The sequence below is a fragment of the Bos javanicus genome, chromosome 20 (genome assembly GCF_032452875.1).
Source record: "Bos javanicus breed banteng chromosome 20, ARS-OSU_banteng_1.0, whole genome shotgun sequence".
In the NCBI taxonomy this organism is placed as follows: domain Eukaryota; kingdom Metazoa; phylum Chordata; class Mammalia; order Artiodactyla; family Bovidae; genus Bos; species Bos javanicus.
The window spans coordinates 71,337,393-71,464,601 of NC_083887.1; the positions used below are offsets into that span (position 1 = coordinate 71,337,393).

At 53.7% G+C, this 127,209-nt stretch overlaps 2 protein-coding genes and 1 long non-coding RNA gene across 5 annotated transcripts; 1 reads left to right on the forward strand and 2 right to left on the reverse strand.

Moving 5' to 3' along the window:
- Window positions 1-3,275: 3,275 nt before the first annotated feature.
- Window positions 3,276-81,113, reverse strand: AHRR (aryl hydrocarbon receptor repressor). Its single transcript, XM_061393975.1, has 10 exons — window positions 80,676-81,113; window positions 72,342-72,523; window positions 48,563-48,678; window positions 26,289-26,378; window positions 18,902-19,031; window positions 17,954-18,090; window positions 12,177-12,376; window positions 7,519-7,580; window positions 7,179-7,320; window positions 3,276-6,848 (listed from the first exon to the last, which is right to left on the reverse strand). Exons 1-10 carry the CDS (start codon window positions 80,801-80,803, stop codon window positions 5,879-5,881), a joined length of 2,157 nt encoding a protein of 718 aa, XP_061249959.1. The 5' UTR covers window positions 80,804-81,113; the 3' UTR covers window positions 3,276-5,878.
- LOC133233818 (uncharacterized) lies at window positions 34,987-41,879 on the forward strand. The gene is made up of 3 exons (XR_009731878.1): window positions 34,987-35,869; window positions 37,785-37,938; window positions 41,378-41,879. It is a non-coding gene; the product is annotated as an uncharacterized LOC133233818 (long non-coding RNA).
- A 23,524-nt stretch (window positions 81,114-104,637) lies between the features above and the next one.
- Window positions 104,638-120,856, reverse strand: PDCD6 (programmed cell death 6). Of its 3 annotated transcripts, none has more exons than XM_061393979.1 (6): window positions 120,665-120,856; window positions 119,815-119,876; window positions 114,033-114,077; window positions 113,024-113,182; window positions 108,727-108,836; window positions 104,638-105,204 (listed from the first exon to the last, which is right to left on the reverse strand). In XM_061393979.1, exons 1-6 carry the CDS (start codon window positions 120,757-120,759, stop codon window positions 105,106-105,108), a joined length of 570 nt encoding a protein of 189 aa, XP_061249963.1. In that variant the 5' UTR covers window positions 120,760-120,856; the 3' UTR covers window positions 104,638-105,105. The 3 variants fall into 3 exon arrangements, with proteins under 3 accessions (XP_061249963.1, XP_061249964.1, XP_061249965.1); XM_061393980.1 differs by having other exon boundaries at window positions 113,030-113,182; window positions 120,665-120,837; XM_061393981.1 differs by lacking the exon at window positions 113,024-113,182 and having other exon boundaries at window positions 120,665-120,838.
- Between the last annotated feature and the right edge of the window lie 6,353 nt (window positions 120,857-127,209).

Sequence of the window (127,209 nt, forward strand, 5' to 3'; positions counted from 1 at the left end):
AGAGGCAGGGGCAGGAAAGAGGAGGTGTGTGAGCCCCCTACCTGTGGCCATGCCAACCAGAACCTACAGTCAGCTGATAGCAGATCACTCTCCAAGGGCCAGGACTTAAGGGCCTGACTGGCTCTGAGGGCTGATCCCTCTGTTATTTCATCTGTCCCTAATAATTTGTGAAAATATAGCGCCATGCTGGGTCAGGAATATCCCCTGGAGAAAGAAATGGCAACCCACTCCAGTATTCTTGCCTGGAGAATCCCCATGGGCAGAGGAGCCTGGCGGGCTACAGTCCATGGGGTCGCAAAGAGTCAGACCGACTGAGTGACTGAACACTAGAGGAATGAAGAATGTAAACAGAAATTATAATTATGTTTGAAATTCTAACTGTACAGACATTTTGAAACATCCTCAGTGCACGAGTGGACCAGGGGAAACAAACAACAGAACCCCAATAAGCAATGTCTCCCAGGTGCTGGGGTCCCTGGGTCAGGAGAGGATCCCAAGAAGACAGAGCTGGGGGCCTGTGCCTCCCTGGGTTTGGTGCCTTCCTCAGCGGAAAAGCTGTCTCTGAAAGTCACCACTCAGCAGAAGACACCAGGAGCAGTTCTTGAGAGGCTCTAACCCGGCAGACTAAAGAAGGGAGCGAGGTACATCTCTGAAGCGTTCTGAGAGAGCAGAGATCTTGTTAAGCTGTAGCTTACAGTTTGTTAAATATGAGAAGAAAGTGCAAGCAATGCCATAGTGATACTAGGAAAAGAAAAGCCAAAGGATCATCGGTAACTAAAACACAAAAGGAGGAGTGGAAACATGTTCAAATATATCAATTATCAGAACCCAAGTTTAAAACAACTAGTTATTGTAAGAAAAATATGTGAAACATGAAAAAACAGGATGGTTAAGTTTGGAGGAGGTTTGCACACCCGTCTGGGCCCGAGAAAGCGGCTGTGGTGATGTTGCTGCTGCTGCTGCTGCTGCTAAGTCGCTTCAGTCGTGTCCAACTCTGTGTGACCCCATAGACAGCAGCCCACCAGGCTCCCCCGTCCCTGGGATTCTCCAGGCAAGAACACTGGAGTGGGTTGCCATTTCCTTCTCCAATGCATGAAAGTGAAAAATGAAAGTGAAGTCACTCAGTTGTGTCCGACTCTGTGCGACCCCATGGACTGCAGCCTACCAGGCTCCTGCATCCATGGGATTTTCCAGGCAAGAGTACTGGAGTGGGGTGCCATTGCCTTCTCTGGTGGTGATGTTAATACCAGACAAATGGGCTTTATGTCAGAGGCACTGCCAGAAAGAGTTATTTTAAGATACAAACACATAAACCACCAGGAAAAAGATAGTTTGCTGTGCCAAGATTTTAAACTCGTGTCTATTTTAGTCCTTAAATGAAAAGACAAGCCATAGACTGAGAGAGAAACTTTAACTGACAAAGCACAGCTATCCTGAATTTTAAAATAATGCCCACAGTTCAACTAAAAAGAGCAAACAAGTGCAGGACAGACAGCAGAGGACCTTTCACCTCACTGGGGAGGAAATCAAGATGAGGGTGCCTCGCGGCACCAGCATGGTCTTTGTGGAGGCTGGGGGCCCTCGCCTTCCTGTAGCCTATCTGGCCCTCAGACCACCGCCCGGCGTCATTTTCACCGCAAGCCCTCTGGTGGCCCCCTCACCCAGACCTGCCTGTGACCTGCCACCCCTGCCTGGCCTCTTCCCCACTCTCTCCTCACCTTCTCACTCCAGCTTCCTCCACGCGCGATCCGTGTTTCTGTCAAGTCTTGGCTGGAGGCCGCCTCACCCACAAAACCACCACCTGGGTCATCAGACCCCAACCGACCCGCCTGAGCAGCACCCAGCCCCTCCCCACGCACCACAGAACCTACGCAGTCCTTTGGCCACTTGTCTGTCCCTGCCCCCTGGCTGTGTGCACGGGAACGCGGCTTCGGCAACCTGACTCTGCGTCTCTTCTTCCCCAGCGTGGCCCCAGCACCGGCCCTGCGGCTGCTGCTACGTCGCTTCAGGCGTGTCCGCTTCTGTGCGACCCCATAGACGGCAGCCCACCAGGCTCCTCCGTCCACAGGATTCTCTAGGCAAGAATACTGGAGTGGATTGCCATTTCCTTCTCCACAGCGCCATCCCAGGACCTGGCATTCAGCATGGACTCAACAAGCAGTTGAGTGAAGGAAGGAGATGCGCATGAAACAGCTGAGTGCCCCCTCACGCCTCAGAGAGACCCAGCGACCTGGAAGCTGGCCGTCAGCAGACCCTGCCGCCACCCAGGTCTCAGACTCCCGGCCTCCGAAACCGTGAGAAAGAAATGCCTGTTGTCTATAAGCCACCCAGCCTCTGGCGTCTTCATTCCACAGCCTGGAATGGGCTGTGCGTATCTGTGGCAGGGTCCCTTGGGTGCCGAGGAGGACGCCTGGGCAGTGCCTGGTGAGGGGAGTGCCATCAGCACCTTGGGGGGCGTCCTCAGTCCCACGGAAGCACACAGAGGGCGCGGGGCAGCTGCTGGGCAAGCGGAAGTCTGGAGACAACCCACACATCCGCTGGTGGCAGGCTGGGTGGTGGGAGAGTCATGCGGTGGGGTGACGCCAGCCTCCAGGTCTCCCCGTGATGAGACTGAAGAACACAGGGAGAGGAGGTGGGTGTGGGGACGGCAGGCTGGACTGCTGGCCCCCAGGGCCAGGGAGCAGTTGGCTGGGACCCAGCAGGCGGGGGCAGGCTGGCCTAGTCTCCCCAGGAGGGACACGGAGTCGTGGAGAAGGGAGGGATATGGCCTGTTGGGCGCAGGAAGGGGCTGGGCTGGGCTGGACTGGCACCGGGGCAGCTCCGAGTGCCATACGGGGCGCTGAGTGCTCATTCGGTTTGGAGGTGCTCTGCAACCAAACGAAAGAAATAAAAACATGACTCCCTTGACCCTGGCGGGGGGGGGAGGGGTTTCTGCCTGGACCCAGATGACCTCCTGGCCCTTCCCACACACTGGTCCCCGGGTCCTGGGCAGAGACACATGTGACATTGGGCCAGGCGTCTGCTCCTCACAGCGCAGTCTGAGTCTGGGGTGTCCCCCAGCCCTCGGTGCTGGGCAGGAGGTCTGGCAGGAAAGGGAGACGGGCTGACAGCACAGCTGTGGGGGCTCCTCCTGGGACCCCAAGTCCACTCTCGCTCTTATCATGGCCCTGAGCCTGGCGGCAAAGGACAGTCTTAGAATGTAAATTTGCCTACACACACAGTAAAGGAAATAAGGTATTTCATTTGGAAAATTAAGAAGATGTTTCCATTTACAGTAAACACATACAACATATGATTTTATTTTACATCAATATCATAAATTTAATACAAACCACAGTATTGGAAATTGAAAGCTCTTTCTAAAGGCACTGAGGAAATAGTACGAAAGGCTGCATTATAGTGCATCTGTGTTTAAAAATTCAACAAGTCTGTCCAGATATTAAACACTTTTTTCATCCAATAGAAACTACAAAAATATAAACTATAAGTTGTGTTTATCGCCTCCCTTCCATCCCATTCCTACATCATCTTTGATTTTAATATTTTTCAGCTATATAGGCAAAAGCTACCAGCAACAGAAAGTATAGGCCTGAAATTGGTGCTGTCACTGACATTTTAAAGCAGGGACGGCCACATCTGCAGAAATGGCCACATCTGACATTCCACGTTCCATCATCACCTTCTGCACAGTTTATCAGGGGGGCAGGGCTGTAAAACAGCAAAGTGCTGATGGAGGCAGGCTCTGTTGCCACTGTTCCAGTGCGTCAGGGTCTGGGCCTCCAGCGTGACAGCATCTCTGGAGCACGAGACTGGAGCCCCGATGTCCAGGCGCTGGATTCTGCACCAACAAAGCGTGAGTCGCCACGTGCCACGCACCTGCTGGGACCAAATCGGCGCACGTAGTCCAGGGGAGTGGGTGCATCTGAACGCTCGGGCACCATGGCCCTGGGGGCAGACTGCTGTGCCTCCTCAAGCCGCTGTCCTTCGCTGGGTTCCGGCTACAGTGTGCAAACACGCAATGACGCCTCTCCACTCCATCTTTCTGGTCCAAGGTTGCACACATGCAGACTGCCGGCTACCACACCGAGACAGGAATGGGTGCCCCTGTGCAGAGGGTGCATTTGAGGACCCTCCCTTCACAGAGGGAGCTCCAGAGAGGCTGACAGTCACTTCTGAGAGATGGCACAGTGCTTCCATGAGGAGCTGGGCACTTGGCGTGAATAGAAAGGAAGGAGGAAGTTTCTGAAATTCCACGCCGTATCTTAGGGATGAAATGTACACAGTGGGCTGGGCTCAGTATGAGAACCAAGAAGAGAGGGGTGCTGAGCCGGCTGAGGGTGGGAAGCAGGTGGTCCTGACAGGCAGCTGTGCTGCCATCAAAACAGGGGAGGGGGAGACTCTGGCAAAGGCGGGGGCAGCACGGCACCAGCGTCACTTTCTGTAAGGGCCCTGCAAGGGGTGGGCACAGAAGAGAAGGCTGCTGGGGATCCTATGAGGCCATGAATTGACAACGCCCAACCCGGAGTCTGACAGGTAACTTCTGTCACTCTGGGAAGAAACCTTCCACCCCCACCATGCCCCTGGTGAAGCCCTTCCAAGAAGCAGACCGCTGAGGGGTAAGAGCACCCCCAGGTGTGCCTAAGAGTCCAGCAGACCCAGTCCTGCTGGCCCTGTCCTGAGTTCGACAACGTGAATGAAGCAAATAGCTTCACCACCAACTCAGGAGCTGAACGCTGACACCCCAAAGCCACAGATGACAGAGAGAAAGACCCCTTGCTGAATGCGGTGGGACTGCAAGTCCCCGCTGGGCTCCTGCACGTCCTGAGACTCTTGGGGCAGGGGGTGACTGAGGACAGATGCTCGTGCTGTAAAGAGGAAGGGTCTCCAACCAGCTTCCTCCTGCCCCGTGGTGGCTCTGCCCCTTGGTGTCACATCCTGCACAGACTGCACCCGTGGGGTGGGGTCGCCCCGAAGGTGTGGTGAACTTTGCCCTCCGCCAGAGCTATCCGTGATGACTGCGGGTGGCCTTTGCCTTCTGATTTCTTCTTTTGCACCTAAATTCCCTACATTCAGAATGTGTTCCCTTCACAATTTTTTTTCTTTTTTTCTGGCCACACCCTGTGGCATGTGGAATCTTAGTTCCCTGACCAGGGATCGAACCCACACCCCCTGCAGGCATTTAACTGCAGGACCACAGGGGAAGTCCCCACAATTTTTTCCTTTTTATAAAATGCTGCCTGTCTGTCTGGTCTCGATTAATTCCTTCTGGGATGATGATCAGAGTCATCTGAAGACCTGCAGTCAGCAAGGCAGCCTGACACCTGAACCAGCTCCTTCCTTCCCCTCATGCTGTGCTTCTGGACTCGATCCTGTGCACCAGGTGACATGATGCAGCGGGGGGCAGATAAGCACAGACCTCCATCGGAGGCCGCTGAAACCCCAGAGACCGCAGCAAGAACCGCACAAGATCTGGCCAATCCCAGCTCCGGGCCTGCCTTGGCCTAGGCCAGTGTTTTGAGCACACGCTGCATGTTGGAGTGGAGGGTGGCCCGGCGCCATCAGCCTCTTCTGGCTGAACTTCTAGATTCCTCCCAGGCGCGAGCATGTGGCCACCTGCCATTCAGTGAGCCTTACTCCCAATTAGCTGTCTTGGCAGTGGGCCACCAGGGTGCGGCTGTTCCCCAAGGTCTGCTCCCTGCGAGGCGCTGGGGAGATGACCTAGGGTGGGGATGGGGAGCTGTGCTCCTCAGAGGAGAACCCTCCGCCCTTGAGCAGCTGACAACCACCCTGCACTTAGGACCTTCGGTGAACTTGCCATTGCATGTGCTTCCCTCGGGGAAGGCTCGGGCGAGAGCGCTGTCCGTGGGGCCCGGCAGCTCTAGGGCAGGAAGGCGCACTGCGTGTCCCTGGGGGGCATCCCCGCGGCCGGGGCGCTCTTGGAGAACAGCCCAGGCGGCCCGCCCTGGCCGTGAGCTGCCCACAGGGGCGAGTCTAGGGGCTCGAGCTTGACTGCGGGAGCTGGCCCGGGAGCCCGGCAGTTGCAGCCCAGGTTGAAGGGCTGGTGGCCCCGCATGCAGAGGCGGGGTGGGGGCTCCAGGCAGGCACAGGACGTGGGGTGCAGCGGGGCCAGCCCCCTGCCGGGTCTGGGGGGGGCACCCAGCAGGCCAGGCCCTGGGGGTGGGGTGTACAGGGGGAGCCTGGCGCCCGGCTCCGTCTTAAGGTGCATCCTGGTGGGGAAGGTGACCAGCTGTCTCTTGGCCGGATTGCCGGCCCCCAGCCACACCTGGGCTGGGGACATGCGGTAGCCGTCCGCCGCATCCTCGGACCCTGAGTCACTCTCCATCTTGATGGGCACATCGAGTGACAACGCGGGGTGACTCGGGGCTCCCGGGGGCATCAGAAGGCCTCGCAGCTTGTCCTCAGGGGGGTAGCCGCCCACCGGGAGACGCTGGACTGCTGGCCGAGGGACCCTGCTGTCCAGGCCCCCCTGGGGGAAGGGGCCGGGTGTGGGGGACGGCGCTGGGCCCTGGTGCCCATCCCGCAGGGCTCTGCTGGTCCGGCTGGCGCAGGCCCCGGGGGGCGGCCTGGGTGGGTGAGAGCTGGGTGAGCTCCGGAGGGAGTGGACGGCGCCTTGCGCACCCAGGTAGGGCAGGCAGGCGCCGTGGGCCGGGGAGGTGGGGAACGGGTCAGCCTTGCCGGGCTCCAGCTTCAGCTTGGCGCTGCCATCGTCCTGACCGTGCCTCCCGGCCGCCCAGTCCAGGTGCTTCACAGGGCCCAGGGACTCCAGGCGGCAGCTGTAAGGGGGCGCGTCCCGCGGGAGCCCCCCGAGCTCCTCTCCTTCCTCTGCCCTGAGGGAGGGGACTCCGGTCAGATGGGACAGGCCGAGGGGGCGACCCTGCATTGGGCGGTGCCACCTGCAGCCCCGGACCACGGGCCAGCCCCTTCCTTCCCCGAAGGGCCCTCCCACAGTCCCCCAGCACCCCGGGGTGCGGTGGAGGGGCCTGGGATGGGAGTGATGAGGACAGAGGCTGGGGCGTCAGTGTCCCCAGCCAGTCCCCACACGGTGAGGACGACCTCCAGGGCGAGGAGCGGCTGTGGGTGCCCTCTGTGTCCGCCTGTCCCACCCAGGGAAGCTCAGCTGCTGAGGGCGAGGGCTGCTGACGCCCTGACTCACTTACCCTGAGGTGCCATCGGGGTCAAGGACAAGGTCAGGGCCGCCCCGGAGGCACAGGCAGGGGCCCCGGGCTGTGACCCGGCCCCAGCGGCAGGCGTCCTCTGGTGTCCTGAACAAGGAAAGGCCGTTTTCTCCATTGCTTCTCCCTGTCAGGATTTGGGAAAGTGAGGCTGAGCAGAGCCTGGAGTGGGTGGACACTCACCTTCCACAAGGTGACAGACACCTGAGAGCCCGGCTCTGCACACCCGCCCCGTGCTCCAGACAGTAGTGAGCCCACGCCCGCCTCCAGGGATTCGCTCATTTCACCCATTTGAAAAGGTGGTCGAGAGAATTGTGAGGAGTACCTGCTGAGTAATTGGTGTTTCCAAGCAATTCTGATTCGCAGAGACTTGAGGCAGCTTTTGCTCTGCAAAGGACAGAAGAGAGCAAAGCAACAAGCAGATTAAATGTGTATCAAGGGCAGAAATTACACACGACGGTTTTGCTGCCACCCAAGAGCATAAGATACAGTAACTCCCTGTGTGAAAGTCTGTAGAGATTGGAAAGCCTTCTCTCAGTTACAGATTTGCTGGAAATTCCGATTCACATCATCTTTCAGGCCAGTGAAGCACTAGCGAATTCGCTTCAGAAAGCAGACACTCGTGGCTGCCGGAATGGGCTTCGGCGTGTTTGCTTTCTTCTGGATTTCAGAATGAAGACACAGATCCCTGTGACCTGCGGTAGCTGTTTGCTGTAGTTTACAAAGTCACTGTGAGCACTGAGCTAGTGACACTAAACACTGACCGCCCAGGGCAGTGCACGCGCACACACACACACACACACACACCTGCATCTCATAGAACTTACAGTCATAGATCCTAGGGCAACTTGCAACTTGTCGTGCAGATCATATTTTGTTTATATTTCCAAAGAAAAAGATGAGGCTCTGAAGTGTTAAGCGACTTGCCTGAAGCTGCCCCCACAGCAGGTGCAGGAGTGGGATTCAAACCCTGGCCAGCTGGCTGCACAGCCAGAGCTTCCTGCCCTGCAGTGGCCCTGACTCTCCATCTCGTGGGTGTCTCTGCAGGAGCTGAGACGGAGACAGAGGAGGAGATGGAGACACGGGAGAGACAGAGATGGAGACAGAGACAGAGGAGAGACAGAGGAGGAAGACAGACACAGAGATGGACCCAGAGACACAGCAGAGACAGGACAGAGGTGGAGAGCATGCGGCTCGCACACAGGACCCGTGAACATTCAGGAGCGAGGCTCTGTCACAAAGGCCCCTTCAGGAAGACTTGTAAAGGACCTGAACTGGGTCCAGTGAGCACGATGCTCCATCCAGAGCCAGCCTCCTGGGCCTCAGACTCCCTGGGTTCGCTCCTCACGGCCTCTGAGCTCAGAGGGGAGTGGACGGGAGGAGGTGCTCCAGCAAGGAGTTCAGCTCAGGGCAGGATTCGGTTCCAGAAAACCCCGAAGGCAACAGAGGCTTCTTTCCCAAAATGTTGGAGGGCTCTTCCTCTCTTCCAGTTTTTTTCTTTATTTTTAAAATTTTTACAACGTTGGCTTCTGCCACACAACAATGTGAATCGGCCATAATTATACACATATCCCCTCTGCTCCCCCCAGCTGAACCTAGAGCTTGTTATACAGTGAAGTGAGTCAGACCGAGGAAAACAAGTATCACGTATTATCGTATATATGGGAATCCAGTAAGACGGTACCGATGAACCTATCTGCAGGGCAGGCATGGAGACGCAGGTGCGGAGAATGGACTTGTGGACCCAGTGGGGGAGGGGGGCCCGACGGGGAGGACTGCGTCCACACACATGCACCGTCCCATGTAAAACCGAGAGCAGACACGAAGTTGCTGTTAACACAGGGCGTCCAGCCTGGCACTCTGTGATAACCTCCCTGAGTTTTAATGATGTTTACAACATGTGTCTAGTATTCGCTCCATAGTCCCCCTCTGTACAGCATCCTAGCCTCACCGTGAAGACCCTCGCCAGCCCTCCGAGGGACATCCAGGCGTCCACGCCACCCGGGGCAGTGGCAGGTGGTCCGGGAGTCCACACCCGCCGTGGAGGCTGGCCCACTTGCGCTTCCCCGCATGGCCGCCAGGGGACAGCACGCCTCCTGGAGAAGCGATCAGTCCAGTTCAGTTCAGTTGCTCAGTTTTGTCCAACTCTTGGCAACCCCATGGACTGCAGCACCCCAGGCCTCCGTGTCCATCACCAACTCCCGGAGCTTGCTCAAACTTATGTCCATCGAGTTGGTGATGCCATCCAACTATCTCATTCTCTGTCGTCCCCTTCTCCTCCTGCCTTCAATCTTTCCCAGCATCAGGGTCTTTTCAAATGAGTCAGTTCTTCACATCAGGTGGCCAAAGTATTGGAGTTTCAGCTTCAGCATCTTTAGGATGGACTGGTCGGAACTCCTTGCAGTCCAAGGGACTCTCAAGAGTCTTCTCCAATGCCACAGTTCAAAAGCATATATTCTTCAACTCTCAGCTTTCTTTATGGTCCAACTCTCACATCCATACATGACCACTGGAAAAACCATAGCTTTCACTAACAGACCTTTGTCGGCAAAGTAATGTCTCTGCTTTTTAACATGCTGTCTAGGTTGGCCATAGCTTTTCTTCCAAAAAGCAAGCATCTTTTAATTTCATGGCTATAGTCGCCATCTGCAGTGATTTTGGAGTCCAAAAAAATAAACTTTCTCACTGTTTTGCTTCCCTGATAGCTCAGTCGGTAAAGAATCTGCCTGCAATGCAGGAGACCCTGGTTCAATTCCAGGGTTGGGCAGATCCACTGGAGAAGGGCACCCACTCCAGTATTCTTGGGCTTCCCTGGTGGCTCAGCTGGTAAAGAATCCACTTGCAATATGGGAGACCTGGGTTCGATCCCTGGGTTGGGAAGATCCCCTGGAGAAGGGAAAGGCTACCCACTCCACTATTCTGGCCTGGAGAATTCCATGGACTATATAGTCCATGCGGTCACAGAGTTGAACACAACTGAGTGACTTTTACTTTCACTGTTTCCATTGTTTCCCCATCTATTTGCCATGAAGTGATGGGACTGGATGCCATGATCTTAGTTTTCTGAATCTTGAGTTTTAAGCCAGCTTTTTCAATCTCCTCTTTCACTTTCATCAAGAGGCTCCTTACTTCTTCACTTTCTGCCATAAGGGTGCATATCTGAGGTTACTGATATTTCTCCCGGCAATCTTGATTCCAGCTTGTGCTTCATCCAGCCTGGCATTTTGCATGATGTACTCTGCATAGATGACAAACTACAGCCTTGACGTACTCCTTCCCGATTTGGAACCAGTCTGTTATTCCATATCTGGTTCTAACTGTTGCTTCTTGACCTGCATACAGATTTCACAAAAGGCAGGTCAGGTGGTCTGGTATTCCCAACTCTTGAAGAATTTTACAGTTTGTTGTGATCCACACAGTCAAAGGCTTTGACATAGTCAATAAACCAGAAGTAAATGTTTTTCTGGAACTCTCTTGCTTTTTCGATGATCAACAGAGATTGGCATTTTGAGCTCTGGTTCCTCTGCCTTTTTAAATCCAGCTTGAACATCTGGAAGTTCTTGGTTCACATACTACTGAAGCGTGGTTTGGAAGATTTTGAGCATTACTTTGCTATGGAGAAGCAATGGAGGGAGGATTTTCCCTCCGTCTGATCACAGGGCTGGGAATTTGAGAGTTCAGCGTATGGGCTCAGTCACCATCGCCAGCCCAGAGAGTGTGAACACGCAGAGGACTCTGAGAGGCAGGGGCAGGTGGAGAGTGCGCGGGTCTGGGGTGTGGGCAGGGCCGTCCCGCCCCACGAGACACGCCCAGGTGTGCTGGGGGTGTAGCCTCTGTGCCTTGTTGCACCTCATGTTTCAGTTGCTTCATCAGTTATTTTTACAGCTTTTTCCCATGAGTATCCTGTTTTTCCTTCCTCCTATTTTACATTTTCTACCTTTAAAAAAAAGCATATATATTTACTTTTTAAATGCTCCAGAACACTGCTGCCTTAGGGTGTGGGTCCATGGGACCTGGAGGCTGTGATGAGGTGCCTGTGCCTGAAGGCAGGGCTCCCCCAGATCCCCATGAACCCCAAGCAGGAATGGGAGGTTTCCCGGGCCTGTGAACTGGTGCTGAGGTCCAAGGGGAACCTGAGTGCTGAGGAGGGACAGAGAAGCGGGCTGGGGACTCGGTCTCCTAGGAGTCTGTCCCTGGACAGGGCACGGCGGGGGGCACTGAGGAGGAAGACAGGCAGACCTCAGACGTGGCCCTCCCCAGGGCCTCCTCACCCAGCAGCAGACACAGTGTCCAGGCACACAGAAGCTTGACCTGCCCCAGAACCTGACCCCACGCACATCCAGCCGTCCCAGAGAGTGTAGCTGGGAATCTCCTAGAAAACCTAACTCTCTGAAAGTGAAAGTGTTAGTCGCTCAGTCATGTTCAGCTCTGCAACTCCATGGACTGTAGCCCGCCAGGCTCCTCTGTCCATGGGATTCTCCAGGCAGGAATACTGGAGGGGGTGGCCATTCCCTCCTCCAGGGGATCTTCCCAGCCCAGGGATTGAATGCAGGTCTCCTGCATTGCAGACAGATTCTTCACCCTGAGCCGGAGGGACAGGACACCTGTGGAGTCCCTGTCCCCAGCATGTGCCCCTGTGAGCCTGGAGTCGATGGAGGGGACAAACGGAGGCTGCAGCCTCGCCCCCAGCCCCGTGGGGTCCGGGGCCCCGGCACTGCCTCCGAGGCTCTGAGTGGAGGGTTGGGGGATGACAAGAGGCAGGGAGAAGTGTTCGCTGCTGCGGTTGACAAATACTAGTGACAGGCTTTCTTTTTTCTAATAGCTGCTTCTCCCATGATGTAGCAGCTTTAAAAACAGCCAACTTTTTTTATCTTACTCCTTGCTGGAAATGAAGTGAGAACAGGCAGAAAATGCACGTGTGCAGACAGCGTGTGTGGCCCAGCAGTAACGAGGACAGGTTTGGCTGCCGGGGCCTCTACTCACTTTGCGTCGGTAGAGGCCGGGACGTCCGCCCTGTGCTTCGCCCTCAGGTACACGGTCTTCACCCTCACCTCCACGCCTGGCGGCAGGGCCAGGGGGGCCGCCACGCAGAACAGGGCCAGCCGCGGGAGCAGGGCTGCGCCCGAGGGCGCCCGCCTGTTCTGACCGAAGAGGAACTTCAGTCGTCCTTGAAACTGCATCGTCTGGTGTTTCAAAGACAGAAACGAAGGCACGGTCACAAGATATATTAGCTAGGCTAACTGGTCAACGGCCAAAGGCCTCAGAACTCACATTCCCAAGGACGGAACCAACACGTCTTCCATGCCGGCCCCTGGGGACAGGTGCTCCCCACTGCTTTCGAATCATCGGGGTTTCCCTGTAGCTTTCTCTAAACTTCCAGTTGTGTGCATTCGTGGGCATGTGAGTCCTCATTCAGGCGCGTGAACATCCCTAGACTCGGCCAGAGTCACCAGGCAGCACCCTGGGAGGACGTGCTGGAGCCAACCACCTCTGAGGACTGGCCCCATGACCCTCCATTCCCCAAACGCCATCCACTCATGGCAATAAAACTCAGGGACAACTGGATTTTCCTGATCTAGAGCATATGAGTTCAGTTAGTCAGCTCAGTCGCCCAGTCCTCTCCGACTCTGTGATTCCATGGACTGCAGCACACCAGGCTTCCCTGTCCATTATCTCCCGGAGTTTGCTCAAACTCCTGTCCACTGAGTCAGTGATGCCATCAAACCATCTCATCCTCTGTTGTCCCCTTCTCCTCCTGCTTTCAATCTTTCCCAACATCAAGGTCTTCTCCAGTGAGTCAGCTCTTTGCATCTGGTGGCCAAAGTACTGGACGTACAGCTTCAGCATCAGTCCTTCCAATGAATATTCAGGCTTGATTACTTTTAGGATTGACTGGTTGGATCTTCTTGCAGTCCAAGGGACTCTCAAGAGTCTTCTCCAACACCACAGTTCAAAAGCATCAATTCTTTGGCACTCAGCTTTCTTTATAGTTCAACTCTCACATCCACACATGACTACTGGAAAAACCATAGCTTTGACTAGATGGACTTTTGTTGGCAAAGTAATGTTTCTGCTTTTTAATATGCTGTCTAGGTTGGTCATAGCTTTTATTCCATGGAGCAAGTGTCTTTTAATTTCATGGCTGCAATCACCATCTGCAGTGATTTTGGAGCCCAAGAAAATAAAGTCTGTCACTGTTTCCACTGTTTCCCCATCTATTTGCCATGAAGTGATGAGACCAGATGCCATGATCTCCATTTTTTGAATGTTGACTTTTAAGTCGGTTTTTTCACTCTCCTCTTTCACTTTCATCAAGAGGCTCTTAAGTTTCTCTTTTCCTTCTGCCATAAGGTTGGTGTCATCTGCATAACTGAGGTTTCTGATATTTCTCCCAGCAATCTTGATTCCAGCTTGTGGTTCATCCAGCCCAGCATTTTGCATGATGTACTCTGCATATAAGTTAAATAAGCAGGGTGACAATATACATCCTTGTCATACCCCTTTCTCAATTTGGAACCAGTCTATTGTTCCATGTCCAGTTCTAACTGTTGCTTCTTGACCCACATATAGATTTCTCAGGAGGCAGGTGAGGTGGTCTGGTATTCCCATCTCTTGAAGAATTTTCCACCGTTTGTTGTTATCCACACAGTCAAAGGTTTTGGCATAGTCAATAAAGCAGAAATAGATGTTTTTCTGGAACTCTCTTGCTTTTTTGATGATCCAGCAGATGTTGGCAATTTGATCTCTGGTTCCTCTGCCTTTTCTAAAACCAGCTTGAACAACTGGAAGTTCATGGTTCACGTACTGCTGAAGCCTGGCTTGGAGAATTTTGAGCATTACTTTACTAGTGTGTGAGATGAGTGCAATTGTGCTGTAGTTTGAGCATTCTTTGGCATTGCCTTTCTTTGGGATTGGAATGAAAACTGACCTTTTCCAGTCCTGTGGCCACTGCTGAGTTTTCCAAATTTATTGGCATATTGAGCGCAGCACTTTCACAGCATCATCTTTCAGGATTTGAAATAGCTCAACTGGAATTCCATCACCTCCACTAGCTTTGTTTGTAGTGATGCTTCTTAAGGCCCACTTGACTTCACATTCCAGGATGTCTGGCTCTAGGTGAGTGATCACAGTCATAGTGATCATGATTATCTTGGTCGTGAAGATATTTTTTGTACAGTTCTGTGTATTCTTGCCACCTCTTCTTAATATTTTCTGCTTCTGTTAGGTTCATACCATTTCTGTCCTTTATGCCCATCTTTGCATGAAATGTTCCCTTGGTATCTCTAATTTTCCTGAAGAGATCTCTAGTCTTTCCCATTCTATTGTTTTCCTCTATTTCTTTACATTGATCACTGAGGAAGGCTTTCTTACCTCTCCTTGCTATTCTTTGCAACTCTGCATTCAGATGGGTATATCTTTCATTTTCTCCTTTGCGTTTTGCTTCTCTTTTTTCTCAGCTATTTGTAAGGCCTCCTCAGACAATCATTTTGCCTTTTTGCATTTTTTTGGGGGGGGGGGATGGTCTTGATCACTGCCTCCTGTACAGTGTCATGAACCTCCATCCATACTTCTTCAGGCACTCTGTCTATCAGATCTAATCCCTGTAATCTATTTGTGACTTCCACTGTATAACTATAAGGGATTTGATTTAGGTCATACCTGAATGGTCTAGTGGTTTCCATACTTTCTTCAATTTAAGTCTGAATTTGGCAAGAAGGACTTCATGATCTAAGCCACAGTCAGCTCCTGGTCTTGTTTCTGCTGACTGTATAGAGCTTCTCCATCTTTGGCTGCAAAGAATATAATCAATCTGACTTCGGTATTGACCATCTGGTGATGTCCATGTATCGAGTCTTCTCTTGTGTTGTTGGAAGAGGGTGTTTGCTATGGCCAGTGCATTCTCTTGGCAAAACTCTGTTAGCCCTTGCCCTGCTTCATTTTATACTCCAAGAACAAACTTGCCTGTTCCTCCAGGTATTTCTTGACTTCTTATTTTTGCATTCCAGCCCCCTGTGATGAAAAGGACATCTCTTTTTGGTGTTAGTTCTAGAAGGCCTTGTAGGTCATCATAGAACCATTTAACTTTAGCTCTTTCAGCATTAGTGGTTAGGGCATAGACTTGGATGCCTTGTGAGCATTTGGTGAGAATTAAAAAGCCAGATAGTAACTCTGGAGTGTGTGATAAAGAAAATAAAAGCTCTCTCTATGATGGAAAGTTGATCTGTAACTGAGTAAGTTCGCATGGCTTCAGGGCACCCTGCCCTGTGTGGACGAGTAACGCTGCACGCTCTTCTTGCCCCTCACTTGTCAGTCAGTCTCTCCCTCCATCCCTCCATCTGTCCCTCCCTCCATCCACCCACCTATCTTTCCATCTCTCCATCTGTGCATGAATTTATGGGGTGAACAAATGCCTGAAATTCTCTATGTGTGCTGGCCACGAGTTTGGTGTGGAGCAGTTTCTGGCCATGCTGGGACACCTTACATCCAGCTCTGGGGGAAAAGCTCTGATCTGTGGCACTGGACAGTTTCTTTGGTGTGAAAATTCCCGCCATGGCTGACTTAGAGCTAAAAACCCAACATCAACTGCATGTCCTGAGGTTTCGACAAGGGCTCTCGGGGGCAGCCCTGGCCGCTGGGTGTGAGCAGGCTGAACGCAGGCAGGGGGGCTGGGGTGAGCCTGGGATCTGAGCTGCCCACCCCACCCCGTACTTGGAGCCTCAGTCCCTACTCCAGAGCCCTTCCCTGCATGTGCCGTGGCCAGCCTTGGGGAAAATATGACAAGACACTCTAAACTGAGTTCTGTGCTCGTTTCCTCTACTCTGTGCTTCAGACATGGCTTCACTTCAACCTAGGTTTCAACCTCTGCCTCAGTGTTAGGTAAAATCTATCTACATCATGTGGAACAAAAATCATCTTCAGATCAGATCAGATCAGATCAGTTGCTCAGTCGTGTCCGACTCTTTGCGACCCCATGAATCACAGCACACCAGGCCTCCCTGTCTATCACCAACTCCTGGAGTTCACTCAGACTCACGTCCATCGAGTCAGTGATGCCATCCAGCCATGTCATCCTCTGTCGTCCCCTTCTCCTCCTGCCCCCAATCCCTCCCAGCATCAGAGTCTTTTCCAATGAGTCAACCAAGTATGATCAAAACAAAAGGCCTTCTGGACAACCAACCAACCGCCTGAATAAAGGATGAGCAGGGGTGGGGGGGTGTCACCCCTGAAGATGCCCCACTTCATTCTCATTAACCTGCCGTGACTCAGCCCTGCCCCATCGAGGCCAGATCCCCCCTCCCTGCAAGGCACCCACACCCCACCCCTTGCTTCGCCAACTGTTCCCATGGACCTTGGAGCCCTGTGCCAGGCCCAGGCCTGGACTCACGCAGCACTGGCCCTGCAGCCACTCTCTCACCAGGAAGCCTGAGGTGCCATTCTGCACCCACTCTCTCATCAGGAGCCCCAGGTGCCATCCCCACCCTCTCACTCACCAGGAGCCCTGAGGTGCCATCCTGCACCCACTCACTCACCTGGAGCCCTGAGGTGCCACCCTGTACCCTCTCACTCACCAGGAAGCCCGAGGTGCCACCTTACAGCCACTCACTCACCAGGAAGCCTGAGGTGCCATTCTGCACCCACTCACTCACCAGTAGCCCCAGGTGCCACCCTGCACTCTCTCACTCACCAGGAGCCCTGAGGTGCCGTCCCCACCCTCTCACTCACCAGGAAGCCTGAGGTGCCATTCTGCACCCACTCTCTCACCAGTAGCCCCAGGTGCCATCCCCACCCACTCACTCACCAGGAGCCCTGAGGTACCATCCCCACCCTCTCACTCACCAGGAAGCCCGAGGTGCCACCTTGCACCCTCTCACTCACCAGGAAGCCTGAGGTGCCCTCCCCACCCTCTCACTCACCAGGAGCCCCAGGTGCCATCCTGCACCCTTTCACTCACCAGAAGCCCGAGGTGCCATCCTGCACTCTCTCACTCACCAGGAGCCCCAGGTGCCATCCTGCACCCTGTCACTCATCAGGAAGCCCAGGTGCCATCCTGGACCCTCTCACTCACCAGGAGCCCCGAGGTGCCATCCCCACCCACTCACTCACCAGGAGCCCTGAGGTGCCATCCCCACCCTCTCACTCACCAGGAGCCCTGAGGTGCCATCCCCACCCACTCACTCACCAGGAGCCCTGAGGTGCCATCCTGCACCCTCTCACTCACCAGGAGGCCCCCAGGTGCCATCCCCACCCTCTCACTCACCAGGAAGCCCGAGGTGCCATCCTGCACCCTCTCACTCACCAGGAGGCCCCCAGGTGCCATCCCCACCCTCTCACTCACCAGGAAGCCCGAGGTGACATCCTGCACTCTCTCATTCACCAGGAGCCCCAGGTGCCATCCCCACTCACTCACTCACCAGGAAGCCCGAGGTGCCATCCTGTACCCTCTCACTCACCAGGAAGCCCGAGGTGCCATCCCCACCCTCTCACTTGCCAGGAGCCCTAAAGTGCCATCCCCACCCTCTCACTCACCAGGAAGCCCAAGGTGCCATCCTGCACTCTCTCATTCACCAGGAGCCCCCAGGTGCCATCCCCACCCTCTCACTCACCAGGAATCCCGAGGTGCCATCCTGCACCCTCTCACTCACCAGGAGGCCCCCAGGTGCCATCCCCACCCTCTCACTCACCAGGAGCCCCGAGGTGCCATCCTGCACCCTCTCACTCACCAGGAGGCCCCCAGGTGCCATCCCCACCCTCTCACTCACCAGGAAGCCCGAGGTGCTGTCCAGCAGGCAGCGCACACGGCAGATGAAGCAGCGTGTCAGGAAGGCCGAGTACTCAGTGGGCGGGTCTGCGCCCCCCTCCTGGGCCCGGAGCAGCCTCCCCAGGACGGCATCCTCTCCTGGGCACAGACGACGGGTACCAGGGAGAAAGCAGAAACACACCCTGGTCAGCAAATTCGTGGTGCCAACAGCAGCTCTTGGCACGTAACGCACAGGCCTCCCTCCCGGAGCACTGCCCCCACTGGCCCCTCGAGAGTGTCTGTTAGCTTGGGCTTTTGCTCTGAGCTTGTGAAGCTGGCCGGCGCCTGACACTGCATCTCCTCTGCCTGTAGAAGGCGACACACGCTGCCGTGTGAAGGCGTGCCGGAAACTCCTGGAGTTCCTGACCGCCGTGGGGAACGCATGGTAGACCCAGGACCCCGTTTCCCTGCACTGCACCCCAGGGGCGGCCACTCACCCTGCCCCCCGAGCTCCCATCTGCTCTGCCATCTCAGGGACCTGGGCGCCTGCCTGGCATGTCCACTGGGCAGGGGCCACAGATCTGGGACACCTTGGGGGTCCTGCCCACAGGGGGCAACGTCCCCGAACAGACAGCAACATTTGGGAGACTGTTTCGGGTAAATCTCAGGTAGGTGGAGAGAATTTCCTAGAAGATGTGCATCTGAGGGGGCGTTTGCAAAACTAGAGACAGGGTCCCTGGCTTCTGGGCCTCACACCCTACAGAGCAGGAGACACAGGTGCCCTGGGAGCCAGAGAGCCCCCTGCAGAAACCGCCTGAGATGGGAGGGGGCATGGGAGGAGGTCTCCGAGGAGGAAGGGGTGTCAATGCCGCTTCAACAGGATGAGGGGGAAAGGGGTAACCGCTGTGGAGGCGTCCACGTGTCTCAGGAGCCTCCGAGTCTGCATCAGACCAGGGCCCCCAGGACCCACCTGTCTCCGAGAGTAGTGGCTGCCCGCACCCTGCCTGGGGAGGGTCCATGGCCCAGTGCAGCTGCCGGCAGAAGTCCTGGCGGTCATCCACGTGGATGTAGTCATAAATATTCTGGTGCATCACATCTGTCTGGAACATGAGTCAGTCATTTTAGCCTTACCCCAAGGGAATGTCCACACTGTATTCCAGGGTTAATGACCACAAAAACATCTCATCCATCTGTCAAAGGCAAGTCACAGCCGTGAAGAGAAAGTCCCTCCCCACAGGAGGCAACCAACACTGCCTGGAGTCCAGGCGTCCAGCCCACAAAGTGCCCCCCCAGGCCAGGCGGTGCCTCCAGGGGCAGATCAAGGGCTCAGAGATCAAACTTCATTTGGGATCAAGATTCCCACTGTTCAAAGCTGACTCCAACTGCATCGAGCTGTGTGCTCATGTCTGGTCACCTTCCAGCCTCTTTGCTACACTCGGATCACAAAGTTAATTAGGGAAGCACACCTGTACGGTGAGACAGGGCTGGGCTGGGGTCCCCTGGCCTGACCGCTGCCCCCACAGGATGTTGCAAGGACTCTGACCCACAGCCCTCTCTCTGGTCCTGAGTCCCCCCACCTGCTCAGGCCCTGAGCGCTGCCCCACTGCCCAGGTCCACGCTGGGACCCCGCAGTCCGGGGCACCAAGGCCCTGCCTCGGGCTATGAAGGCAGATCTCACCGGACTCGATTGTCGGTACTGTTGGTGAAACCATCCAGAGTGTCGACAAACACCGAGGCTGGTGCATGTCTTCCCATCTGAACTGAACGGCACCGCTCATTAACCCCTGGGACCCCTGTCCCGCAGAAGCCCCTCGGCCCCTTCAACTGGCCCACTGCTGAGTTTCAGTTGTTTCTCAACTGGGTCACTGTAAAAACCAGATGGAGTAAAAGTTCCTGAGGATCAGGGCTTCACAAAGGAGGCTACCTTCTTAGGAGGTAATAGGCAACCTCACTCAGAGTGGATGGGGGGCCACAAGGTGAGGGAAGAGCCTCCATGTGAGGGGGGGCTCCAGGTGAGGGGGCCTCCATGTGAGGGGGGGCTCCAGGTGAGGGGGCCTCCAGGTGAGGGGGAGCCTCCAGGTGAGGGGGAGCCTCCATGTGAGGGGGGGCTCCAGGTGAGGGGGCCTCCAGGTGAGGGGGGGCTCCAGGTGAGGGGGAGCCTCTATGTGAGGGGGCCTCCAGGTGAGGGGGCCTCCAGGTGAGGGGGGGCTCCAGGTGAGGGGGCCTCCAGGTGAGGGGGAGCCTCCAGATGAGGGGGAGCCTCCAGGTGAGAGGGGCCTCCAGGTGAGGGGGCCGCCAGGTGCATGAGAATCAGAAGGTGCTGCAGGTGTCAGCAGGAGCGGTCTGCTGTGTCCCCGTCCCCCGTGAGTCCTCATTCATGCCAGAGCCCTGGACAACACTGACCAAGGACCACAGCACTTCCGACCTTAGCGTCCGCTTCTTTCTGTGAAACCTGTGTCTTAGACTGTGGGGGCGAGTGTGCGCACACGATTAGAGTTTAGCCTTCGAGTTACAATCACACTCATTTTCTACCTTCCTGGGGTTACCTGTTTGACATTCAAGGGCCACAGTTACAAGAGGAGCCCGAGGAGACACGGTGCCCACCTGGAGGCTCCCTCTCACCTGGAGGCTCCCCTCACCTGGAGGCTCCCCTCACCTGATGTCACCCTTCACCTGGAGGCCCCCCTCACCTGATGACTCCCCCTCACCTGACGGCTCCCCTCTCACCTGGAGGCTCCCCCTCACCTGGAGCCCCCCTCACCTGATGTCACCCCTCACCTGGAGGCCCCCCTCACCTGATGACTCCCCCTCACCTGACGGCTCCCCTCTCACCTGGAGGCTCCCCCTCACCTGGAGCCCCCCTCACCTGATGTCACCCCTCACCTGGAGCCCCTCCTCACCTGAAGTCACCCCTCACCTGATGTCACCCCTCACCTGATGTCACCCCTCACCTGATGTCACCCCTCACCTGGAGGCTCCCTCTCACCTGAAGTCACCCCTCAACTGGAGGCCCCTTCACCTGGAGGCCCCCTCACCTGGAGGCTCCCCTCACCTGGAGGCTCCCCTCACCTGGAAGCTCCCCTCACCTAGAGGCTCCCCTTCACCTGGAAGCTCCCCTCTCACCTGGAGGCCCCCTCACCTGGAGGCTCCCCTCATCTGGCGGCTTCCCTCACCTGGAGGTTCTAGAGTCATAAGGGCATGTCCCATAGTGACGCTCTCCTCATGCAGTTTAGTGATGCAGGCGTAACACAGAATGTGAAACGTGCCCACATCATAGTCACGCAGCTTCCCCACCCAGTCAGGACTCAGAACCCTTCCCTCCGCCCTCTGTGGAGGCGACCACGGCACAGACCCTGCACCCCGGGCTGGTTCTGTTCTCAAACGGAGCCCTGTGCCCTCTGTGCCATCTCACGATGGTGGCGCGGCCCCTGGTGCCTGAAGCAGTGGTTCAGCCCCTCCGTGGTGTGGCTCTGGGGAGGCCGCTGGGGAGTCCCTCCCTGCCGTCTGGGCCTCTCACCGGCGCGGCTGCTGTGTCTTCCAGGGCGGTTCTGCTGAGCCTGCACCCCGGCCTGGAATGTGGGCCATGGGGTGGACAGGGCCTCAGCCCCAGCAGAGCACGCCGCCAGCCGCCAGAGTGAGCGTGCAAGCACACCTGCTCCAGCCGTGTGCGAGCCCAGGCGCTCCGCGTTCTTTGTGAGCCGTGCGTCCCCACGTCACAATTTCTGTTTAGTGTTCAATCGGCACATCAGGAGGACTAACGAAGCGGAGCGCCTTCCCACAGGTTTATTGGTCTTCAGATGAATGTACGCATGCACACCGCCTGCTGCTGTCGTCCTCTCGAATCTCCACGGGGCCGCCTGGCTGCCCTGTCACCTTCTGCACCCTCCCGGGTGGGAGTCCTGTCTTGGGTGGACTCCTTGGCAGACATCTTCCCACTCCTGGGCCTGCTGTGCTCCTCATGGCTCTGACACGGCCTGATCTGTCAGTCTGTCCTCATGGTCAGGGCTTTAGGGCTTCTGTCCTCTCTGTGTGTTTGTTCCTCAGATACCTCCTGACTCTGCCCTGTCATCTTCTAGAAACTTCCACCATCTACCATTGACTCTGTGTGGTGTGAGGCAGGTGTCAAGATTCATTTTTTTCAAGAGGATCCAGTCCACGAGGCACCATTTACTGACAAGACCAGCACCTGCCCACCTCCTGGCAACTTCGGCTTCACTGTGAACCAAAATCTGCTGTGAACCTCCCCTGTCTTACGAGGCCGTGTGTCCTTCTTTGCACCAACCCCACTGGTCTCAGCCACTGAGCTGGACATGAGGTGCCATGTCTGGGAGTGTATGTCCCAGAGACCATTGATGCCCTCTCCCATGGTGCTGGGTTTGCTCAGGTCTCTGCATTTCCAATCAGCTTGTCCAATTTCCTCCCAGAAAAGCACAGTGCTTGTTCTTTGGTGTGGTTGTTATGTCGCTAAGCTGTGCCTGACTCTTAGAGACACCATGGACTATAGCCCGCCAGGCTCCTCTGTCCATGGGATTCCTCAAGCAAGAAGACTGGACTGGGTTGCCATTTCCTTCTTCAGGGATCTTCCTGACCTAGGGATTGAACCTGTGCCTCCTGCATTGGCAGGTGGATTCTTTTCCACTGAGCCACCAGGGACGCCAGTTACTCTATAACTTGATCTGTCACCTTTATGATAATAATGTTAAGTCCTCCATTCACAGCATATCTTTCCATTTTCTTGTTGTTCAGTTGCTAAGTCATGCCCGACTCTTTGCAACCCCATGGACTGCAGCACACCAGGCCTCCCTGTCTTTCCCTGTCTCCTGGAGCCTACTCAAACTCATGTCCACTGAGTTGGTGATGCCATCCAACCATCTCATCCTCTGTCGCCCCCTTCTCCTCCTGCCTTCAATCTTTCCCAGCATCAGGGTCTTTTCCAGTGAGTCAGCTCTTTGCATCTAGTGGCCAAAGTATTGGAGCTTCAGCTTCAGCATCAGTCCTTCCAATGAATATTCGGGACTGATTTCCTTTAGGACTGACTGGTTGGATCTCCTTGCTGTCCAAGGGACTCTCAAGAGTCTTCTTCAGCACCACAATTAGAAAGCATCAATTCTTCGATGCTCTGGATCTTTAAATTTCTTTAAATAATGCTTTATATTTTCTGAGTGGAAGTACTATGTATGATTTGCTTGACTCATTACTAGGAATTTTCCATCCTTCTTTGATGGATGGCATTTTCCCCTCCATGGTTTTGATTAAAGGAAAAAAACTGTGCTGATGTCTGAGTGCTGGTATTTCTCACTGTAGACTAATAAGTAGGCACTGTGGTCCACATATTCCCTGGTGAGTTTCAGCAGAACCCCAGGGGCGCCCTGCTGCCCCATTTGCCGTCTCCGCACACCTCAGATAATCCACGAACGGCTGCAAAGGGTGGGTCCGCGGCTTAACTGACACAGGAGGAGATCGACTAGGAGGAGGACAAGCAGAGCTGAAGGAGGCATCGCAGATCAGGCGACTCTGAAGGTGTTAGAGAAGCCCGGAGGGTTACTGTGCACGGAGTCACAAAGAGTTGGACACAGATGAACAACTAACACACACACACTTAAATGTCGACACTTTCTGGGATGAGAAAACCGAGATCGTGGCAGTTAGCCTGGCTTCCCTTCGTCTTTCCTAATGTCTAGGGTTTGATTCCTACAAACGAGGTCAAGAAGAAATGGTGGGGGATCTGCGAAGCAGGGGAGAGTGACGTGTCAGCTGTTCACAGAGCACAGAACAAGCCCGCTCTGCTCAGGTCAGAGCGTCTCATCTTGGCTCCGAACCACCCTCCGCAGAGTTGAGGATAAAAGCACAGCCATTTTCACAAACAGCTCATTCCAGTAGTGACCATCTTTGCCTTTTGTGCAGAGAGAGCGTATATCCGCTCTCCATGCCCGTGGGCCCTTAACTGCTTCCTGCCACAGGCCCTCACATCCGTCCTGATTCACCTGGGGATGAGACGCTCCCACTGCTGACCTCGGAGAGAATGGACAACGTCTTGTAGCAGCAGAGGCCAAGGGCAACTAAAATATACATCTAAAGCCTATTTGTTCATCTCAAAGAGCACTGAAATGCAAGATGCTGAGCCGATGCACTCAGGTTGCCACAGGAAACGGCTGGTTCCTGACTTTTTGTAAAGCACTTTGCCCAAGAAGCTGACAATAATAGCACAGGGCTGGTCTAATATGTTCACGAAATGTTTTACATAAACTAGAGGCACTGCCTGATTTAATGGCATTTGGAAACAATTTCCTTATAATAAAAGGCAAAACTTTTTTTTTTTTTTTTAACTTCTAACACTTCAGAGGAAATAACCCAGTTCCAAGAAAACAAAAGCTCCAATTAGCAAGTTCAGACCTGGAATCGGGTCTCTACAGGGCACCTGCATTTCCCACTGAAACCCAACACAGGGGTGGGACCTTCGAATTACAGTCAAAGGCAGGTGGTGTGGGTGTCCCGAGAATTTACAGAGCAACTCAGGCAACAGCGACTGGGGCAAAAAATGAAAAGTCTCAAGGGGCACACGCGACCACATCACATTTTTCTAGATCCAGATGCTGCACACACCGTCCAGCGGCGCGAGGAAGGCTTCATTACTTGGGACTCGAATCGTCGCGCCCACGGCCTCGCTCCGCCCCGGCGGGCCTGGGAGAGGGGCGCTGCTCGAGAGGGGCCCGGCCCCGTGAGCGCGGCCTCCGCGGAGCGACCAAGGAAGGAGGTCCCGCAGGACGCAGGCAGGTGGAGAGGCGCTGAGCGCGCGCCCGGAGGCCCGTCTGGCAGCTTGCGGGGGAAGGCCGGCGTCTAAGGGGCGGAGCCGGATGCCCGCAGGCCCCCCGACCTCCGACCTCCGGGCTTCTCCCCGAACCCCGAACCCAGGCCGGCCGGCGGCCGTAGCTTCTGGCCCATTGGGAAGATTTTCGGTATTAACTGCACGTCTTGTCCCCCATCTCCTTCCCCGCTGGGCTCTGACCCGGGTGCTGCGAATGTTTCGCCTGGCCCGCAGAGGTGCCCCGGCTCCGCGGGGTGGTCTCCAGCCTCCAGGCAAGCACACCAGCGGGCGGGCCCCTTGGTGGACTGTCCACCTCCCAGGGGCCACCGTGGCCTTGCCGGCGAGGGGGTCTCAAATGTGCTCTAGGGCCGGCTCAGCCCCACTGCCCTCCACCCGCGGTGCCTGCAGCTCTCTCTGGCTCACCCTGTGTCTTTAAGCTTACAGTCATTCTCTATAGTCAAGTGCCCCCGGAGGAGGGCCTGAGCCCAGACACACTGTATTCTGGGTTTTTCCAGGTTCTGTCTTGTTCTCTCTCAAATCCACCTGTTTTTATCTTGAATTCCTCAGGGAAGGTGCCAGGGCTGGCAGTTGGTGGCTTCCTGGAGTTTATAACCCTGTGCTATGAGCTCCCTGCAGAGGGCTGGGGTGGGGGACAGGTTTTTTTTTTTTGGGGGGGGGGTGGCCACACTTGTGCCCAGCTTGTCCTCAGACCCCAGCCGCCCAAGTTGCAGAGCCAGGAGGTTTTACCAGTGTTTGACTCTGGGCTGGGATTGCTCGTGAGACTTTTCGCTCCCAGAGGCCAAGCTAGGTCCCACTTCCTTTCCTGGGGCTTCTCACTGAGCCGCCTCCTTGGACCTAGGGTTGGATGGACTCCATCCTGCTCTGCCCTGAGGTTCCTGCTCTGCCCTGAGGTCTGGAATCGTCCAGGCTGTGCTGACCTGGGGCAACATTCTGGGCGAGCTATCCGCACACCAGCAAGAGCGGTTCTGGAGCACACTGCATCCTGACTGTATGTCGCATCCGGGGTTTGAGACACTGAAGTGCAGCTCAGGACACGTCCCTGCCCTGGCCCTGACCAGCCTCTCGCAGCGAGGAACGCAGAGGTAGGGCTGCAGGCGCAGAAGTCACTGCTTTGAGACCAGGAACACCCAAGACACCATCATGCCTCTCGCCATGACCCTGAGCCTCAGACAAAGCCAGGTGTGCAAAATCTCATCTGACAAAAGGTCGGTGATTTAAAAAAAGAAAAAGTTTGATTTTAGAGACATTTTAAACCTTGAAGTTTAAAAGTTCAAGGTCCTGGGTGGCTCAGACAATAAAGAATCCGCCTGCAATGCAGGAGACCCGGGTTTGATCCCTGGGTTGGGAAGGAAAGGCAACCCACTCCAGTATTCTTGCCTGGAGAATTCCCCGGACAGAGGAGTCTGATGGGCTACAGTCCACGGGGTTGCAGAGTCAGACATGACTGAGCAACTAAGCACACACACGCCTTGAAGACAGCGCGCCTTCAAGGCAGCGGGACTGAACCCAGCAGACGGGGCGCTGTGCTTACCTGGTGGAAGCCCAGGTAGTCCACGATCGTGGCCGACGCGTAGAAGATCATCCCTTCCGCGCTCACCACCAGAGCGAAGCCGTGGAGAGACTAGAACAAAAAGAACGCCGCCGTCACTCGTGTGACGTCACTCGCAGTAAAAACATCAGGCACTGTTTCTGTTTGGCTTTTCAACCATTTCCTCCCTGTTTTGTGGTCTGAATTCATAACCTCCAGAAAGGCCCGTGTTTAGTTTTTTATGACTATTCGCAAAGTGTCCTGAGCCAGCAGGTGACATGAGAAACTTGGTCACCATTTATAAGGCTCATGACTTGGGTTCTTTTTCTAATGATTATCAAACGATGTTTTATAAAATACAAACATCACCATGGTGAGATGAGACACATGGATACCTGGAACACAACAGGAACGTTTGCGCCACGAGGTGGGTTTTCCCGTCCTCTTCTATACCACGTTCTGGTTTGTCTAGGAATTTTTATCATGAAAAATGTTGAGCTCCAAAAAGGGCTATTTCTGTATCTACTGAAATCATCACATAGATTTTCTTTAGTCTATTAATGTTACACTACCAGATCTTCTGATGGTGCATCATTCTTGCCTATGGAGGGCAAATCTTATCTGGTCATCATTTCTAATATGTTCTTGGAACTGACGCATTTCACCTGGGAAATATTCATCTATATTCAAGGAAATCCACCTATAAGCTTCTCTCTTTATTTTGGTGTTCAAGCATACCTAAATCATCAAACATCCTTTCCCTCTTTTTTCATTTTCTATACCCACTTATTTATGATGAGAAAATGTATTCGTAGAACATCTGGTTCACCTCACCTCTAAGATCCTCCAGTCTGGGTGCATTTTGGGGAGATGGTGAGTGAAAAGGGGGTGAATTCTAGTATCATTATTCACAATATCTTAATGATTGTTAAATCTGTTATGTCTGTAACTATTGTGGCATGCACTGTTTGGGCTCATTTAACGTTTCCCTTTTTTTGAAAAGCAGGCCCTCCAGCCCCTCCTGCACAGGCTTCCCAGAGCCAAGGCTAGTGAAGGTGCGTGAGGGACCACAGGCACGTAAGCATGTGATCAGTGCCCACCCTGTCAGCCAGCTGTCTGCCTGCCCGTCTGTCTGGCGTCCTCCTCGTCCTGACAAGGCAGACAGCAGCCCAGGCGGTGTGGGTCCTGGCGAGTGCAGGCGCCACGTGTGGAGTGGCTCACTATGCTGTGTGCCACCCCCTGCAGGCGGGCGCGAGCAGTCTGACTCTCCGGGGCCAGGGCAGAGCCGGAGGTTAGGGAGGATTAGGCAGCTGGACGGTGGCGCTCACAATACCTCAGCTGGAATCTTTAACATGCAGACATTTAGAGACTTTGCATTAACTTCCATGAAGCTTGCAGCTATCAGCAATACATTATAATATTCATTTCTCTTAATTCTTGACCATGCTGGGTACTTCTTTCTTTTTTCTAATCTTTGCCAATTTTATGTGATAAATTATTTTACCATCATTATAATTTTCATTCTTTGACTATTAATTAGATCGAAAAACATTTCACACATTCATTGGTAACTTGTATTTCTTTTTTGGTAAAATACCTGTGCATGTTATGTGCTGATTTTTCTATTAGGATTTATAAATATCAATTTCTAGGAGCTTTCAAATTACTGGTATTGAAGATTTCTAGGGAGCCCAGGATAATGTTGTTGTTCAGTCTCTAAGTCATATATCTTTGTGACTCCATGGACTATAGCCCACCAGGCTCTTATGTCCTCCACTATCTGCTGGAGCTTGCTCAAATTATGTCCATTGAGTCAGTGATGCCATCCAACCACCTCATCCTCTGTCGTCCCCTTCTCCACTTGCCCTCAGTCTTTCCCAGCATCAGGGTCTTCTCCAATGAGTCGGCTCTTCCCATCAGGTAGCCAAAGTATTGGAGCTTCAGCATCAGTCCTTCCAAAGAATATTCAGGACTGATTTCCTTTAGAATGGACTTTAGTTTGATTTCCTTGTAGTCGAAGGGACTTTCGAGAGTCTTCTCCAGCACTATAATTTGAAAGCATCAATTCTTTGGTGCTCAGCCTTCTTTATGGTCCAACTTTTACATCTGTACATGACTACCACTAGCAAAACCATAGCTTTAATTATACAGACCCTTCTCGGCAAAGTGACATCTCTGCTTTTTAATAGGCTGTCTAGGTTTGCCATAGCTTTTCTTCCAAGGAGCAAGTGTCTTTTAATTTCATGGCTGCAATCAAGGTCCACTTGGAGCCTATGAAAAGAGAATCGGTCACTGCTTCCACTGTTCACCTTTTATTTGCCATGAAGTGATAGGATAATGGCAGCCACCTAAATCCAAAGCCTCACACTTCTAAAAACTGATGGAGAACCACAAGGACAGGTAAAACTACAGAACTCTGCACCCCGTCATGATGAGGACACACAGAGGTGATGAACTGCAAGTTACATATAATCAGAAAAGGCACCGTAAAGTCCCAGTAAGCTTATGATGACTGCTTCAAAAGAACAAAGTGTGTAATTCCTCCTCAAGAAACTAGAGACAATTAAACACAATGTAAGGAGGAGGATAAAGCACAAGCTGGAATTAAGATTCCAGTATCAACATCAATAACCTCAGATACGCAGATGACACCACCCTTTTGGCAGAAAGCGAAGAGAAACTAAACAGCCTCTTGATGAAAGTGAAAGAGGAAAGTGAAAAAGCTGGCTTAAAGCTCAACATTCAAAAAATTAAGATCATGGCATCTGGTTTCATCACTTCAAGGCGAATATGGGGAAAAAATGGAAACAATGACAAACTTTATTTTCTTGGACTCCAAAATCACTGCAGATGGTGACTGCAGCCGTGAAATTCAAAGACGCTTGCTCCTTGCAAGAAAAGCTATGACCAACCTAGACAGCATATTAAAAAGCAGAGACATCGCTCTGCTGACAAAGGTCCATATAGTCAAGGCTATGGTTTTTCCAGTAGCCATGTATGGATGTGAGAGTTTGACCATAAAGAAGGCTGAGCACTGAAAAATTGATGCTTTCGAACTGTGGTGCTAGGGAAGACTCTTGAGAGTCCCTTGGACTGCAAGGGATTGAACAAGTCAATCCTAAAGGAAATCAGTCCTGAATATTCATTGGAAGGACTGATGCTGAAGCTGAAGTTCCAATACTTTGACCACCTAATGCAAAGAGCCAACTCATTGGAGCTGGGAAAGATAGAAGGAAGAGGAAAAGGAGACGACAGAGGATGAGATGGTTGGATGGCATCACTGACTCAATGGACATGAGTTTGAACAAACTCTGGGATATGGTAATGGACAGGGAAGCCTGGTGTGCTCCAGTCCATGGGGTTGCAAAGAGTTGGACACAACTGAGAGACTGAACAAGAAGAAGAAGAAGGAGAGAAAAATCAAAAATAAGAGAAGAAACGATGAAAACTCTTCAAATAGTTAAATAATAAAGATTGTTACAAAGTGGAAAATTGCTTCTTTAAAAAGATTAATAAAATTGATAAGCTCCTAGATGATTTATCAAGAAAAATACTACTGACACAAGGAGTTTTAAAGAATACATCATTACATCCCCTACAGATGCTAAAAATACAGTGAGGAAGTATTAAAAATGATACTCAAGAAATTAAATAATTTACCAGAATTAACCCGTTAGAGATGGAAACCTTGAAGCACAATTTCTGTAGAAGAAACGAAGTTATCAAGGCACTAACCCAGGATAACGTGCCTGACCCAGGTGCTTTAAAAATCTTTAAAAATAAGATAATAACAATGCCCCTAAATTGTCTCAGAAATAGAAAGTGAAGAAAAGTCTCCAATTCTTAAGAACTATAACATGGACAGTTAATTATGATAAGAAAACTCAATAAAAATAAAATTACAGACTTTGACTATTGATGCCAAATATGCTAAATAAAATATTAGCAAACAGATTTCAGTTTCACTTTATGAAAACAATACATTGTGACCAAGATAATTTACTCCATGAGTGCACGCTTGGCTCAGTATCGAGAAAGTCATCAATGTAATACACCAAGCTTATCAGTCCCTGGGTCAGGAAGATCCTCTGGAGAAACACGCTTGGCAGTATCAGGAAAGTCATCAATACAATACACCAAGCTTATCGGTCCCTGGGTCAGGAAGATCCTCTGGAGAAGGGCATACCCTTCTCCCACTCCAGTATTCTAGCCTGAAACATCCTATGGGCAGATAAGCCTGGATGGCTACAGTCCATCTGACTCCAAAGGCAGACATGACTGAGCAACTAACCAGACAAGCAAGTTTATAGATTCAAGGAGAAAAATCTATAACTTTTGCCATCTTCACAGATGGCAAAAAAGCTTTCAACAAAATGCAACACTAATTTCTGATTAAAAAACACTCAAGAAAATAGGAATTATGAATACCTTGTAACATGATACTGCGTGTGGACGTGTGTGTGTGTCCACGTTATTCCTAAGGTAGCAACTTAATTAATGAGGAAAATGCTGGAAAACCCTGGCTTGCCTGGCTTCCTGATCTTCCAGGAGGATCAGGAAGCCAGGCAAGGATGCCCTGACATCCCTCTCCAGGGGTGTGTGACCTACAGTGCCCCTCCAGTCCACCGTACACTGTGGCCAAACCTGCTCATTTACATATGTGCACTACAAGAGCAAAGCTAAATAGTTCCGAGAGAGACAACATGGCCCGTGGAGGCTGAAACACCACCTGCCACTTACAGAAAAGGTTTGCTGAGGCCTGTCCTATAGTTTCTGGGGTGTTAACTGTTGCAACTAGAAGGGAGCTCAATGGGAGGTTTAACACTGAGAAGGTAAAAGGATTACTACCTGCAGAGGACTCCTTCGTTTATTTGGAAAACCCTAGAGAATCAATGATAAAGTGACCCAAGTGAAAGAATTTAGTAAACAGGAAGGATATAAAATTAAATACATAGTCAATAGCCTTTCAGTTCAGTTCAGTCCCTCAGGCGTGTCCGACTCTTTGTGACCCCATGAATCGCAGCACGCCAGGCCTCCCTGTCCATCACCAACTCCCGGAGTTCACCCAGACTCATGTCCATCGAGTCGGTGATGCCATCCAGCCATCTCATCCTCTGTCGTCCCCTTTTCCTCCTGCCCCCAATCCCTCCCAGCATCACAGTCTTTTCCAATGACTTAACTCTTCGCGTGAGGTGGCCAAAGTACTGGAGTTTCAGCTTTAGCATCATTCCTTCCAAAGAAATCTCAGGACTGATCTCCTTTAGGATGGACTGGTTGGATCTCCTTGAAGTCCAAGGAACTCTCAAGAGTCTTCTCCAACACCACAGTTCAAAAGCATCAATTCTTCGGTGCTCAGCCTTCTTCACAGTCCAACTCTCACATCCATACATGACCACAGGAAAAACCATAGCCTTGACTAGACGGACCTTTGTTGGCAAAGTAATGTCTCTGCTTTTCAATATGCTATCTAGGTTGGTCATAACTTTTCTTACATACTAGAATAATGACCATATTAGAGGACAGTCTGATGGATAAAGTCCTCTTTAGAAGACCTAACACTTGCAAACTCAATCAGAAAAACGCAAAATTTATGTAAAGAAAATGTTAAAACATCTCAAGAGACACCAAATTATATGTGAACAATAGAAAGACATCCTTTGGTCTTGGACAGGGTGACTCACCATCATAAAGATGAATTTATCAATGGAGTGCAATGTCCCGCCCAAAAGGAAATTGTGTGTTCTGCCCAACCTGACATCACACAAGATTCCCAAGGAAACCCCTAGAAAGGGACACAGCCTCACAGCTGCACACGGGACCTTGCTCTGCTGTGAAGCCACACCTTAGCTGCTAGAGTGTAACTCAGAGAAGAAACATCACAGCACTCAGGCAAACATACAGTAAACACTCAACAAAAGATCTTATTCAAGAGGGAAGCACTAACCGGCTCCCTAGTGGTTCAGTGGATAAGAGTCTGCCTGCCAATGCAGGTGACACGGGCTCGACCCTTGGTCTGGGGAGATCCCACAGGCCAAGGGGCAAAGTCCACGAGCCCCAGCTACTGAGCCGGAGCACCTACAGCCCATGCTCTGCAACAAGAGAAGCCAGCACAGCGAGAAACCCAGGCGCCACAACTAGAGAAACCCATGTGCAGCACTGAAGACCCAGCACAGCCAAATAAAGGAATAAATAAACAAAAAATTTTTTTAGAAAAAGAGGGAATCACTAAGATGTTAAAGCAGCCTAAGACATATCAGAGATGCCAGGGGCTCACAGCTGAGATCAGATTGCTGCCTCAGATGCAGACGTCACATTCCCCCGGAGAATCCTTGCGCAGCCTGTGCCCACATGACTTGAAAAGCCACAGCCCACGTGAGCTGTGACACCCAGCGGCTCGCCTCGGTGCACAGTTCTGGGTGAGTTTCTGACACACAGGTGCAAACATCAGGGTGGTGATCTGCAGTCAAATTTAGACTTTGCGCTGAGTCTCCTGCATGAGCAACCCAAGCTCACACAGCCCCCCGAGGCACCCCTGCCCCCAGCAGTCTGCCACCAGTGACCACATCTCACCAAAAGCCTGTTATCAAAATACCAGACAAAACGCCCGGACTCCAGTGAAGTGACAGTCAACCCTGTGCACTCTGTGTCCACCGGAACGTCCGCGTTCCCAGACGGCAGCATTTGTCACGAGTTCCTGTGCAGTTCCAGGGAAGTGCCTGTTCCCACTGCCCACACACCTTCGGGCAGCGGGGGGGAAGGTCCAGTGTTTGCCTGCACTCATCCTGGTGGGGGGGTCACAAGTCTGTGACCATGTCCGAATCTCCCCCACGTGCCTCTGCTAGGAGGCCCCAGATTTCTTGGTGGGGGTGGGGAGATCCGTGAAACATCTGGGCTGTTACAGGGTGTAACAGAGGCCAGGTTTTCCTGTGTGCTGACCGGCAGGGTGTGGGTAGATCTCCAGGACAGGAGGCTGGGCACGGAGAGCCCCGTCTGTGAGTGGTCCCCAGGCAGACTGAACGCACCCCCGCTGGGCGGTGACAAGTCCGGACAGTGCCCCTCGTGGTTTCTGCACCACTTCAGACATACTTCGCCTAAAAACACAAAACCTGCGTGTCCATGTTCACCAGCCTGGAGGACTTTTGGAAGCACTATCAGCCTCAGAATCTACGATGAGCTGGACCCCTGAGGCTTGGACGCCCATGTCCCTCAGACACCAACACGTACAAGAACCGCACTTCGAAATACCAGCTCTTCTCATATTGTGGTAAAACGTATGCAGCAGAAAGCTCACCATTTTAGCCACACTCACGCGCGCAGTTCATCCCCACAAGCCCTGTGGTTGTACAGCCGCCAGCGGCATCATCTCCAGAGCCTTCTCATCTTCCCAGGCTGACAATCCGGCCCTCCCCAGTCCCGGCTGCCACCATCTGCTTCCTGTCTCCAGGAGCCTGACTCCTCCAGGGGCCTCCTGAGTGGACTCACAGGACTGGCCCTTCCGGGCCGGGCTCGAGCTCTCAGCACGATATCCTCAAGCTCATCCGTGCAGAGCCTGTGTCAGAATTCCCTTCCTCTTCAAGACTGACTAGTACTCCACTGCACCCACAGGCTGCACTGCATATCCCCTGCCGCTCAACGGGCATCTGGGCTGCTCTCAGCTCCTGGTAGGGGCTCCCGGATTCACGTGCGTCTGGATGGAAGATGCTGCGTGGATGGATGATGCCTAAGGCAAGGAAGAAAGGCCACCGCCTTCCCTTGCTGCAGCGCTGCTGGGCACCTGCTGGGCACCTGCGTGGTGGGACCTGCTGCCCCCAGAGCCGGGCATCCCCCAGGACGAGGGCGGTGCTGGTGCTCACACCGCTGCCCGTGGCCCTCCTGCAATGGCTTCCAGAGCCTGCCCTGCAAACCTGGCCTCCTGTGACCCAGGGACTCGGCAGAACACCCGCTCAGGGTGCCTGCCTCCTTCCCCACCCTGCCCCGCAGCCGGCAGGTTCTGGTGGCCGAGGCCCTGGGGGCTGGTGCAGCCTGCTGCCTCTGCCACTGTGACCAAGCCCTCTGGCCAGGAAAGCCGGAGCGGGCAGCCATGGGCCTCGCGCCTGACCCAGAGCTGGCAGGAACCTCTCAGGAAAGGCCTGCAGGCTGCCCATCTAAGTCCCACCCCAGTAATCTGGGCAGAAGCAGGGTGGCCATGCTAAGGCCACCGCAGGCTTTGGTGGCCTTGTGGTGTGGCTCCATTACTGTGGCAACGAGGTTACTGTCCCTCCTTCTTATAGACTCACTGACCAGTGGCCACGTGGCCCAGACGCCACGCGGGGCTGGGCGGTGGTGGCCCGAGAGCCTTGTCCCCCTGCCCCGGGCAAGCTGCAGGCGTGGGGACCCCCACTCACCCCCAGCGGTGGGAGTGGGCGAAGTGGGTGCCACCAGCTGTCCACACAGAATTTCCCATCTCAGAGGCAGCCCAGACTCACAACGTCCCACTAATAAGAGTCCAAAGACCAAAGAGATGCTCATGGTCTGAGTGCATCAAATGCCGTCTCAAAAAAGATTTTACGAGATTAGTCACAGCCGAAAACAACCTTAATTTTAACTCACCAGGCAGAAATTTTAAAAAGAAAAACGACCGTAAACGCTGTTTGCCGAGTCATATGGATTCAATATCAGATCGACATTCTGGCCTGGAAGCCTCACGCCAAATACTGCTGCACATGTGGGACCGGCCGGAGCAAATATGCATCGCAAACGTTTGTTTGTTTTCTCTCTCTCTTTTAATCCTGCAAGACTTTTGTGTTTTTTTTTAAATATGGTACATGGAAAATGAGATCACTTCTCCAAGCGGAGAAAAGAATTTGGCCCCAAGCTGAAGGCTGCGCTTTTTTAAGAGCAGAAACAACCGCGTCCGCGCTCAATGACCGCCAGTCACGGGGCTGCACCTGCCTCTGCAGGGCCGGCCCGCGCCCCGCCCCCGACGCCGCCGGCGGCCCCGGGCAGGGGTCGGCGCAAACGGCTGAGCAAGCGGGACTTCCTCTGGGCAGCCCTTGAACATCCTGGTGTCTTCCAACACAGGCAGAAAAAATAGCCGGCGAGCACTTCAAAGATTGCTCGTCAAGGTCACAGCAGAGGAAAAAGAAGAGGGAAAAGGAACAGTTCCAGCAGCCCCTCTCCTCGCCCCTCCTTGGAATGAAGGGAAGTTGGGAGCTGGGCCCTCCCCTGAGAGCTGTCGCCACGGCAACGGAGCAACACCACAGGCCGGGCCATAGGCCGCCAGTCACGCGAGCGGGGCACCGGCCGCTGGGCCTGCTGGAGCCAGATCACTCGCTGGGCCTCGCCGCGGGGCCCGTGTGCGTGCGAGGCGCTTCTGCTGGGGATGGCTCGCCGGCTGTTTATAGATCCCACAAACAGTAAACTTGGCCTTGGGCTCCAGCCTCGGAAAGCGACAGCGCTTGCAAACAGTTCTTGAAAGAGGCAGTGGGCTGCCAGGGCAGAGCCACGAGAGTGGAGGCAGGTGCGGACCCCCGGGCCCTGGGAGCTGGCCCCGTGCTAGCCCGGCCCTGCTCCGCCAGCCACGGCCCCAGGGTCGTCCTCTCCAGGTGAGCAGCTGGACAGTGCAGGTGTCTGGACGGTGAGGCTGGCTCTGGGCCCTCCTGCGGCTGGTGGGAGGGGAGCCCAGAACCAGACACAGAATGTAGCCACTGCAGACGTTGCTCTCCTTCCCTGGGTGGACGTGACCAGTTCAAAAACACCTCAACCAAGAGCTGCTTTTTCAACAGCTGTGTGACCTTGGACAAACTACTTAACCTCTCTGGGCCTCAGGTTCCTCTTCTGAAAAACATGGATGACAGCAGGGACCGTCTCTGAGCTCAAATAAGCACCCACACGGAGTAAGGGCAGAATCAATACCGGTCCTGTTAATTTGAACCTGGGGCTTTGTGCTGGAACGAGTGATTTACCAAAAGTGTTGGCAGTGTTTTCTAAAGAGAAAACAAAGCCTTTTTGAAGATTGGGACGACTCTGAATGTAAACTTGGTTTAGCTCCTGAGAAGCAGTTATGGTCAATCGATAAACAGGTGCTCCTGATGACCCTGAAGGAGCGGCAGTACTCCGTCTGAGAGGCAGGTCCATCCTGCCCGGCTCCTGGGGTGGGAGGGGTTGCCCCCACTCACCCCCCCAAATCTCCAACCGGGAGCCACCAGCCTCAGCCTCATAGCCGAGGGTCACTCCAGACCTGTGGACACGTTCTAGACCATTCCTCTGCCCCTGGGGAGCCCAAGGGGGCCTGCAGGAGGGAGGGGTGCCACTGGGAGCCGGAGAGAGCCCCTGTGGAAGAGCCATCACACAGGAAAGCCCAGCCAGGCTGGTCCGACGGCAACAAAGTGTGCTGCCAGCGCAGCCCTCAGGAAGGAGCTGGTGTGAGCCCTCAGCCTGCACGCGGAACACACCGGGGCTGAGCTGGGCTCCATGGGGGAGGACTGGGCTCCATGGGGGAGGACTGGGCTCCACGTGGAACAAACTGGGGGTAAACTCAGCCTCCACGGTGGGGGAACCCGAGCTCCACAGTGGGGGAATCCGGGCTCCACATGGAACAAACCAGGGGTGAACTGGGCTCTGTGGTGGGTGAACCGGGCTCCACGGGGGGGAACCCGGGCTCCATGGCGGGGGCGGGGGGGCGACCCAGGCTTCATGGTGGGTGGACCTGGGCTCCATGGTTGGGGAACGCAGGCTCCACATGGAACAAACCAGGCCACAGCCTTGGCTGTGGGACAGGCAGGTTCTCAGGCCCCACGACATTCAGCTGCTCCTCCATGAACCCAGGGTGACCCAGAGCGAGCCAGGAGCTTTTCCCTAGTGATTAAACCCTGCAGATGCCGCAGGCCCGCAGCGTCTCAGTGCCCAGTGGTGAGCGGCGAGGCTGACAGTGAGGCCATGCAGCAGGCGCAGCCTGGCCCGCAGGTCGTCCTTCATGGGGCCGGCCTGCGTGCTTACCTCTGCTCAAGTCCCCACTGGGACCCTCCTTATGACCATGGGCTCAGTGAGGGCAGAGCCTGGGGCACACACGTCCAAGCCCGGGAGAGCCCAGGGCAGAGCAGAGCTTGAGTGGCCACAGGGGTAAGCTGACCAGGAAGCCCTGCTTGGGGACCACGGACGATCAGGGGCTCAAGGTAGACAGCTGGAGTGACCATGGACGGCCAGGAGGCACATAGCAGAGAGCTTTAGGTCTAACAGCCACAGAGTGGCCCCAAACAGCTAAACTTATCTTCAGGGGTGGGGCCAGGAACTGTGGGCTTCTGACCGCAGGGAGACTGCTGGATGGACAGAAAGCACTACCGTGCATCACGGTGGACACAGCCTGAGGCCGATACCGCCCTGGACACTCAGTGGATGTCAGATAGGCCCTGGGGTGGGGCCCGGGGTCTGCTAGGCAGTGAGGGCAGCCTGCCCTTCGGGGCTGTGTCCACCCAAAGGCCAGCCCCCAGGGAATTTACACTTTTACTTATGTCTGTCAAGTCCCTGAAAGAAGAGCCACATCAAAGAAGTTTGGGAACAACAGGGTCACAGCAGAAGGTGAGACAGTATTTCTCGGAGCACAGAGACCAGAGTGGGAGATGGAGCAGCCCCTGCAGCAGCCCGCTCAGCGGATCCAGAAAACGCGTGGATGCAGGTACGCGGACATCAAGGCGCTCTCCCCAGAGCCGAGGGGTAGGAGGGCCTGGGATGCCCACGCCATGCCTCAGACGCACACCTGCGACCTCGCCAACACCACCCTCCAGCAGTCGGGACCCCAGGTGTGCGACGCTCCCTCCTGCAGCCTGCACTGCCCCCACCCCGCAACGGCAACCCTGAGACCCCTCCCCCAGGCCGCCCGCCTCCCACCCCTGCCAGCTCACTCTGTGCCCCACTATGCGGGCTCTGGGGTTTTGTACCCCTGTCCCTAGAGAACCCATGGGCCCAGCACCAAGTGGAGGGAACTGCAGCAGGGAGTCCTCAGCCACAGCCACCAGGAGCGGGCACTCTTGGCCCCCGCGGTTCTCCCAACCAGGGGAAAGGGTCTCTAGGTCTTTCTCTAGGATCGGCCCCCATGTTCTCCCAACCAGGGGAAGGGGTCTCTAGGTCTTCCTCTAGGATCGGCCCCCACGTTCTCCCAACCAGGGGAAGGGGTCTCTAGGTCTTCCTCTAGGATCGGCCCCCACGTTCTCCCAACCAGGGGAAGGGGTCTCTAGGTCTTCCACTAGGATCGGCCCCCACGTTCTCCCAACCAGGGGAAGGGGTCTCTAGGTCTTTCTCTAGGATCGGCCCCCACGTTCTCCCAACCAGGGGAAGGGGTCTCTAGGTCTTCCTCTAGGATCGGCCCCCGCGGTTCTCCCAACCAGGGGAAGGGGTTTCCAGGTCTCTCTCTAGGATCGGCCCCTGCGATTCTCCCTACCAGGGGAAGGGGTCTCTAGGTCTTCCTCTAGGATCAGCCCCTGCAGTTCTCCCAACCAGGGGAAGGGGTTTCTAGGTCTCTCTCCAGGAGAGCAACAGCCTGGAGGCAAGAAAGTCTGCACTCTTGTTCTCGGCACGTCTCTTGTGGTTCCTGAGAACTTCCCGGGAATTGTGCTGGCTTTTCCAGAAACCGCGCCAGCTCGGTTGGCACAGGTCAACAGCCTGCTGAGTGAGCGTGGTCGTCGGGGCTCCCAGACATGCAAGGCCCTCTCACGGCGCTTCCTTGAGGCCCATGGGTGCCACAGGGTCGCGTGAGTCACCTGCCCAGGCCCAGGGCCAGTGGCAGGAACAGCAAAACCCCCTCACTCGGGAATCAGCACGCCTGCCCATTTGCCACCCCTCCCCAGAGGATCTTGACTGCTTTAACCCAAGGACACTGCTGTGGCCTCAGAGGCAGACACAGCACAACCCAGCGACGCTGTGTGTCCCTGCCTGCAGCAAGGTTCAGGCTTCTGTGTCACAGGGCGAGCCAGCATAGGCTCCACGCCCCTTGCAAAGTCACCCCCCTTATCCTAGTGGGGGCCCAGGGCTGTCTGGGTCGGGATGAGGAGGGCTGCGGCCCGAGCCCAGGGCGGGCGTTCGGGGGGAGCAGAGAATAGAAGAAAGAGCCCTTTCCTCCTCTGCTGGGCCCCTTGGGTTGCCTGGTGGGATAAGGGAAGCAGGGCTTCAGGACACAGCTGAGCTGCACCCCCAGGCACTCACTCCCCCACCCCGTGCACACCCCAGGCCAGGGTTCCTCCCAGGGCAGCCCTTCCTAGAGGAGACCGTCACCCAGGAGGCAAGTCCACCCGGCCCACCCCCCCGCCGACCCTCTGGCCCCCACCACCATGCGCCAGGACACAGTCCGGGGAATGCTGCCGGGTGGGGCAGCACAGAGCAGAGGATTAGACGAGCATGAGTTTAACATACAGATTTAAGGAGGTAAACGAATAGCAAAATGAAATAATAGGAAGAAACTGAGCAAATCAAGGGGAACCACTTACTAGGTAAGACAAGGCAGGGAGGAAGAGGAGACTGGCGGGCCACAGTCCGGGGGTGCAGAGAGCCGGACAGGACCGAGCGATTAAGCAGAGCACAGAGGACCGCGGAGGTCCATGTGATGGGCGCAGCCTGGAGGACTGGCCCTGGGGCAGCAGAGAAGGACAGCAGGCAGCACGGGAGAAAGAGCTGTGAGTGGGAGGACCGCCCAGGGGCCCCGGGCGCGGAGCTCCAGAGGTGGAACCAGTAACCGGGAAAAACATCCAAACTGAAGAAGAAAGACCTCAGATGGAAAGAACTCAGAGCACCAAGCAGGAAAAACAAGACAAAAGACACATCACAGTGAAATTCAAGAGTATCAGGCTCTTGAAAGACAGGCTCGCAAAAGCTCCAGACAGAGCCAGAGCGGACGTGCCACAGAGAACAGGTCGCAGAGCCCGGTGGCAGACTGGGCTGCAAAGCGTGGGATGGGACTGATGAAGGTCGAGGGGAAAACTTCGAACCTAAAAGTCTATACTCAGCCAAATTGTGATCCAAGTGTGAAAGCACGGGTGTGATGCAGAAAGATTTCACAGGAGCTCCACAGGGAAGCGCTCGGGGGCTGTGGAGAGCGGGGCCACGTGCGGAGCCTCAGAGGGGCCTGAGAACTGAGGACCGCGGCAGGACCTGTGCCGGCCAACTTCTGGACAGTCACTGTGTCCACGCAGGGCCACTGGGCGGTCCCCGAGAACAAAAGCGGAGTGTGTGACTCCTTTAGCATGAGAAAGCGCGACCTGAATGGGGAGCTAGAGAGAAGGACAAGAAACCCAGGAAAGCACAGTCAATAGAAATTACAAAATACAAGGGCAGAAATTAGCCCTCAGCAAGAGTAATTACATGAAGAATAAAGACGCTAGGCTTCCAGCCAGGGCCCATGGTGCACTGGCAAGGCCAGTTAACGAGAGCGGGAGCCTGGCGGTGACAGCAAGGGGCCGCCGCAGCTGCAGGAGCCGGAGAGCGGGGCAACCTGAGCGTCCAACGGACACCCAGCAGGACGAGGGGCAGAGTAAAAGCGCAGAGTTTGAGGGCTTCCTGCTCCGGCAGCCGCCCGGAGCCGGGGCAGTGGAGCGGCCTGCTCGCAGCTCCCTGAGTGGCTGCCCCCGGCTTCCCAGGGTTTCAGGTGTCCGCATGCTCTCACCGCCACCACAGCTCGCTTCTGCTCGATTGAGCGGCATCACGGCTCTGCTAGAACCTGAGCTGCTCGGTGCTCCAGACGTTCCTCAGCGGGGGTAGGGGGGTGCACTATGCTTAGTGACCGCTGGGCAATGACTTACCCCTGCCTCCCACAGCGAGCAGTGCACCACCTTCTCCCCACCTCCCGGTGAGCCCCGGGCTCCAGGTCCCCACTGCCACTTGGTCACGGCCTGTTCCACGTGGAGAAAGTGGAACTGGGAGGCCCAGGAGTGCCCCCACCCTTCCAAGGCAGGCAGGTGCCCCCTCCCCTCAGGCACCTCCCCGTGGCCTTCCCGACTCCTCCTCCTTGTCTCAGAGTCGACCCTCCCGTCCTGGGTGTGGAGTTTCAGAGAGGCGAAAGCTTGGTATTGGAGCTTTAGCTTTAGCATCAGTCCTTCCAATGAATATTCAGGACTGATTTCCTTTAGGATGGACTGGTCTGATCAATACCTGACTCCAATACATTGGCCACCTGATGCAAAGAACTGCCTCATTTGAAAAGACGCTGATGTTGGGAAAGATTGAAGGCTGGAGGAGAAGGGGATGAGAGAGGATGAGATGGTTGGATGGCATCAACGACTCGTCGGACGTGAGTTTGAGTAAGCTCTGGGAGTTGGTGATGGACAGGGAGGGCTGGCGTGCTGCGGTCCGTGGGGTGGGACATGACTGAGCCATTGAACTGAACTGACCTGAAGCACTTGGTCCTTCTCATTCTCTGTACTGGTCACCCATGGGGCCTTTGGGCCGGAAACTCAGTCCCGGGTTCTGGGAATCTTCTGGGTCACTTCCTTGACCATTTCCTCCCCTCTGATCTTTCTGGAGCTCTGAGTGCACAGGTCCCCGGGGCCTGGTGACTTCCCCAACTTTCCTGTTTTTCTCCGCCTGTTCCTCAGTTACGCGCGGGAGGACTCAAACTCTGGACCTTTCCACGGATTTCCAGGTTTTGCTCTCATGCCTTTAAGTTTTGAGCGCTGTTAAGATCTCCAGCTGGCCTCTCACGGGCGCGTGTGTCCCCCTGTCTGAGGAGCCCGAGGGCCGCCTGGCCTGTCTGTGCACCCTCTCCTCTCCACACGGCCGTCTCCATGCAGCTGCTTTCTCGTGGTTCCTGGGTTTGGCTCCATCAGCCTCTTCCCAGAGACCCACAGCCTCTGAGCGTGCCGGACCCGAGGAGCGGGCGTGAGCCCCTGTGCAGCCTCGGAGCTGCGAGCCCCGCGCGGAAGCCTGGACGTCCACACCTTTAGTGCTGCCTTTAGTTTTGTGTAAAGTAACAAGTTCACAGGCTCCAAGAACAGGTCAGGAACCCGTGCCTCACTCAGCCAGCCGCACAGCCACAATTACTGTACATGTATAGACGCAGAATGTGCGGGTCACACTCAGGAGACAGGAAGCAGAGGCCGACGGCTGGTGGTCAGGGAAGGGATGCAGGACGGCCAGCCTCCTCCAGGAGGGAAGGGGAAGCACTGAGAAAGGAAAACACCAAGAAAGATGCAACATCTCAGAAGAGAAACAGACGCCATGAAAAAAACTGAGAATTTCAGATGAGAAATAAAATACATGAAGTAAAAATTCCACTGGACGGGCTGAAGAGCAGGATGGAGGTGACAGAGAAGAGCCAGTGAAGACAACAGGAAGCGATCAGCCTGAGAGAGAAAATACGGGGAAAAAGTGAGGGGTGCCTCAGTCCCTGTGGACAGGATGAGAAAGCCTAACAGCTGGGCAGGGGGCTTTTGAAGTGAAAGAGACTGGGGCAATAGAAAATATTTGAAGACTACGGCTAAAAACTTCCCAAATTTGGTGAAAGACATAAATTTATAGGCTCAGGTAGTTCCTGCATGCTTGCTGAGTTGCTTCGGTTGTGTCTGACTCTTTGCGGCCCTGTGGACTGTGTAGCCCACCAGGCTCCTCTGTCTGTGGGATTCTCCAGACAAGAATACTGGAGTGGGTAGCCATGGCACTTCTCCAGGGGATCTTCCAGACCCAGGGATCATACGTGAGTCTCTTTTGTCTGCCGCATTGGCAAGCAGGTTCTTTACCACTAGCTCCACCTGGGAAGCCCTCAGAAAGCTTAGCGAACCCTAAATAGGACAATCTAATAAACCCAGCATATACAAGCCCAAGCATATCAAAATTAAGCAGCAAAGGTCAGCAGAGATACTGAACTGGAATACTAATAAGTATTACTAAATCACAAGGAAGGTAGAAGAGAAACAAAACATAGAAAAACTACAAAACGGTAGACTGAGATCCAGTAATATCAGTGATTACTGAAACCCAGTAATATCAATGATTACTGCAATATAAATGCCCTAAATACACCAATTGAAAAAATGATGCTGTAGGACTGGACTCAGAAAAACAAAACCAAAAAAGGCCCAAAAATATACCATCAATACATTAAATGTAATAATACAAATGGGTTAAGATGAAAAGATGAAGCAAGGTATGCCAAGGAAACATTAACCAGAAAAAAGCTGGCACGACTGTATTAGTATCAGACAAAGCAGACCCTGGGAAGACTACGATAAAGAGGTGTTTAATGATATGAGGTGTGTAATGATAATGGTAGAAAGGTCAGTTCAAGAAGAAAACATGATTATCCTCAGTAAGACAACAGAACTCCGAAGAACACAGCAAAAACTGAGAGAACTTAAAAGAGAAGTACAGAAATCCATAATTACACTGGAAGGTATCTTTCAGGTGAAGACCAGACAGAAGATCGGCAAGGACATAAAAGTCGTCAGTGTCATCAGACGACTTGATGTGGCTAATGTTTCGCAGACACCTCACCCAGGACCAGCAGTCGGGCTCACAGACAGCCCTGTCCTTCAGGAGGGAGGGGCAGGGCCTCTCTGGGGCCTCTTACAAGAGCACCAACCCCATTCATGACCACCTCACCTCCAAACACTGCCACACTGGAGGGAGGTCTCCAGTCTAGTGTGAATCTGAATTATATTAATTTTGGTGGGGGTCAGGGGGACACAGTATCCAGCCCATAACAATGATCAGTGAAACTAATAGCTGTGTGTCTTTGAAAAAAATGAATAAAGTGAATATACTTCTAGCCCAAGTGACTAAGAAAAAAAACAAGAGAAAACACAAATTACCAATGAAATGAAAAATGAGACATAGCTACAGAACCCACAGACATTAAAAAGGCAACATGCGAAAACAGTGGACAGTGCTGTACTCACAAAATCAATAATGTAGATGAAGTAGACCAACTCCTTGAAAGATGCAAACTACTCAAATTCACACTAGAATAGATAACATAAATAGTCCTTATTAATTAAGGAAAATGCACTCAGTTTAATCTTCTATGATTTAAACTAAAGAAAATCTAAAGAAAATCCCCAGATCAGTTGTTTTCTCTGGTGAATTCTATAATCACCTGAAGAGGGATAACATTAATTCTACACAAGCTCTTTCAGGAAAAAGAAGAAAAGGGAACACTCCCAGCCAATGTCACGAAGCCTGCATCAGCACGCCACCACAAGCAGACAAAGACATCACGAGGAAACAGCATAAACACAAAATCTCCAAAATACTAGCAAGACCGAGTCCAGCAATATATAAATAAGGGCATGCAAGGTTGAGTAAGCATTTGAAAACCAATGAATGTAATTCACAATATTAAATATAGAAAGACTCAGGAAGAAAAACCACAATCTCACTAGATGCAAAAAAAGCATCTAACAACACTTAATATCCATTCAAAATAAGAACTCTCAGAAATGAAGGAATAAAGAGGAATTTCTTAATCTAAGACATCTATAGAAAGCAAAATGAGCATGATAAAAGGCAGACACAAGACTCTGCTTAGACTACTAAGCTACGGTTTCTCCAGTGGTCATGCATGCATGTGAGAGTTGGATCATAAGGGCTGAGCACTGAAGAATTGATGCTTTTGAACTGTGGAGTTGGAGAAGACTCTTAAGAGTCCCTTGGACAACAAGGAGATCAAACCAGTAATTCTAAAGAAAATCAACCCTAAATATTCCTTGGAAGGACTGATGCTGAAGCTGAAACTCCAATACTTTGGCCACCTGATGTGAAGAGCTGAATCATTAGGAAAGACCCTGATGCTGGAGAAGACTGAAGGTAGGAGGAGAAGGGGACGACAGAGGATGGCATCACCGACTCAATGGACAGAGTTTGAGCAAGCTCTGGGAGATGGTGAAGGACATGGAAGTCTGGTGTGCTGCAGTCCATGGGGTGGCAAAGAGTCGGACATGACTGAGCGACTCAACAACAACAACACAGTAATCTAGACAGCAAGGTGCTTATTTGTGAAAGGTTAGACATATAACCTGGAACCCTCCAGTGTTCTTGCCTGGAGAATCTCAGGGACTGGCGAGCCTTGTGGTCTGCCGTCTATGGGGTTGCACAGAGTCGGACACGACTGAAGCGACTTAGCAGCAGCAGCAGCAGACATATAACCAATGAACCTGATGAGAGTCCAGAAACACTCAAAAATATGACCAACTGATTTTTTATGAAGGTATAAAGGTAATTCAATGGTGAAAGGATCAACTTTTGAATAAATGGTCTGAAAAAACTAGAATTCATATGCAAAAATAAACAAATCTTGCCCTATGTCTCCTACCTTACCCTAAGGTTAACTAAAAACAGATCACAGACTTGAGTGTAAAACTTAAAACTGAATGCAACAGTATGAAACATTGGACTCAAACATATAAGAAAAGTCTTTATAACCTTGGACTAAGTAAAGAGTTCTTATATCTGACACCAAAATCATCATCTATTACTAAAAAGTGGATAGACTGAATTTTGTCAAAGTTAATACTTTCACTCTGCAAGACCCTGTCAAGAATGAAGACCAAGAAGAAAAAAGAAAAAACAAAAGAAAAAGAATGAAAAGACAAGCCAGGCTGGGAGCAGACACTACAGACCTACACACAGGGAGACACGTGGGGCATTCACACGAGCTCAGAGCTCAACAGTTCAGAGAGCAAACAACCCGATCTGTGCTTAACGGACAAAGACTTGAGTAGACAGCTTACAAAGAGGACCTGTGGATGGCAGAGAGACACATGAAAAGATGCTCAACGTTATCGGTCATGAGGGAAACACAAATTAAACCCACATGTGGCCCAGCTCCTAAAACGGCTTGGTACACCGTGCAAACCAGGGACGTGGAGCAGCTTAGAGCTCCGTCCCTGTGATGGGGACGCACCAGCACAGCTGCCCAGGCAAGCAGCGTGGCCGTCTCTTGCAAAGTTAAGCACACACACACCGATCTTCCGAATCAAAGGAAAACCTGTGTGCAGAGAAACTTGTGTGTGAATGTTCATCACAGCTCTCTACTCACAGTCCGCACAGCCTGGAAACAATCCGGAGGCCTCAGCGGCTGGGAGGGCCAGTGCGGTGAGACACCCACACCGCAGGTGCCGGCCGCCTGGCCACAAGTGCAGGATGTGGAGCCGGGGGCAGGTGGGGGTCTGGCTGCAAACGGAGAGCAGGAGGGAAACCTACGGGGAAGGACCTGCTCAGTGCTGTTGCCCTACACCGCCAGAAAGAGCACAGTTCAGAAAAGCCCGTGCAGCTCAGGACACCTCATCTCTAGCCAGGGTCAAGGGGTCAGGGTCTCTTCAGCCAGACAGGAGACACCGTCCTTGGTGGGGGTGGCCCAAGGCCCACGACACGGCTGTGAGCACAGAGGCCCAGGCCTCTCTCCCCCATGGAAGCAGGACAGCCCGGAGACACTGGGGGAGTGTGGCCCCGGCGGTAGCCCCGGATGCAGGACGGCGCCCGGCACTCTAACCAGCACAGCGGGCTGTGCGCGTTGGCTCCTGCGTTTATAGTGCAGAGTGAAAGTTTAAACACGATTTTATGGTTAAGATGTCATTTTAATCTTGAACGTGAATAGGGAAAGAGCGATGCCAGCTATCATCTGGCGAGAATGAAATCCAGGCTGGCAGGACGTTCTCCATGTTCACTAGCACTAACAGAAAAAAGCAGCTTCAAAGGAAAAATACATTTAAGATTTGCTTCCTACAAACCCGATAAGGAATGAATACGGGAACGTTTCCTCTTCCGAAAGCACAACATTTCCAAAAGCACTCCACCTCAGGCCTACTCTCTGCTCCACAGGGCCCCGGGGTGGGAGGCCCCAGCACCCTGCGAACTCAAACGCAAACCCTGTCGCCTGCGAGAACACCGTCTGCCCTCACGTGTTTTCACCTCTTTAGGAAAGAGGTGGTCTGTAAGCTCCTAGGGCCTCCGAGCATCCAGACCCCTCTGCAGGGCCGAGGCCCGGGGGCTGTGGGGCGGGGGTGGTGGGGGCCGCGTGGCCTGTACGAGAAGGTGCAGCGTGACGCGGGCCGTCGGGGGGCCCGACTGGGGGCGGAGGGCTGCTGAGCAGACACGGGCAGAGCAGGGCCGGGAAGCAGACCCCGAGGAGTCGGTCGGCCAGGTCCGCCTGTCCCTGCCGTGCGCTCTTCCACCCTCTCTTCCTCGTCCACACCTCTGACTAAGAGCTGAGGCAGGAGCCTGGCTGAGATGAAAAGATGTCTCCTGGGCCCCCCTTCCTCACAGAGGAGGCTGCAGGGGGAGGAGTTGTCGGGGCCATGGGGGAAGGAAAGCCCTGTGGCCACTGCCAAGGTCACTGTGTGTCCCCACGCAACATTCAGACCCCGAGGGGGCGCTGGCCCGGCGGGCGGGGGACCCGAGTGGGAACGAGCTGGGGAGCACTCTCACGCCCACATGACTGGCAGGGAGAGGGATGTGGGCTGTGGAGCAGCCTGGGGTGCAGACCAGCCGCCTGCAGGGACCAAGCGGCTCTCAGAGGCGGGGCTTCTCCCAGCTGAGCAGCACCTGCCCTCCGTCCCATCACCTAACAGAGATGCCGAACTGGGGGGCCACGGAGGGCACGAGGCTGTGGCCGGCTTCATCTGGGGGCAGAACTGCCCACCAAACAAGGCTGGGGGCCCAGAACCAGAGGCTCAGCTCTGGGCCCACGGGCAGACACGCAGCGGACACGCGGGCCCGGGAGGACAGCCAGAGCAGCCTGGCTGCAAGGCCACTGCGGCCGCCGGTTACAGGGCAGCCTTCCGTGGGCTGCTCCCTGCACCCCAACCCCCCGGGGAGGGACGGCCTGCACCGCCGCCTTCCCGGGAGGCCCTGCGTCTCTGGTGGACATGCAGCACTTTCACCCTATGAGCAGTGACTGATCCCACCCGGGAAGCCCCACCTCCCTCTATCTTGTCAGGAAAAGCAGTTCAGAACCACCCAGCAGGCCCGGCTCTGGTGAGAAGGCCCGCCCCGCCCGTGATGTCCGGTGTGTAGTGTCAACAACGGGGTCAACCCAGGACTCACAATGCATGATTTTCTGTCCTCAGTCTGAGGGGAAAAGCCTGCTCGGTATTTTATTAGGTTCTCGCATTGACAAGTAAAAGCTGAAAATGCAGAAGGGAAAGCGAGGTTCCCATCTGAAGCCCATGGGCCTGGGGGTCAGCCGTGTGTGCTGCCCAGAGGTCCTGGAGCCCACCTGCAACCAAGCCCTCCAGAGACTGAACTCCCTGGTGGTTGTGAATGGTCACGACTGACGCCACAATGCAGCCAGGAGACCCAGGGGTGCGGGGCGGGGAGCTCACCTCCAGCAGCAGCCTTCCCTCCAGCACGGTCGAGCCTGCAGACCCTCCGCGTGGACCCCGGTCTCCTGGCGAGGGGGCAGCAGCCACCGGCTGCCTCGGGCACCTCTCCTGCAGGGCTGAGGGGGGCATGGTCAGTCACACTCTTCCTGCGTCCCCGGCTCCCACCCTCCGCAGGCACGCCGGCCCAGGTCTCCTCTCCTCCCGGGTACCCAGGGCAGTGCCGGGCAGCTGGTGGGGGACAATCAGGGACAGGGTTTCTCGGCTGGCCGCACCTCGAGGACCCTGCCCCACCCTGCTCTCCGCCTCCCCCGGTGAGCCTCTTAACCACCTTCCCTGCTTCAGCGGCCCTTCAGGGGTCCCAAAGCTCCCCTCTTAAGACCCAAGCCTGGGCAGGGCCCCAAACTGGACACCACTGTTCAAGGGAACCAGTCACCAGGAATCCTGCACACCCCCTCCCGTCCCTCCGTCCCGGAGCCCCGGCCTGACCCAGACTGGAGCAGCAAGTGCCCCGCGGACCCCCACCCCTGCCAGAGCCCCCTGCCGCCTCTGCCCCGACTCTGGCCTCATCTGCACTTGAGGTGAAGCGCTCAGACAGACAGACAGACGTCCACATCCTAGCCCTGAACTCCATGCTCTGTCATCAGCTCCTGGAATTATGAGGGTCCCGGCCAGGAGCCGGCCTGGCGCTGATGCCTCCATGGAGGCCTCCAGGACTGCGCTTCCATTCCCCCTGATTTGGGGGGCGTTAGTGCCACCAAGGGCCCTGCAGGCCATCACCGCCTCATCTGGTGTTGGGGTAAAATACAAGCACACCGCAGAGCTCCCCAACATTTCTTCCCAAACCAGAAGTTGTGCTGAACACTCCCTCCAGGGGCAATGGGCGCCTCCAGGAGCTGGTCAGAAATGCAGGGTCCCAGGCCCCCAGTGTGCCCTCCAGGTTGGGTGGGGACCACTGCAGACAGAGACCCCTCACACACACATTCACACACAGACATACACACACACACAGAAACAGACACACAGACACATATAGACAAACACACAGACACACAGACACACAAAGAAACACAGAGACACACAGAGACACACAGAGACACACACGGACAAGGGGACACACACACAGACACACAAATACACACAGACAGACACAGACAGACATAAACACACACAGAGATACACACACAGAGATATACAGACACACAGGGACACAAACACACACACAGACACATACAGAAACACACACAGACATACACACACACGGAGACAGACACACAGAAACAGACACACAGACATACACACATATATACAGACACACAGACACACACAGAAACAGACACACAGAGACACACACAGTCACGTACACACACAAGGGGACACACAGACACACAGAAATAGACACACAGAGAGACACACATAGACACGCACACACACAGACACACACACACAAGGACACACACATACAAAGAGACACACACAGTCATGCACACGCACACACACACACAGATATACACACACAGAAACATACAGAAACAGACACACAGACACACGCACACACACACACACAAGGACACACAGGGACACACAGGCAGCAACCAAGCTGACCCCTCCTCCACGCCCCTGGTCCAGACTGAGGGTGTCCACAGGGAGAAAGGGCTCCTCTGGAGGCGCTCAGCCCCACCCGTGCGGTCCCCTCGGTGGCCCTGCCGTGGCCTCTCCATCCCTCCTCCTCAGAAGCTGTGCTGCATCCCCTCCCTCCTCCTCGGACTGTGCTCCATCCCCTCCCTCCTCCTAGGAAGCTGTGCTGCATCCCCTCCCTCATCCTCGGAAGCTGTGCTCCATCACCTCCCTCCTCCTCGGAAGCTGTGCTCCATCCCCTCCCTCTCCCGCACTAAATGGAACGAGAGACGAACCCGTTTCCTCAGCAGAAGGTACTGAGTTCCGGGAAACAGGACAGTCCACTGGGGGCCTGGGCAGAGACACAGACGGCTGGCCTCCCTGCCCCACGAAAGAGAAGGTTCTCTCTCCCTCCAGCAGCCGAGCCCTCCTCGGGGTTGCTGGTTTTCAAGGCACCAAAAAAGCTCTGAGCTCAGAAGCCAGAGGCGCTAACACTTAATCCCTTGTGTGTGCCTCTCTGCTCAGAAAGCTGAAAGGTGAGTGCCCAAGACTCCTGGAGCCGGTCCTCCCTGAACAGAGGCTCCGTGAGACCGGGAGCCATGCTGGGGTCCACAGGAACCTCCTGGGGCCCAGGAGCCCTCCGCCTCTGACTGAGGACCACACAGCCCGGCTCCGAGGCTGAGGAAGACCCAGGAGGGTGCGGGCTGGGGCCCAGGCCCACTCCCACCCCTTCTGCGGGCTTCCCAGAAGGTCCAGCCCAACAGCCCACCCAGAGGCCACGTCTCCCAGGTGGTCTGAGGCCAGGAGTGGGTGGCAGCGGGGGGTGGGGGGGGAGGCAGGACCCCACTTCCCCACCCAGTGCACCAGGGCCGTCCTCTCCAGGACCCAGACCAGCAAGGCCTCCCACCGACCAACCGCAAAGCCCACTGTGGGGGCGCCCCCCTGCCCCTCCCCAAGGGGAAGGGGAGGTTTGGGTTCGGGCTTCCGGGCTCTCCTGCTTGTCAGCCCTGCAGCCCCGAGTGGGGGTGCTGTTGCCCGCAGCTGGAGGCTGGGGCATCCCCAGGTGGTGACATCACCAAACTGGGGATTCACTGACCCCTGCTGGGACCCTGCCCCCCAACTCCAGAACACAGGCTTGCAGGGGCCAGAGCCGACACAGGCGGCCGCGGGGAGCAGAGGTCGCTTCCAGAGGCAGAAGTGGGGGTCCCCTTCCAACTTCCCTCCGCCCCCCTCTCCGACGGCGCGGCAGCATCGCGTGCGCCCCCAGCGGGCACCCCCGCTTCCCGCCTCCGCAGCCACATTCCGAGGGGCACGCCCGGCAGGGCCTCCGCGGGCCGCTGTCACGCGATGGGGCGTCAGCGCCGCAGTGACAGCCACCTGGCCCCCGGCCAGGGCCTCGCGTGCGAGCAGGGCCGCCCGCGCGCCCCACCCCCAGGCCTGCGGCGAGACTGGAAGAAGCCAAATGCGATTCCGAGGCTGTCCCGGAGGCCCCACCAGGGCGGGGGCGGGGCCGGGGGGCGGGGCGCGGCCTTCCGAAAACCCTTCTGAGGCACAGCCCCCCAGGTCAGGGGGGCCGGAAGTTGCCAGGGCAGCAAACTCTGGTGTGGGTGGGGGTCAGAGCCAGGGCCCGGGGGCTGGGGGTGCCAGTCCTCTTAATGGGGGGGATGGCACAGCAGTGGGGAGTGGGGACGGAAAGAGAGTGGGGAGCACCCCCAGGGGTGCGGGGGGAGCAGCCCGCACTCCCCGTGGCCCTGTGGCCAGCATCTAGGTCTGCTCTTTCATCTCAGCATCTCTCTACAGGGCCGGCCTCTCTCCCTCCCTGCCATGGCGGGCAGTGGGGGGGGTCTCATCCACGATGACCTGGGACTGAGCCCAGCTCCGTCTGAGTGGGGCCCAGAGGGGAGGCCAGGGCTGCAGGCAGGGTCTCTGCAGACAGCCCCCAGCCCCACTGCTGGCACCCTCCCTGCCAGGCCTCCTCTTAGACAAAGGGTGAGCCCACCACCACGCTCCCCTGCCTAGTGCTCCTGGTTGCCCCCAGTAACATGCCAGGGAGAAGAGCTAGCGGAGAGCAGGTGTGTGTGGGGTAGGGGGTCCAGGGGGAAGTTTGTGGAAGTTGGAGAGGAGTCGCTGTGGCCTCTGGGCCCCGTGAGGAAGGTCTTGGCAGGGGTGCCCCATGGCCCAGGGCTCCAGGAACCCCCTGGGGTCCAGCCAGGGATGGAAGCCCGCACGTCTAAGGGCCTTGTGCCCCCTCTGAGCTGCTGTCCCCCCAGCCGGCTCCTCGTTGTCCTCAAAGAGGGCCAAGCCACATGATGCAGGTTCTGGCCAGCACCAATGACCCTCCCGCCCCACCCCGCAGGCAGGCGGGCTCCTCCCCACAGCCTGGTCTCCGAGGGACGGTGGGAGGGACCATCAAGACCCCCAGCCCCACAGAAGCCATCCTGGCCCAGGACAGAGCCTGGGATCAGCCTTCGCACCGTCTGTAGACACAGCTGAGGGCCTGCAGGCAAGGAGGCTGGTCAGGGCTGCCCCCTCCCAGGAATGCACAGACTCCCTGAGGCTGGCACAGCCCAGCCTGAGCCCTGAGACTGCCCGCACCCGGGGCTCAGCCGGAAGCCCTGGGTTCCGTCCCCTCCACAGGCCCCAGAGCTCCGGCCATTACAGAGGTTCTCACTGCCCTGTCTGACCCGTCCACCAGTGGTCCACAGAACCAACCAGAACCAGCTTCCCTCACTTCACTGACTCCCTGCATCCCTGAGAGGCTTCCCTGATAGCTCAGTGGTACACAATCCGCCTACAATGCACAAGACACAGGAGATGCGGGTTTGATCCCTGGCTGGGGAAGATCTCCTGGAGGAAATGGCAACCCACTCCAGTATTCTTGCTGAAAAACCCCATGGAGCCTAGCAGCCTGTAGCCAAAGGGTCGCAAAGAGTTGGACATGACTGAATGTCCAAGCACATCCCTGAGCGCCTTGCCTGGAGAAGAGAGGATGTGTGTGATTGTCGGGCAAATGGCGGGTGTCCCTGTGTGGGCTGGGCTGCACACCCAGCCTAGCAGGGAGACTGGAGAGGCCACTGCCCTTGGGGGCTCAGCCCTGCCATACCTCACCTCCTTCCCTGTCCTTCACGCAGAGGAGACTCAGGGCAGCTGCCACTCTGGGCCGAGCCACGTGCCACAAGGACCCAGTCCCACCTGTCGCTGCTCAGGGTCCTGTGCTCGGGTCCGGCCGCCGAGAGCTGCCAAGGGTCCCTGGTGGAGGAGAAACCCGGAGATGCCCCGTTTCTGCCTCTGCAAGTGCATGATGCCCAGAAGCCACCTTGCTCCCGGCCAGCTGCCCAGGGACAGGACAGGCGAGTCCAGATTATGGACACAGGGAATGTGGGGTGGAGGGGACTGTCTAGGCTCGGGGTGCAGGAGTTCCGCCACCAGGGTGACGAGAGAGGAGCCAGGGTACCCCGGGAAGCTGGGCTGGACCTCAGCTCTGACGAGCAGCAGCTCCTGGAGTGGACAGGTCACCACACACACAGCCCGGCTCCGACCCTCCAGCCCTGGCCCAGCAGTGCACCACCCCGGCCTGTGCACCCAGGGCTGGGTTCACGCTCAGCTGTGTGTCCCTCTGGAGGCAGCTGCTGTGATCACAGCGCAGCCCGGCTCCCTCCATGCTGCGGAGGCAGGTCAGCGTGGAGGGAGGCAGAGAGCTTGGAGCCCCGGGGACCCCAAGGAGCAGGCCTGCCCCCTACTCCTGCACGCTTCCAGCCCAGACGCCCTTCAGGGCCTGCTCGGCAGAGGAGCACAGGCTCAGAGCAGCGGTCCGGGGGCCTCGGCGCCCCCTGAGATGGGGGTGGGCTGCTGGGGGTCCAGCACGCCACTCACTTGAGGTGCTTCGAGAGGGGCCTGGCAGCGGCTCCCTGATGTTCCGTGTCTTGCTGGCACCAACTTGGCACAGGCCTCCACGTGGATGCCTGTGTGCCCACATTCCTGTCCCCTGAGGGGGAGGGGCTCTGGGCCACGAGGGGAGCCCCACCAGCAGGATGAGTGTCCTTATAACAGACTCCAGGGGCACCTCACCCCTTCCCGGGTGAGGACAATTCAGAATTCAGTCCTCACCAGAGCCCAGCCACGGGGCGCCCTGACCTTGGAACTCCGGCCTCCAGGACTGAATGGTGACGTCTGTGTGTCTGTCACAGCAGCAGAGCTGAGACGGGAGTGACCGCAGCCATGTCCATGGTGGCTGCTCTTGGCCGTCTCCTGTCAGCACCTGAGACCAGGCCCAGGAAGCAGGTGAACTCGACCCTCCGATGGGCACCCTGTCTCTTCCTTCAGGGACCGCATGCCCTCCTTGAGACAGGGGCCCAGGACATGGAGAACCAACCTTCCTGAGAGACTGGGGGGTTAACTGGCTTCGCTCACCCCTGCCCCCACCACCAGCCCCTCTGGATGACCCTGGGGACACCACTGAGGGGTCCAGAGGCCCCACGAGTCCAGGAGCACGTGTGGGTCCCATGCAGTGCAGTGCACCTGCCGAGGGAACCAGTGGCCAGGCCTGGGGGGCAGATGGAGAATGCGGGGCCCCAGTCTGACCCGAGCTCCCACCCCAGCGTGCCTGCAGACCCCGCCCCAATTCTGGCATCAAATTTATGGAGCACCTCAGTTTTCAGACATTCAAACTCTCGCCCATGCCTCGCTTTTCAAGAACTAAAAGATAAACTCCTTGTCTGGCCGTTGGAGGATGACCGTGAATCACACAGGCTGGCAGAAAATGCTGTCCTGTGACTCGACAGCAAAGGGGTCCACAGAGGGCGGTGGTTTTCTGCCCCTGTGCTGCCGAGAACAGACGTGCTCGCAGGGTTATGTGCCGTCGTGCCAGGGTCTACCCACCCAGCTCAGGAAAGGTGACCGGAAGCACGTGGGCATAAGTGGCTGGGGCTGGACCAGCTCTCATCTCAGCCCCAAGGGAAGGGGTGGGGGCATGGGTGCGTGTCCTTCTGAGCCCCACAGTTAGACGGGTGCGGAGGAGGGACTCAAACTGGACTCAGAGCCCCAGGCTCAGTTAGGTGAGAAGAAACATCATGCGTGTGAATAAACATGCCTATGTTTAGAAAATAAGAGTCCACCCCAGGACACAGACCACATCAGCTTGTGGGTTTTCTACAGAAAGAATTTCCCTGTTTTCCACAATGACCAGGGAAGCCCCAGAGGTTTCACAGCTCAATCTGGCACCAGGAAAGCGGAGCCCCCGCCTCCACAGGTGCCCAGCCCACCCCTCTTCACTGGCTTTCTGGGGTCCAGCAGACAGGAGCCCAGGGCCGCAAGTCCTGCAGAGGAACTGTGCTCTCTCCTTAATCCCCATGCTGCAGTGCAAGACGCAACCATTTTAGGGAAGTTTTCAACTATTATCTCCTCGACTGTTATCTCCTCAAATACAGCTTTTGCACAACAAAGGAAACTATAAGCAAGGTGAAAAGGCAGCCCTCAGAATGGGAGAAAAGAATAGCAAATGAAGCAACTGACAAAGGATTAATCTCCAAAATGTATAAGCAGCTCATGCAGCTCAATACCAGAAAAATGAGCAACCCAATGAAAAAGTGGGCAGAAGCCATAAACAGACACTTCTCCAAAGAAGACATGCAGATGGCTAATAAATGTGAGAAGACGCTCAGCACCGCTCATCATTAGAGACGTGCAAATCAAAACGGCAATGAGATTTCATCTCACACTGGTCAGGATGGCCGTCATCAAAAGCTTACAAATAATAAATCCTGGAGAGGGTGTGGAGAAAAGGGAACCGTCCTACGCTGTTGGTGGGAATGCAAACTGATACAATCACTATAGAGAACAGTACGGAGAGTCCTTAAAAATCTAGGAATAAAACTACCATATGATTCAGCAATCCCACTACTGGGCACATATCCCAAGGAAACCAGAATTGAAAAAGACACAGGTACCCCAATGTTCATTGCAGCACTGTTTATGGAAGTGCTGCCAGTTGTTCACGGAAGCAACCTAGATGTCCATCAGCAGACGAGTGGATAAGGAAGCTGTCGTTCACATGCACAGTGGAATATTACTCAGCTATAAAAAGGAATGCATTTGAGACAGTCCTAATGAGGTAGACGAATCTAGAGCCTATTAAACAGAGTGAAGTAAGTCAGAAAGGGAAAGACAAACACCATATATTATGCATGTATGTGGAATCGAGAAAGATGGCACCAATGATTCTACGTGCAGGGCAGCAAAGGAGACACAAACATACAGAACAGACTTTTGGACTCAGTGGAAGCAGGAGACGGTGGGATGATTTGAGAGAATAGCATTGGAACATGTATATTACCATATGTAAAATTGATGACCAGTTTGAGTTTGGTGCTTGAAGCAGGGCGCCCAAAGCCGGTGCTCTGGGACAGCTTGGAGGGGTGGGGGTGGCTCAGGATGGAGGGGACACACGTATGCTCATGACTGATTCATACTGATGTATGGCTTCCCAGGTGGCCCAGTCGGTAAAGAACCTGCCTGCAGTGCAGGAGATGCCGGAGATACGGGCTTGATCCCTGGGTTGGGAAGATCCTGTGGAGGAGGGCCACTCCGATATTCTTGCCTGGAAAATCCCATGGACAGAGGAGCCTGGCGGGCTACCGTCCATAGGTCACAAAGAGTCAGACACGACTGAGCGACTTAGACGTGGCAAAAACATCACGATATTGTAAAGTAATTATCCTCCAATTAAACTAAATCTATAAATTTAAGGAGAAAAAGGAAAAAAACACAACCAAAAGTAGATCTTTGGGAAGAAAAAGAAAAGGGGATTTTATTTACACACGTTTTGGTTCCACACGCTGTTTGTGGTCAGTCAGTTCAGTAGCTCAGTCGTGTCCGACTCTGTGCGACCCCATGGACTGCAGCCCACCGAGCTCCCCCGTCCCTGGGATTCTCCAGGCAAGAACACTGGAGTGGGTTGCCATTTCCTTCTCCAATGCATGAAAGGGAAAAGTGAAAGTGAAGTCGCTTAGTCGTGTCCAACTCTTAGCAACCCCATGGACTGCAGCCTACCAGGCTCCTCCGTCCATGGGATTTTCCAGGCAAGAGTACTGGAATGGGGTGCCATCGCCTTCTCCGCTTCATGGTAGAAGAGGTCAACTATTCGGGTTTCTCACTAAGTTTCAACAATCTGAAGGGAAGTGTACAGTGGCAAGCCCAGGGCTCAAGAAACATTTTGAAAAAGCAGACAAAACCAAAAAGAAAAAAAACAGTGCTATAAAGTCAAGTAGTTATTCCATGAGTAACTGCATGCTGTCAAGATAAGCAGGACACGGGGACTTGCCTCATGGTCCAGGGGTTAAGAGTCCACCTTTCAATGTGGGGGACGAGGGTCCCATCCCTAGTGGGGGGAACCAAAACCCCACAAGCTCTGGGGCAAATAAACCCACCCACCACTGAGGCAGGAGGAGATGCCACCCCGCAGGGTAAAGCAATTGGACAGTCATTCCCTGTGGACTGAAACTCCAAAATGAGGATAGCAGGACAATTAAGACAGGAGGCTGGGCCCTGCCCAGACCACATATATCTCATTCTAGAAGTCAGGAGACCTCCCCAACCACATATGCACATAAAGGCCCCTTGGAGGTCAAAGGGGGAGTTATGTCAAGGGATGTCCGTATGCCTTGTAAAATCCATCTTGGCTAAGGGATGCATGCAAACACATGGGGGGATCTTGAGATACATCAAATGTGGACTGTGAACCAGGGAGATCAAAATGATTGGCCAAAGGAAACCCAGAAGAAATGCCCCATGAAAGTAATTCAAACTGCCACGAGGGCACAACTATAGAGACTCTGAGTTCGCCCCTGTGTCTATCCACATACACTGTACTCTTATTCCTCCTAATAAACACTTGCTTCACTACTTTCCGTCTTTGTGGGAATTCTTTTCTGCAAAGCTGAAGGGCCAGAGGCCTGGTCACTGACCACTGGTCTGGCGGCCAGGATCTGGGGCTCTCACCGACACTACTTGGCCTCTCTCTGGCTGGGGACCCAAGCCCCACTGCAAGCCGTCACAGGCCGAGGCCAACCACCACCGCTAGAGAGCCCTTCACCACAGTGAAAGAGCCCACAGAATGCAACGAAGATGGCACTGCTGCAACTCACAGACAGACAGATAAGAGGGTGCTCAGAGCACTCGCTGCCCTTGCACAAGGACTGGTCCCTCCCCCAAAAGCTCGCGGGAGCTCTAGGAGCACCAGCTCCTGCCAGCCCCCACCCCACCCTCCCCGCTGCACCTCCTCCAGCTCCTGCTCATCTACAATGACATCAAGTCAGGGACGGGGCAGACTGTCCTCAGGGCAGCTCCAGACAAGGACAGGCCGGATCTGGAGGAGTGGCCAGCTTGGCTGTCACAGTGTCTGATGCATGTGCATGGGATGAATTTGTAAATAAAGTTAGAAAGAAGCCTCCAAGTACAGAACTTGCCCGTCACCCAACCTGGAGCCCACCGGTCACCACCAGTGACTCCAGGGGTCGTTTCCACCAGAGTCCTGCCCGACTCACCACCCACAGGCAGGGTTGATTGGGCAGTGGGTGTGGGGAGGTCTCTGCCCAGGTGCTTGGGGCCTTCTATGGCCCGGTCAGTCTCCACCCCTGTCCGGGGACACAGCCTAGCACTGAAGGTCCCTGTGTGGCTGGAGGAAGCCTCCAAAGAGGTGACTCTGAGCAAACGCTTGGAGAAGGGAAACCCCGGGGCCCGGTCATGAAGCGGCTGCAGGTGAGCTGGGTCAGATGCCCCCAGAAGCCCCCTCCACTCCCTCCCAGCACTTGTCCCCTCAGGGGCCCTTGGCTCAGCCTGTGGAACTGCTGGTGGTAACGTGGCTGCAAGAAACCCTGCTGCTGAGAGCACACTCTTCCCTTGCAAAAGGACTGTTCCTTCCCCTAAAAATTCGAGGGGAGCTCTAGGAACATCAGCTCCTGCCAGCCCCCAATCCCACCCTCCCCACTGCTCCTCCTCCAGCTCCTCCCCTTGACTCATACCCTCAGCAATTTCCCAGGTCCACAGTTTTCTCTATTCCTTCTTTTTGTTTGTGTTTTGAGACAATATCAAGCTTGCAGAAATGTTGTAAGAACGACACCCAATGTCCTCTGCCCAGAGACGCCCCTCCACCCCGGGACTTCACCGACTGCCCAGAGCATCCTCTCAGCCAGGCACGGGCCACTCTTCATCCAGATGGCCTTGGTCCTTCTCGACTCAAGATGGGACAAGCCACTCTGTAGGCTGCCCTGAGGTCCAGTTTGCTGATGAGTCCTCAGCATGTCCAGCGGAAACATCACAAAACTAAGAAGTGTCCTCACACACCCTGTGGCCTGGCACACGGTGTCAGTTTCTTCCGGGACTGCTGGGGCCATGTTTGGTCACGGGGACAGTGTGTGCTGGCTTTCCCCACTGTAGGGCTTCCCTCTTTGTAGCTAATTAATACTTTGTTTTTCAAGACTCAAACATTCCATTTCTCACTTTCACCAATTTTAGCATCCACTGACATTTCCAGCCTGAATTATTCCTACAGTGGTTACCAACTGGGCATCTTATAATTCACCTCCACTCAAAAGTCACACATCTAGAATCCTCTCTCCTGGTAGTCTGGTCAGATATCCTGGTGTCCATTTAGTTGTTCATTTACTTATATCCATGCGGATTTAGGGAATCCCATCTCATTTGCTGGATTATCATCTGTCACCACCCTCGTTCATCTTAATGCTGAGACTGTTCCGACGTGGCCAAGGGAGGCCCTCAGGAGGTCTGGGTCCTGGGAGAGCCCCTCAAGGGACCTGGGTCCCAGGGGAGGCCCTCAGGAGGCCCGGGTCCTGGGGGAGACCCTTCAGGAGGCCTGGGTCCTGGGGGAGCCCCTCAGGAGACCCGGGTCCCGGGGGAGCCCCTCAGGAGACCTTGGTCCCGGGGGAGACCCTTCAGGAAGTCTGGGTCCCGGGGGAGCCCCTCAGGAGACCCGGCTCCAGGGAGGGCCCCCTCAGGAGGCCCGGGTCAAAGGGGAGGCCCTCAGGATGCCCAGGTCCTGGGGGAGACCCTTCAGGAGGCCTGGGTCCTGGGGGAGCCCCTCAGGAGACCCAGGTCCCGGGGTAGACCCTTCAGGAGGCCTGGATCCTGGGGGAGCCCCTCAGGAGACCTGGGTCCCAGGGGAGGCCCTCAGGAGGCGTGGGTCCCGGGGGAGACCCTTCAGGAAGCCTGGGTCCTGGGGGAGCCCCTCAGGAGACCCAGGTCTCAGGGGAGTCCCTCAGGAGGCCCAGGTCCAGGGAGGGCCCCCTCAGGAGGCCCGGGTCCTGGGGGAGACCCTTCAGGAGGCCCGGGTCCCAGGGGAGCCCCTCAGGAGACCCGGGTCCCGGGGGAGATGCTTCAAGAGGCCTGAGTCCCGGGGGAGACCCTTCAGGAGGCCTGGGTCCTGGGGGAGCCCCTAGGGAGACGCGGGTCCCGGGGTACATCCCCTCAGGAGGCCCGGGTCCCGGAGGTACGTCTCCTCAGGAGCCCCAGGTCCAGGGGTTATGTCCCCTCAGGAGCCCCGGGTCCCGGGGTTATGTCCCCTCAGGAGGCCTGGGTCCGGGGGTATGTCCCCTTGTGCTCTGAACACAGCCCTGCTGTCCAGCATGGACGGTCTAGGCTCATCTTGTCCTTTCTCTGCTCTCATTCTGGGCAGAGGCCAGAAGGCACGAGTCCCTTTCAGTGGTGAACTGTGTCTGGAAACCGAGGTCTGAAGGCCAGCTGTGTCCCCTGTACTGGGGTAGCCCCTTCAGCAGGCAGAGCTGGAACACACATAACACAGGCACACATGCACAGGCACACTTGTGTGTGTGTGTGTGTGTGTGTGTGCATAATGTGAGTTCACATCAGAACCTTCGTTACAATTCTGTGCCATGGACTCAGTACAGGGTGGACTTATTTTTCCTTTGACATTTAGTAGAAATTGGTTTAAAACTGTCTGGGCCTAGATTTTTCTCTGTGGGAAGATTTTAACCACTCATTCAAATAGCCATATGACTATTTGGGTGTTTTATTTTTTCTTGAGTCAATTTTAATAAGCTATATTTCTAAGCATTTACTATATTTTCAAATCTACTAGCACAAATTTCGGAGAGGGCGATGGCACCCCACTCCAGTACTCTTGCCTAGAGAATCCCATGGACAGAGGAGCCTGCTGGGCTCCAGTCCATGGGGTTGCTGGGAGTTGGACACGACTGAGCGACTTCACTTTCGCTTTTCCCTTTCATGCATTGGAGAAGGAAATGGCAACCCACTCCAGTGTTCTTGCCTGGAGAATCCCAGGGATGGGGGAGCCTGGTGGGCTGCCGTCTATGGGGTCGCACGGAGTCGGACACGACTGAAATGACTTAGCAGCAGTAGCAGCAGCATAAATTTGTTCATAATAATTTCAAGCCATCTTTTAAATATCTGCAGCATATATCATCATGCTTTATATATAATATGCTATATAATGTTCCTTTTATTTCCTAATACTGTTTGCTACTTTTCCTTGATCAATCTCACCAGATCTTTACTGTTTTATCATTTTAAAGGAATTCTATTGTATGTTACCTTTCTATTTCACAAATACCTTCTGCTTTATTATTTCTTATGACTGTTTTTTATTTACTTCACTTTTTTTTTTAGCAACACTGAATGTTTAGCTTGCTAATTTCAGCCCTTCTTCTTTCACATTAGACCCTCAAGTTGATTTATTTCTAAGAATTGCATTAGCTGCAGCTACACATTTTGATGGACAGAGCAGCCTGGTGGTATTCAGTCCATGAGGTCACAAAGAGTCCAACACAACTGAGCTCACACATTTTGATTTGCAAACATTTCCTCAGTTCTGTCGTGTTTTCCACTTTGATCTATGTTATTTACAAATGTGTTTACTTCCAAATGTAAGGGCTTTCAAGTCATCTTTTCTACAGATTTCCAGCTTAACTGGCTTGAGGGCTCACCATGCATTCTTCATGATTTTGTCTTTTGAAATTTATTGTGATTTGCTTTATTGCCCAATATATTTTCAATATGGGCTTCCCAGGTGGTTCAGTGGGTAAAGAATCTGCCTGCAATGCAGGAGACACAGGTTTGATCCCTAGGTTGGGAAGATTCCCAGGAGGAGGGAATGGCAACACACTCTAGTATTCTTGCCTGGAGAGTCCCATGGACAGAGGAGCCCGGTGGGCTACAGTCCATACAGTGGCAAAGAGTTGGACATGACTGAAGTGACTGAGCATGCATGCATATTTTCAGTATATTTACAAGTTACATGTGGGCTTGAAAAGATGTGAGTGTAAGTTTCAGAGATTAACCCTTTTTTGCATTGCTCAAATGTTCTTTAATTGTTACTGAATTTTATTTCTCTGATCTATCAAGTACTGAGAGAACTTTCTAAAATCTTTCTCTCTGATGATGAATTCATGTATTTTTCCTTATACTTCTGTCAATATTGGTTTCATATTTTTGAGGTGGTGTTATTAAAAACACACAAATTTAAAATTATTCTCTTTGCTTGATAAAATAAAATGCTTAATGACTTTTAAATGATAGGCTCTCATGATCTCAAGTAATATTTTTCACCCTATAGCTTTAGCAAATGTATTTCAGTTAGTATTTTTCCAAAGTATCTTTTCCCATCCTTTTACTTTCAACCTTTCTGTGCCTTTTGTAAACAGAGATATTCACTCTAACAATCCTTATCTCTTCAGTTCAGTTCAGTTCAGTCGCTCAGTTGTGTCCGACTCTTTGTGATCCCATGAATCACAGCACGCCAGGCCTCCCTGTCCATCAACAACTCCCGGAGTTCACTCAAACTTACGTCCATCGAGTCGGTGATGCCATCCAGCCATCTTATCCTCTGTCGTCCCCTTCTCCTCCTGCCCCCAATCCCTCCCAGCATCAGAGTCTTTTCCAATGAGTCAACTCTTCGCATGAAGTGGCCAAAGTACTGGAGTTTCAGCTTTAGCATCATTCCCTCCAAAGAAATCCCAGGGCTGATCTCCTTCAGAATGGACTGGTTGGATTTCCTTGCAGTCCAAGGGACTCTCAAGAGTCTTCTCCAACACCACAGTTCAAAAGCATCCATTCTTCGGGGCTCAGCTTTCTTCACAGTCCAACTCTCACATCCATACATGACCAACTGGAAAAACCATAGCCTTGACTAGACGGACCTTTGTTGGCAAAGTAATGTCTCTGCTTTTGAATATGCTATCTGGGTTGGTCATAACTTTCCTTCCAAGGAGTAAGTGTCTTTTAATTTCATGGCTGCAGTCATCATCTGGAGTGATTTTGGAGCCCCCCCAAAAATAAAGTCCACTGTTTCCCCATCTATTTCCCATGAAATGGTGGAACCAGATGCCATGATCTTCGTTTTCTGAATGTTGAGCTTTAAGCCAACTTTTTCACTCTCCTCTTTCACTTTCATCAAGAGGCTTTTTAGTTCCTCTTCACTTTCTGCCGTAAGGGTGGTGCCATCTGCATATCTGAGGTTATTGATATTTCTCCCAGCAATCTTGATTCCAGCTTGTGTTTCTTCCAGCCCAGAGTTTCTCATGATGTACTCTGCATAGAAGTTAAATAAGCAGGGTGACAATATACAGCCTTGACATACTCCTTTTCCTATTTGGAACCAGTCTGTTGTTCCATGTCCAGTTCTAACTGTTGCTTCCTGACCCATATATAGGTTTCTCAAGAGGCAGGTCAGATGGTCTGGTATTCCCATCTCTTTCAGAATTTTCCACAGTTTATTGTGATCCACACAATCAAAGGCTTTGGCATAGTCAATAAAGGAGAAATAGATGTTTTTCTGGAACTCTCTTGCTTTTTCCATGATCCAGCAGATGTTGGCAATTTGATCTCTGGTTCCTCTGCCTTTTCTAAAACCAGCTTGAACATCTGGAAGTTCATGGTTCATGTAGTGCTGAAGCCTGGCTTGGAGAATTTTGAGCATTACTTTACTAGTGTGTGAGATGAGTGCAAATGTGCAGTAATTTAAGCGTTCTTTGGCATTGCCTTTCTTTGGTATTGGAATGAAAACTGACCTTTTCCAGTCCTGTGGCCACTGCTGAGTTTTCCAAATTTGCTGGCATATTGACTGCAGCACTTTCACAGCATCATCTTTCAGGATTTGGAATAGCTCAACTGGAATTCCATAACCTCCACTAGCTTTGTTCATAGTGATGCTTTATAAGGGCAACTTGACTTCACACTCCAGAATGTCTGGCTCTAGGTGAGTGATCATACCATCGTGATTATCTGGGTCGTGAAGATCTTTTTTGTACAGTTCTTCTGTGTATTCTTGCCACCTCTTCTTAATCTCTTCTGCTTCTGTTAGGTCCATACCATTTCTGTCCTTTATTGAGCCCATCTTTGCATGAAATGTTCCCTTGGTATGTCTAATTTTCTTGAAGAGATCTCTGGTCTTTCCCATTCTGTTGTTTTCCTCTGTTTCTTGTCTCTGATCTTTATCTCTTAGTTGGCCTGTTCAGTCCACTTACATCGACTGTAACTAATGGCACATTGGGAATTCTACACTTTCTGTCTGTTACACTCTTCCACCTTTCTTTTTTCTTCTTTCCTGTCTTTTTCTTTTGATTAATTACATTTTCTCATTCTACTTTTTTCTCTCCATTATTTTGAAAGTTAAACCTTTCTGTTGTATTGATGACTATTCTGAAAATTTTATTAAGAATTAGTCACTCAACCTCCAAATTTAATTAATACAAGAAATGTTGACATCTTTAACTCAAATCTCCCTCTCCAAATTTATATGCTGTCATGGCCAGGGCTTTATTTTTCTCATTTTTCGCCCTTACCGTATGCCATTATTACTATTTCACACATCAGTGTTTGCTCTGATTGACACCCTTCTCCATCCCTCCTTGCAGCCCAAACCTTGCCTTCCTTCTGCATTTTAAAGGAGGTACATCTTTTAAAAATGTTTTTAAAAAATTTCTCTTTGGGTTCTCAACTGCACTTAGTTTTTAGTCTCTTTGAGTATTCCTTAATTTCCTGCCAACTGAGCGATACATGTTTAAAGGTTTCAGATATTTCGTCTTGTATTTCACATGTCATCTGCCTGATGGCTACAGGTACTCGACATTGTATCTTCCAGAAATGGAAGAGTCTGTGTGTTTGGTGGCAGATCTTCCCCACTGGACTGTAAATCCTGGGAGGTGAGGACCACAGCCGCTGTCTCGTTTACCTGCATTAGAGCTTGCCGTTAATGTGAAACTTTCAGCCTGAATTTGGGCCAAGGCCCCATGACATGTGCCAACTGTTGGCCTCAGATGACCTTGGCGAGGCTTCAGAGAGGACGTCAGAGGTGAGAGATGTTTGAGGCGGAAGGAGGACTTCCTCGGAGGGCGGTGCTGTTGGTCCCACCCCGCCACACGTGCCAGGAGAGGGCTGGGCGCCGCCCCTGCTGGCGCCCAGCGAGAGGAGCTTTGTGATGGCCCTGTGAAGCCTGCACGTGCCTCTAGAGGCCCGTGGGCCGGGTGTCTCTCTATATTCAAGAACTCCAAAGGCGTTTGGGCTGCAAGTGAGAAGCACCATGTGTCAACCAGGCCCGTCAAAGACGTACGTTTCCTGTGGAGCAGGTGGGGCCACAATATCCAAACACTGGCCGAGGGTATCTTAGCTCCTCCTGGGAGGATGCCTTTAGGCATGCAGCTGTCTGACACTTGTGTTAAAGAAGGAAGCGCAAGGAAGTGACTAGAGAGGATGACCCATGTCAGCCACTGAGACAGACAGACACCCCAGGCATGTGGTCCTCAGAAGCTGGGAAAACACCAAGACCACCCAGCCTGGGTGCCAGCTCCGGGCAACGCCAGGCAGACTTCTCCCAACCTCACCTCTTCTTCCTGCTGCTGCTCTGACTTGGAAAGGCCAGAAACCGTGGCTCTGGTGAGGCAGGACCTCAGCAAGAGGCAGCAAAGCTCACCATCAGGCTCCCCCTGCCCCAACCCTGCCTGCCAGACCCTCAGACGAGGCAGCGAGAAGGCTCACATTTGAAATTCTTTCAGAGATTTAACGTTTGGCTGGACTGATGATCATACAAGTACCAGGGACTGAGAGACCCTAAATGACCAGAAGGGACAGGGAAGGTCCGGGACTGCCCCCGGTCCATCCCACAGCAGAGAGAGAAAAGGCAATGCTCTTTCCTGCTTCCTGGGGGACAGATGCCCTGGGGGGACTCAGGAACCAGGGGAGTGAACAAATGAGGGAATGAACTAGGAGCCTGCTCCTCCCCTGGGCTAGACTCCACCTCCAGAGGCAACTAAGAGACAACAGGAGAAGTGGAACCAGCACAAAACGATCCGGGTGATCTTTCTGAATGATGGCTATGCAGGGGACCCGCCTCGGGTAAGAGGCAGGTGTGCACACAGCCTGACATGACCCAGAGCAGTGTACCTTTGCTGGGAAGGCCCCGGGGGCCGTCCTTCAGAAGCTGTCCACGCTTGGGGGAAGGGGCTCCCGCAGCGGAAGGGCTGGAGAGGAGACACAGCCACAGCCACAGCCACATCCCCTGGGGAGGAATCCACGGAGCAGCCCCTTGAAGGCAGGAGAGTCCGGTCCCCACCCGGCTCTCAGCATCTCAGGCCTCGCATGCCTCGCCGCTCAGAGGCGGGAGCGCCTTGCTCGCAGAACACAATGGGGAGGGCCCCCTGGAGCCTCCACTTGCAGGGGCGCTCATTCTCAGGGACGGGGTCTCCTGCCCCAAGCCCCTCTCGGAGCCCTGTCTTCCCCTGCCACCCCCGGCACAGCGGGGCCAGGCCTTAGGACGTGCTCTGCAGGGTCACAGACACTCATTCCCAGCAGAGCTCATCAGGGGAGGATGACTCGTCAGTGAAAGCTGAGAACCTCACAGTTTAGCTCCGCCACATACACTGCACTCCTGGGTCACAGGTCCCTAAGTCTTGGGGAGAATTTCATCTCTGACCCGCAGAGGAGCACAGCATCCTGCGTGTCCCAGACACAGCTCAGGATGCGGGGCCTGTGGACCTGCCACCTGGAGGGGGTGAAGCAGACCCACCCAGCTCAGGCGAGCCCAGGGCCAGGGTCCATCGGGCACAGAGCGTGCAGGTGGGCTGACCCCAGGCCCGGGCCAGGCGGACAGTGAGCGGGGGATGGGTGCTCAGCACTCAGGGATCTCTGGATCATCCCTGGAGGCCGAACCTGTGCTTTCCCCTCCTGGTTCTGTCTGCTGAGTGTCCCCCCTCTCTGTTCATCCCAGCCAGGCTAGGGTGACGGGGGATCCTTGGTCTTGCCACTGGCCAGGCTAGGGTGACTGGGGGTCCTTGGTCTTACCACCTGCCAGGCTAGGGTGACCGGGGGTCCTTGGTCTTGCCACCGGCCAGGCTAGGATGACCAGGGGTCCTTTGTCTTGCCACCTTCCAGGCTAGGGTGACAGGGGTCCTTGGTCTTGCCACCCACCAGGCTAGGGTGACCGGGGGTCCTTGGTCTTGCCACCTTCCAGGCTAGGGTGACAGAGGTCCTTGGTCTTACCACCTGCCAGGCTAGGGTGACCGGGGGTCCTTGGTCTTGCCACCGGCCAGGCTAGGATGACTGGGGGTCCTTGGTCTTGCCACCTGCCAGGCTAGGGTGACGGGGGTCCTTGGTCTTGCCACCTGCCAGGCTAGGGTGACGGGGGTCCTTGGTCTTGCCACCTGCCAGGCTAGGGTGACGGGGGTCCTTGGTCTTGCCACCTGCCAGGCTAGGGTGATGGGGGTCCTTGGTCTTGCCACCTGCCAGGCTAGGGTGACGGGGGTCCTTGGTCTTGCCACCTGCCAGGCTAGGGTGACTGGGGTCCTCGGTCATCTGCACACTGGTCCCCATTCTAGGCCCTTGAAGCCCAGGTCCAGAGAGTCTCCTGCCCAGGTCAATGCCACAGTGCTGAGTGCTGGGCCTTAGAAGGGGGTGCCTGGGCGGCTGGGACCTCACGTCCTGGGCCACACGTCCTGGAGAGAACCTGGCTCCCGCTCCCTCAGGGTCCTTCATGTTCTCCACCCACCCTTCCTCCCTTTTCTGTGATCAGCTCCCAGTTTCCCCTCTTGCAAACAGTGAAACTTGCAAGAGTGGAAAATCCCTCTCTTTGGTACAAGCAAAGGGTTTATAACTAAGAAGCACCAGCCCTCAGTCTACGCAGAACCAAGTTAAGTAATTAAATAAGCTCACTGCCTTTTAAAAATTCATGAAAGTTGACACAAACATGACACTACAAGCAAATTTGCAGGCCGTTATTACTCTTGGAGGCTGGAACTTTCCAGTTCATGTCCTTCCCAAAGGTGACTTTTTATGGAAGCTTTAATGAAATTATCCATTTCTGAGTCAGGAAGCAGAGATTAAGATCCAATTTTTAAGCTCGACTTTTTTCTAACTATGCAGAGGGAATGAATTCAGGAAAATGTTTAGAATTTCCCCTAAAATGTAAAGCTTGAGGAAGATCACAACTTGGGAATCCTTGGGAGAAAAGGGTGATACAGAAGTCAAGTTCATTATCTCCCCCAGCTGTGACCAGCAGGGCCTCCCACTGGCAGCGTGCGGGCTCCGCAGACCTGATGGGGCATCCCCCTGCCTCGGGGCAAAAGGGATCAGACTCAGTGTGGGAGGAGGACTCTGCTCCTGGTTTAGAGGGACCATGCATTCAGGCAGACACCTGGCCGATGCCTGAACTCCTGGAAACAACAGAATCGAAGCCTTTCCAAGGCCACCAACCCTGGCCTGGCTGGACACAGCTGTACCCGAGGAAGTGACCAGAGAGGGAGTGACCAGTCCGCTTTCAGTGTCCCAAAGGCAGATGGAAGCCTCTGTGGGAGGAAGGTGAACAGAAAACCCCTACTGAGCAGCCCCAAACCTGGCCCAGCTGTCCACATGGGTCACTGAGGAATCCCTGGGCATGGGGAACCCCCGGGGACAGGGATGGGGTCCCTGGAATGGGGGGTGGAGACCCCAGAAAGGGAATGGAGACCCCACAATGGAGATAGAGACCCCACAGTGGGGATGGAGGCCCCACAGTGGGGGATGGAGGCCCCACAGTGGGGATGGAGACCCCGCAGTGGGGATGGAGGCCCCGCAGTGGAGGATGGAGACTCCACAGTGGGGGATGGAGGCCCCGCAGTGGGGATGGAGACCCCGCAGTGGGGATGGAGGCCCCGCAGTGGAGGATGGAGACTCCACAGTGGGGATGGAGGCCCCGCAGTGGGGATGGAGACCCGCAGTGGGGGATGGAGACCCCGCAGTGGGGATGGAGGCCCCGCAGTGGCGGATGGAGGACCCTCAGTGGGGATGGAGACCAAGCCCTGGGAATCGGGGTCTGAGAGTTTCTGAAGATGGGCCCATGAGGCCCCAGCATCCCAAGGCCTTCGGAGAGGGCCTGTCATCCCTTCACGGAGCTCTCTCCTTTGTGAGCACAGATGGGGCTGGAGAACCAGCAGCACCAGCAGGGCCTGTGGCTCCAAGACAAGGGCCCTGGACTCCACACCAAGACCACACCAGTGCTGAATAACTGCTTTTGCTGTTTCACACATTTGCATTTTTCCTACCTAAAGACCTGATGCATTTTCAGTAAGACTTAGAAACCTGGATAGTAAAACAGAACTTCTGTAACCGCCTCTTAGGGATAAAGGCTTATCTACAGCCATACCACCCTGAACGTGGCCAATCTGTTCTGACTCAGAAGCTGAGCAGGATCGGGCATGGTTAGTACTTGGATGGGACAGAAAAGCTTTAGCGAGTCTGTGCGTCAGCCCCAGTGGGGGCTTGGCCGGGTCTGCAGTGCCCCCACCAGGGCCCTGGGGACAGAGCCCTCCCCAGGAGGCACTCAGGAGGGGCTGAGAGATGCCTGAAGGCCTGACCCCAAAGCAGAAAGCTGGCCGCAGCCCCTGGTCTCCCGAAGCCCCAGAGAATTCAGCATCCAGAAACCATGGAGTCCATGGTGACTAGGAATCACATGCCCTGGGCCCCATGCCGCAGGTCCCAGCAGCTGGAGGTACTGATGTTTAATTTAGAAGTAGTGTCACTGGAAGGCTTCCCCAGGGGCTCAGCAGTAAGGAATCGGCCTGCAATGCAGGAGCCACAGGAGATGTGGGTCGATCCTTGGGTTGGAAGATCCCCTGGAGGAGGGCATGGCAACCCACTCCAGTATTCTTGCCTGGAGAATCCCATGGACAGAGGAGCCTTGTGGACTAACAGTCCAAAGGGTCACAAAGAGTTGGACACGAGTGAAGTGACTTAGCATGCACACACGTCATGTGAACCCTGTAGACCTGTCGCTTTCAGCTTCTGCTTGGAATAGAGGAGCTGGGAAAGTGGCCACCCACTTCACACAAAGAGCCACATAATGCTCGAATTTCCCCATTTTCCTGGGCCCGTCACAGTCCCGGGCAACCATACCCGAGATCCAAGGAAATACAGGTGCTTAAAGGAGGGACAGGAGATTGTGGGCATGGGAGGGACTCAGACAGAATTCAGGCCCAGTTCTGCAAGTGGGCCAGTGGGACACGCAAGAGAAGGCAGGACTCCTGGCGGTTGCAAGAGGGGTAGACCTGGGAATCCGCAGGGGCCTCGGGGCTGACCGCAGGGAGGGGGACCAGCAGGGCAGGGCGCCAGGTGCTGGGGGAGGGGCCCAGACCACAGCTGGGGAGGGTGGGGCCTTCTCAGTGCAGGACTGCAGTAGCAAGGGCAGCATAGAGGGTGGCCTGCACACCACACCGCCCCCTCGCCTCCTCCTGGAAGCCCTCCAGCCTGCACAATTCTCCTGGTGACCCCCCGAATTCCTGTCCCCATGGCACCCACCATTCTCTGCTGCCCTCCAAGCCTACTTTTCCAAAAATGCCTCCTAAGCTTGTGCCTCCAGCCATGGGGGGTCAGGGGGTCTGGGTGATTTACTGGGGGATGAACCTGGGCTGGTGCTGGGTGAATCCCAGGCCAAGCTGTCAAAACTCTGCCTACGTCCCCATCCTATGATGTCCACGAGCCCATGCGCCGGGGTGGGGGGTGGTGGTGGACACAGGTGGGCATCACAAGGAGCAAGGACCTCCCCGCCCCCAAAACCAAGCCTGGGTCAGCAGACACAGCTCTGAGCACTCAGCCTCCCCCGGGGACAGAGGTGCCTTTCCACGCGAGACAGCTCGGCTCACCGGGGCCAGCCCCACGCAGTGTGCCGTGTGTGCCCCCAGCACGGGTCCAGCCCCAGAGCAGAGCCGGACACAGGGGAGGGGCCACGGGACCCCGGGAGTGGGACCCAGACCCGTCAGGGTCCTCACACAGAGGGGGCTCCCAGGGCCAGCCTCAGCGGGACGACTGGGGTTCCCGCTCCTGGAGACAAAGGGAGGGCCGGGCAGGCCCTGTGCCAGGCTAGTCGGCGCTGGCCCAGCTGGAGGGCACGGCGAGCGAGTCCCTGGGGGCGTCAGGGTTGAAAGCAGCCTGAGTCCTCAGGAAATATGCCCGCCCAGGCCGAGAAAGCCAGCAAGGCACAGTGGCTGCCACACCTCAGGCACGTCGGACGCACGCACATCCGTAGCCCTGCGGCGGGGCCGGCGCTGCACAGGCCCGGGTCCCGTGGTTCCGGGCCGCAGCCTCAGCGGCCGGCCCTCCTAACCACAGCCCTAGGCGGGTTTCAGTCTCAGGAGGCTGTGCACGCGTTGACTCCCAGAGCCCTGAGCAGAGCGTGAGCGGGCAGTCAGCTGCCGTCCACCACCCCCTGGTGTCCACACGTGCCCCCTGTAAACACTCGTCTTACCTCTGCCCAAAGACACAGAATAAATGCACAGTTTTGTAAGAAGTTCAGACTTGGCTGAGGGCTGATGGCCGCGGTCTGGGCTGCTGAAGCAGGCCGGGGATAACCACATTTTTTTCCCAAGAGCTCAGCCAGGCCACGCAAGGAGTAAGGCTTGGCCGGGGGCACTGGACATAAGCAAGTACCCAGTGCACTGCAAGGGCCCGACGGACACATCAGCTGCCCTGCACCGACCCAGCACAGCATCCCCAGGGCTGGGCAGGCGAGCCAAACAGGGCGGGCCGGCCCGCCCTCCCCACCAGAGCTGCTCTCTGCCTCTAAAGGGTTCCAGACAAGGAGTGAAAACAGGCCCATCCCGGGGAAGCCAGGTGGGCCCAGGTGAGGCCCAGGGGACAGAGGTGAGGGTCCTACCTTGGAAGAAGCTTTTCACCCTGAGATAGCTGACGCTGAGACGCAGGACAGAAAGCTTGTCGAGCTTAGAGATGATGTCGGGCGGCAGCGGCAGCAGGCTGGCCAGGTGGTCCAGCTCGGCATTGAGGCGGTCCCGGTGCCGCTTGGAAGGGTTCGACTTCTCAGCGCCCACGGCAGGCCTCCTGTGAGGGGAAGACCACAGTCAGGCTGGGACTCCCAGGCGGAAAGTGTCCCAGGCAGTGACCTCAGGAGGAGCACTCGGCTCCAAAGGCAGCTGCCGGCAAACACGTGCCTCACGGGATGAAAAGGCACTGGTTCCCGGAGATGCACAAGCTAGACTGCGGCCATGCTGGCCAAATCGGCTACACCAGCCACAGAGGCCACGCCAGCCACAGAGGCCACGCCAGCCACAGAGGCCATGCTGGCCACATCAGCTACACCAGCCACGGAGGCCACACTGGGCACAGAGACCATGCCAGCTACATTGGCCACACCGGCAACACCAACCACGCCGGCCACTGTCGCAGCTCTGGAGGGAGGCCCAGAGACAGGGAAGAGCCAGCAGGAGGGCCGTGTGGCCTCTCTGTGACCACACCTGCCAAGGTAGCAGTGGGCACCAGCCCTGGGCACACTGCTTAGCTCTCTCGGGAGCTCCACTGGGCCCTGCCCTCTAGGCCTGCGTGGCCCCTCTGGGCCTGTGTCCCCCTGCTCAGCAGGGCAGGAAGGTGCTAATAAGGCCAAGGTGAGCAAGGCGGCCTGGGCACCATGGTGCCCCCTCCCCACCCTTCCACTCAGGAGGGGGAGGCCAGGGCCCCACCACCTCCCTCCCTCTGAGGGAGCGGCCCTTCCTGAACGTCCTGCCCGCCACAGCTGCCCTCACGGGCCCTCTCACCCACCCTCAGCCCTGCCCCCTCCGTGCAGAAACGTCTCCTTAACCTCCTTCCTAGAAAGCGAGGCCAGGCCAGTCGGGCAGGGGCCGCCTCCCCTGGGCCCGCACTCCCCAGGTCGGGGGCTGCCTTCAGGGGCTCTGGGCTCCTGGGTCCAGAAGGTCCTGTTTTTCTACCATGCACTCACTTGTAAGAACGTGGAAACCTGTCCCACACAGTCCTTTGGGTCAGAAACCCCCAGGCACCCCGCACCCCATGGGGCCGTGGGGGCCAAGACCAGACAAAACCACACAAGAGCAGAAGCTCCACCTCGGCTGCTTCTTTCTCTTGACTGAGCTGTAATTCATGTAACATAAAGCCGCTTTCAAGTGAAAGCGTGCTGGCATTTAGGACATGCACAGAGCTGTCGACCTCCACCAAGCTCCAAAACATCTCTTCACCCCCAAGTAACACTCCTGCCAAGCAGCTTCTCTCATCTCTCAGGCCCCAGTGGCCACAGCCGGTGTCTGTCTTTCTGGATTTGCTCGTTCAGACATTTCTGTAAATGGAGTCAGACTTCTCACACCCGGCATCCTTCACTGACCATCACACAGTCAAGCTTCTTCCATCAGGCAGCCTGTGCGGAGTGTCACTACTTCTCAGGGCTGAGTCATGTTCCATGGCCCTGCGATTCTATGTTTAACTTTTTGAGGAGTTGCCAGACTGTCTTCCACACCAGCCATACTTCACAGCCTCACCAACACTTGCTATTGTCCTTTTTAAAATAACATTCCCACCTGTGTGATGGTGTAACAGTGTGATCACTCACCTAGAGCCAGACACCCTGGAGTGTGAAGACAAGTGGGCCTTGGGAAGCATCACCATGAGCAAAGCTAACGGAGGTGATGGAATTCCAGCTTAGCTATTTCAAATCCTAAAAGATGATGCTGTTAAAGTGCTGCACTCAAAATGCCAGCAACTTTGGAAAACTCAGCAGTGGCCACAGGACTGGAAAAGGTCAGTTTCATTCCAGTTCCAAAGAAGGGCAAAGCCAAAGAATGTCCAAACTACCTGCACAATTGCGCTGATTTCACACGCCACCAAGGTCATGCTCAAAATCCTCCAAGCCAGGCCTCAACAGTATGTGAACCGAGAACTTTCAAGTGTACAAGCTGGGTTTAGAAAAGGCAGAGGAACCAGAGATCAAATTGCCAACATCTGCTGGATCATAGAAGAGGCAAGAGAGTTCCAGAAAAACATCTACTTCTGTTTCATGGACTACACTAAAGCCTTTGATTGTATGGATCACAACACACTGTGGGAAATTCTTTGAGAGATGGGAATATCAGACCATCTTATCTGCCTCCTAAGAAATCTGTATGCGGGTCAAGAAGCAACAGTTAGGACCCGACATGGAACAACAGATTGGTTCCAAATTGGGAAAGGAGTATGTCAAGGCTGTATGTTGTCACCCTGCTTATTTAACTTACATGCAGAGTACATCATGCTTAATGCTGGGCTGGATAAAGCACAAGCTGGAATCAAGATTGCCAGGAGAGAGATCAATAACCTCAGATAGGCAGATGACACCACCCTTATGGCAGAAAGTGAAGAGGAACTGAAGAGCCTTTTGATGAAAGTGAAAGAGGGGACTGAAAGAGCTGACTTAAAACTCAACATTCAGAAAACTAAGATCATGGCATCTGGTCCCATCACTTCATGGCAAATAGATGGGGGAACAATAGAAACAGTGGCTGACTATTTTTTTCGGCTCCAAAATCACTGCATATTAAAAAGCAGAGACATGACTTTGCCAACAAAGGTCCGTCTAGTCAAGGCTATGGTTTCTCCAGTAGTCATGTATGGATGTGAGAGTCGGACCATAAAGAAAACTGAGCACCAAAGAACAACTGTACTTGAACTGTGGTGTTGGAGAAGATTTAAGAGTCCCTTGGACTGCAAGGAGATCAAATCAGTCAATCCTAAAGGAAATCAGTCCTGAATATTCATTGGAAGGACTGAGGCTGAAGCTGAAACTCCAATACTTTGGCCACCTGATGGGAAGAACTAACTCATTTGAAAAGAGCCTGATGCTGGGAAAGATTGAAGGCGGGAGGAGAAGGGGACGACAGAGGATGAGATGGTTGGATGGCATCACCGACTCAATGGGCCTGAGTTTGAACAAGCTCTGGGAGTTGGCGATGGACCGAGAGGCCTGGCATGCAGCAGTCCATGGGGTCACAAAGAGTTGGACACGACTGAGTGACTGAACTAACTTAATGAATGAATGGCCAACAATGTTAGGCATCTTCTCACGTGCTTGTTGGCCATCTCTGTATTTCTTTGGAGAAATGTCTACTCGAGCCTTTTGCCCATTTTTAAATTGGGTTGTTTGCTCTTGAGTTGTAGGAAATCTTTATATATTCGGGATACTAGATCCTTAACAGATACACACATTTTCTCCCATTCTCTGGTTATCTTGTCACTTTCTTCAGTTTCTTTTCTTATTTCTTCCTTAATGAGGTGCCTACACCAACGCTGGTCATCTGCTAACAAAATGCAGAGCCAGGAAATGTGGGGAGACGGAGCAGCCTCGTGTAGACTGGACTTGCCACCCAGAGGGGAGCCCCGCCCAGAAGTGAGAGAACTCAAAGCCTCCCCAGAAAGCAGAGCAGCGCCGAGGGCAGGTACAGGGGCCAGAGGAGGGCAGACCTGTGGGGAGCAGGCCCCCAGCCACACCTGGGATGGACTGAGCAGTGACTGTCCCCACCCCTACCCCGCAGGGCACCGGGGGACACTCCTGACTGAAGATACGGGTGTTGGGAAGGCCCTATTCCTTCCAGCTTTCTCAAACCAAGCGCCCGGCTGCCCCTCAAAGCCAGCCCAACATGCCTCCCCAGGCTTTGGTTCCAGGGGCCAGGGCAGAGACCCTCGCCCCCACCAGGTGGGTGAGGGGGCCACTGGAGGGACAAGGCCCTCTGAGCTGACCTTGGGTTTGGGCTCAGAGCCACGGTGGGAAGCCCCAGTTCTGCAGGGTGGAGACTCGGGAGGAGGTGAGGGGTCCAGAAACCTAAAACACCCGGGACAAGTCCAACAGGAGACACCCCGACACCTAAACAGCGCTGAGCAAAGAGACACAAACAATGGAAATTCAGCCAGCGAGGCTGGGTACTGTTCAGATGGTGTTACCCCCAAACTGACCTGTGGACTCGATGGGGCCTCGACGGAAATCCCAACAGGACTTTTTGCAGAAACGACAAGCAGTCTAGACTTTACGTGGACGTGCGGGGGATCATCAGTCAGAGAGCAGGGTCGGAGGACTCACCTGACTGACCATAATCCTCTCAGAGTTAAGTGTTTCATTTCGGTTTGGTTTCAGACAAAGATGGAAAAAGATCAATGGAACAGAAGAGAGGGTCCAGAAACAGCCACATGCTTTCGGTCAATTCACTTGACAAAGACGCTAACGGATTCAACAGGAAAAGAAACTCTTTTCAACAAAGGGTGCTAATCAACTGGACAGCCAAGAAAACAAGTAAACATCAACCCTTACCTCACACAATACCAGAAATTAGATCAAAACAGACTGTAGGCCTAAATCTAAAATGTACCATAAAACTTTACAAGAAAATATGTTAGAAAATCTTGGAGACCCTGGAAGGAGTCCTGGGACTCTCAGGGCACACACTAAAAATACTGTGAAAGAAAAAAATGATAAATTGATCTTTCTCAGAGAATTTAAAATGACTTTTGAAAGTCACCATCAAGAAAATTAAAAGGGGAGCCATAGATTGATTGGCTAAAAATATTCACAAGAGCTTATATCCAGAATAGTAAAGAAGTTTCACAATTCAACAAGAAGACAAAAAGCCCAATAAGAAGACAGACGAACTCTTTACCAGAGGAGCTCTGTGGACAGCAGGTAAGCACAGGAAAGGCCACGAGCACCGTTCCTCACTGGAGAAATGCAATGCAAAGCCACGGTGAGCCTCCACCACGGCCCGTCGGGGAGCTGAGACCAGGACGGACACCCAGGTGCTCTGAGGAGGCAGACGAGCCCCGCGCCCCGCCACCAGCAGCGTGGACAGCGAAGCTGCTCAGAAAACCGTCAGTCTGGAGGATTCTCAGAAAGCTGAGCCCTTCTCGACTGCACACGGACCCACAATCCCACCCAAGAGAAATGAAGGCACACACCTGAAGACTCAAACATAAGCGTTCACAGCAGCTTTGCCAGTGACACCCCAACCTGGGACCCCCCGACTGTCACCTGAGATGAGTAACCACACGTGGTTCACCCGCACGATGGCACACAAGTCGCGCAGGAAGCTACTTCATCACCACAGGGGACTGAAGACCCCACTCAGAGAAGGTCCCCTTTGTGGAAAGTCCCAGGAAGTGCAGACCAGCCTGCAGGACGGGGGTGCAGGCAAGGTGCCTGTGAGGCCGCAGGAGGAGGGGCAGGCACAAGGAGCCTCAGAGCCGCTAACCTCAGTTTCAGGAGGGCCTTCTCAAGCTGCTCGTGTCCCCACATGGATCAGACCGTGTGCAGCGAGTGCTCTCAGCCCAGGGCACTCTGGTCACAGCCAGTCATACGAAGACAGAAGTGGAGACGAGGGGGAGCCCCGCAGCTCACACAGCTCTGAGCTCAGAGCGCAAGGTGCTGCCCCCAGAGCACGGGACCACCACCACCACAGTCACCCCCCACGGCGGCGGGGGAAGGGGCCGGTCACCCCTCGTGGCCAGGGGCGGGGACACGGTCACCCCCCACGGCGGGGGGGAAGGGGCCGGTCACCCCTCGTGGCAAGGGGCGGGGACACGGTCACCCCCCACGGCGGGGGGGAAGGGGCCGGTCACCCCTCGTGGCAAGGGGCGGGGACATGGTCATCCCCCACGGCGGGGGGGAAGGGGCTGGTCACCCCTCGTGGCAAGGGGCGGGGACACGATCACCCCCCACGGCGGGGGGGAAGGGGCCGGTCACCCCTCGTGGCAAGGGGCGGGGACACGGTCACCCCCGACAGGGAGGGCGGGGGGGGGCCGGTCACCCCTCACGGCGGGGGGTGGGGGGTGGGGACCCTGCAGCCCGCCCTGCTTGCTCTGGTGTGGGCCCACCCTGGGCCTCGGGGGAGCACGTTGTTACCCGGGCTTCTAGCAGGTTCCACCTTGCAGTCCATTGGCAGGCTCCAGACTTTCTTTGCCCACCCACAGCCCACAGCCTTGGCGAGGGGGCAGGACTGCAGCTGGCACGTGGGACTCACACTCACTCCCAGGAGAGCCCAAGGGCTTTGGCCCAGGCACCAGGTACACACCCCAGCAGCCTCCCCAGCCTTTGCAACCCACAGACGCTGGTGCCCAGACAGGCCGGCAGGGCCATGTCCACAGGCACAGCTGAGTGCGTGTGTTCAGGTGTCCTTCACTGTCCCTGAAACCACAGATCTAAACACCTAATACCATGACAAACCGGTGAGGAGAACTCTGCTCATCCAACAGAAATCCTGGGAGCAACCAGCAGCCACAGGGCAGAAGAAACAGACTCAGAACACACACCTTTCACCAGGAAAGACTCCAAGGGCTCAGAACTTCTAAATGCATATTCAAGATCTTCTAGGAAAATTCTCCTAAACTTGACGCAGGGAAGACCTTTCTAAATGTGACATAAAATTAGCCACAGAGGAAAAGATTAATAAACTCAACTACATGAAAATTAAGTGCTTTTTGCATGGCAAAGAATACCACAAGTAAAATAAAAACTGACAGAAAGTATGTGAAACACGTTCAGGAACCTATATCCCCAGTGTACAAAAAGCCCTCACAAATCACAAAGCACAAAAACATAAACAATCCGATAGAAAAGTGAGCGAAAGCTGTCAACACAGACAGTCACAGAAAAGGAGACAGCGTGTCTGCCAGGCTCGAGTCTGAGAAAAGCACCCACATTCCCCAAAGCCCAAGGAGCACCGTGCACCCGGCGGGACTCGGTTCTAGTGCCGGCCAGTACGGTGACACCTGTGAGGTCACAAACGCCACACTCCTGGCCTGAGCGACGCCACTTGTAGGAACACGCGTGCCTGTTGGGTCTGGCCTTGATTCACCTGCTTGCAAGCTGATAGCTTGCTGCTGGCTACTGATCCTGGCTGAGGCACCAGCTTCCCCAGCTCAGCAGGAAACTCACTGCTCACAGCACAGCGGGGCACACCTCTCCGTCTGCATCACTGACCCACGCCCCCAAGTCCACGAGGGTGACACAGGCGCGGCCAGGCAGGGGCTGCAGAGCGGGCTCTGAGTCAAAGCCAAGGCGTCCACCACTCCCACCGTGAACATTCAATGAGCTTGCTCGGTCCACGAGGAAAGGCCAGCGCGTGGCCAGAGCCACCGCCTCTGCCAAGATGGGTGAGAGCGCAACACAAGGCCCAAAGTCACAGCAGACACCAGTGAGATGGCCTGAGCAGGCGCTGGCAGAGGGCTGGGGCCAACACACCACGGTGCATCCTGAACTGCTGGACAAGGAACCCTCGAGGAACAACGTCACAGGCACACTGCCAGGTGTGCAAACACGGCCGGCCCCTCGTACACAGAGGCAGGGAGCTGCCCCGATAAACAATGTTTTGGCTGGTTTGTGCGTTACTGCTCTCAGACCCCAGGTGTGGACATGGCCCCTGGGTCCTGGTGGACACACCCCTGCCCCCGGATCCCAGGGCACACAGCTGTGTCTCCAGGTCCTTTCTTTCCCTATCTAAGGAGACAAGTGTTCTCACCAGAGCAGAGGAGCTGAGGACGTTGCCCCACCTCTCCCTGGGTATACAACTCTGCTGTCCCCCCGCCTCCCGCAGACTAGGCTGCACACTTGCCCCCAGCCCCATCCCAAGGTCACAGAAGCCACACAGCTGACTTAGGTGACAGCCACTTTCCAAAGTCCAGCCTCACCAGTCTTGCAGCCCGTCCTTGGGGCTGGAGGGGCCCCCATTCCTGTCAACCTCTCACGGGTCCTACAGCCCCCAGGGGCCGGAGGGTGGCCTGGGTCACAGAAACCCAATGCCCACACAGACATGACTGCAGGGTACCCTCATGGTGGCCCCGAGCTGCACTGGGCAGCCATAGACGGGGCTGGTGGGGTTGCGCCTGGGGTACCCCTCAACTCAGCCTCCTGGAGGCTTGGAGGATGAGCCCCAGTCTCCTTTCACTTGGGGTTAAGCCCTGGGGCACTGGGGTGTATCCAGCCGGAAACAGTCTCACCCCGGAAGGGGGGTACCCCTTGGCCGGACCTAAGCTGCAATCAGGGCTGGGAAGGCAGCCCAGGGTCCTGCCGCCAAGCCCGGCAGCCAAGACCCCAATGTCCTGAGGGTGCCTGGCCCTCAGGAAGGCCTGACAGAACCCTTGCCTCACTCGCTTTCTTCCTAAAATTCACTTTTTCCAATGAAAGCACAAGGCCTCCCCTCCGTCAGTAGGCATCAGCAAAGACATGATACTTTACTGTTTCTGAACGGGCTTCCTGCGCTTTCTCCCGGCGTACAGGCACTCCCCCGGTGGGATCATCGTCTCGGGCCCTAAAAGAGAGGGAGCATCAAGTCGGTCATGTGAACGGAGCCGGTGTCCACACATTGCCCCAAAGCCCAAGGCAGCGGGCGGGGCGTGCCCCCTCACAATGAGGCACGCGAGGGCATGATGCCCCGGGTGTGAACCATGGCCCCCAGGCCCAGGCCCTGAACGTGGGAGCTGGCTCCTGCCACGCCCCTTCTCCACACACAGCCCCTGGGCCCCCAGGGTGGCCCGAGCACCCGGTCCTGTCACCGCACTCCTGAGACAACAGCCCTGGCTGGGAGAGCTCCCGGTAGGTAGACCCCCTGAAGCGACTGGAAACAGGAGTCGCTGGTCCAGCAGGACACCAGGCCGCGGGCACAGAGGGCTGAGTGCTGGGTCGGGGCTCCGGGCAGGCGCCCCTCTTCTGCTCCCTGTGGCCCGTCTGTCCCTCCCAGCAGCCTACCTCCCCCAAAGCCTGCACTTCTGGGCACACGGGCTTCCTCTTTTCTACGTAAAATCTCTCTCGATGCCACCACACTGGGCATCCGCTTTGGCCGCTAACTCAGAGCTGCACTGAGCCTGCTGACCACGCCTGGTGGCCACCACCTGCAGTGTGGATGCGATCACTGGCTGAGGGAGCAGCCCTGTGACCATTGCCTGAGGCTGGGCAGCCTGCCCATCACCTCAGGACACACGTCAGAACCTCGGTTTCCCGTGCAGTGGGGCTGAGCCTCACGGACGCCCTGCAGACCAGCCCTCTGCGTCAGGCTCCGGGCCAGCAGACACGGAGAGGAGGCCAGCGGCCCTGCCAGGCCTCAAGTGTCCAACCTGGAAGAGGAAGCAGATTCAAACTCGCAATTTCCACCCTTTCCTCCACGTTCAGCAAGTGACGTGAAAATGCCGGAAACGTCATGAATCCACTCTAAGCATAAGAAACACACTTTGACTACTGGCAAAAGTAGGTAAAGGAAATGGATCAAAAAGGATACACCGATCCAAAGTCCAGCTGGAGTAGCTTTGTGAGTAGCTGAGTGAGTGTCAGACAAAGCTGACTTCAGACAAAGGAGAGTCACCAGCACAGAAAGGGATGCCGCACATGAACGGGCCGTCTTTCTCAATGACGGGCCGTCTTTCTCAATGACAATACACCACCCAGAGCTTCAAAATGCATGAAGCGAAAACTAAAAAAAACCGAGAAGATAATTCATCAGTGACTTCAACATTCCTTTCTCACTAATCGATAGTGGTTCAGTCACTAAGTTGTGCCCGACTCTGCGATCCCATGGACTGCAGCACGCCAGGCCTCCCTGTCCATCACCAACTCCCAGAGTTTACTCAAACTCCTGTCCATTGAGTCAGTGATGCCATCCAGCCATCTCATCCTCTGTAGGGCCCTTCTCCTGCCTTCAATCTTCTCAGTAATCAATATAGCAAATAAACAGAAAATCACAAAAGTTGTGGAATACCCACACCACAGACGTAGACTAACGGAAGTGTATACAGACCACGCCACCCGACAGCAGCAGAGTCCACGCTCTGTAGTTGGGACACTCAAGACAGACCATATTCTGAAATATAAAGCAATCCGTAACAGACTTAAAAGAATAAAAATCATACAAAGTATATTCTCTAACAATAATGGAATTAAACTAGAAACATATATGGAAAATTCCAAAGTATCTGGTAATAAAATAACCACCGGTCAAAGAGAAAGTCTCAAAGAAATTTAGAAGTATTTTGAATTGAATGAAAATACTTGATGGATGTGAGTTTGAGTGAACTCCAGGAGTTGGTGATGGACAGGGAGGCCTGGCGTGCTGCGATTCGTGGGGTTGCAAAGAGTCGGACACGACTGAGCAACTGAACTGAACAACACATCAGACTTTATGGGGCACAGCTGAGCAGTACTTTGATGGACAGTGGTAACATTAAATGTTTATAGTAGGAAAAAATTAAATGTTCCAGGTAAGTAACCTAAGCTTCCACTTTAAGTGACTACAAGAAAACCAATCCAAATCAAGCAGAAAGGTGGAAATAATAAAGAGGAAATATCAATAAAACTTATGTTTCTTCTGTTTGTTTATTTTATTTTGTTTTGTTTTGTTTTCCCTGGAGGCACGTGGGATCTTAGCTTGCCAATCACAGATCAAACCTGCACTCCCTGCATTGGAAAGCAATGTCCTACCCACTGGATTGCCAGAGAAGTCCCTCAGTGAAACTTAAAACAGAAAAACAGAGAAAAATAAACGAAGCCAAGAGCTGATTCTTTGAAAAGACCAACAAAATTGATAAACCTCTTGCCAGCCTGATCAAAAAATAGAGAAGAGACAAATTACCAATATCATGAATGAAAGAAGGTGAAACAGAGGAGGACCCTATGGTCCTTGGCCCTACCAATTCCTCTGCCTGTCTTTTGTCTGCAGAAAACTTTAGTCAAAGAATAAATTTAATCAGAGAAGTGAGAAATGCAGAAACGAAGGAAAACAGACTAAATAATAATGCAGTCATTAAGCACAGTCAAGGACCTTCAGCTCTTTCTCAAAGGCTATATATAATATTCTGAGCCATATCCTGTGACCTGTCTTATAGACACTAAAATACCAGATGGAGAATTTAAACTACATGATGACCAGACTGTACCCAGGAATTGGCCTCAAAGAAATGGTAACAAACTGACCCTGGAGCTGAAAATTAACTGTACCTAAAACAACCAAGATGATGTTGGTCAGACCACCGATGACCAATTTGAAGATGACTGTCAGAGCTGACTGTGCTGTTTCTGCTGTTTCTGCATGTAGGACCTCCCGCCCAACTTCTGTCTGTAAAAGCTCTTGCCCTGTTGGTTGCCAGTAGCAGGGTGGGAGTCAGTCTTTGGACAGACGTCTGCCATCCTCTCTCCGTCCCAGCTGCCAGCATCTGAAATAAAGCAAACTTTCCACCAACCTGGCCTGTTTACTGGCTTTTGGGCAGCGAGTAGCCAGACCCCACATACCTCTTGGTAACAGATTTTGCAGCAAGCAGCCCACCTCACTCTTTTGGTAACAAAGGGACATCACTACAGATCCCACAACCATCAGAAGGAAAGCAAGGGAACACGGCCATGAACTCAGCTGTGTGCCCTGCAAGTTCATGTGTTAAAGCCCTGGTCCCACATCTGAATGTCCTGGAGATGGGCCTTCACGGAGGCTATTAGGGTTAAACAGGGTCTTCCAGGTGGAACCCTGCCCTGCCAGAACTGTTGGCCTCACAAGAAGAGGGAAAGAGAGGACAACACTCTTCACTGCGTGTGAGCGAAGAAGCCCCTTTCCACCAGAAGTCAGGTCAGCAGGCACCTTGATCTTGGACTTCACAGCCACTGGAACTGTGAGAAATAAATCTTCACTATTCACAGGTGTTGTTTACGCCACGGAGTCTGTGTGTTTTGTTATGGTAGTCCAAGGAGACTAAGGGGGTTCCCTCGTGGCTCAGATGGTAAAGAATCTGCCTGCAATGCAGCAGACCCAATTCAATTCCTGGGTTGGGAAGATCCCCTGGAGAAGGGAATGGCAACCCACTCTTGCCTGGAGAATCCCATGGACAGAGGAGCCTGGCGGGCTACAGTCCATGGGGTTGCACAGAGTCAGACATGACTGAGCAATTAACACTTTCACTGAGGAGACTAAGACAAATACTCTCCCCACAGATTCAACAGTTTAGATGAAATGGACCAGTTTCCTGAACAACATAAACTAACAAACTCACTCAAGAAAAATAACCTGCTTAGCCTGTCTCTACTCCTATGACAAACAAAAGCAAAAGCCCAGGTGGAGTCACTGGTGAATTCTACCAATTTAAGGAAGAAACCATACAATTCTCTGCAAAAAACTAAAAATCAAATTTAAAACTGGCAACTAATTTATTTAAGTTTGGCATTCCTGATACTAAAACCAAAGATGTTTTGGGTAAACTACAGACAAAAATCATCCCTCATGAACACAGGCACAAAAATCTTCAATTAAATGTTAGCAAACAGGAACCAGAAATATATAAAGAGCACAACATATCACAAGTGAGGTTTGCTCAAGGAATTCAAGAAATTGAGTATAATTCACTTTATTTATGAACAAAAGAAAAATATATATGGTCACCTCAACACATATTGGAGAAGGAAATGGCAACCCACTCCAGTGTTCTTGCCTGGAGAATCCCAGGGACGGGGGAGCCTGGTGGGCTGCCGTCTATGGGGTCGCACAGAGTCGGACACGACTGAAATGACTTAGCAGCATATATAAAATGCTTAGTGACACATATAAAATGTTTAGCAACATATATAAAATGCATTAGGCCAAATCCATGTAAAATAATTTTTTAAACTCTCATTAAACTAGGAATAGAAGGAACTTTATTAACCTGATAAAGTGCTAGTCACTCATGTGTGTCCAACTCTTTGTGACCCCATGAACTGTAACTCACCAGGCTCCTCTGTCCATGGAATTCTCCAGGCAAGAAGACTGGAGTGGATTGCCATTCCCTTCTCCAGGAGATCTTCCCAACCCAGGAATCGTAACCAGGTCTCCTGCATTGTAGATGGATTCTTTACCATCTGAGCCATCAGAGAAGCCCAACCTGATAAAAGGCATCTTCGAAAAGGTGCACAGCTGGCATCACACCTAAGAGTGAAAGGCAGAGCGCGTCCCCGGAGACCATGAATGAGACAGACGCCCGCTGCCATCACTCCCTGTGATGTTCACAGACAACATGACAGCACACACGGAAAATGACAAAACGTGGCTGCAACAAATCTCTTATGATAACTGAGTTCAGCGAGGTCACAGAGAAGAAGGACAATACAGAAAAGTCAACTGTGCTTCCATACACTAGCAACAAACAACTGAATACAGATAGTCAAAAAAAACCATACCATTTACAATAGCATCAAAATAAAAATTAAACATTTAGATATTTCAAGAGGCTTAATATGTGTAACTGGGGCCCTAAAGAATAGGAGGGCAAAGGAGGTGACAGAAGTAAGTAATAATAGCAGAAATTTGTCCAAACAATGAAAACTACGAACCTACAGATTCAAGAAGTCAATGTATCCCAGGCGTAAGAAAGAGGAAAAAACTATACAAGGCACATCAAAATCAAACCACACATAACCAGCAATAAAGGGGACAATCTTAGAAGCTGCCAGAGACCACAGTGTTGGGCACAAAGAAACACAGGTAAGTGTGACCACAGACGCCTCCTGAGAAACACGGATGCGGAGGACGCAGTGAACCGCATCCTTAAAGCACTGAAGGAAGAGGCATGAAAGTAAAATTCCTAACACTGAAAATCACTGCGAAAAATTAAGGCTAAATAAAGACTTTTTCAGACATGAAAAAGCTGAAGGATTCGTTGCCAGCTGACCCACACTATAAGAAATGTGAAAGAGTGTCTTCAGGCCAAAGGAAAATGATACCAGATGGAAACGTGGATCCACAAGCGAACAGAAAGCACAGGAAGTGGTAACTGCACGGGCAAAAATGCGGGACCCTTCTTACCGTTTAAATATCTTTAAAAGATAATTGACTGTTTAAACAACGACAACAGTGTGTTGTGCGGTTTACGACCTACGCAGATGAACACGGCAGCTACAGCACAGAGGCCAGGAGGGGGACGTGGCGGCGCCCTGGCAGTGGCGGGACGCGGGGGACGGTCCCCAGGGACCCTGCGTGCCAGGCACCTGCCTGCTCCACGGGCCAGGCCCTCCTGGCACCTCTCCTCCGCAGTGAACGCCGTGGGACACCGGCCACCACCAGGGGCTTCTGGCTTCCACCACCTGCATGCTCCTGCTCACCTGTGTCGGGGGCCGGGAAACGGGGCGACCACCCCCACTCTTCTGGAGCCTGAACCCCCACACCCAAGCAAGCCTTCTGGGCGCCTCCCTCAGTCCTGAGTACCCTTTTGAGCTCTCTTTTCACTGTTGCTGATACTTCTTTCGATTAACTAAAGTCTCTGAATTTTAAAAAATTAAGTAAAAAAAACATAAAAGGCTAATTTTTAAAGTCTACACATTTTAGAGATACATATACGCTAACACCTGTGAAAGAATGACATGTCAGCGATTGTTTCTACGTAATCTGGGGAGTAGGGTGGGGTTTATGCTGCTTGATGAATAAATTGGGCTCGTTATAAAACCCTCTCCACATTTGTAGAAGGTCTGAAAACTTTCATAATAAAAGGGTTTTAAAGGCTTTGAAGAGAGATGTGGCGTAAGAATAAACATGTGTGGTCTATGGATTTTCAACAATGAGGCCCTTCGATGGGGAAGAAGGGCCCCCTCACCAAAAGATTCTGGACAACTGGACGTGCACACACCGAAGGGCGGGGGACCCACCTACCACCGACAAAAGTCAACCAGTTAGTTAAAGACCTGAGGGTACGAGCTAAAACTGTAAAACTCTTGAGGGAAACATAATGCTATGTTTCGTTCAGACTTAAATTTGGCAATGGATTCTTAGATACGTCACCAAAGGCATGAGGAAGAAAAGAAAAATGAGATAAACTGAACTTCATCAAGATTTAACACGTGGACTTCAAAGGGCACTATCAAGAAAGGGAAGGGACACTCACACGGAGAGTATTAAATACAAGTCACATGTCTGGTCAAGTCTAGCGTCCAGGCTATGAAAAGAACTCTTAAAACTCGACGACAAAAAGACAAACCACCTAAGTAAAAATGAGCAAAGGACCTGAACAGATACACACATGGTCAACAGGTACATAAAAAGACGCTCAACATTATGAGTCACTAGGGAAACGAGAATCAAACCCACAATGAGGCACCGCTCCACGCCCACGACGGCGGCCATAGTGTTTAAAAAGGAAAACGACAAATGTTGGTGAGGGTGTAGGGAAAAGGGGTCCCAAGTGCCTTGCTGGCGGGGATGGAAAATGGCACAGCTCCTGTAGAAAGTGTTTGAGAATTTCCTCCAAAAGTGCAGCACAGAGTCACGATACGACCCAGCAATTCCACTCCTATCCCAAGAGAGCTGAAAACATGCACTCAAACAAAATCCGGCTCACAATACTCAGAGCATCATTATTCACAATAGCCAAAAAGCAGAAACAACCCAAATGCCCATCAGTTGATGAACAGATAAAGAAAACGTGGTCCGTCCACACCGTGGACTACCACTCAGCCGTAAGAAGGAGTGAAGCCCTGATGTCCCTACAACACGATGGAGCTTGGAAACATGATGCCACGGGACGGAAGGCAGGCCCCGAAGGATACACATTGATTCCATGTAGAGGAAACGTCCAGAAAGTAGATGAATGCCAGGGGCCGGAGGCAAAAAGAAGGGGGAGTAACTGCTTGAAGGGTATGGCATTTCCATTTGGGATGAAGAAAATGTTTTGGAATTAGAGGTGGGAGTTGCACAGCTTTGGCAATATACTCAATACATACTACGGTACTGTAAATTCTTTAATGGTCAATTTTATGTAATTGAATATTACCATACTAAAAACAAAGAATACAAATTTCTATATAAATAGAAATAAAGTGTCTGGAGTGGCCAGGAAAACAGGGAGTGGCAGAAAAGGACCAAGCAGTGGCAGTGCTGGTGGGGTGTTCCTGGCAGGGGCAGGGTGGGCTGGGCTGGGGTGTTCCTGGCAGTGCTAGGGTGGTTTCTGGCCAGGGGGGCAGCTGCAGGGCTTGGGGGGCAACAGCTGGCTTTGAAGCTGCAGGGTGACGAGTCTGAGGAAACGAGAGCTCTGGAGACAGGCTGGGGCGGGTGAGTGGGGCCTGGTGGCCGCAGGCCGGAGCAGGGACGGGTGGGCAGATGCTTGGGAAGGGTCCAGCCTTCTCAGCTCACCCGGAGCCACAGCTACCAGGCCTGCCCTTCTCTGGGAAGCCAGGTCAGAGCCTCGGGGGCTGGAACCCAGAGGGCGAGGCCATGCCATCTGAATTGCAAGGCCTCTCAATGCCGGCAGGAGAGGACTGAGCCGCACCCAGACCGGGCCCAGCCTCAGGGGACACTGGCCAGGGGCACTCCCCCGCACCCGAGAGGGGCCGGGCACTCAGAGGCCCGCTGAGCCCTGTCAGGACCCGCAGTGGCGGGGGGCTGACCAGCACTGGCCCCAGGAGACCCCTCCCCAGCACCACTATTCCCTAAATGAGCCCAAGGCTTGGGTCAGGGGTGGCGCGGGGCTGGGGTGACAGGGAAGATGAGCTGGGGGATATCGAGGGGGTGCTGCTGACCCCTCAATCCCCTCTGTACAAACCCCCTCCAGCAGCAGGACTTGAGATGGATCCAGGCTCCCCGGTGTAGCCCTCCCCCAGCGTGCACACAGCCAGCCCACAAAGCCCCAGGATGGTAAGGCCCTAAAAATGCAAGTTATGGCAAAAAGCATCAGAACAAACAAGCACACGCCAGGCACCCCGTCAAGGGTGGGAGAGGAACCCCGGGATGCCGCTGTTCCCTGGAAGAGCCTCGTCGGGCCCTAGGAATCCTCACTGCGGGCTCCATTTTCCTGACCACTTGCACACTCTCCTCAAACAGATGCAGCCCTGGCGGGCCTGAACCATCCTCCCCAGAAACACACCACCGGGCAGTGCGGGGCCAGCCTCCCGGAGCTCTGACCCGACTGCTGCTCGGAGTAATCTGGGCTTTCCTAAGACCCTTTCATGGTAAAAATAATAGTTGTCCACTTCACAAAACACACATAAGCAAAAAACAAAAATAAAAGGGCCTCCCACACCACAGAGCGGTGCCCACAGCTCCCGCCCAGTGTGTGCGTGCCTGTCCACATGGCCGCCCCACTCTGGGGCCAAATCAAGAGGTGGACAATGCCCAAGGTCCAAGTTCAAGCTCTGCCCAGGACCACCCCGAAGTCCTCACCGGCACACAGACCACAGGCGTGGTCTGCTGGCCCCGGCAGCTGGAGCTGGCACAGACCGCCCCACCCCGGGGGGCAGAAGGCCGCTCACCTGCCCACGAGTGGGTCCCGAGACCACCGGGACGGGGCTTGGACCCAGGAGGCTGCAGAAGTCAGGCTGGAGGCCCTGATGGCGGACGCTGGGCGGAGACCCGCCAGGCTCAGGAGCCCGCCTCCGCCAGAGGCCCCTGGAGACAGCCCGGGTGGGCCGGGCTGCTGACCAGGCCGGGAGAGGTCCAGTCGCGACTGTCGAGTACCCGGAGCGAGAGGGCAAGTGCCCAGGGTGCGCTCTCACGCCTCCCCTCTGCGCCTGGCCCCTTGAGGGTCAGAGCCTGCGGCCAGTCACACAGAGGCCCCACGTGAGTCACCGGGCGGCCACAGCTGGAGACCTGCTGGATGCTTCCAAGGGGGCAGCCTCTGGCCCCAGCCCCTCAGACCAACCAGGAGACAGACAGAGGAACCCCAGAGCTAACCTCCCAAGGCCTCTGGCCTCTGACCTCTGACTGGTCACCTGCCCTGTGGGCAGCCCAGTGCCTTTCACAAAGTGCCCACAAGCTGGGGATTTTCCACCACTCAAAATAAGACTTTAGGGAGAAAAATTTTCTTGGTGCCACTAACTGAAGCCCAGCGAATTCCTGGAACACATGCCTTCAGCCTTCTCGAGTGTGAGAACCAAGGCTGGCGCTCCCTGCCGGGAAGGAGGGGGCTGAGCTGCACACCCCTAGCTCTGGGGCCCCCCACCCTCACCAGCTGCCATGGGGAGGGCTCAGGGGTTCGGTTCCAAGTCTCCCCCCAACCCCTAGCATCTGCCCGAAACATTTCCGAGGGAAACTGGCCCAATTCTCCCAAAGCCGGGGGAGGGGGCTGCCTGACGCTCCCAGGTCGGGAAACTGACTGACCACAAGCAATGGAAGTGCAGTGGCGTCCCTCGAAAGTTCTTGTTTTATTTTTAGGTGAGGAGCTGCCGGTTGGACCCCCGGGCCTGGAGACGTGAGGATGGGGTGCGTGGAGGGGGACCCTTGGCGGGATGGCTCTGCGCGCGGGTCTCCACCGCGGAGCCGGAGTGGCGGAGCGCGCCCGGGGCACTTACCCGGCCGGCGGGGCGCGGAGGCTAGGGCGCGCCGGCGCGAGGCGTCCGCCGGGACCGGGAGCTGTGTTGGCACGGCTGCCGGCGCTCGCATCTCAGGGACCAGGCGGCGGCTGCGGCCGCGAAAGGACAGCTCCACCCCGGCACGCGAGCCGCCCCGCCCCGAGACGACCGAGCCCCGGCGGCGGTAGGGGGCGCGCGCGTGCACCCCGCGCGGTCCTGGTCCCCGGGTCGGCTCGTGCATCCCCGTCCGGGGGGTCCTGCCCTGCGCCCCTCTCTCCCCGTGGTCTCCGAGTCCGAGTGAGCCACGGTGGGCTCGTGCCCTGCGTCTGTCGCGTCCTCGTGGAACACTCAACTCTCTGTCGCCTCCAGGCTGCGCTGTGCCCCTCGGGGCCCGCATGCTCCCCGCTGGAGCCCCGGACTCTGTTCCTCGCCTCCAGTCGGGGGCCCCTTCCGCCCGGCCAGCTGAGGCAGGTGCGCACCTAACCGCGGTGCGGAGGTGCAGGGTCCGAACTCCCCTAGCCGCTGGGTCCATCCGGATCAGAATGTGTAATGTGAGCGTAGCATGTCCTGCTCTACCTGCTTCGGTGGGGTTATTGCTAAAACCAAAGGGTCTTACAGTTTGATATTAATATAGTACTTTTAACCTTGCACCTTCCAGGAGGAAGTCTTGATCCAGACTTTTCTGGTTCACAGGAGCTAAGGCCTCCAGCCGACCCTTCCCATCTTTCTGGCGCTCCTTCCCTCTCTTCCACCCTGACCCTACTACCCTCCCTCCATCTTGGTGGACATGTCCGGACTTTGGAAGGCCCGCTTTCCCTCACTGGGTTGGAGCTGCATATCTGGCCCAGTGCCTCCCAGACATCCATGAGCCTCACCTGACACCCTGGGCTCTCCACAAAGTCTGAAGGGTCCCCGGAGACCTCGGCCCAGGGGACTCCTTGTGTTGCCGCGGCAATCCAGACCCTCCCTAGTCCCCAGGGAACCTCGCATTATCTTCATGCAAGCCCACAGCCAGCCCTGATCCCACCCCCACCCAGAGCCCCGGTCCCATCCTGACCTCACAGACCACAGGCCTCAGGACCTTGGCACTTGGCACTTGGTCCTGCTCCCGGATATCTCTTCTGCAGATACTGGCAGGACTGGCGCTCAAAGAACATCCACCCCAGATCAAACCCTGCTGTCCATCTCCTCTGCCTTTCACAGGGCTTATTCTTGCCTAAAATCACACAGATGTTTCTTGCTCCAGTGTCTAATAGGCAAACTCACCAGAGCTATTCACTTCTACCTGAGGAAAAGCAGAGTCCCCACTCCAGAACAGGGACTCAAAGTGCCAGCTTTTATTATTATTATTTTACATTACCTTTTGACATGGAGCAACATGCAGCTATGTGGCTGTATTTTTTAAGTAGTTAAAATCAGCTGCTGTATCTTGATCCAATTTTTGTAAAGTGCATTATGCACAGAAAAACTCTGGGTGCATAACTCAGATTACAGGTGAACTTTCATTTCTTTTTCCTTATTAAAAGTTCCACAATTTCTGATTATTTTGCAGAAGCACGGAGTACTTTTGAACTACTTTCATTGTTTTTCCTTTTTGTTAGAAAGAAAGAGTAAACGCAGGTAAGACGTTGGGAGGGTACATCTTGGATGGCAGGGTAACAGGGTCCCCTCTGTGAAGGCCACCCTGTAGGGGCCCTCAGAGTGGGACGAAGGGTAGAGACCCCTGGGTGGGTGCCCGAAGGACACGGAGCTTTGTTTACAGAGACCTGCATCCACTGCGTCCTCTCGAGCTTGCTCCCCGGGCATCGTTCCTACCCACCCACCAGCCCTCTGGGGAGCCCGCCTGAGTGAGACACCTCAGTGCTTCTTGCAGCCTCTTCCCAGGGCCGCCCCGCGCCTAGTGCAGGAGAAGCCAGTGTCCACACCCTGCCCCCGCCCCCCGCCACTCCAGCCACCCCGTCGGCTGTGCCTGCCCCAGAGCCCACGGCCTCTGCAGACCTGGGGGCCGTCACTGGGACTGGACACAAACAGGGCACCCCTTCCCAGGCCGGTGCCCCCTCTGAAGTCCCAGGGACTCAGGGTGACCCCCTTTGTGAGAGTCCCTGGGTGCCATTCCCACCATGACGAGGGTGATTCCAGGCCTCCCGGGCAGTGTTCTCAGGAGGTCAGCGGGACACAGTTCACACAGATTGGGCAGACACACGACAGTTTGTGGGTGCCCTGTTTTATTCACCATCATGTGGAGAAGGAAATGGCAACCCTCTCTAGTGTTCTTGCCTGGAGATTCCCATGTACAGGGGAGCCTGGTGGGATGCAGTCCGTGGGGTCGCAGAGAGTCGGACGCAACTGAGCGACTGAGCAGCGTGACCACCCTGCCCTCTGCCCCCCACACTGTGTCCCTCTGGGGCTGCGACTCCGGCGGGGTTCTCTTCAGAACCTCCCCTCCCTCCGCACTCAGGAATCCCAACTGCAAATAGGCTCCAGGTTGCTGAGTCTTCCCCCTCTCTCCGCCCTCCTCGCCCCGGCAACGAAGGTCCAACCAGCCGGGGACAAATTCCTATTGCCTGGATCATTTGTCCTTCTAGGGTGGGAGGGCAGCCACTACCTGGCTTGGAAAAGAGACCACCCCCCAGGTGCCTTCGCTGCTCACTGGGTGTCCGCGTCCACGCCCCAGACTTGCCATCCTGGGAGGTGGGTGACAGGATGACTACACAAGCCTGAGTGCCATCCCCGCTGTGCCCGCCTGCCCTCCCCCAGGGGTTCACCGGCCTGCTACAACCCCCCCCACCCCGCCCCCAGACAGCCAAGGCCTCCTCAGGGGCGGACAGGGGTGTGCGGTCACTCTGCAGGTGCCCAGCACAGGAGCCAGGCCACACGGGCCCGGAGGACAGCGTGTTGCCCAAGCAGCCCTCGTTCAGGGCTGGGCTTTCTCTGTCCCCCTGCTCGGGGGGGCCCGGAGTGCCGCAGTGTCCCCTCCCTGCCTGAAGGCCATCCCTGAGTGTGCCTCGCTAAGTGTGCCTCGCTGAGTGTGCCTCCCTGAGTGTGCCTCCCTGAGTGTGCCTGAGTGTCCCTGAGCGTGCCTCCCTGAGTGTACCTGAGTGTCCCTGCGTGTGCCTCCCTGAGTGTGTCTCATGTGTGTCCCTGAGTGTGTCCAGTGTCCGGTGCATGGCCAAGCAGGGCTTCCCACTCCAGGGCACAGAACGGACGAGGGACTGTGCCCTCTGGCCTAGCAGGGGGTCAGGATCCCCAGGAGCCCTGCTTGTGAAGAGGGTGCGGCCAAGACCCCAGGCTCTGCCCTCCTCTCCTCTTGCTCCAGGGGCCTCGCAGGCGCTGCTCCTTCTGACTGGAATGCTGTCCTGCATTTCCTTCAGCTTCTGGCAGAGGCCACCCCTGCCTCCCTCACTCCCGACCTTTGGGTTTTTTGTTGAGGGGTTGGTGGGGGTGTATTTTCACCTATTAACTTCATCCCTAACCTGCTACAACCTCACAGCGCAGAACCAGCCACTGTGGGGGCAGAAGGGAGGGGGAGGGGAGGGGGAGGGGAGGGGAGGAGGGAGGGGAGGGAGGGAAGGAGGGGGAGGGGGGAGGGGAGGGGAGGGAGGGGAGGACGGGCAGCTCGCTACAGCTACTTCCTTTCTTGCACAACCCGCTCCCTATGAACGATGACTCACTTGGTTTTCTTTGAACCTGCCTTGTCCCCCACATCCTTTGGTGTCCAAGAAGCGAGCCTTCCGCAGCTCTGTGAGTCAGGCTGCCTCAGCCCCCGCCCCGCCCCGGGGCCCCCCTCCAGGCTCTGTCCACCAGGGACCGGGCCCCTTCTCCATCTGGGCTGCGGAGCATCCTGCAGGAGCTTCCCAGTTCGAGGATCGTGGGGGACCTTCTCAGAAACTGTCCTGTTGGACTGAGGGCGGCTCCCCAGAGTTCCCTGCTCCTGTCTGCGCCCCTGCTCCCCTGCGGTCTTGAACGCACCTTAGATCTGGAAAAGGCTCTCTTCTGTTCTGAATTTCTATTCCCCACAGTTTGCTCTGTTCCCTAGCTTTTTCCCATCCAGATGTTCTACTTCCATTCTGTATCATTTCTTTTTTTTTTCTATTAGAAACTATTTTATTGAAGGATAGTTGATTTACAATGTTGTTATTTTCTGCAGTACAGCAAAGCAATTCAGTTATACACATATATGTATGCATTCCTTTCTATATTCTTTTCCATTATGATTTATCACAGGCTACTGAATATACTTCCCTGTGCCGTATACAGCAGCATCTCATTGTTTATCCATTCTGTACATACTAGCTTAAATCTGCTTACCCCAAACTTTTACTCCACCTGTCTCCCTATCCCCCTTCCCCTCGGCAACCACAAGTCTGTTCTTTATGCCTGTGAATCTCTTTCTAAAGAAACTTAATTTCTTGTTGGTAAGAAGAGGAATACTGTCTTATTAGCAGCATTTTATAATTTAATTTTACATTCTTGTAAAATTTCATAATAATATTTAGTCTAATTTTTTTTTCTACTTTACAATATTGTATTGGTTTTGCCATACATCAACATGAATCTGCCACGGGTGTACACGTGCTCCCCATCCTGAACCCCCCTCCCACCTCCCTCCCCGTACCATCCCTCTGGGTCATCCCAGTGCACCAGCCTCAAGCATCCTGTATCCTGCATCAAACCTGGACTAGCGATTCGTTTCATATATGATATTATACATGTTTCAATGCCATTCTCCCAAAACATTCCCCCCTCTCCCTCTCCCACAGAGTCCAAAAGACTGTTCTATACATCTGTGCCTCTTTTGCTGTCTCGCATACAGAGTTATCGTTACCATCTTTCTAAATTCCATATATATGCGTTAGTACACTGTATTGGTGTTTTTTGTTCTTTGAGTAGAAGTGGTTCTTTTCTAATGGACGCGATGTCTTCGGCCGTCTCCGAGACTGTGGACGTCAGGAGTTCTGAGCTGTTCCTCAGGTCCTTGCTCTGCCCTCTTACAGGTGCCGAGTGAACTGTGCGGCGCTTCTCACAGAGGGAGGCACTGCTCCGGGTGGACAGAGCGCTGGGCCTGTCGGGCAGTGCATACCTGTGGGCACTATCTCAGATGGTGGCTCCTGCTCAAGGGTGGAGGGGCTCCCTGTTCAGGGAAGCCTCAGCCCCCACCAGCCCCTGCCCTCCTGAGCCTCCCCAGGCTCTTAGGACCCTGACTGTCAGCTTTTCCCTGGAATTTGCCCTTCCTAGATTCTGGGGGCAGACGTCTACCTCTCTGTTTCTGCGCATTGTTGGAAGAAAATTTCAGTGAGACCTCATTGCTAGAAACTAGTCTGAACCTATATGAACCAGGTGAGGGCCCAGCATAGCCGGCCTGGAGTGGGGCCTGGTGGGAAGAGTGGCTGGGTCCAACGGGCCCCCTGTGCACCCACCTCTGCATGAATAGAGCAGGGCCAGGGCATCCTTCCGCCAAACCCCAGTCTAAGCACCACTTACCACATGACCGTGGCCAAATTATGGGTCCTCTCTGAGCCTTCACTTTCTCATCTATAAAACAGGTAAATATAGACCAACAAAACAGAGAGCCCAGAAATAAACCCTCACACTATAGTCAGGGATGCTTGACAAAGGTGATGTCTTTGCTTTTTAATACACTGTCTAGGTTTGTCACAATTTTCCTGCCAAGAAGCAAGCGCCTTCTAGTTTCACGGCTGCAGTCACTGTCCACAGTGATTTTAGAGCCAAGAAGAAGAAACCTGTCACTGCTCTCACCTTTTCCCCTTCTATTTCTCATGAAGTGATGGGACTGGATGCCATGATCTTACTTTTTTAAATATTGAGTTTTACATTGGCTTTTTCACAGATCATTAGGGAAATGCAAATAAAAACCACAAATAAGATACTACCTCACACTTATTAGGATGGCTACTGTCAAAACATTGTTCAGTTGTTTCAGTTCAGTTCAGTCACTCAGTCATGTCCCTCTCTTTGCGACCCCATGGACTGCAGCACACCAGGCTTCCCTGTCCATCACCAACTCCCAGAGTTTATTCAAACTCATGTCCATTGAGTTGGTGATGCCATCCAACCATCTCATCCTCTGTTGTCCCCTTCTTCTCCTGCCTTCAATCTTTCCCAGCAATGAGTCAGTTCTTTCCATCAGGTGGCTAAAGTATTGGAGTATCAGCTTCAGCATCAGTCCTTCCAATGAACACCCAGGACTGATCTCCTTTAGCATGGACTGGTTGGATCTCCTTGCAGTCCAAGGGACTCTCAAGAGTCTTCTCCAACACCACAGTTCAAAAGCATCAATTCTTTGGTGCTCAGCTTTCTTTATAGTCCAACTCTCACATCCATACATGACTATTGGAAAAACCATAGCCTTGATTAGACAGACCTTTGTTTGCAAAGTAATCTCTCTGCTTTTGAATATGCTGTCTAGGTTGGTCATAACTTTCCTTCCAAGGAGTAAGTGTCTTTTAATTTCATGGCTGCAATCACCATCTGCAGTGATTTTGGAGCCCCCAAAAATAAAGTTTGACACTGTTTCCACTGTTTCCCCACCTATTTCCAATAAAGTGATGGGATCAGATGCCATGATCTTAGTTTTCTGAATTTTGAGTTTTAAGCCAACTTTTTCACTCTCCTCTTTCACTTTGATCAAGAGGCTCTTCAGTTCCTCTTCGCTTTCTGCCATAATGGTGGTGTCATCTGTGCTCTGAGGTTATTGATATTTGTCCCAGCAATCTTGATTCCAGCTTGTGCTTCATCCAGCCCTGCATTTTCCCATGATGTGCTCTGCATATAAGTTGAATAAGCAGGGTGACAATATACAACCTTGATGTACTCCTTTTCCTATTTGGAACCAGTCTGTTGTTCCACGTCCAGTTCTAACTGTTGCTTCCTGACCTGCATACAGGATTCTCAGGAGGCAGGTCAGGTGGTCTGGTATTCTCATCTCTTGAAGAATTTGTCAGTTTGCTGTGATCCACACGGTCAAAGGGTTTGGCATAGTCAATAAAGCAGAAGTAGATGTTTTTCTGGAACTCTCTTGCTTTTTTGATGATCCAGCAGATGTTGGCAATTTGATCTCTGGTTCCTCTGCCTTTTCTAAACCCAGCTTGAACATCTGGATGTTCACGGTTTACATACTGTTGAAGCCTGGCTTGGAGAATTTTGAGCATTACTTTGCTAGTGTGTGAGATGAGTGCAATTATGTGGTAGTTTGAGCATTCTTTGGCATTGCCTTTGGGATTGGAATAAAAACTGACCTTTTCCAGTCCTGTGGCCACCTCTGAGTTTTCCAAATTTGCTGGCATATTGAGTGCAGCACTTTCACGGCATCATCTTTTAGGATTTGAAATAGCTCAACTGGAATTCCACCACCTCCACGAGCTTTGTTCATAGTGATGCTTCCCAAGGTCCACTTGACTTCACACTCCAGGATGTCTGGCTCTAGGTGAGTGATCACACCATTGTGATTATCTGGGTCATGAAGATCTTTTTTGTACAGTTCTTCTGTGTATTCTTGCCACCTCTTCTTAATATCTTCTGATTCTTTTAGGTCCATACAATTACTGTCCTTTATTGTGCCCATCTTTGCATGAAAAGTCCCCTTGGTGTCTCTAATTTTCTTGAAGAGATCTCTAGTCTTTCCCATTCTATTGTTTTCCTCTATTTCTTTGCATTGATCACTAAGGAAGGCTTTCTTATCATCCTTGCTATTCTTTGGAACGCTGCATTCAAATGGGTATATCTTTCCTTTTCTCCTTTGCTTTTAGTTTCTCTTTTCATAGCTGTTTGTAAGGCCTCCTCAGAGAGCCATTTTGCTTTTTTCTGTTTCTTTTTCTTGGGGATGGTCCTAATCACTGCCTCCGATACAATGGCACGAACCTCCATCCATAGTTCTTCAGGCACTCTGTCTATCAGCTCTAATCCCTTGAATTTATTTGTCACTTCCACTATATAGTCATAAGGGATTTGATTTAGGTCATACCTCAATGGTCTAGTGGTTTTCCCTATTTTCTTCAATTTAAGTCTGAATTTGGCAATAAGGAGTTCATGATCTGAGCCACAATCAGTTCTTGGTCTTGTCTTTACTAACTGTATAGAGCTTCTCCATCTTTGAAGAAGATGCTTGGTCGTGTCCAAGTCTTTGTGACACCATGAACTGCAGCACACCAAGCTTCCCTGTCCTTCATTATCTCCTGAAGTTTGCTTAAACTCATGTTCATCGAGTCGGTGATGCCATCCAATCATCTCATCCTGTCACCCCCTCCCCCTTCTGCCTTTAATCTTTCCCAGCATTAGGGTCTTTCCCAATGAGTTGGCTCTTTGCGTCAGGTGGCCAAAATATTGGAGCTTCAGCATCAGTCCTTCCAATGAATAATCTGGATTGATTTCCTTTATGAATGACATCACGGTAATCGAAATAGATGCCCCAACCACTAATGCCAAAGAAGCTGAAATTAAACAGTTCTATGAAGACCTATACTGTGGAAAATTCTGGAAGAGATGGGAATACCAGACCACCTGACTTGCCTCTTGAGAAATCTATATGCAGATCAGGAAGCAACAGTTAGAACAGGACATGGAACCGCAGACTGGTTCCAAATAGGAAAAGGAGTACGTCAAGGCTGTATATTGACACCCTGCTTATTTAACTTATATGCAGAGTACATCATGAGAAATGCTGGGCTAGAAGAAGCACAAGCTGGAATCAAGATTGCCAGGAGAAATATCAATAACCTCAGATATGCAGATGACACTTTCTTATGGCAGAAAGTGAAGAAGAACTAAAGAGCCTCTTGATGAAAGTGAAAGAGAGAGTGAAAAAGTTGGCTTAAAGCTCAACATTCAGAAAACTAAGATCATGGCATCTGGTCCCATCAATTCATGGGAAATAGATGGGGAAACAGTGGAAACAGTGTCAAACTTTATTTTTAGGGGGCTCCAAAATCACTGCAGATGGTGATTGCAGCCATGAAATTAAAAGACGCTTACTCCTTGGAAGGAAAGTTATGACCAACCTAGATAGCATATTCAAAAGCAGAGACATTACTTTGCCAACAAAGGTCCATCTAGTCAAGGCTATGGTTTTTCCAGTGGTCATGTATGGATGTGAAAGTTGGATTGTGAAAAAAGCTGAATGCCGAAGAATTGATGCTTTTGAATTGTGATTGTTGGAGAAGACTCTTGAGAGTCCCTTGGACTGTAAGGAGATCCAACCAGTCCATTCTAAAGGAGATCAGTCCTGGGTGTTCTTTGGAAGGAATGATGGTAAAACTGAAACTCCAATACTTTGGCCACCTCATGCGAAGAGTTGACTCATTGGAAAAGACTCTGATGCTGGGAGGGATTGGGGGCAGGAGAAGGGGAGCAGAGGATGGTGGATGGCATCACCGACTCAATGCACATAAGTTTGGGTGAACTCCGGGAGTTGGTGATGGATAGGGAGGCCTGGTGTGCTGCAATTGATGGGGTCACAAAGAGAAACGATTGAGAGACTGAACTGAACTGACTGATGAAAACCTACAAGACCTTCTAGAACTAACACCAAAAACCAGTCAAAACATAAAATGTTGGCAAAACATAAATGTTGCAAGATATGGAGAAAGTGGAGCTCTTGGCCACTGTGGGTGGGAATGTAAAATAGTGCAGTCAAGTGGAAAACAGAATGGAAGTCCCTCAAAAAATTAAACATAGATCTACCATATAATCCACCACCTCTGGGGTTATGACTGAAAGAACTGAAAGCATGGTCTTGAGGAGGAACCTGTCCACCTGGGTTCACAGCAGCACGTTCATGACAGCCAAGAACTGGAAGCAGCCTGAGTGTCCATCAACAGATGAGGGATGAACGCATGATGGTCCATTCATACAACAGGCGAGTATTCAGTCTTAAAAAGGAAGGAGATTCTAAGACAGGCTCCAGCATGGGTAAGCTTTGAGGACCTGGTGCTCAGCGATGTGCACAAGTCACGGGAGGACAGACCCTACAGGACTCGCTCACACAGGGACCCAGAGGAGTTGGGTTCTTGGAAAACAGGAGGTGGTGGGCGGGGGCGGGGACTCAGTGTTCATGGGGACAGTGCTGCAGCCTCACAGGATGAAGAGTCACATGGAGGGTGGTGTGAGGCTGCACAACACTGAGTGCACTTCATACTGGTGAGCTGCGCACTTCAGTCCAGTCCAGCTCAGTTCAGTTCAGTCGCTCAGTCGTGTCCAACTCTCTGCGACCCCATGAATTGCAGCACACCAGGCTTTCCTGTCCATCACCAACTCCCGGAGTTCACTCAGACTCACGTCCATCTCATCCTCTGTCGTCTCCTTCTTCCCCTGCCCCCAATCCCTCCTAGCATCAGGGTCTTTTCCAATGAGTCAACTCTTCTCATGAGGTGGCCAAAGTATTGGAGTTTCAGCTTCAGCATCATTCCTTCCAAAGAACACCCAGGGCTGATCTCCTTTAGGATGGACGGGTTGGATCTTTGGATCCTTGCAGTCCAAGGGACTCTCGAGAGTCTTCTCCAACACCACAGTTCAAAAGCATCAATTCTTCGGCGCTCATCTTTCTTCACAGACCAACTCTCATATCCCTACATGACCACTGGAAAAACCATAGCCTTGACTAGACGGACCTTTGTTGGCAAAGTAATATCTCTGCTTTTAGCTGTGCACTTAAAACTGGTTAAAATGGTAAACTTTTCATTATGCATATTTTCACCATCGTACAACAGGTAAGAATCTCTGCCTTTACCCATTTTCCCAAGAGATACGTTCAGACTCTCACACAGGCTGGCTTCCTGGAGCCTCCAGCCTGGACACCGATGAAATCCTCACGCGTGCCCTGGCACACTTTCATGCTCACAAGTCACCCTCACACTTCCCCTTAAGGGGAGACGCAGTGATGCGGCCACGCCGCACACTGCTCCTCACATCAGCTCCGCCTGCAGCCCCCGACCCCCAACCCTGGGCCCCCGCCTGCTCCCACTTTGACCAGGCTTGCCTGGACTGAACAGGTGGCTCCCTCAGCTGGCTGTGGTGATGAGGGTGGTGACCAGACGACCACCCTCTTCGAGGAGAACTGGGCTTGGAAGCTGGATGAGAAAGGTGGCATCTCGGGCACATCCATCATGTTCCTGGGAGTCAGACAAGGAGCTATGCCCGTGGAGAAGGAGTGTGAGAGCAGGCAGCCAGGGGCGGGGGCTGAGTGACCAGGCTTGAGGCAGCAGATGGCCTGGCCCCCTGCACGGCCTCGCCCTGAGCCCCCCGAGGCTGGGCCGGCTTCCCGGCAGCCCTTCCTCTGCCCCATTCCCGAACCGACTCTCAGGGGCTCCGGGCCAGCCTGAGCATGGAGCATCCTGACAAAGGAAAAGCCCCAGAGCTGTTTCCATCCTCACGACCGGTGACCCGATCCCTCGGGTTTCTCTGTTGCTTCTGGAAATTCCACGCCTGCGGTCAGGGCTCAGGTCTGGGTGAGACCCAGGGTCAGGCAGCCCTCCAGGCGGCACAGCACCGCCCCCGTGTGGCCAACTGGCACTGAGACCAGTCGGGTGTGGCCCTGGAGGGAAGGCCCTGGAGGGAAGGGGTCCCCATCTTCCTGTGTGCATGCCTGGGCGGAGCTTGGAGACAGCCTTTAACCCACCTGCCTCTCCCGTGGCAGCCGCACTCCCAGCCCACACACCCCCACCTGTACATGCAGTGGTACAAACCCGAGAGTCCACTGAGAGGGTCCGTGCAGTGCATATACACCAGACCACCCCACCTGTGCGCCTGAACTGTCTGTGTGCACCCCTACTACCCACCTGTGTGTCTCCACCACCTGCTTGTGTACCTGCACCAACTGTGTACTGGGCCACCTGAGTACATCTGTATCACATCAGACCTCTTTGCAATTCTGCAACTTCCCTCTCCCTCACTTCCCTGAATCAGGGGACATCCCCAATCACATGTGCACAGGTTCCTGCCTGCAGCTGACCTGCACTGAGCAGATGACTCAATGTCTGCTCTGTCTGGGCACAGGCCTCAGGGATCTCCAGAAATTAAAGGCAGTCCGTGCACTGGGCAGGTTCCTCAGTGAAGCTGGGAATTGCTGCCACCCCAGACCAGCTTCAGAGATCCCCGATCCTGGGGTCCAGGGGGAATCCAGGGCCTAAGGTACTGCAGGGGTGGGGGCAGGGAGGACAGAGAAGCCAACATGAGAATGGATGAGGGGCCCACGTCACAGGGGCCCAAAGTGCAAATGTGGGATGCCTGCCCTCGCTCTAAGCTTGCAGTCTGTGCAGGCCAGAGCTCACGGGACAAACAAGCATGGCACCTCCCAGGGGAGAGGGACCATGCTGTCCACACTTCCATCCACTGGAGACCAATTATCCACACCTGGGAACCCTCAGGGGAAGTGGGCCCCACTGTCTCCATCTACTGGGGACCCTCAGGGGAAGTGGGCCCCACTGTCTACACCTCCATCTACTGGGGAATCACCAGGGGAGGAGGGGCCCACTGTCTACGCTTCCATCTACTGGGGAACTTCCAGGGGAGGAGGGGCCCATTGTCTATACTCCATCTACTCTGGAACCTCCAGGGGAAGTGGGCCCCACTGTCTCCACCTCCATCTACTGGAAAACCTCCAGGGGAAGTAGACCCACTGTCTACACTTTCATCTACTGGGGAACCTCCAGGGGAAGTGGGCCCCACTGTATACACCTCCTGCTACTGGGGAACCTCCAGGGGAAGTGGGCGCACTGTCTACACCTCCATCTACTCGGGAACCTCCAGGGGAAATGGGTTTCACTGTCTACACCTCCATCCACTGGGGAACCTCCAGGTGAGGAGGGGCCCACTGTCTACACCTCTGTCTACTGGGGAAACTCCAGGGTAGGAGGAGCCAACTGTCTACACCTCTGCCTACTGGGGAACCTCCAGGAGAGCAGAGACACCACTGTCTACACTTCCATCCACTAGGGAACCTCCAGGAGAGGAGGGGCCCACTGTCTACACCTCCGTCTACTGGGGAACCTCCAAGGGAAGTGGGCCCACTGTCTACACCTCTGTCTACTGGGGAACCTCCAGAGGGGAAGTGGGTCACACTGTCTACACCTCCATCTACTGGGAGACACGGAGATAGACTAGAGGCAGTTTTGGCTGAGGCAGTGGGTACCAGGTACAAGATGAGTCCGGCTGCACACCCAGACGTCCCAGGCCTCAAGTCAGGAATTTGAGTTCCAACCTCTGGAGTACAACTTCTAATCGTGGGCTGGTGTCTTCAGAAGTATTTCGAAGTGCAGAGATCCATGAAGGGTAAAGGCGTGGAATTCTCAGAGAACCCCTTGGACCTTCGTCCATGAGCTCACAAGGCCAGTCGGAGCCCCATAGATTCTTTATCTCAACCCCAAGTACTGTGTTCAATGACGTTCCTCGTAATCACATTGCAGATAAAATCCACAGTCCCCCAGGCTCCGATCTCCTACCAGCACAGGTCCCCCAAAATGGACCCCCAGTTTCTGGCACCCCAGATCCATTTATGGGTCACTGACACCGCCCAGAGGCCCACCCCGAATCCTGGTTTAGGGAGGCACATTTTAAAGGGGGCGGGCACAGGAGCCCGAGGCGAGTCTGGGGGCAGCGCAGGGAGCCTGGGCCGGCTGGGCACCAAGCGCACGGGGAAGGGCTGGTGCGCCCCCTGCACACCTTCACGCGTGACAAACTCTGATCAAGCCCATCAGAGGGCAGAGGCACATCATTAGTAAGTGGAAGAAAAACCACTCCTTTCCAAATCAAATTTGGATCTGTATTTCCAAAGAAGTTTTACCAAATGTAAAGCAACTCCTGTCACAGAGGATGGACAAATCTTGGGATTCCCATGACCAGGGCCAGGGGACACCCCAGGCTGCCAGACCCCTCGGAGCTCCAGGTGAGCGCAGCTGAGACGGACAGGCACAAGGATCCGTGTGCTTTATTGCTTACGCTGCACGTTCAAGTGAATACAGTAAACCCCCTTTAAAAAGTAAGGCACATGAGTGGCCTTCTGTGCAAGTTCCATATTATTTAAAGTTCCTATTGGCTAATAAAGTATTTCTACTCTAGAACTAGAGCTATCTGAAAAAGCACATGATAAGTTTTTTGCAAGCAGAATACCTGAAACATTATTACATGTTACCTCATGGCACAATTAACAGCCTCATATCAAATGTCTGTATCTGAGGAAAGATAGAACTATTGTTACAACTGGGAAACGTTAACCAGCTTATCCACATATATACAGTTGGGTCCCCAAATAGTAGTTATACAAAATCTAAAGAAAGAACTGTATCTAACTACGTTGGTGCTTGTTTCATTAAAGGTACGAGATTTGGCATTTTCAGTCTTTTTTCCCATAAGTCATGCTGGTATTTGCAGAAAGGCAGGGTCATACGATGCTGAAGACCATGGACAGATACTGTTCATATGACACTTGGATCCAGCCGTCCTGGTCTGTATCGTAGCGTCTGAATATATCTGTCAACCTCTGAGGAGAAACAGCAGGTATTTAGACCTGACACTCACCAACAGAAGGAACACAATGTACTGGTAAACAGACATTCCGGAACCCAATTTCAGAAGGGTCCCTGTCTCCACATCCCACACCCCCAGCGCAGGGACGCAGGGCAGGTGTCCCTGACCACCCACAGGGCAGGGGGGTCCGCTCACGAGATGGGGGATCAGGCAGGACAACGGACGACGGGGGGAGCCTAGTGTGTGGGCCACAGCCCCGGGTCCTGGCAGGGCCTCTGGCCCCAGAACAAGGTTTCCCCACAGTGGGTGATGTGCCCGGGTCCTCCTTTGCCATCATAAGACCGTTCTCCCGGGGCCTTCCCTGAAGGCTCACCCCTGTTCTGGTGACAGGCTGCTCAGAACGAAGGGAAACCAACCCCCAGTGGGGCCCCTCGGGGGAGGCCTGGCTGTAGAGCCAGAAGGGTGGGGTCTCCTGTGCAGCCCAAGCCCTTGCCTTGATGCCCCAAGAAGGGTGGGGTCTCCTGTGCCAGCCCAGGCCCTCGCCTTGATGCCCACCCTCCCCATCTCCTCCTGGCTGACCAGCCCCCAGGGCTCCCCCTCAGTCTGTTCACAAGTCTAGCCACTGGACAACAGAGACTGGGGCAGCTAGGTCAGTGCTGCCCTGAATGACAGAAGCTAGAAACCACCATGGGTTCGGAAGAGCCCAGACTGGAGAAGACAGTGCCCAGGCTCATCAAGACCTTGGCCTGTCCACCTGCCCCAGGGCCGAGCAAGGCTGCAGCCTGGCCCATGAGCTGAGCCTCCCGCTCCCGGCTCCAGTTCCAGCCCTCTCTGCCCTGAGCTGGGCAGGTCCATGGCCAACAATCAACAGGCTGACACAGGTGACGGTCAGCGGGGGTGAACTGGAGCTTCCTATGTGGCCAACCCTGGTGTGACACAGACCACAGAAACCACAGCAGCAGTGCCCTCTGCTGGGAGGGCATGGCATCGTTTCCCTTTCTTTGCGCTTGAAGATTTCTACCACTTTTCACATTGCTTCATATAAAAACAACTTTCAATAAGGCTTTTTCTTTCTCGAAAGGGGCAGATGGTGGAAAAGGAAATGGCAACCCACTCCAGTATTCTTGCCTGGACAATCCTGTGGACAGAGGAGCCTGGTGGGCTGCTGTCCACAGGGTCGCACAGAGTCGGACACGGCTGAAGCGACTTAGCATGCACGCGTGCATATGTAAAATAGACAGCTAGTGGGAAGCTGCTGTGTAACTCCGGGAGCTCAACCTGGCGCTCTGTGACAGCCCAGAGGGGTGGGATGGGGTGGGGGGGGGGGGGAAGGCTCAGGAGGGTGGGGACATGTATACCAGGGACTGATTCGTGTTGATGTACATCGGAAACCAGCAGGACATTGTAAAGCAATCATCCTCCAATTAAAAGTAAATAAATTTTTAAAAGCCCCTCTACAAAAAAAACATTGACTTGCGTAGTTTGAACGGGTGTATTGTGTGGCATATGAATTATGTCTCAAGAAAGCTGTTAAAATAACAATAAAAAATAAAAGCCGCATCCAACAAACAAAAAAAAAAAAAAGAAAGGGGCAGATGGAAGAAGACCTCTGAGGGCTCCTGAGGACTTTCTGCAGATGGTCTGCAGCTGAGCCTTTCCTTTCTGACCCCCGTGTCTGTGCAGAGTTTGGGTTCCTTCTCCAGGGGGTGGAGGCAGGGGCACCAGGCCCAGACAGTGACAGGCCGAGGGCGGCCTGCGGTCTGTGCTCCGTCTGCAGGCAGTGGGGACTCCAGGGGCTGAAAGCGACATAGGATGACCTTTGCTTATGCGGACATAAGGGTCAGCTGGTTACTTAGGGGACACAACCTCAAGTGAAAATCCTAACCCCACAGATCCTGGTGAAATTTCTACATCACACCTATTCCTAATGTATTCTGACAGCATAAAAGTGAAAGTTTTGGTCGCTCAGTAGTATCTGACTCCTTGTGACCCCGTGGACTGTAGCCTGCCAGTCTCCTCTGTTCACAGGATTCTCTAGGCAAGAATACTGGCATGGGTTGCCATGCCCTCCTCCAGGGGATCTTCCCAACCCAGGGATCGAACCTGAGTCTCCAGCATTGCAGGCAGATTCTTACTGTCTGAGCCACCAGGGAAGCCCTGTAATCTCACCTCACCAGACCCTGAGAGGGAGACAGCTGGCATTCCAATGAGTCACTGAAGCACAGGGCCTGGCAGGCTCAGATTCCCCAGGAAAGAAATCAGGACAGCAGGTCAGGGAGAGAAAGCTCAGTCATTCAACCATCACTGCGACAAGGAGAGCCCTGAGAGTGCCCCCCAAGTTACCAGTTCCACTGACACCGCGTGCCCTGCACACCTCTCTGCAAATTCTGCTGCTGCTGCTAAGTCGCTCAGTCGTGTCCGACTCTGTGCGACCCCATAGGCGGCAGCCCACCAGGCTCTGCTGTCCCTGGGATTCTCCATGCAAGAATACTGGAGTGGGTCGCCATTTCCTTTTCCAATGCATGAAAGTGAAAAGGGAAAGTGAAGTCGCTCAGTCGTGTCCGACTCTTCGCGACTCCATGGACTGCAGCCTACCAGGCTCTTCCACCCTTGGGATTTTCCAGGCAAGAGTACTGGAGTGGGTTGCCATTGCCTTCTCCATTTCTATATTATTTCTATGCCTGATTTTAGAATCTTCTCTGCAGATTCTAAAGACAACAAAATTTGACAACAAAATGGTTTGGATGTAAACAGCAAGGGTGTCTTTCAGGGCCGGGTTCTACTGAAATACTGGAAAACACATTTGCTTCCCATAAATGGAACTGTGTCAGAATTATGAGCGAGTGGAGTATTATATGGACTTGGCTGTGAGTTGGTAACTGCTGACTCTAAATAATGGGCACAGGGTTGTCTTCGCTATTATCATTGTTGAGACTTCTCACAATAAAGAAAAGGTTTACACCAATTCACTGTGTTTTCTAAAGCTGAAATCTAAGGAACTTGGCCCCCACCTGGAGACAGGAGCAGGGCCTGTGTGGGAACAGCCAGGGGGGTCAAGTGCTGCCACCCCCACCCTCGGGGGGCATGCCCGCGCCTGGTTCCTCCTGGGTGAAGCCAAGGGACCGCAGGAGGAGCCAGCTCAGAGGGGCCTGCGAGGCAGTGGGCACTGCAATCAGCAGCCCGCCAGGCACTGCTCCCGACTCTCGCTGGGGAGCAAGCCTCCCGTGAAGGGCGCAGAGCAAGCCTCATGACAGAACCTTCTCTGATTCTTAGGAAGAAACACAACACACCACCAGGTATTCATGTGAACCGCCTGCTGGATCCCTTCCAAATGGACGGCTCTCAGGGTTTCCAGTGGAGGAGGGACACGCTGTCTACACCTCCATTTATCAGGAGAACTAGTTACTTCTCCAGGAAGCACACTCACTTCTGTAGCTTCTAGAGCCAGTCTTGTGTGTCTGACTCGCTTCAACTGCCCAAGCGCGGGGCCTCGGGCGCCCACTGCCCACCACCCCGGGCCTTCCGGCGGCGGTACCTGCAACACGATGCAGCCCTGGATGAAGTCGTCGAAGGCGATCTGCCCCCGGCCTTGTCGGTCGAACTTCCGAATGAGGATGTCATGAAACTGGTCAGAGAGCCGGTACCCTGCAGGGGGGCAGGCAGAGTCAACCCCACACCCGCCCCAGAACCCAGTCTCCCCCACCCAACCCCCAAGAACACAACGTGGGCCCCCCAGGCAGGCCCGGGGGCAAGCACACGGCAAGGCGCTGAGAGCTCCGCAGAGTCTCTGCACTGTGCCCTTGGCCCCACGGAGGTGCCCTCCTGGAGGGACCACGGAATCACTCATTCACACCAACTCCAGTGCTACAGTCGCCCTGCAGGGGCTTCTGGAATGTCAGCCTTCTTAAAAGCCTTCATTGGTAAATTTTACTTCATTGTTAACAAGCTAGCGGTGAAGTTGTGAATAACTCAGCTGTCCTGGATTATTCGCTGCTACAGAATGCTTTGCAAAATAAAAGCTCACTAAGGCTCCCAAGGAGACAAAGTGTAAACTTAAGGATAGGAAGTTAACTGATGGTCCCTCCCCTGCATCAGCTGGTTGCTCATTGGCATCAAGACATCAAGGTATGAGGGCGCGGGATCCGATGGAGCTCCGGAAGGGCCATCCTGGTGCCTTGACTCCCCCTCCAATGCTCGATCGGCCTGGCCCCCAGCAGGGCAGCAGGGATGCCCTGGCTCTCTCAGCCCTGCCCTCCCCGCCCCCAGTCTCACCACCTGTTTGACCGTGGCTTCCTTACTTATTCAGGAGACAACATCCAGGTACAAAATATTTTTACCACTTTTCAGTCTCGCTGGAATCTTTGCAAGGATATGTACACCTATTATCTGAGTGAATGTCACAGTTAATTACCTCTATAAGCGCTTCATCACTTTACTGAAAAAGTCAAGCATGCACACACGTGACTGTACCTTCCAGAGTGGTCAGCGAGCTCCTCACATCCATAACTAATCCAGGGCCCCGCCCTGCAGCTGAGCAGCAGACAGGACCCTCCTACACCTGGCACAGCCTGTGGCCAGACAGAGGCCAGGCTGGGGAAGGCCGGCGAGATGGCCACAGGGACACAGCATCATGGAGAGCGGGGCTCGTGGAACCAGGCAGGTGCCACTGGGCCCGATGAGCCGCTAGGCCGGCTCCGCCCTCTGGGTCTCACATGTGGACCCACCTCAGCAGCCTGTTCTCGGCCAGTGAGGCAGGTGAAGACCACTGTGTGTCCTGTGGCCAGCAGGAGGGGCTGGCCACCTCATTGGGTGTCATGCACGTCCTCCCAGAACGCCCCCTCCCCCAAGGCTGCACTTCCAGCGGAGGGAACTAGCCCTCCTTCCCCAAGCTAGCGAGGCGGCCTGCTGCCTCCAGTGACCACCCAGCACCCACTCGCAGTGCTAGGAAGAAAAGCGGATGCCAGTTAGAAACTATGGCAGAGGACAGACAGGGCGAATGGCACAGAGAGGGGTGGGGGCTGCCGTGGCCCTGTCAGGGCCGTAACTTGGTCAACCTGACTGTAAAGACCCTGTTGACCTGGGCAGGGTGGCTGATGGCCCGGGTTCTGGGACGCAGAGTGGGTGTGTGGGTGTCAGGGCTTGGGCTCCGCTGCATTAAAAGGGACAGAGCAGGCGCAGCACAAGAGGGAAAGCAGCCGACGAGGGTGACGAGTGAGCAGAGGCTCACTGCCCCCGTGCGATGTCCCCTCAAACCACGCTGGCTTCAGGCTGCCAGGGTCTGGGTGCAGGGCTTGGGCGGGAGTGCTGGACGGGTGCTTGTGGTGGGGAGCCTGCCTTTGTCAGGGACAACAGGACTGTTTGTCCCCCACGAGTGGAGTGTGTGGCCTTGCCTTACACACCTTGTTACTTTCTGGTCTCTGTACCTGGCATGCAAAACATGCTGTTCAGTCACTCAGTCGCATCCGACTCTTTGCGACCCCGTGGACTGCAGCACGCCAGGCCTCCCTGTCCTTCACCAACTCCCGGAGTTTGCTCAAACCCATGTCCATCGAGTCGGTGATGCCATCCAACCATCTCATCCTCTGTCATCCCCTTCTCCTCCTGCCTTCAATCATTCCCAGCATCAGGGTCTTTTCCAATGAGTCAGCTCTTTGCATCAGGTGGCCAAACTATTGGAGCTTCAGCTTCAGCATCAGTCCTTCCAATGGATATCCAGGCTTGATTTCCTTTAGGATTGACTGGTTTAATCTCCTTGCTGTCCAAGGGACTCTCAAGAGTCTTCTCCAACACCACAGTTCAAAAGCACCAATTCTTGGGTACTTAGCTTTCTTTATGGTCCAACTCTCACATCCATGCATGACTACTGGAAAAACCAGAGCTTTAACTAGACGGACCTTTGTTGGTAAAGTGATGTCTCTGCTTTTAAATACACTGTCTAGGTTGCTCATTGCTTTTCTTCCAAAGAGCAAGCAGCTTTTAATTTCATGGCTGCAGTCACCATCTAGAGTGATTTTGGAGCCCAAGGAAATAAAGTCTGCACTGTTTCTATAGTTTCCCCATCTATTTGCCATGAAGTGATGGGACCAGATGCCATGATCTTAGGTTTCTGAATGTTGAGTTTTAAGTCAGCTTTTTTATTCTCCTCTTTCACCTTTATCAAGAGGCTCTTTTATTCCTATTATGGAGCACATAATAGGAATAAAAGCCTAAAAGATGAACAGATGGACCCTCAACTCCAGCAGGTGGGCCGTTCAGGGTCACACAGCCCTGCCAGGGTCAGCCTGAGACTCCATGTAGGGGGGTGAGAGATCAGAGGGCACCTTAGGGCTTCAGCCACCCTGACTCCCTCACTCGTCTGCTGAGCTGCAATGCAGCTCCAGCTTGACTGACAGACACTTGTTCTTAGAAACCAAAGAGGAAATTTCACTCCCAGGGCAAATTCTTTGTCACTAAAAAGTAACCGGCAAAAGGTTGACAAGTCACCTCGGGTGGGAGACGAGGAGCCAGAGGAGTCCTGAGAAACGGAGGACCAAGGGCAGGAAGGAACCCTGTGGCGTAACTGAAGAAATGCTGCAGCGGAGTCTGTCCTTTCTCCAGGAAAAGCTGAAGGTCAGGGAGGCTCCTGGCTCTGCCCCGCACCATGAAGCCTATCAGCTGGATCTGACTGGGACTTGCAGGCCCGAGAGCCAGAGACCGGCTGGTCAACCTCAGCGTTTCCAACCCGAGTCCAGGAAATGACGGTTGCTGGCACTAAGAAAAAGCGGGCTCCAGGCCTGACAAGGTTAGAAACACTATGGTCGGTGCTGAGATCACCAGCCTGGAAACTAATTCAGAGGGTCCAGGTTCCAGTCAGCCAGGCCTCCAGCTCCCTCCTGCCCAGGACTGCTCTCTGAGGGACGCCCCTAATGCTCAGCCCCCCACCTACTGGCACAGCAAGGTCAGCCACATTCCAAGTTCCAATCCAGAGAACCCAGGGTCGACATCCTGCCCAAATCCTGACCTGCGCCTGGTGGCGATACAAACTTCTGTGGGGGTCTCACAGCCTCTAAAGCAAAAGAGACAAAGAGGAGAAGACACCCATAAAGGACAAACGCAGAGGAAGAGGGGTGGGGAAGAAGCACAGCGATAACCACAAGGACCAAAATGTACTTTGTTATTAAAACCAGAAACAGCCAGAATAAAATACACTGGACTCTAACAGAAGGGCCCAGAGAACACAGGGCCGGGGGATTCACGCCCGTCAAACCAGAATTCTGGTGCGACGACTGCGTCCCTCCTCACGAACCCTGAGCTCCCCGCAGGCCCACGTGGGCCCCAGGACCAGGCCTACTGACTGCTCTGGAAGGTACCACAGGAGCACTGCTCACGGCACAGCAAGCACGCAGGCTGCACACACCTGAGAATGCGGGCTTCCGTGCTCACACCTGCACTCCATGCAACCCACGGGCTCGTCTTTGTGAGCATTTTATCATTGGTCCGTGTATTCTCATGTCAGGGAACAGAAGGTGCTTTATATACGTAAGCTGTTTTATCTTGACTTGTTCACTTTAAACTTTTTGAAAGCCACATTCTCAGTGTGCCTGCGACACCACTTCACAAAAGAAAACTACTGCATAGCCCTTATCTCATTTTGGATGGAAAACCGCATAAAAGCCCCCAAGTCAAATATAAGCCTGTATGATAAAGAAACATCAAAAATGTACAACTGCAATGTAAACAAAAATTTCACATAGGCTACTTTCAAATGATTAAGCTGAACAAAGCAACAAGATACACCATATGGCCCTTGGCTCCAAAATGAAATAGCTACGCAGTCAAGACAAGTGTTTTACCGAAACCTGAGAGGGCTTGCTTGAGCTCGTTCTTGTCGATCATGCCCGAGTTGTCCCTGTCGTATGTGCGGAAGACGTTCTGCCAGTCCGTGATGTACTTCCAGACGCCAGTGAACTCACTGAAGTTCACGCCGGCCTTGTTCTCTCTGTCAAACATGGCTGAAGCGAAAGGGCACGGCTCAGCAGGAACCAGGGCAGAGGCACACCCACAGCTCTGCAGGCTGGGTTCCTCCAGGACCAGCCCGGAGCTTGGCCAGCAGGTCCCCAGGGGCTGTGGTGACACCAGCCCTAAATTAGCCAGGCAGGCGTGAGGCAGCTGTGAAGAGGGATGTGCAAGCCGAACACCCTGATAGATTCACAATAAGAATGATTTACACCAAAGGATGTTCCTCAAAAGCTGGGCACGCCCGCTCTCGGGAAGGAACCGGGGTGCAGAGGGGTCAAGGGGCCTACCCCAACCCTCCAGGCTCAGGTCTGGTTTCTGGAGCTGCCCGTCCCTCCCCCAGAGGATCCGTGTCCCCGAGGAGGAGCTCCTTAGAGGGCTCGGTCAGGGAGGCCCATTCCAATGAGAAAAATACTACTGGCTTTTGGTTTTTTTTTTAAGCGAGACCCACCTTTCATTTTAAAAAAATCAGCCTCATTCCAGGTCCAAGTAAGAACTTGTAACTACATTTACATACAACTGCATGCAATGTGGACAGAGACGCCTGTAGGAAATCTCAGCCTGAGACACTGCTACCAAAACGTAGTGTGCCATCTGCCTCTTCAGGAAACCGAAGTGCTCCTGGTGTGCACAGAAGTCACTCCAGCTGAGTGACTCGTCACGTGAGAACTCAGCTGCTTCTTCCAGTCACAGCCGCGCAACCCGGGGGGAACGGAAACGTGTGCGGAAATGAGGGTGGGGCGCACAGCGAACGCTGAGCGAAGGCTCAGGGATGGTGGGGCGGGCGGGACACCCAGAAGAGAATCAGCCGGAAAGCGCAGGCCCGACAGGGTTGCCCATACTTACATATGATTGATCGGACAGTCACTGGATTAAACGGAGTCCAGGTGCCTGAAACAAACATTAGGAGTTAAGACAGAACAAAATCTCCGAATCCCGTCTGTAACCCCAGAAGCCAGAGAAAGTGAGTAGCTGTCAACATCAAGACCTGAGAGCCACGGATCTCAGCGGGGAGGCTGCCCCTGGACGATGGTCAGCCAGGGTCCTGTCTACGCTGCCTGAGAGTCACTCTGGTCCAGCCACACGTTCACAGCTGCTCATGACCTGCGCCTGGCAGCTCGCCCTCCTCACGTTATAACTAGAGACGGCCACCTTACCACTCACTGAACTTCCCAGGCCCACAGCACCAGGTGAGCTGAGAAGAGGGCGCTTAGCCCCACTAGGAGTGTCACAACTGCACTTCAGAAAACCCCACGCCCAGGGGCACCACTGCTGCAGGACCAGGGTCGTCCACGAATCCACAGTGGCTGCACATGTGGTGATCGAACCTGCCGGAGTGCTCAGCAAAGTACAGCGTGAAGACAGGCTTACGTGCTCCTCCTAAAGTAACAGGCTGGCAACACACTATCTTCTCTGAAACTGTGAAAAGGATGCATCATTCCATGATTCATTTCAGAACAGGAGTGGGATCTTACCAAACATTTGTTATGAAGGGAACTGTTCACTCTGACAGATTTGGTAATTTAGAACCCTTCATAAGCTGTGATGATGGAACGTTCACCAGGTAACTCTGTGCCCAAGGATCTGTTTTCAGAGTGATCTATGGTGACTAAAACCAGGGTAAACGTTTTTTATGTGCCGTGTCCCCCCATCCCCCCTTGTATAGTAACACCCCACCTCCCCTCCTGTGTACAGACCGCTTCAGCTCTGGGGGCACAGGCCCCTCCCGACCCCACGCAGGGCAGCACCCCTGGGCTCTGAGCATGCCCAGTTGGCCCCCACACACCCCCGATACCCCATGTGGCCCCACCTTCACCCCACCCCTACTTCTCCTCAGTCTGTACGGGGCTTTGCAGGGGAAGCCGCCCTGAGCCCCGAAGTCACCCCACCGGCCCCTTGGGGCCCCGACACTCGTGAAACCGTCCCTTCTTCCTGAGCCAGGCCTGCAGCCAGGGCCCCTGCGCGCTGGGCAGGCATCTCTGGCTTCTTCGGGGTCAGAGGGAGAGTGGGTAGGTGGATATGAAGGTTCTGGGGAAGGTCAGCTCACTAAAACCAGGCCACAAAGGAGTCATACACAGAGGGGCCGAGAGGAGGCGCCGTCTGTGCACAGAAGGTTTCTGACGTCCCAGCTGCTCACACACTGGCCGCTGTTTCCACAGGATACAACCCACCCTGGACCAGGAGCCCGAGGGACCAGATGCAGCTGCTGGACTCTTCCTGCCTTTCTCAGCTCCGATGCCGGCTGTGTCCACACCAGGAGTCCTCAGGGACTGCCCGCCGGGGGCCTGGGTGCGGCCGCGGCGATTCCATAGACTGGAAGAGGCCGCACCCACTGCTCATCCCGATTGTGAGGAGGGCATCCTGGTCACGTTGGCAAATGAATTTTAAACACAAGTGACTTGAGTAAAACAGTTAAACGATGCTGCAAACACAGGCACTTTGTGAGGTAAGGGCCAGGCCCCTGTGGAGGCAGAGGGACGTGTGGGTGGATCGGAGCTCCAGTTGGCAGAGCTGGAGGACGGGAAGCTGGGGACAGCAGAGGCCACGCTGGGCCGAGCTGGGCATGGAGACAGGAGACCCGCAGGCTGGCCAGTTCGGGAGGCAGAGGCAGGCTCCTGGTCCCTTAACTGGCCCTTCCTGTCACCCAAACTGGGCCGACTCTCCACGGAAACCAAGGGGTAATGACAACCCCAACAGTGAATGGACTCTGTTGAGTGCCAGGTCCTGTGGTCTCAGACTGAACGACAAAGCTTGACAGCCCCTAGTGATTCTGCACTCAACACTTCAGTAACGCTAGCTGTTACACACACCAGAGGGTCAGCCTGAAGACCTACAACCTCTGTAAGAAAATGCACTGCGACACGGAGAAGCAGGCCTAACAGAGCCTGCCGGGTGCCCAGGACACACTGAGCAGGAAGAGTCCCTTCGGCACAAGTGACCCTCACATGGCTTTCAGGGCCAACCCCAATTTCAAACATTCCCACCCGCTTCCCTCGGTAACCAACGCGTCTAGGAATGTCACAGCCACCAGCCTGAGAAAGATTTCCTGTCAGACTTCTACTTAGAAATATATGGTCTCTGTTCCTCTAAGTCTTGCCTCAGTCTGATCTGAAAGAACCAAAGAAAACAGAAACACACACAGAATCTCCACGTACACTGAGCACACATAACTCTTTCCACCCATAATTTGAACATGAAAGGGCCACAGCTCCATGGCGGTGGGTCGGGGACGGGGGTCACACTGGGCGCTCAAGTGTTTTGCCTGTAACCCTCAGGAGTACAGATGATTTTAACAAATTTATATTGGACCCTTTCTTAAAGGAGAAAAACGCCACTCTGCTCTGTGATAATATATTCTTTTTGCTCTCCAGAGAGTTTTCTTTCTAGAAACTGCATCCTGTTAGCAGACTTGGATTGCAGCGAGAGGTGCACGGGTGGAGTCGTCCTGCACCCTGCAGCCACATGCAATCAGTGGACGAGCGGGCCTTTCACAGCACCACCGCCGTCCCCTTCCTCTTCACCGCATCAGAGCCGCTGCCCAGCCCTTCTGGGGGAGGCAGGAGCCATGCAGGCAAGCTGGGCGCACCCTGCAGGCTCACGTGGACTCTGCCAGGACCCTGGTGGCTCTTCAGGATCAGGAATTCCGTACCCCACCAGTCACCTTCACCTACAGCCTCAAAGAGCCACGACTGCCGGGTCTCTAGGATAGCTGAAGTCCATTTTGATAAAAACACCTCAAAAAGAATGTATTATATGACCTATTATTTAAAGTCCAACTAGGGCTACCCGGGTGGCTCATGGTAAGGAATCCACCTGCCAGTGCAAAAGACACAGGTTCCATCCCTGACCCAGGAAGATCCCTCAAAGCACGGAGCAACTAAGCGCATGCTCCATGGCGCCGCAGTGAGAAGCTGGGGCACCGTAACTAGAGCGACCCCACTCACTGCAACCACAAAGAATCCTCTGCAGCAACGGAGACCCAGAACAGCCATAAATAAATAAAGTCCAATTTGAAAAATGCCTTCTCCAAGTATACCAATGTTATGTTACTGCAAACCTAGAGAAGCACAAAAAAAGGGGCTTGAGCAAATTTAATTTCCAATAATTCTAAGTAACAATGTGGAAGTAAAAACTTTTTTAAAAAGTACCTGACTGAAGATGGTTTGTGCTGTTATTTCAGACGGCAAGACAGTCCTGCATCTCTTCACACCTCTTAACCACACCTCCCTGAGAGCAGCCATGGGAAAGTTCCCCCAGGGAAAGAAGACATAAAGGACTTGGTGTGCAGGGCCCACAAGGACTCCTTCAGCGGTGGTTTCATTTGATTTCAACAGCGCCTCAGAGGCACACAGCTAACAGAAGAGAGAAATCATGCTATTTTGTGCCTTCAGTTTTTCCACCAGTAATAAACTAATTTCCTGAAATAACTTAATATTCTAGTCCTAATATGAAAACAGGCTTTCCAGGTGGCACTACTGGTAAAGAACCCGCCTGCCAATGCAAGAGACCCAAGAGATGCAGGTTCCATCCCTGGGTTGGGAAGATCCCCTGGAGAAGGAAATGGCAACCCTCTCCAGTATTCTTGCCTGGAGAATCCCATGGACAGAGGAGCCTGGTGGGCTGCTGTCCATGGGGTCACAAAGAGTCAGACCCAACTGAAGCAACTTAGGAATATGAAAACAGAGGTCCATTCTGGGGAGAAAACTGAAAGTCAAAATAACTCCAATGTTAACAACTCTGGGAATTCGAGGAGCAGGAAGAGAACTGACTTGTGTCCATCCTCAGTGACTGAGGCCGGGAAACACGACACAACCGGAAATGAGAGACCGGCTGGAGCTTCCTCTAGGAGCCAGAGACAGCTGCAGAAACAACTCCAGCAGAATGAGAGGAGCAAACAGGCAGCACCCAAGAAAAGGGAGGAGCCGTGGGTGCAGAGACAGGAGCCGCCCAGCTCCGGAGCAATGGCGGGTGTCCTGGCAGGAGGAGCGGAGCCCGCTCAGTTGGGGTGGGAGCCACAGCCAGCCTGCGCCTTCAGGGAGCCAACGGGAGGAGGCAGGCGGGACGGCACCAGGTGTGGGGGGAGCACCTAGCTATGCAGGCACACACCTTGATTCCAGTGTACGACCTACCTCTACTCTGGGGCTGAGAAAGGACGAGCGATCGGCACCCATTCATAACCAGACTTCCTGCAGAAAAAGCCTAATTGAATCTACAAAGATATTCACAGCACAGCAAAACAAAGCAAACTCTGGTTATGCAGGATGGGAGGACAAAAGCCTAAGAAAGTAAGGGGTCCCCGACTATCAGTAAAATTCACCTCTTAAAATTCTCAGCTTGCGGCACTGGTGAGCTAGAAATTTAAAAATTTTAGCAGCTAATTTGAAGAGGAAAATATGATTGGTTAAAAAAAAGTCACAGTTTATAAGATACACACAAAACAGGTAGAACAACCATCACAAGTTGCTCCACACAAAAACCAGCACACCCCCAGGGAGGAGAGAGGCAGCCACGGCAGGTGGGGGGAGGGAGTCCCTACCTCCCTCTGGGCTCAGTGACTACCAGTAAGCTCTTACCCAGCCCCAATAGAAGCCGAGGAATCCCTCAGGGCAAATCAAGAAAACTGACTCCACAGGATCACCGGAGCAGGCCCTGATACACACTCAGTGGCTGGGTTAAACACGCTCCCTCTCCAGCAGGCTCCTGCTTCAAGGCTGTCTTCCAACAGAACCATTTGCTTTAACAACCAGCTGAACTGTCAAGCCTGACATCCTCTAGAGACAGTATTACCTGTATGATCCTGTAAATACCAACCCTTCACCAATAGCAACAGAGGAGTACCCACAGTGGAGGCTCGCCTCCCTTCTGGCCCATACGCAGGCCTGGGAGGCACCGTCCACCTCCCACAACCCCAGCCTGCTCCCACTGGTAAGGTGAGCCTTTCAGCACTGTCATTACCTCTTAAAATCAATCCCTCTTCGGATTTAAATGGCACCCCTCTGGAAGACACCACAAATCTAAGGACCAGAAAAAGACAGTGGTGTCTGACAGATCAAAAGAAGGGCAACACAGTCAGGTATTTACTGAAGTAAGGTGTCCACGTCAATGGATTAATCACACTGAGACCAGCAAAAAGGTGACTCCAAAGTGTGCCCCCAGAACTGGCACAAAGTGCTGGGATCCTCTCGCCCCAGTCTGGATGACTAGCATTCATCCACTGAAAAGCCTGAGCCCCAAGATCTGGCTGCAGGGCCACCAGCATTCCCAGTTACTTCCTCTTCGGTGTCAGTGGGACCCTGGTGCCCCTCCCCGGAAGTCACAAGATGCAGTTACCAGAGAAATTCAACAGCCTTCAATAAAGCAGAGGACCGTCTGCTGTACAAAGCCAGGCTCCCTGTGCTCCTGAAGCCCACACCCCAGCCTCCAACTCTCAGGCTTTCCCTGTGACCTCCATGCAGCTGCCCCCCAAGCTCAGCAAGGACTCAGAGAAGCACTGACTGGACACCCAGGAAAGCCCTCCACAGGCCAGGGATTAAGTCTTAATGATTTGGAAAAGAAATCCAGGAAAGAAGTTATTTACTACGGGTGGTCAGGCCTGCAGTTCCGAGTCCAGATGGCCGGGTGCACTCACCATTGGACAGTGCTTGCTGAAGCTCGTTGTCAGATATCACACCGCTCCTGTCCTTATCAACCCTACAAAATTAAGATCAGTTAAACTGGCGATTCAAAGTGCAGGAAAAGCAATACAGGACCAGAACCAAGGTTTAACTCTCCTGTCAATCTAAATTAATTTCCCTGCTTCTTTCCCTTTGGCTGCTAGACTATCTCACTCCCATAGTCCGCTGGGGAATAAGCAAGCCTGTCTCCTTCACTGTCTGAGGTCCCCCTGCTGAAGGCCAAGCTGCTTCTCCCTTTCTCTCAAGCCTTTCTCCCACAGCCTGTCTGAATTCCACCCAGATCGTGTCCTTTTCACAAAGAGGAAAAGGTTCTCTTAGACAACTAAGTCACTCCCCGACCCTGAATCACTCTAGCATGGGGCGCCAACTCGCTGGAAGGACGACCGGGTACCGAAGACACTGAGGTGACGTCCCCTGCGCACAGCCAGGGCCTGGCTTCCCGTCTGGTGGCCGAGGCAGCTGCGGCGAGCCCGCGTTTCTGCTCCCCTAAGTGAATAAGCGTCCCCGGGAGACCCTCGCCCCTGAGCAAAGGCCCTGCTCTCGGGGGAGAAGGACGGAGGCCGAGCCTCCGGGCGGCCGCTCTGCGCTCCGTTAAGTGCCCAGGGGCGGAGAGGAGGTCAAAGCTGAGGGGACGGAGCAGGCCGGGGGGCCAGGGTGCCACGAGGGAGGCCGGACTGCGGGCCGAGGGGCCAGGGCGCCAGGGTGAGGCCGAACTGCGGGCCGAAGGGCAGGACGGGGAAGGCCCGGGGCTGACACCGAGGGAAGGGGAGGCCTGCCGGCGCCCGCCCGCCCGGCCGGCCGCACCTCTGGAAGACGTTCCACAGGAAGCTCTGGTCCGGCAAAGCGGCGCCCGCGGCAGGGCCGGCGCCAGGGCCCGGGCGGTACGGGTAGGCGGCCATGGGCCGAGGCGCGGCGGAGTTGAGGTGCGGCTGAGGGGCGGCCGGGAAGCGGGCGGTGGCAGGTGGCTCCACTTCCGCCTCGGCGGGGGCGGGGCCGGGCGCGCCACTTCCGGGGCGGTCACGGGAGCGAGCGCGGCCAATCCCGTCGCTGCCCCGTTGCCAGGCAACGCCCCCGCGTCCGGCCAGCGTGTCAGGGTCCAGCGAGCGGCTCGAAGCCGGTGGCCGAGGCCACGCGGCCCCCAGGGTCACGGACGCGCGTGGGAGATGCTTCTCCCGCGGCACAGAGTGGACGTGAAGGGCGGGGGAAGTTCCTTCGAGCATGGACCGTCCTTGCACCAAATGCAGGCCATGGAAGAACGGTGATGGAGCGGAAGAACGCGCCAGAGATTCCTGTGATTTCCGAACTTCTCTCCCGGCCCTGCCCGCGCTTCTGCGTTCCTTCCCCACACCCACTTTCTTCTCGGTACCACCCGACGTCCCCTCCGGCGTCTGACAGGGCCTGGAGCTCCTCAGCTCGGTCTGCACGTACGTGACCAGGCCCTGATGTCCCCTGCTGATGGGCGGCCAGCGTGTCCCTCCGGCCAGTTGAAGACGCCACCGCCTCCGTCTGGACTTCGACTGAGCGCAGCGCCCTCCGCGCAGGGAAGCCCAGCTTCAGGGCGCTCCCACCGCCTTCCAGGCTGTCAAGAGTGTTGAGCTGCTGATGCAATCTCGCTGACTTGGTTCATCTTCCTCCCCTGCTTAGTTTGTGGAAGGGCCGAGCACCAAGGAAGCCCCTGACCCTTCCTTTCCTGAAGGGATTTCATTATTCAGCACTCCAAAGCTCTGCAGAAGACCCTGGTTCGATTCCTGGGTCCGGAAGAGCCTCTGGAGAAGTGATAGGCTACCCACTCCAGTATTCTTGGGCTTCCCTTGTAGCTCAGCTAGTAAAGAATTCACCTGCAATGAGAGAGGCCTGGGTTCGATCCATGCGTTGGGAAGATCCCCTGGAGAAGGAAAAAGCTACCCACTCCAGTATTCTGGCCTGGAGAATTCCATGGACTGGATAGCCCATGGGGTCCCAAAGAGTTGGACAGGACGGAGCGACTTTCACTTTAATTTTCCAGGGCTCTGCATCTGACCTGTTGTTATTCTCCAGTTGTATTGTCCTCAGCCCCTTTTAACCACCAGACCATATGCTGGAGAGTTTTTTAAACTCTTCAAAGAGACTAAGGTATTCTGACTTGGGCACTCACACAGATTATTATTCTACAAACCTCAGCAATGTGGCTTTTTTCATGACTTAATGAATTCAAGTGCTTTCTAGTTTTATCCTCCTAAAGCATTCACATCACTTTCTACACATCACTAATCCTTTCTACAGTTTTCCAAAGCTCTTTGATCTGTAGTTTCTGAAATTTTTTTATTCTGTCTCCCACCTCTGGCTCATTTTTCTCTAGAACACTACAAAATTAATAACTATAATTTTGCACCCAATTTGTAAGTTTTCCAGCACAGAGTGTACAGGGCAACTTCTGCAAGGAACTCCTCAGCGACTCTAGCTGGCCTTGGTCTCCCTCTCCTGACAGTGACACAGCCTCCACCAACTCTTGGTTGAGTCTCCAGCCTGGATTGCCACAGCCAACACCAACTGTGAGGCCCAGAATTACTCCATCCTACTTTCTGTTTAGTTCCAGGGTTTGGAAATGATTCATTCAAGGGAAGAATCAATTACTGAATCAACCCTAATGTTTCAACATTGCTGTGTATAATCCTTATACCAGAACCTCATGGCAAGGTACCAAAGTTCACATTTAACTGATGAGAAAACTATGCTGGCCTAAAATCTGTCAACTAAAAAAAGATGAACAACATGAGAGCTGCGAGTTTAGTTTTATCTGGGGCAAAATGAAGCAAACAGCCCAGGAAACAACACTTCAGATAGTTCTGAGAAACACCTCCAAAGAGGTATGGTGGTGGGGCGGGGGTCAACATATGTGATTTTGGTGAAGGGGGAGTTCATGCAATCAAGCACTTATTTTGCAAAAAGTGTTCTGCTAGTTACCAGAAGCTAACTTTACAATGAAGGGATTTAGTGCTTCTCTAGACATGAGATGCTGGGTTCCCTGATAGCTCAGTTGGTAAAAAATCCACCTGCAATACAGGTGACCCTGGTTTGATTCCTGGGTTGGGAAGATCCACCGGAGAAGGGATAGGCTACCCACTCCAGTATTCTTGGGCTTCCCTTGTGGCTCATCTGGTAAAGAATTCACCTACAATTCAGGAGACTGGGTTCAATCCCTGGGTGGGGAAGATCCCTTGGAGAAGGGAAAGGCTACCCACTCCATGATTCTGGCCTGGAGAATTCCATGGACTGTATAGTCCTTGGGGTCGCAAAGAGTCAGATATGACTGAGTGACTTTCACTTTCAGACATGAGATGCAAGGATTGGGATCAAAAAATCAGTTCCTGAAAATATCTATCTAAAGACCTGTTCCACCAGTTTTCCTGGAGCACAGCATGCCTCAGTCTCCACCCTGGACTCATTTCAGGGCATGTCAAAGGTCAGCAGCTGCAGCAACACAGGATTCAAGCCCAGCTGAGGCAGATAGCAGATGCCCTTACCTTGCTTAGTCGCTAAGTCATGACCATCTCTTTGCAATCCCATGGACTGCGGCATGCCAGGCCTCCCTTTCCTTCACTATCTCCTGGAGTTTGCTCAAACTCATCTCCATTAGAATCAGTGATGCCATCCAACCTTCTCATCCTCTTTCACCCCCTTCTCCTCCTGCCCTCAATCTTTCCCAGGATCAGGGTCCTTTCCAATGAGTTGACTCTTCCCATCAGGTGGCCAAAGGATTGAAGCTTCAGCTTCAGCATCAGTTCTTCTAATAGTCAAGAAGCAATAGTTAAAACTGGACATGGAACGGACTGGTTCAAAATTGGGAAAGGAGTACATCAAGGCTGTATATTGTCACCCTGCTTATTTAACTTATACCCAGAGTACATCATGCAAAATGTTGGGCTGGATGAATCACAAGCTGGAATCAAGATTGCCAGAAGAAATATCAACCTCAGATACACAGATAATACCACTCCAATGGCAGAAAGTGAAGAGGAACTAAAAAGCCTCTTGATGAGGGTGAAAGAGGAGAATGAAAAAGCTGGCTTAAAATTCAGCATTCGAAAAACTAAGATCATGGCATCTGGTCCCATCCCTTCATGGCAAATAGAAGGGGAGTTCTTGGGCTCCAAAATCACTGCACATGGTGACTGCAGTCATGAAATTAAATGACGCTTGATCCCTGGAAGGAAAGCTATGATGAACCTAGACAGCATGTTAAAAAGCAGAGACATTACTTTGCCAACAAAGCTCTGTATAGTCAAAGCAATGGTTTTCCCAGTAGTCATGTATGGGTGTGAGACTTGGACCCTTAAGGAAAGCTGAGTGGCCAAGAATTGATGCTTTTGAATTGTGGTGCTGGAGAAGACTCTTGAGAGTCCCTTGGACTGCAAGGAGATTAAACCAGTCAATCCTAAAGGAAATCAGTCCTGAATAGTCATTGGAAGGACTGATGCTGAAGCTGAAGCTCCAATAGTTTGGGCACATGATGCGAAGAGCCGACTCACTGAAAAAGACCCTGTTGCTGTGAAGACTGAAGGCAAAAGAAGAGGGTGGCAGAGGAGATGGTCAGGTAGCATTACCAACTTAATGGACATGAATTTGAGCAAACTCCAAAAGACAGTGAAAAAGATAGGGAAGCCCTGCGTGCTTCAGCCCATGGGATGGCAGAGTCAGACATGAATTAGCGACTGAACAACCAGTTTGTCGTAGCTTTCCTTCCAAGGAGCCAATATCTTTTAACTTCATGGCTGCAGGCACTGTCTGCAGTGATTATGGAGCCCAAGAAAATAAAATCCACCATCTTTTTCACTTTTCCCCCCTCTATTTGCCATGAAGGAATGGGACCAGATGCCATGATCTTAGTTTTTTGAATGCTGAGTTTTAAGCCAGCTTTTTCACTCACTCTCCTCTTACACCATCAAGAGGCTTTTTAGTTCCTCTTCAGTTTTGGTCATTGGAGTGGTATCATCTGCATATCTGAGGCTGATATTTCTCTTGGCAGTCTTGATTTCAGCTTGTGAGTTATCCAGCATTTCACACAGTGTACTCAGCATAAAAGTTAAATAAGTAGGGTGACAATAATATAGCCTCGGTGTACTCCTTTCCCAATTTTGAACCAGTCCATTCCATGTCCAGTTCTGACAGTTGCTTCTTGACCTGCATACAGGTTTCTCAGGAGGCAGGTTAGGTGGTCTGATGTTCCAATCTCTTTAAGAGTTTTCCTGGATGGTGAAGGACAGGGAGGCCTGGCGGGCTACAGGCCATGATCTCAAAGAGTCGGACATGACTGAGCGACTGAACAGACACAAAGGCTTTTGTGTAGTCAAAGATGAAGATTTTGTGGGGGGGGGGGGGTGGAAATTCCCTTGTTTTTTCTATGATCCGACTGATGTTGGCAATTTGATCTCTGGTTCCTCTGCCTTTTCTAAATCCAGCTTGTATATCTGGAATTTTTCAGTTCATGTACTGTTGAAGCCTGGCTTAAAGGATTTTGAGTATTACTTTACTAACATGTGAAATGAGTGAAATTGTATGGTAGTTTGAATATTCTTTGGCAATGCCTTTCTTTGGAACTGGAATGAAAACCTTTTCCAGTCTCATGGCCAGTCTTAAGGGGAGATTAATTTAGGAAATGAAGATTAAATACCACCCCCTGCCCACCCAATGTATACCCCTATACATGTACAAATGAGTCTAGGATTCAGCAGAGACTAGCCTGGCACTTTCACCTCAGCCCCGATGGCCCAGACTGCAGCTCTAGAGTGATGGGAGTGGCACCTGGGCTGGTTCCAGCACAGGACTCAGCCTGCAGTCCTAGCCAGATGGCTGCCATCCACTTGGTGGGGTGTGGGGTGGTGCCACGGTGGTATCTTGTTGCCTGGAGTCCTGACACCACCTTACAAAGATGTACAGCAACAGTGACGACCACCCTCTGCTAACAGAAAGAGGCTGACCATCTACCCCTGGCTCTGCTGAAAAAGTGCAGGTCGCTCAGTTGTATCTGACTCTTTGCGACCCCACGGACTACACAGTCCATGGAATTCTCTGGGCCAGAATAGTCATTAAAGTATTGATGTGCTTGCCACTATCTCCTTGCCCATCTTGGGATTCAATTCCCTCCTAACTAGGTCTGTTCTAAGCTTTCCATTTAGATGGTGATTCTGGGTGGAGCAGAGAAATGAACTGAAAGACGACACTCCCCTAATTATTGGGTGTCTTTCCTTTGGTCTGATTTCTCTAATCAGAAAATGCCTGTTATCCCTAGGATTTTTCTGAACATTGGTTCTAAACAGAGTGCTAGCACTAACACGCTTAAATCACCCCTTGTTCATCTTTGGTCACAATAAACATGAAACATGAATGGACAACCAAGGCTATGCACCCTGGTCCTGTCCTTGTATACGTGTGTGCACACCTAAGATCTTGTATTATCTACCTTACCAGCTTCCCCTGGAAGCCACTCTGGCTCATTCAGTTCACGTGTCTGACTCTCTGCGACCCCATGGACTGCAGCATGCCAGATTTCCCTCTCCATCACCAACTCTCGGAGTTTACTCACACTCACGTCCACTGAGTCGGTGATGCCATCCATCTTGTCCTCTGTTGTCCCCTTCTCCTCCGGCCTTCTGGCTCATTACTTGTCTTTATTTTCTTATCAGGACCACTATGACACCTGCACACTGGAGACCCTTCCTTCTCTCTGCCCTTCCCAGCCTGGCATGGAATTCCAGGACACAAGCTTACTGTGCCTACCCTCCCCTTCCTTTCCAACCAGTATGAAAGTCAGTGACCTTCCAGTTTTAACTCTGGCTTTTTACTGAGTAGCAGTCAATGTATTGAACAGAGGTTTGGTATAGTTTTAGAGCTACACTGGTGTTGGCCCCCAGAATTTTCTGCAGTGATGGAACTGCCTTTATCTGCCATCCAGTGTGGCAGCCACTAGCCACATGTGGTTCTGGAGCACTTGAAACACACCAAGACGACTGGGAATAAATTCTTAGTTTTAGTGACCTTATTTAACTTATATGCAGAGTACATCATGAGAAACACTGGGCTGGAAGAAGCAAAAGCTGGATTCAAGATTGCCGGGAGAAATATCAATAACCTCAGATATGTAGATGACACCACCCTTAAGGCAGAAAGTGAAGAGGAACTAAAAAGCCTCTTGATGAAAGTGAAAGAGGAAAATGAAAAAGCTAGCTTAAAGCTCAACATTCAGAAAACTAAGACCATGGCATCTGGTCCCATTACTTCATGGCAAATAGATGGGGAAACAGTGGAAACAGTGTCAGACTTTATTTTTGGGGGCTCCCAAATCACTGCAGATGGTGACTGCAGCCATGAAA

Coding starts and splice junctions, on each gene's coding strand:
- AHRR (XM_061393975.1), bottom strand. CDS start 80,803: ATGTGTGGACACCGGCTCCGTTCACATGACCGACTTGATGCTCCCTCT. Junction 72,524..80,675: donor AGGAAGCCCGTTCAGAAACA/GTAAAGTATCAT, acceptor TTCCCCTCACAG/GAGGCCTGCCGTGGGCGCTG. Junction 7,581..12,176: donor CCGGCCTCTACCGACGCAAA/GTGAGTAGAGGC, acceptor TGTCCTTTGCAG/AGCAAAAGCTGCCTCAAGTC.
- PDCD6 (XM_061393979.1), bottom strand. CDS start 120,759: ATGGCCGCCTACCCGTACCGCCCGGGCCCTGGCGCCGGCCCTGCCGCG. Junction 119,877..120,664: donor CTGTGGAACGTCTTCCAGAG/GTGCGGCCGGCC, acceptor TTAATTTTGTAG/GGTTGATAAGGACAGGAGCG. Junction 105,205..108,726: donor AGGGCTGCATCGTGTTGCAG/GTACCGCCGCCG, acceptor GTTTCTCCTCAG/AGGTTGACAGATATATTCAG.